The following is a 141929-nucleotide window of genomic DNA, read 5'->3' as shown; positions in this document are numbered from 1 at the left end:
AAGCTTGTTTGACCAGAACATTTTAAACATTATTCAACATTATTATTAGTCAAACTACGTCTTAGTTGTTTTCGGTTTATCCTTTGTTAAGTAATTGTTTATATATTTGTTTAAAATTTTAGCTCTGATATAAGGCTTAATCCACAATTACCCTCCTGTTAAACGGATAATCACATGACTTGGATTTAACCTGCTGTGTACGAACACACACACACACACGCGCGCGCTGAGGTTCCCCGCCCTGACAACCAAGGATGGGAGGAGAGAGAGAGCTGGAGAAGCTAGTTCGCCTCATTAATCTTGTTAGTCCAATTAGGACACCGATACAGCCAGGGAGACAGATAACTTCACAAACCCCCCCCCCCCCCCATCTCTCACACTCTCACACACACACACACACACACACACACACACACACAAACACAGGAAGCTGAGTGTCTAAGTTCTGTAACTGTCTGGGGATTTTAAAGAGGACTTCAGAGAGGGGTTAGCATTAAACACTCTTGCCTTCATACACATGAGCTCCAAACACACACACACACACACACACACACACACTACGAAAGAATAGAAAGACACATACATGCACCATATGCAGTACCACAGAGAGACACTCAACCAGGCAGACAGGGCACTCAAAGCTTGCATTATATCAATACTGTGAAGCTAACCCCCTCCCACTCTCCGTCCATCGAGCTCGCTATCTCCGTCCAAGCAGGCAGCTCTGCGTGTCTCTCTCAGGAGCGTTTAGTCTCAGTGACAGCCTCCCACATCCATCTGTCAAATAACAAATTTCGGCTCCGAGAGAGCACGGCCGCATTCACACAATGCCATGCCTCCGTGTGTGTGTGTGTGTGTGTTTGTCCCTCTTTCTAACAGTCAGCGGCTCGAGCGCGTCTGCCTGAACACGCTCACACATGCACACAGGAGGCCCGTGCTGAGTGAGACAGCATGAGAGTCATGCATCTTTAATGTAACATCACAGACGGCTAATAACGTAAGAGGAGCTGTGGGGAGATGAAAAGAGAGGACGGGGGGGGGGGCTCAACAAAGCCTGTTCCGAACCTATTCAACAGAGGACCGGTCCACACGTCCAGCAGTATCTACCAGAAAAGAGGAAAATGAGATTTGGAAGAATGGACATCCCCGATTAAAACCATCCTGTCTGCTCAGTCATCTTCAAGCTCACGAACATTTAACACGCCTGTGTGATATCCAGATGGACTGGCAGACGGCCTGATGAGCGGCCTCTGTGGACCGGACAGTCATAGCTGTTGGATCGGTCTAAATGGAAAACGCACTTCATAGAGACTCAAGCTGGAGAAGGAAGCCCTCTCTTCTGCTTGCAGTTATTTTTAACACATTTTACTCTCGGCTTGAGTAAATAGAAAATCGACTGTACGGTGCTTTTACACTCTGAGTCTTCTGACCACTCAAAGCCCATTTAGTACAGGAAATACTCGCACACTTATCCTGATGCTGAGGCTGACCATCAGTATTAACCTATCACATTCTCACACCCCTGGCAATGCCACTCGGGAGCAAGTTGGGGTTCAGTGTTTTGCCCAGGACGTGTGGACTGGGATCGATCAACTGATGCTAGCTACATAGTATTATGTGCGTTTTCAAAAAGGATAAGGATAGTTTATTTTATGTAAAAATGGTACCTTTTGCAAGAACCTGCTCAGTTTTGAATTAAGACAAGCTATTTAAAGTCAAAGTTTTGGCTCAGTGATCTGAAATGTGCACTCTTTAAATAGCAAAACAGACAAACCATACTCCGTACACAACACAAATAACAGACACAAAACATCGACGTTTTGTTCAAATATTTTTCTTTTTGGACGTCTAAAAATAGACACATATTTAGAGAGAGGGGCAGACAGTGTGTGTTTCACCAGCTGTCCCGGAGGTCTCAAATATCCTCTCGTTTCTTCCCTTTCACTGAGAACATGCATTTAACAGCCCCCAGCACACACTTACACACCAGAGGGTGACCTGGTTTGGCATCAGCAGACAGAGCCCCGTGCTTATCTTTGTGTCTGTGCGTGCACGTGTGTAAGTATGTGTGTGTGTGTGTGTGTGTGTTTGCAATTATCAGGGTGGCAACAGCAGATCTTAAATCTTGTCTGTCCTACTTAACCAGCCGGTCACCAAGGGGTGGAGCCTGTGATTTCATACAAATGACTATGTTGGAGGACTGGAGTGTGGGGTTAAGGAGAATAAAAGGAAACGATGACGATAAGGCTGCGACCTTAAGGACAGACAGAGGGGATGGAAACTCAGTTTCCCCATAGATAAAAATACGGTTTTCCAAAGGTAATTCAAAGATGATAGATAAAGTCTTCATTTTATTGTCCTAATTTCAAAAACTGTAAAGGGTCAAACCCAATCCACACATCTTAAAGAAAACCCTCAGCACTAATAGCTGGTGGCATCAAACCTTTCCAGGCTAACGGTTAAAGCAAGATTAGCTATAGAGCTAAATGCTCAAGAGGACAAGTCCATGTAATCTTTTCAAAAGATGTTTGCAACCTTACCTTTGAACTTATTTCCGACTACAGACCTGGCCTGTTTTATTAAGCACTTTATAGTCTGACACAACGAGTGAATACTATCGAACAATAAGAGCTGAAGGCAACACGAAGCTAATAAAACAAGCTAGCATTCTGCTTTATAAGCTGTCCAGTCACCACTGTCTTCAAAGTCTCAGTGTTGGTCTGTTGCACTTGTTTATAGTTCGACAATGGAGGAGAAAAATGTTTAGATTTGAGTTTTTCTTTGAATTGCCATCATTATTAAACATGATAAATCTAGACATTAACAGGCTTTGCTTATGAAATGACAACTACAGAGTTAGAGACAGGGTCCACCATCAATTCAAAAATATGCTCTTTTAGTCTGTGCTCAAATTACAATTAAAGTTTTATGAAGAATCCTCAAATGTGCATCCATTTATTTGACTGCTGTTCATGTGAGTTTGGGAGAGTATGTGATTGTTAAGCATCAACTGAAGCCTGGCTGACGTGGAGCGAGTCCCTGTCAGGAATCGTCACACTGTGTGGTCACCTTGTCTCAGACTCCAGCAGCCTCACAGACTCTTATGTTTACAGGAAAACAGAGCTTATGTCTTCACCTCATCTACCACCCTCCCCCCCTTTCACCACCATCAACACTCTCCTCTTTGCTTTCTGTCCATATTCTTTCATTTCCAACTTCACAATCTCCCTCTCTGAAATCCTAACAATCTAACTTTTCGAACTCTTCAACTTAACCTGAGACTCTTCAAGACTAATTCAAGAAGTCAGAGAGGGTAAAACAAAGTTTCCTATTTTTAACATTATAAAAGAAATGCATTAAATAATAGTTTTAGAGTGGTATCATAGAAAACTACGCAGCAAGATGAAGTTTGTCCTACTTTATTTCCTAAACTTATCTTAGGCTTTATCAAATGAAAGAGTGAAAGACCACAATTCTTCAGATCTAACCTCCTTTCAAAAACACTTAAACTACAAGTTACCAACTACAATGGTGTTAGCATAGCTGGTCAAAATTAGCCAAACTCTACCGATTTAAAAATCACTTAATTAGGTCTCTGCTCCATTTATACTGAAGTTTGTGTAAATGTCAGGGACGTAAATATCGCGCTTTGATATCTGTGTGAACAGGGCTAATCTAATTAATTAAGTATTAATTAATTAATACTAAGTTATTTTGTCTGCTGGAAGACACTACAGCTAGCAAGCTAACCAACTTTGTTCATCTTTCGAGCAAAATCAGAACCCACATCTGAAAAGCTGACAAACCTTTTACAAGCAACATCAGACACCCTAGATTACAAACAGAGCTTTGACACAGAATAGATCAGATATTTTAATCAAACTGTCTTTATGAATAAATAATAAAACAATCATGATAAACAAATGATATAATAAAATGGACTAACTTGATCAAAGTCATTGTGATATCGTGATAAAGCACCTTGATCTAGAACTGATAAATATAAAATAGAGCATAACCAGATGTCTTCCATTATTTTTAAGTCCTTTTAAGTTGAACCTGTAAAAAAAATCATACCCAGACTCCTTCAGTTACACTGTGTGTGTGTGTGTGTGTGTGTGTGTGTGTGTGTGTGTGTGTGTGTGTGTGTGTGTGTGTGCGCGCAGTAAAAAGGCCTTTCACTATAAAGTCACAGCAGATATGGGAAGAAGGATGCTTGTTTCAGAGTGATGTGACGCGTCCTTTTATGTGGTCCTGTTCCCTCCTGTAAAAACTCATTATATTGTGGCAGACGGCAGAGAAGGCGATGTTTTGTCAGAGTGAATTTTGTTTTCAGCATGGGGATGATGTGGTTATGGTACCAACAGAAAATCGTAGAATCAGATTTCAAGTGTTTTATGTCACGGACACGACAAACTTAACCAGAGCTGTCACAATGATTTTTTATAATCATTTTCAATATCAGGTACCACAAATCTATTTGTGAATAGATTTTATATATTAACAAGTTTATATATTTGGAAGATCCTTTTTTTGATTGATCCTCCTTTGCTTAGCCACAGACAAATCATGATCAGCCAATGGGGCAGAACATTGAAAGGGCCTGACTCAGCAAACACAATTAATGGTGCCAAATGTTAATATTTAATTTTTCTAAATTTGGTGTTCTTATAAGATTTTCCTGCCAATTTGACTCACATACAGTATCTACTTCTGAAAATATTTTGATGATTTCACGAGGACTCTTCTGGATAGTCTTCTGACCTGACTGTACACATATAATGATCCTCACAGCGGGAGACAATCCCTGTCAGATAGGAGGGGCGGCGGGGGTCTCCTGAGGAAAGACGTGTGGTAGAAAAACAACGCGGGAGTCGTGTTTGAAGCGACCGAGTCCGCTATGTACAGTAAATCAAGTTCAACGGAATCCAAATGTCAGCAAAAGAATGGAGCAACAGAAAACGTAATGCAGCTGTTTAATGACGCGCACAGAGATCATCGTAGTGGTCGTGTTCATGCACCGTGCAGTAATTACATGTAAATCCCTCCTCTCACTGACAAGAGGGGAACTCTTTCCTGCTCTGTTCTCACGTCGGCTCACTCGGACTTGCTGTGGAAAAAATGACTGGAGGCAATGGCAGGGAATATCGCAGGAGTTTTTTTCTGTGTTTTCTGCAAGTGTAGAAGACGTACATGTCTCGCTTCTATGTGACTCCTCCTCATGTCGCCTATGTCATAAATGAGGAATACACAAATAAAAGTTAACTGGCCAAACAAGAAGTTCAAAGCAGGATGAAAGAAAAAGGTGAAGACTCGACAAAGACTTGAAACTGACACCTAGCTGCAGCAAATCAATGCTTTATCTTTCAGCCGGCATCTTCTTTTCTTCAGGTAGTCAGATATGGTGACGTCATCCTGACATCATTAATGTGGGCTTCCTGTTGTGTCGAGTTAGCCTGTGATTCCCGCCTCTATCAGACATGGTTTTGTTTACAGCGGTATGCGGCTTGCTTGCTTTTTTTTTTTTTTTTTTTTTTCCCCACAGGTAGAACAACAACATTTCAATACAAAAAAAACCTCAATATGCTTCAACTACTATAAAGTCACCAGTGAACACGCACACAAAATGTGTAAGGTAAGTCTGGATTGATACGCTCGTTCACATGAAAGGCGAATAGTGCTGTAAAACTAAATTAAAGGTAAGTTGTGTCGACATTCGTTCAAGAAGAAGGTCTAGACTACAACAGAGTCTAAAAGTGATGTTGATGTCAAATCTGGCTCACTTGTGAGAGTAAACGATGAATAAACGTGGATGATGGGGAAAAAAAGTAGCAGAGCACCATCGTACACAATCACCACAATTAAAAGATCTCCACTTTTAAAATGTTCCTTTTCTTCATTTTTAGACTTCCTAAAGAACGATCAAGTCGCTGCTCTACTCATCCCTCCCAATTCTCACCTACCCATCTCCCTCTCTCCCTCTCTCTCTGGTGTTTCTGTGGGTGAGAGGCTGTCACCAAGGGGACGGGCTGTCATCGTCTCCATGGGGACGGAGCTCCACGGAGCATCTCAATTACTGAGTGGGACAATTAATAAGCATCAAAGCCTGGTTAATATTTCACCAGCGGCACAGAGAGGCAACCTGGCCCACGGCGCCCCGGGTCCACGGGAGACGTTTCATGTGGAGCTGGGGTGGAAGACCAGAGGGAACAGGTAGCAGAGGGGATAGGAAGAACAGAGCCGAGATGAGAGAGAGAGAGGGTAGAGGATAATGAGATGAGATGAGATGAGTGAGCCGGCAGAAGGGCGGAGGATGTGAGAAAGACAAAGCTGAGCCTCCCTCTGTGTTCATCTAAAGGACAAGAAGAGCAACATTTGATACAAGTTTATGGCATCGAATGAAGAAATGTTAAAGCGTTCTGTTAATGGCTTACGTTTGGAGTCATCACTGATCTCATTTCTGTGATGCTAATCACAAAGCCATTACAGACTACGTTACAGACTAGTTTTTGGAACAAGCTAAAAGCTAACAACAGAAAGCTAACCTGCACATAGTGACAACACGGTGAAAACATGATATCCTAATGGATCTATTAAAATGTTCATATTCATAGAAGTTATAACAGTAATGGCAGTTTGTGATTGTTTACCAAATATGTGAAAGGGACACTTTGAAACCTCATCATGGAAATGGTTCATGTTACCCTCACATGATGAACTTCATTTTGAATTATACATTCGATGTATGCTTAATTGCTCTCACTCAGATATGCCATTTACGACTTTGTTATACTTCCCTCTTTAACATCCTCTCCTCCCCCTGCTGAGGAGTGCATGAAAGTAGGAGCATCAGGAGGAAGCAGAGGACTGGAAGACAAACAAGCGAGGCAGGAAGAGGGGAAATGATGGGTAAATGAATGGAGGAGGGGAGAGGGAGTGTGAGAGTAAGAAGAGTTGGAGGGGAGAAAAGAGGGGGAAGGCAGGAGTGGCAGAGTAATGGACAAATGAAGGGAGATGGACGGAGGGGGGGGAAGAGGGAGGGACCGTGTCGCTGTGAGGCAGATGCTGGCTGATCAATGGGATGTGGTCAATCATCAGAGTGATCCATATGCTCTGACCTTTCTCTGGACGGGTGAGGGACAGTGTGTGTCTGCCATGTAAACTGATATAATGACATAACTATACGTCAACGTTCACACCCCTCTCAACAAACTTCAAGAATTCTTATGATGGCTACAAATCATTCGGGGTGGGAATCGTCACACACACACAAACTCACTATTCATTTTGATTTTAATTAACAGCTAAAAATTTCCCGGAAGAAAATCTCTTTCAACGTCTGTCTCACCGTCTTACAATAAAGTTTCTCGTTCGTTCATCTCGTGTCAATCTTTTTTTTTCATAAAGAAGGAAAGGACGAAGAGAACAGGATGCAAACACTGTCAGAAAAGTCTGCCAAAAAAACACTGAACAGAAGTGGCTTTAGTTCAAGGTACAGCTCAACTGTATGCTAACTACTGTAACACTACAGGTACCTTTAACATAACAGTTTATCAAACACAACGCTGTGCAGAAGCTTTGGCAATTGAAGGATTTGAAGGTTAATGACCATGAAAAAAGATATGAATGGCGCCTCCATCTTTTCTTGACACGCACGCCAGAAATCCTGCTGACTGAGAGCTCTGCTAGCGTCAACGAAACTCACTATTTGGCTTTTATTCTCTATTTTCACATCTCTTTGTCATGATGTGTGAAGAACGTTGAATTGCCTTGTTGCTGAAATGTGCGCTGTAAACAAACTTTAACCTTGCCTTTGATCATTCTGGTATACGTCTGTTTTTGCCGTACTGGCTTCGTAGTTTGGTAAATAACGTCTTGGCTCGTGTGTATTGATACTACACACAGGCAAGAAAATACTGAAGACGGCCCACGCTGCACCAGCTTCTTAGCCGCTTCTACGAATGATCTTTTTGTTAAAATGTAAACAAACAGAGGTTTCAATTGTGATTTTGCAGCATGAAAATAAGCTTCCTTAGAATTCAATTTTGAGATATAGCACAATGAATTTTTTCTTTTTTTTTTACATTGCATCACAGTCATATGTTAATCTGAGAGAGGGAGCCTCTAAAAGACTAAACTACCCAACGAAAGAGGATACTTTGACACCATCATCATGAATACAGTGGGTATGGGTAATGAGCTCAAGCAAAAAAAAAAAACGTGCAGAAACGGGGAAATTGTGTGTTCGCATGTCTTAGACTGCTTGCGCCGAGATCACCTTCATCAGCCTTTCATCTCACCGCGAGACGAGATAACAACAAGGTCGAAGTAGAAAAACATCACATGTCAAACTGGAGGCAGACCTGAAACAAATGGCTCTTTATCTTCTTACATACACATCTGCATGTTTCAGTCCCACATCACAGCCCCGACGCAAATTCAATTACATGTAAGGACACCAAAACAAATGCAAGGACTTTCAGTTTTTTTCCAGAATGCATGGTTACGGTTTGTGCTTCTCTCACCGACCGTGCAGCGAGAGGAAAAACAAAACCTGTTGAAGACACTGAAACAGGTTATGCAGCAGCCTCATGTCATCGACTGTTGTATGAAACATAACTCCGCAGACGGAAAAGACCAGGGCATCCTAATATCTCCTTCCACTCCAATGAGGCAGGAGGAACGTGGGGAACTGAGGAAGGATGATTACAGGCCGGACTTGAGATGCCCAAATCAGATTTAATGCAAGTCCCGACAGCTCTCGTGTCACTGATGGAGGAGGGGAAAGCTGCAGAATCAAAGGACAGAAACACAGCGAAAAGAGCTCTCCAGTGTGACCACTACATGACTTTGTATGAGACTCTAACGCTGATCGAGACCTGACCGGAAATACACTCCAACGTTTCAGCACCAAGATACTCACAATGATAACGATGACGATAGTTTCCTCTAAACACAGCTTTCCCTTACATTGTTTACCAGTAAGGAGCTGCGAATTTATTATGAACAATTATTATGATTGAAAATTAAGCAGAGGTGCACAGATTGTTTTCCCAGCAAAACTGACTTTCTCAAGTAGATACCAAATTGTACAAATATATTGTTTTTCTATTATTACAAAAATGAAGTCATTCCGCACAGAATACAACTGTCGTCTTTAATCATGTGGCGTCCACACAGCACAAGTTTCCTTCAGCTTAATTGTAACTTGCTAGCGTGCCGCTCACCGAAATCACGAATGTCAACAAAGGCTCTACGCTGTGCATCGCTTTGTTGGAATCCAAGAGGTGACAGGCCTCATCGTCTCTTCTGATGCTCTTTTTTTTTCTCTGTCAGAAGCGTCATCATTAAACTGACAAATAGTTCCTGTCTCCCTACATTAAAACTTCACTGGAGAAGATATTCCACATCCAACAGACCTCTGTCTGCTCAGCTTCCTGTGCCGCAGATAACGCTAAGAGCACGCTCGGCATAAAAAAAAAAAAGATATAACACCTCTGACAAATCATCCTTCAAATTGTTTTCTGCATTATAGGCTCCATACTAAAATGTTATATAAAGGTGGGTGCATAGTGGAAAACATACACGCTAATACAGTGTCCCTGTGATGATCTCACATCGGCAGATTATTTCCTGCCAATCGGTGTATTGGTCAGGCTCTAGAATCGTCGTAGAATGAGAAAGGCTTCAGCTTTCCAGAGGTTGTGCTTGGGAGCGCTCTCTTTCCTGGATGAATACGTTTAAAAGAAGAACTTGGTTTTGGGTTGAAAACTCAGCAAAATGAATGTATATATCGTGGCTGGGGGGAAGCTGGGCGAGAACATACTGTGGGCCCGTTCCAAAGTACACAAGGCATTTTCTGTCCAATACCACAAGTACAGTATGCACCACATCAAATATGCTCTGTAAACTATGAAACAGTTCGGTTGTTGCAGAGACTGTGTGTTTCTGAATGAGGGGCCTGTGTTTTTAAGAGCCTGAGGTTTGTTATCAAAGTTGATCTCACATGCACAAAACACATGTTGCAAATTCATCTGCAAACCCGAGGACTTCTTCTGCCCTGGTGCTCGTTGGGTTATTTTGATAAAGCAATTAAGGGTCACATACCCAGTCTTCATAGTGTCTGGTTCCGTTCTGCAGCAGGTCCTCCAGCTGGATGGTGCAGTTGGCCACAAAGTCATCATATCCGATGGGTGCATCGTGGAACACAGACAGCTCCAGGCTCCTTCCCTCACGGACCTCGGTGCAGAACTCCTGGTGCCAGGCGGGGCTGTTTGTTTTGGTCCTGGTGGCGGTCTGACCAAGCCGGGTTTGGTCCAGATTCAAAGCCAGGTAGGGATCCAGCAAAAAGGATCCACTCTTCCCCACAGCGTGACGCAGAGCCCATGGGGTGGGCTTCAAATCAACTGCCTCACACACTCGCACCTTCAACAGGCCGCTGAACACAGGCATGGCTGCAGGGTCCTGGGATGTGTGTCTGTGCGTGTGTGTACAAGGATGAATGTGCGTGTGTGTTTAGGCTAGTCCGCCTGTTCCTGCTCCTGTACACAGAGCGTTTCCTTCCAATAAGCGGGGTCACTGCACAGTCCTGCTACATCCCATAATGCAGCTGGCTCCTTGGACTCTCAGTCTTGTACAGCCATAGCTGAACACACAAACACACGTTGCCAATACAGCTGATGGATCCCTAATGGTCTGAAAAGCGCAGACTCACACCCTTCAGAGATCCCACCCGAGTGTCTGCCTTGGTTTGTTTACTGTCGGTCCCGTGCGCGAGACAAGATTCCCTTTTTGGCGGAAGCAGGCCGGGATATCAAACGGCTGTGGGGTGAGGGGAAAGCGGGATTAAAGGCTCCGGTGGGGTAATTGTGAAGCCCCTGAGCCTCCCCACCGTCCTTGTATTACTCTCCCGGGTCAGGGTGGGAGAGAGCGCGAGCAGCCGCGCCTAGCCATCCGGGATTGGTGCTCCGTTTCCAGCCCCCTTGCTCGCTCTTCTCCGGGATTAATCTCCTTGCTTCGACCTCACGGTAACGCGATATTTGCATGTATTCTCGGTAAGCAATGTCCTATTGCTTTCCCCCAATGCAGTCTTCTACGGGCTCACGAGCTCCTCATACACATCACGGTCCTCCGCTCCCGTTCGTTTTTTTCTTCTTTCGGTCCTTGCGCGCGCCCCCCCGTTTCCCGTCCCCCTCTCTCCTCAATCTCAGAGTGAGCGCGAGCTGCAGGAAATGCGCAAAACGCGTCACCCGTGCTGCCGGGCTCTAGCGCCGGATGAGAGGAAAGAGAGGGAGAGGGAGAGAGAGAGAGAGAGAGAGTGAGTGTGCGCGTGCAAATGGAAGAGGTGTTTTTTTTAGCGCATGAGAAGAAGAGGGGGATGGAATTCACCCGCAGGCACGGAGTGTGTGTGTGTGTGTGTGTGCGCGCGCGCGCGCGCGCGTGCTTGCGTGTGTGTGTGTGCGTTTCATGGCCAGACAGCCAATAGAGCCAGTCAATCATTTAGTCCGTATGCATGGTCACAGACAGCCTGCAACACACACACACACACACACACACACACACACGCACATACGCACACACGCGCGCGCCTTTGGAGAATAGAACAAAATGTCACGGTTCCAAGTTGCTGGAATAGTATCTCAATATAACTGAGGTGTGATCTATGATGTTTATTTACGTCACCTGCTCACATATGTACCATGCCCTATCGCTGTCAATCTTTCTACTATGTGCCCCTGCATCTGTGTTAAATATGCTCCTGTTTATAAACGAAGAGCAAGTGCAGTTATATTTTTAATCATGCATTTGAAAAGCACAATTTTACCTAAAAATAGCTTCATATTCTGCATCCATATAAACTTGCCTTTAAATTTGATGTTTTAGTTACACAGGCTGTATAACCTGTAAGGATCTGTTTACGTTAGCATTTTATGATATAAGTAAACGTGACAAGTGACACACTTTTGTACGTCATCCTCATCATCAGCTGTCGGTTTTGTAACTATCGTCAGATTATGTGAGCGTTTACATTTATACTGAGGGCTCTAAATCACTGTATTTTTGTTAGCTTGGCATAAAAGAAAACAATCTGAGCTCCCACCTGTAGGCAAGCTGCGCCCCCTGCTGGTTTGCAGGGCGTATTGGCAGGAGGATGACGACTCTTACAGGACGCGACGTCATGGAACGTTGTGTTCAAGTACTCCTCGGAAATTGAAGTTTCAGCCTGGATCGAGTGGAGTTCTGAGAAAAGAAGAGTTTATGAATTACATTAGTAAGGGGTTAACGTTGCTCAGCTTCTGCTTAAAAAGAAGTACAAATATATTGCTGAAACATATACTGAAGTCTCAACAAGTCTCGTACTCATTAGGCAGCAGAGGGACCCATCTGTGTTACATTATATATTAAAACATTACTATTTGTTTGCATTCATGTGTACACAACATTTTATATTATGGCTGAAAAATCAAAACACTTTTGTCAAAACTATGACAATGAAAGGAATAACATCTTATTTCCATTGTCTTTCAAGGAGAAACTATGTATCTGCAATTAAGTCAAAAGTAGGTAATAAAAAAGTAAAAATGCTGCCTGGGAATACCAAAGTGAAGTAGAGTTACTCTTTATTCTTATTCTCTCTTTTTGTGCGTTTCAACATAAAAACATGAGTAGCTTGTTATAATGATGTCTGATCATTTCTATATACAATAAAAATATAAGATCATCTTCATGGATCACACACTGTTACAACAGCTTGAAAGAGAACAGCAATAATATTTTAACAATAATAAGATGAAGAAAAAAGGAAGTACTAATAATTAAACTTACATTCTTCTGGTATAAAGTGGGGAAGCAGACTTTAATGTAAAACATGTATAAAGCAAAGCACAGACGTGTCTAAATGGTACTCTGAAGTTGTTGGTTGTTGCCATAACATAGTGTGCTGTCTTTACTTTAACCACTAGATGGCCCCAGTTTGCTTTTACTCAAAGGCGTTACCAGGAAAATCTGGTGACCGCAGAGATATTTTTGTCGGGTTCAAAGATTGAAGTTTAATTTTGTATTGCTTCTGAAAAGGCAAAATTAAGTAATTATCACAATGATAAAATAGTTCTGTGTTCTGTGTAAACACATATTTACTTCTGAACTTTAACATGTGTACAAAAAACTCTAAGCTTCAGATGTTATACTTATTCATTCATAAAACGTTATGTTAAATGACTGGATTTTAATAGTTGATGCTGATTAACTGTTAGGAGGCAGCTGGTACATGGCTAATGGCATGCAGGTTATATTTTCCACTTGATGTCCCCACAGTAGATAAATAAAATGTTCAATAATTAATACAGCACATCATAATGGCTATATTATCCATTTAAATATCTAGAATATTCAGAAGGGCTACAGCTGTATCATCCTTCTTAATACTTCAAGAGTTAAAAATGATCTCATCATGTCGAGGAAACAATAATCGTGTTATTTCCAGAATGAGCAACCTGTTACTCCTGGTACTCCTTATGTGCATGCATCAGACAGTACTTCAGTAATTGCTTTTTATACTGCAAATTAATACTGTCACAGTTACAAATCCTTTGCAAACTCATAACAGTGTTTTTGAAGATTAAAATCATGCATACATTTCCTGTGATTTCAAGAAGAAAGGTGAGGAAAGGTTTGGATAATGAAAAACTCAACTGCTGGTGACGACTGCTTGATGAAGTAACTTGTCACTAAAGCTGTTTTATAAATTAAGTTGAGTCAGAAGAAAAACATTTGCCTCTGAAGTGCAGATGAGTAGCAGAATATGGAAGTGCTCGAGTAACATAGAAGTTCTCCAAAATGAGTAAAACAGTCAGTTATTGAAATCATGTCAAATCATGTCAATAGAAAATAGCTTGGATTTAGGGGACGTTTCTGAATTTATACTTGAATGAAAAGCTTTGTCTCATTATGTTTCTATTTTTTTTTTACATAAACAGACACTGACTTAAGTAAACGGTATCAAGAAATATAAAAACAAACTCACTTCTAAGACTCATGATCTTGTGATTTAACATTTTTTTTCAAACTACCTAGAAATGTCCCTTTTTCCCGTGTAATCCCACATCAAGTGTGTTATAGAAAATAGATGAATGGATTGAGCCCGGTGACTCTTTGTGCATGGGATTTTTAATCAGTAGAAGCTCACTATTCATCAAGTAAACACACGAATACACCGAGTCTTCAGCCATATTTGTGTGAAAATGTCATTAAAGAAGACTAAGCACGATAAAAGTTATAAATTAAATTACTTTATTTATATAAAAAAGATCAAACATTTTTTCAGCATCAAATTGTACACAATATGACATCACAAACTGTACATTAAACTCTGAAAGTAGAATTTAAAGTAAAGAAACAAAAAAGCAAACAAACAGAGACAGATAGGGAGGTAGACTGTGGTGCGTATTGATTGTCTATAGCAGAGCCACCTGGGGGTCCTTTCTAGAGAAACCACTACTTTCCATAAAAAAAAAAAAAAACCTAATGACACATAATTAGAGAAAATAAGAATGATCATCTCACTGAAAGGTTTCAGTCTGTAAAGGTCCTTGCATGAGGGGGTCCGTAGGTTTAAGTCCAACAGGGGTCCTCGGCTTGATGTCTATTTAATGAGGTTGATGGTGAGCTAAGCTGGGTCATCGGAAGCTTCAACATTCAATGATGTAGTTAAAAAATGGACAAAAAGGTTTGCCTGGATCTGCAGCTTATCATCAGCTAACCAGCAGTAAAAAACTAAACTTGAGAGTACAACTCTCAGGGAACAATCTTTACACAACCATCTCGGTATGAGTTTGGTGATAATAAAGATATTTTATGCTATAAATAATTAGTGCAATCCAAATCCCAACCACAACCTTTTGGTCCACATCAATGATCTTCCGTTCTCCTGTGATTGTCAACAGATCGTCCAGAGTCCAAGTAGGTCCATTTCAAAGACTAAAAGCCTCAGACATCCAAATCAGAGTCACTGTCTGTTACTGAAAGAAGAGTTTCTCCATCCACACGCTCCCCATTTTCACCTGGACTGCAGCCTCCTCTGCTTGGGCACATCCGATGGTGCTGCAACCTAAAAAAATGAAAAAGAGAAGTGATGTTATAAAAAACCACATCTAAATTTATATACATGTAAATCTTAAACCAGGCAAAGGAGAGAAAAAAGGATATATAAGTTATACTGTTTTGCTCTTGTGGAAAATGTAACTCCTAAAGAACAAGTAGAAAGGTTCGTCATCCTAACAATAATAAAATCTACTGTGTATGCAGGCCGAGCGATTTGCACACATTCACGCACGTTTTCCTTCACCAACTGGATTAATGACCCACACACTGACCCAGAAGCAAATTGTAGCGAGAGGGGTAAAAGAAAGAGCGACCCCATGGAAAACAAAAAAATACAAGCTTAAAGGTCGTGCGCTTTTACGCATGATTGGCCCTTATACGCACAACCTTAGCTACGTGTGGAGAGGAAATTGCCTCCACGGCTGAGTGATGGTGAGTAATCAACCAAGTGGATGATGGACTAGTAATAGATAAAGTTCCTTTGATTTTGTTACCCGGATAACAAACGATTTCAAGCTCTCACAGGCGCAGATTTCTATCAACTCGCTATAACACAGTTAACTTCTTCTAAATCAAAAGTTACTGACCTATTTTTAGCTGCTGCCGCTCGGTCTCTCTGTCTCCGGTTTTTGAACCAGTTCCCAACTTGAGTCGGTGTGAGTCCGGTCGCGTGTGCCAACTCGCGCTTCTTCCCAGGGTTCGGGTATGGATCCTGAAGGTACCACTCTCTAAGCAGCCCCCGGGTGCGCTCCTTGAAACAGTGCGTCTTCTGCTCCCCATCCCAGATGGTTCTCGGTAAGGGAAACTTCTTCCTCACGCGGTACTTGTCAACTGGTCCGAGTGGCCTCCCCCGGAGCTTCTCCGCCTCCCTGTAGTGAGCTTCGAGCCACATCGCTTGTAGTTTCCCGTGCGAGGCGCGCGTAAAGCGATGCGTCTCCAGGATGTGATAGAGCTCGCGGAAACTCCCAGTGTGATAGGCCACCACGGCGCGAGCCCGCTGCACGGACTCGTGCTCAGATATAGTGTCACGGCCGTCTGCGGTCACCGGGAGGGACCAGAGGAAGCGAGCCAGCCGCTCGATGTCCCCGGTCTCCTCCAGGGTCTCGCAAACACTGGCTATCTGAGACGCAGAGAAACACAATCCTGGGAGAGACAACGGAGGACAGGCGGAGGAAGGTTCCTCCGGGGACCGGGAGCGAGCCAGGAGTTGGGCCCCATCAGCGAAGTTGGGCAGAAAGATCCTGGAGGCTGAGAAAAAGTCGAGCGTCGATCTGAACATCATCTGGACGAAAGAGTGGAGCTAAACTGTCAAAGAAAAAACGCGCTGGAACAGACTGACAGAAATCTGGTCAAGTCTGACTCTTTAGCTCACCTGGGAGTCAGGGAGGGACCCGGAGCAGGACTCCTGATTGGACAGCCTAAAGCTGATGAGGGGTTGTCATGACAGCACTGTCAATCAAACGCAGCGGATTTCATCTCCCTTTGAGCTCAAGCTGGACACATAAAGCCTCTCCAGAAAGGAACAGTTGTTTGACAAAAACACTCAAGGTCTCTGAACCCTTTGTAACGTCGAAACGTGCTATACCGTGTTGATTATATCGTGTTCAATATTAGCAGACCTTCACTGCTGCCAGATTTTAACACTGAAAATCAGATTCCCCAATATGTTGTTTGATCCCCTTTTATTTTAAACTTCCTCCTGTGACACGAAAAAGCAAACAGATCTAAAGATGAACTCAAAAAGCAAAGGACAATCATGGCTGTTGACTTCTAAAATACAGAATAATCATAAATCATAAATTTAAAACAAAGGGCACCAGTGGGTTATGGGTTTAGTTTGCTCAACCTATGTACTGAGCCTGGGTTGGAATACGACCTGTGGCTCGTCTTTCCAAACCCCATCTCTGAATCCCTGAATCATCTGTTGTCCTGTCTCTCTGATAAAGGCATAAAAAATGTAAATAAAAAATTAAGCCAAGAACAGTCATCTCAAGGACACAAGAAAAACATGCAATCATCATATTAAAAAAAAAAAAACATGAAGTAAAACTATCCTGAAACTTAGGCGGCCATCTCTGTCTGCGATCAGCTGAATCTCATAACCTCGGAGCTCCTGCAGGTAAGCCTCTCTCATCATTAATAGCAGTAATGCACCCGGTGTGATTGAAAATCTCACCCAGACCTGAAAGCGTATGTTTCCCTAAGTGGTCTCCCTGCACTCTAATCACTTTCTAATCACTTTTCTATTCTCTAATATCCGTAAGTTCAGAGATAAGCTGCGCTGCCGCTCCATTCTGTTACCTTGGATTAGCATCCGTCTGATACAGAAGGCAAACATTAGTCTAATAGAGCAGCATATTCAATCAGCATTAACACATTTTGTGCTACCTTGGGCCATATGCTTTGGATTGTGGCAACCATCCTGTGGACACCGTGTATGAAATATGATTAAGAAAGTATTTGAAGGCTTAACAAAAGCAGCTAAGGAAACACTTACAGTGCTGCTTCTCATTCAGTTTTGTTACACAATAAAAAAAATAAAAACCCTCTTGCCTACATTTGAGCTTCGGTGCAGATGTGTTGGCCGTGAAAAAGGGGGTCACCCAGCTTTAAAAGGGGTTAATGCCAATTACCCAAACAGACAGATGTCCTGCATGCTGCTGCGACGAGCTGTGTGCCAGTTTTTCACCCCTGATGAGATGTAGGGTTCATGCTCATCAAGGTAATCCCTGCTGCTTTTACAGATGGATTTAATGTGGTGATGATGAGAGTAAGAAAATGCTAACTTTTTTATTGTATAGTCAATCCCAAACAAAAATCTGAGTCGATCCACAGTTAAGTTCCCTTTAGGCTGTATTCTTAAAACCAGCTATCCGCTTGACGTGTTTGCACTATGACACTTTCAGCACACATGAAAAACTTTACTAAACACAAGTAAAGAGAGAGTTATGGTCAATGAAACACTGGGGTGTCTGAGTCCAAGGACTCGGCTTTCTCTCATAAGACAGAACATTCCCCAGTAATCATTGCTTTAACAAAAAAACAGTCTTCTTTCCATAAATACACTTACATCGAGCTACTTGAGATTCTTCAGTGTAAAGATGGGCTTTCTATGTTTCTGTGTGTGTGTGTGTGTGTGTGTGTGTGTGTGTTTTGGAAGCTGAACAACAGTAATACACACACACAGCAGTTCCAGAGCGACAGTCATGGCCAGGGCTCCTCCAAGTTGAAAAGACATTCTTCCAGTTGAAGCAGAAAGGACACACCGAACACACGAGAGAGAGAGAGAGAGAGAGAGAGAGAGAGAGAGACATCCTTGAGGTGTGTGTGTTGTGGTGACAAGTGGGCGAGTGTGTCGTAATGGTGACAATTAAGTTAATTCAGCTACATCTCCTTTTCAGTGACAGCACAATTAGGAGGGGAGGTGCAGGGAAAGCGGAGCTGGCTAAAAGTGGGTTGATGACACTTCCAGGGTGGCAGGAGGAACGGCGAGGATACGAAGTGAATCTCCTCAGCGTCTCCTTATCCCCTGTAAACAAAAGACCGGCTCCTAATTAACCCCTCCACTGACCTCAACAACTTAACACTGACCTCTTAAGCCCTGAAACTTTAACCCCCTCACCCGGTCTCATGGAGGAGGCCGTACAGCCCCCCCAACTCCCCGCAAAGCCTCCTCCTCGTTAAGCCACTAATCACTTCCTGGGTCTTTGTTGTGCTTTTGTGCTCTTACTGAGCTCCAGGAGAGTTCGGTGGACAATGGCGACTAAAAAACAGGAAGGAGGGGGTTCAATTGTGGCAGATTGAGAGGGATGAAAATGAGGACGAGGAGAGAGTGGGAGCACAGCTTTTTTTTTTTTTTTTTCGTTCTAACCTGATGGTTAATCAAGTGTTGAATTCTTGTTTAATCAATAAAAATGTGCCACAAAAAGTACACGCTTTTTCAAAAAACCTACATTATTGTATGTGCTTTTTCACTCTCTTGCTGGAAGTAAGATGAGAAGATAGATGCAGCTCTATAAATCTTAAGCTCTGAGATGGTTAGCTTAGCTTTTAAAACGATTGGAAACAGTAACAACTAGCATAAGAAAAAGCAAGCAAGTTGTAACTGTTTTAAAGTGGTATGATCTGTATTAAAGTTTAAAAATGTGCAGGGCTGGTTTAGCTCATTGTGCAGACCAGGTAGCAGGTTCAACTCCAGGCCTCCAAACTCTCCCTGTCTATGTCTCTGTGTCTTAAAGTCAAAAAGGTCCAAAATATACCTCAAGTTTACTGAAAGAAAGAAAGTGTGTGTTTTCCAACATGTTGAACTAAACTTCATGTATCAACTGAACACTGAAGGAAAATCTGGTTTTTTTTTACATTTTAGAAAATTTGACATCACTCGTCTTTGGGCCATTAAAAAAAGTCACGTTTATTATGAACATCTGCTTTTGTGATTTTAAATATTAATTTAATCTACGACTGCAATTTCATTTCGCAGATGTTTCTGTCCAAAAGGACGTCCATCTGAAAGTAAGATCAACACAAGCAGGGATCCAGACAAACAGCTTCAAGTGCAGTTGGACACAGTGGTGCTGACGGGAGTTCACAAAATGTTTTTGCCTTTAAAGTCTCAATGAAACGGAACTTGGAAAGTATCTAGTTGCTGTGTCGTGACATATTTCCATCAGAAACGAGACAGAAATAATCACAGGAAAAGAAAGCTCGGAATAACACTGGGATGGATTGGATTGGATTGTGAGCTTCGACAAAGCGTTCTAATTGGTTGAAAAATTCATAAACGGCTTCGAGGGCAGGATGAGTCATCAGACATTTGCAAAGTTTAAGAGGAAGGGAAAATACAGTTAACATGATGTAATATATAATATTTGATGGGACAGCAGATGAGAGGCAGGAAACATTAGGAGAGATTAAGGGATGACTCGCAGAGGCAGAGGAGGCCGAGGTCTGAAGCCTCTGCACACGGGAGGCTTTCTGAAAAATAGATCTCTTTAAATTTGGTCCCAACTGCCGGATGCCCTCTGATTTACATTAAACAATTAAAAGCACAAGCTATGTTATTTTGAACATATTATTGTAGTTATCAAACCATTTAAGTTAATGTGTTAAAAATGTCTTCCTTGAATTTTTTTAAAGATTTGTCTTCCTCATAACAATACAAATACCAAAGCAAAAAAAAAAAGAGAAAAAAAAGCTGATGGAAAAAAAAAGATGGAAGAAGCATTGCGTTACCTTGTGTTTATGTGTTTTCTGTGTGTGGTCGTCATTTGACCTCAGGTTGACCTCTGTCACAGAGAAAGTCAAGCAGGACGAGTGCTCGTGTAATTGCACCTGAGCATCTCATCCTGCAACCTAATTGGTTTGCAACCCAACACCTTCGACGCTAATCCTGGTGCTCTTGTTGGCGAGGCAACGAACATCTGGAAGCGAGACGGTTTGTTTGTTACAAAGACTTCACATACACAAATAATGAAAACACTCAAACGCTCACAAATAAGTGCGTGCACGTGGCAGATGGCCGACGAGCAGCGACACGCGACACAGGAATAAACAAAATAATCAGATAATTTGACTAATAATCCCACAGCAGTCATTCTTTCAGGCCAGATGTTAAGGCAGTAATTACATCATTATTGTGCGTTTGTTTTGTTAGTGTCATCTCACCACTCAGGGTGTTTTCATTAATACACTGAGCCACACAAACACAGCAGCAGCCCGACAAACAAACAACAACAGCCAAAAATACAAACAGCTGGAGCCTGACAAACGTCTGGCTGTCAGACACACCGTCACGATGTGAGTACAGACACACACACACACACACGTATATATATACTGCAATCACAGCTAAATGATTAACACCCTCAAATCACACATTAATATGCAAAGATAAAAGAATGACACAGAAGTGAATGGGTTTTATTAAAAGGAGCAATATGTAAGATATCTACTGAATGAAATGATAAAATGACTTTACTCAATGATCAGACATTTAGGAAACATGCTGTGCGGAAGTCTCTGACGACAGTCCACATCCCAGCCGTTTTGGACGCCCCTCGGTTTACCCCGATGAGACCAGTTATCACGGCAAACCAACAGGTGATGCAGCGCTGGAAGCGGGCAAGGGAACTGGCTCAGATAGAACTGATTTTACACGACCGAAAAATCCAGAAACGTGGTAAAATTAGGATAAATATTGGAGATGCTTTTTTTTCTTTTTTTTTTAAACGGAGAGGAAGCTTCAGTGACCATGACATGCAAGCGTCATGTGCCTCGACTCGAGGCAGGAAGGAGGCGGAGGCAGCTCTCTTCGATGTCAGTCACATATTGCTCCTTCAACGATGACAGAAATACTCACTGCACTCTTTTATTGTTTAATGTGGCAGATTTACCAAACATAACCAAACCTACCTTTGGTATTTTCTAATGTATGTAGTGGAAACCTCGGCTATGTCTGGATCAATTACAGGTCAAAAGAATGTTATAGATAAAATCAGAGAAACAGTGAGAGAAGGCAAATGTGTGGAGAATGGAGTATATAAATTATGATTTGACAGAATGCACGTAGATGTGTTCGGCACGACATAAGAAATTAAATAATCATGTTTGATGAGAGGAGAAAGTGAAGAAGGAGATAAGGGAAAATAACTCCTGGTTACAAAGGTTTACAGGAAAAAAAAGAAGAAAGGAACAAGAAAATGAAGATGAGTGAGTAGAAGGAGGGGGAAGGCCGAGTGACAGAGGGAGGGGGGGGATAGAGCCCCTGTCCTGTCTGGTGTGGTTTGGGGTAATCTGGTCTAATCTGCTGCATGTTAACCTATCTGAGCAGCAAGAGCCAGATTATCCCTTTAACAATGGCCACACGCTCATCTGCTAAATTACTCCACTCAAAATCATATGCTGCTGAGACGCACAAAAATACACACACACACACACACACACTTCAGGGGTGGGGGCACCAGTACATTGTAAGTCTATACGTGAAATGGAAATTGCGCTCCTTTGACCTCTAATTTAGAGCGTCCAAATCAAATCTCCTGGCAATTGATTCTCTCGCCAAAAGGTTAAAGTCACAAGCAAAAAAAAACCTCCGATATGAAAAGACAGGAGTGGGTGGAAGAAGAAGATCTGGAGTGAAAGCACGGAAGCAGGTGAAAAAAAGACAAGAAGAAGAAAAACCCCAGAGTCTCTTTCCTCATTTCAATTCATCTGTTGGGTTTCTATTGCTCTTTCAGGTTGTTCGGGTCAGCTTGGCCTGCTGGCCTTGAGCTATAGAGGACACAAAAACTAGTAAACACAATGTTTCTATACAGCTGCAGGAACATATAAATAAATGACATAGATATTGTCCGACAGGGCTCGCTCAGTGTCATCATATATGTGTAAATGAAATGTGACTGAGGCACTAACCAGCGAAGATGTTTTTCAAAGAAGCTGCAATCAATTCAAATGAAAGTGAATGAGAATGAGAAAGAGGGATGAGGGTGAAAGGCCATGCTGAAGATTTGACTGGCATGATAGCAATACAATACAACAGCGGCGCTAACACCAGCGTGCAAACCAAGAACTCCGGTCTTAAAAAATGAAGCCAATGAGAACAAAATCCTGAATTGTGTAAATTTATGAACGATACTAATATCCATAGTTAGTGGCGAGGCTAACTTGATTGACAGATGGGCACGACAGGAGGCTGCCGATCCGGAGCCTGCTGCTGTCATCGATGGCCACTTTATCACAAGTGGAACATTGATTTTATATAAAAGGCATGCCATCAACTTTAAGATGAGAATCTAAATGTACTGCACCACGTCTTTAATCTTGTTGTACTTTTAGTCCATCATGCTGATAATATTTCGGTTCCGGGATCATTTCGAGTAGAGGACTTTAACTTCCAACTTCCAGCACTGGCTTATGGAGTTCTTTCATTAGATAGTCAAATTCTGACATGCTGGTAGTGTTACAGAGACAATCAAAAGATCTCTAAAGTCAGAAGAAGAAATCCTTTGTGGATCTTGAATACCTGACGGAAACGGAATAGAAATCCATCCAGTAGTTGATGAGACATCCAACAACACTGTCAAGGGAAAGGACTGAAAAGATGTCGATGTTGAAGACAAACTATAGAGACAATAGACATGTGTCTCTTGGACTAATCTTGTTTTGTTTTATATCATGTACTTAAATAAAAACAAATTAAAGTGACCGAGATTAAAGATGAACTGCAACAGGGAGGACAAACATGTTTAACAGGTCAGTTTCTATTGTTTTATAATATGAGGCTTAAAGCGGTTTCAGGGGGTGAATCAGTCAGAGGGTGACTCTGTACCCCACCATCACCAAATTAAATTCACCCCCTTATCCCCCCCCCCCCCCAACACAAACATGCACCCACACGGTAATATATTTTGATTGCTCATTCACACTCAGGCTCTGCAATCCCTTAATCCCACTCCAGATTGAGAACACCTTTTAAGATACGATGTGATTATGATTAGGGATTATGATCAAATTATGACAGAGTGACAGATTAGACAGGTGCTGTTTGTGTGTGTGTGTGTGTGTGTGCGTGTGTCTGCAGCAATAAAGTCATTGATCATCTGTCTTTGCAAGGAATTCAAGTTTTAATTGATGCTTACACTGTAGAGAGATTCTGAAAAACCAATTCTGAAAAGTTGCACACATGTAGAGAAAAGGGATAAATAAACAGGAGAACGGAGGGACTGTTCATGTTGTTATTTTTCTATTACTAGGAATTAAAGAACTGGATCGGAACCAATATCTAATTCACACTTCCTTGACACATGGCCCGTTTTAAGAGCAAAATCCATGACAATCTGTTCAAAAAATGATCTAAACATTGAACCCATTAATGGATGACAGAACTGGTCAAGACTAAATTATCTCTTAAACTTTCGGATGTATTAGCATTACCTTAAGTCCAGAAACTTGTGTTCCCCCGAGGATGAATGATCCCATTGAAGGCGTGATCTCATTTCATTTCAACTAAGGTCACCAAGAAGATGAACTCCTTGAGAGCTAAATTTACCTCTTTCCTTGCAAAGGAATGTGAAGCATATTTCCAACTATCAAGGTGACTTTTGGGTTGACTCTGGGTTTTTACATTTAAATACAATTTTCTTTGTATTGTTGTGGTACGTTTGCCAAAATTGGTGGTAATATTCTGACCCTCTCTCGCCAGTGTAAATTGGATGTATAACAGACAAATTAGTAGAAAACACCCATCGACAAAGGGTACCAAAGAAAGTGTAGTGTAAGTGTAGAGTGTTCATTCAATTGCATCTTGACAGAGTTTACAGTAAAGTTAAATCAGATATGACTTTAACTACATTTACCTGAATTTCTTCTAAAGCATAATGGCTCAGTGGGCTACATAAAGAAACAGACATTAGAGTCCTTAGATTAGCATCACCTTTGCAGCTAGCCGGTTAGCTACTGTCATGAACTGGGAGGTCCTCCAGCTGCTTACACCTTGTCCTTGTGGTCGTGGCCGGAAATGAGCTGCAAAACACCTGACCAGAGAAACAACGGTATTTCCTCCTCCTCCCCTCTTCATTTGTTTGTTGTGATAATGGTGTAATTGTGCCTGTAATTAATGATGCTCGGGTTGTTTAAATAAACGTTTACACTTTTTCCCGCTTCACCACTGACGTCACAATGACGAGTCCATTGCCTTTTGAGGGAGTGGGGGGAGAACGACTGCCGCTGCAACTGCCCGATGCTGCCTTCATGTGCTCCTCGGAAATATCGTATCCCAGTTGTGCAGTCGTCATGACATCTACTGTACACACATTCAAATACTGTCGATCAACAAAAAAAGACGCTAAAAGTTAGGTTTCTTATTCGTGGTTGGTGTTTAATTACCAAAAGCAAGTAGCGAAGAGCTACTGTGCTTCAGCAGCAGAGTGAACATAGAATGGGAGTCACGTGTTTAGGTGACGTTTGAATTCTTTCATGAACTAAATAACTAGCTAATATTTTCTTGATTGTTAAAATTGTTTATATTTCTCAATTTTATACTGAAAAGAAAATGGCTTTGGAGTGCCGCTCATGTGCCTAAAAGTCGTAAATACGATATTTCCAAGGAGTAGTTGAAGGTAGCATTAAACCTATGACGAATATATAATTTAGTTCAACATCAGATAGAACCAATTAAATCTTTACCTTGAATAAAATTATGGATTTCTGAAAGACTTATAATTGGATATTTTACAAATACATACAATACCATAGCAAAAATTATGTACTTTTTTTTAATACACTACATAAAACATTTCCTTTTATTTAAAACTAAATAGTGGAAATCCTGGACAGAAACTTTACCTATTGGTATTACTCATTTATAGAAGTATTCATCAATCATCAGTGATTGAAAGGCTAACGCCTACTTGTGTCCATATCAGCGCCCTGTTGGACCTATGGTTGAGGACTTTGAATTATCTGATTGGGTCATTATAATTAACTTGTCATTTCAGGGCCCTTTTAGTAGAAGATAACACAGCATCATCTTGTGCAAAGAGTAAACAAACACACCAGAGATGACACTCTGTTATTAAAATACACAGCCACCACCGGATCCTTGGCAGGTATTTTATTTCATATATAGACGCTTTCTGTAATCAAATGTGAGTGCAATCAAACAACAGCAATACAAACATTACCAATGCAGTCTGAGAACCAGGAACAGGGTTAAAACAGGGAGTTCACTCACTCTACATAGCGAGCAGCTAGTAACCTCATGGACAACATAAAAAAAACTTTCCTCTGTTAGGACAGTCCTCTGTCATGTGTACTTCCACCATAATGGTGAGGGGCGAGGGGGGGGTGCGGGTGGGGGAGCCTATTTGACACCCCCACCCGCCCGCCCTGACCCTCTTCCTCCTCCTGCAGGAAGTCCACCAGTGATACAACAGCCCCCCCTACCCACCACCCGTCTCCATGAGTCCAACTTGCACTCGGCTCTTCAGTGAACTAGATAACCTCCCGTTTCCCCATCATGATTATCATCGTCATAATCCTAATAATAACAAAAATAAAATTCCAAATCATTTCCACTTCTCACACAGCAGGAGCCAATCAGAGTGCAGAGGTCCTTCGGGTTCAATCAGTCTCAACCAATGGCTGTCCATCTGGAGTCGACGAGAAAACCACGTAGCTGTACATGTAGAACCAAAGTCCTCATGCAGTGCCCTGCAAAGGGGGCACATCACATACGTGCACAGGTGGAAGTGGGAAGGGTGGAAGGAGGGTGTTTATGGGTTTCTTTCCGTGTTTAAGTGTGTATTAGAGAGTGTGTCTTTATTTTTTTCAAGAGGGGAGAAGCAAAAGGTGTTATGCAATTATCAGACCCAGGAGCACAAAAAAAAAAAAAAAGTCCAGGAGAAGAAGAAGAGTTACATACAAAGTCTTTATCCATCATCTCTCTTCTCTTGGCCCTCCTTGAAACACTCTCATACACACACAAACTCTCTCTCGCACACCCACCACGCACGCATGCGCGCACACACACATACACACACACACACACACACATTATAGGTCCTCATGTCATTGTGAAGTTATGTGTTCAATGTCAACATTCAAGAAAAAAAAAACAGAAAAAAAAAACACCTCAATGGTAAAAATCATCCCTACCATCACAATGCTTCAGTTCATAAAATCTTGACATTTCTGAAAAGTGATTTTGTTTTCCTCCAGGTTTAAAGCGGTATGTGTGTGTGCATATGTGTAGTTGTTGTCGTCTTTGTCCCACTGCTGCAAACACACTCATACACACACACGCACACACACACACACATGCACAACCAACATACGCACACTCACGCACTCCAACACACACCACATGTCCTCTTTTAGTGGAGAAAGACATGGCGCAATGGAGAGACACTCCTCCTTTGGGGTGGACGCACCAATCACCAGGAGGAGACAGGGAGGGGGTTGTTGCCACAGCTACCAGGGGTCTTCCAGCTCAACGACACTCTGGGTGAGTAAGAAGGAAAGAAAAACGGAGAAAGGTGCGTGTTAGGTTTAGCTGTTGCAACTTCCATGACTGCAGAGTGGTTAACTTACCTCCTAATACTTTCAAAAAAATAAACCTCTGATCCCTGCTGGCCTCTTTATTTATCCAGATTTAATGAAGGAAACTAAAAGACTTGAGATTCACCCCTGATAACTTTGCACATTAACACAACCAGAACCAAGACCTCCGATGACTCACCTTGCTGAGAATCACGAGGCCAACTGTCAGACTGTAAAACAAGGGGAGGGGAAGGGGGGAGGGGGGGGTCAAGAGAAAGAAGTCTCTAAAGTCTACATGCAGCTTCCCGCTGCTAGTTGTCATGCAACACATTGTTTGTTTGTTTTTTAAGTTCAAAAACCACATTGCTGCATTTGTTTTTAAAAGGAGAAAGTGTCTTTAAGCTGCTGAAATAAAACGTCAAGGCAAAGCTAGAGCTAGAAGCTGACAGGACGAGGAAGGTGAGGGTCTATTCTCTGCTTGGGTTGTTCCCTAAAAACTTGACGGGCACTAAAAGACAAAACATTTGACTTGAAGGTTCACGTCACCACAACATTACCTTTGGCTACTTCAGGAATTGAAACTCATTTTAAACAGGAAGAACATGACTTTAAAATGACACAACCATGATTTGTACATTTGCATGGCAGCAGGAGGACAAGAAACAGCTGTACAGTCAGTCAGGAGAGGGAGCGATACTCAAACACTTGACACAAATCATAGCATGAAACCTCAAATCAACGTTTATTTTGTTCATTAGTCATTTTAATTGCATGGGACTGATTTGGCCCACATGATCGCATACAAATAGAACGCATACATACCCAACACACATACACACGCGCACACACACGCACACACTATGTTTAGCATAACCTCCCCTCTGACCTCTTTAGTGCCTTTACTGAAGAGTTAGTTCAGTGCATGCATCATAAGAGTCGCTGGTTACTGGGCATTATACAAACACACATGACCTTCCTCTAGCTGCTCTCAGGGAAGAAAAACTGAACAGAATCTGGCCACAGTTCATCCGATGTGTTGTCCTTCACGGATAAATATTTGAACAATAAGATGGGATGATATTTTAGAAGAAACGTTTGTGATGTGGTGCCATCATCAGATCACTTGTTCAAACACTTCAGAGAGCCTGTACGCCCCAGCTGTCTAACATCATGTACAAGTACTTACAGAGCCTGCCAGCATGTTACATGACAAATACCATATTAGCACATTTACATGATAAACATGTCATACTCAATGTTTGCATGAAAACACTAAATGTTATTTTCTCTGTTAGCATATGCACTAGCAGTAGCATGTTTGCTAACATGCTTATATTAGATTTAATACTTGGAGGGTTCCTGAAACCACGGCTGTGTTAACACCAAGAGAACAATCCTGATCATTCTTTCAACTCCACACTCGGACTTCTACTCAACTGGGCTTTGAGTTGAATGCTACTCATAGCATGTTAGCAAGTATTCAAGTACCGGTACTGTTCTTATGCAAACAGGTCTTCATTTCAGTCTCACACTGCGTTGTTGTCAAATCACGCGTACGCATACATCAGCACATTGATATGTCCACATGGGATTACAATCTCTGTTTCAATAAAAAAGAGCAGATGTGGGGTGAAACAAAATGTTGGTGTGATAGTTAGCATGAGGTACATTTGGAGGGGGAAAAAAACCTGTGCTTTTTAACCCTTGAAGTATTTTGTCCTGTAAAACAGAAAGAAAAACAAACACTCTTCAAGCACTTCTAAAACAGCATGAAGCCCATTTTTCAATAACGTCAGACATCATTTTTGGTTTTACGAGAGAAATATCTTCAAGGGTTAAGACGAACTGGTTTTTTTTTGGTGTGTGTCAAATGTAAACCTGGTTTACCACTAACCCTGCGTTATCGAGCAAAGCGAAAGGGCCTGTTTCAGCCTTTTTGTTGAAATAATCTGGGACTGTCTCTCCATCTGGTGGAGTAAACCGTCTTAATCAAGGCCATGACAACAGTGGCTGTGATTTGCTAATAGAAACAGTGTAAAAAAGCTTGGATAAAAGAGGAGCTGTTGCATTGTTGCTTTGCCGATAAAAGGTTTCTATACATTTTTCACCCCAACCTTTTTCTTTCTTTCTTTTTTTTTGCAGAGTGATTATAATTACAGTTCTCACTATTTCCATCTACAAATGTTGAACGTGTTTTTCCCTCTTTGCACATTTACATTCACCCCCCAAAAAAAACAAAAAACAAAAAACATAATGTCCAGCTTTTTGTGCAGAACCGAGGCAGCATATTAAAATCCTGTGACATGGAATTATGTTTATATGTTGATGGAATGATTTCATCCAAACAGAAGCTCGACCTCAAAGCATACACACACTGAACCCACTGTGGTAAACTGCCCAGTAAAGCGCTATCCAGACTGCCTTGATGCACCTAACTCAGAGAGAGAGATTGGTGTTTAATGGACTAACATTCAGAAAAATCACCCGCTACAAAAACACACATTTCAGTGGTGATGATCAGCGTGTTTCTTAGTCATTCGAACCCAAACACATACACATACACAAACACACACACACGCAAAAGAGTGCTTTCTGAGTCTGTAGACAGGGTCAGCCTGAACACAGAGCAGTGTGATGAACACAGCTGCACTTCAGAGGGTCTTTTCTCCTTTTCCTTGACAGTTCATTTGCTGTAAGCAGGTGGGGGGTGGGGGGGGGGCATAGCGAGGGAAGGGGGAAGGGAGGAGACAGGGAGGGGGATGTCAGCCAGAAGCCAATACTGGTAAATGTTGGCCATGGAGTGCAGGGTTCATTTCTGCTCCACCAGCCACTTGTTCATGTTCCAGTAATTTGTTAAAATCTTCAGTTGTAAACATGAGTCTGTGAGAACACGTCGTTTAAGTGGCTGGCAATTGGCAGTTTGGGAATCGAAGCCAAGGTGATCAGCTTGGACAGACAGAGAAGAGAAGGGAAGAGTCCTTCTTAGGGTGGGAGGGATATATGAAGCTCCAAGACAGAATTTGAATGGAAGGAGGGGCCTTTTTTTTCCCACTTAGTGAAATATATATGAATGGAAAAAGCAGACGTGAGATAAAACTGGATTGGCAGAACTATTTTCCATTCAAGTTCTATAATGAAGGTAAAAGGAGAAAGGTCAAAGCACATCTGACCAGAGCTGGGAGGTGCTCATTTAGAGGAGGGATTGGACTCAGGGGCGGGCGCATCTTGGCTGCTTTCCGGCTCTGCGTTGGCGGGTGAGGGTGGGGGCGAGGGGGGAGAGGTAGGGGAGGCGGGCTGCTCCTGGCCGTCTTTGTCGTCTTCGTCCTCAGACGTCCTCCGGCACTCCCCGGCTCCCTCGGCAGCGCTCTCCTCCCCGGGCAGGTGGAAGGCAGCCAGGGACTCCTCCAGCACCGAGCGGTACTGCCCCCGGTGGTGCAGGCGGAACTGCCGCAGGGCCTCCAGCAGGTGAGCTGCAGTGCTGCCACCTCCCTCCTCACTCTCCTCCTCCTCTCCCCCCGCACAGGCCTGAGGTGACACGCCAGGGGTCAGACTCTGCAGGCACGCTCCACGGTCAAACACACACATATGTATACACACACACACCTAACAAACAGCAGCACAGCTCACACATCACTGTGAAACAAATATCTTGCTCACACTGACACGACCATGTCAGAGACATTCTTGCACCAGTCGTACAGGCCCATGCAAACGCTACCTCTGACCTTGTGACCAACAACCCTTTGTGATATTTGCTGTGTAGTGTGTGTGTGAGTGGGGGGTGGGGGTGGGGGGGGGGCAGCACCCACCCAGCCCAGAAAAAAAGAGCCTGCAGGTTTAGACTCCACTGACGATGAATAGGACAATACACTCACACCTCTACCATCACATCCACCCTTAACATGAGCTGAAAACAAAAAATGACAACTTTTATACAATTTTAGTTTTCATCAAACCAGAATAACACCCGTTTTGATTCCACAGCAACAAAGATAAAGTCCTTAGCAACAAATACTGGCTAGCCTACGTTCTTGCCAGAAATTGCCAATTGTACTGAAGCTTTTTTTTTTTGTTGATGTTTACAAATAATGCCAAGATATTTATTCTCTCCTGACACAAACTCAACTAAAACTTGCAATACTTTCATTTATGGGTCTTTAAAAACATTTGGCACATTTCTGAATAACTTCAGCAAAAAATAAGGAATTTAAAAAACAAGGAGTCAACAATTATGACAAGGCTTTAACAACTGTCTGGTACATAGCCCCTAAAGTCCCAAAAAGTAAAAAAAAAAAGAAAAAGAAAAAATGAACACTAGTTATGATCTAACTTGTGCGCCCAAGATTTTATGTTGAGCATACAAAATATTTGGTGAGGACAAGCTAATGTCTTGTGTGCACAATATATATATATTTATTTATTTTTTAACTTTTTGGGACTTCGTCTTGTTTCAGTTCAAGTCCCACTCTAAAAATGTTAGACACGTTTCTCTTTGTATGCATCTCTCTATATATGTATATTTCTCATATGAACATGGAATTTTTCTGTTTGTGGCTCGTGTTGTGCGCTGCCTGTTTGTGCTGAATTGGTTTGACTGTATATAAACATGGACAATGTTACCCCACCTTTTCCCCTTGTACAACAATGAAGCCAAATATCGCCACCACGGGCGCTGACATATTGTGTTGGTGTTGTTAGAAGCCAGAACATGCGCATGAGAGATCTGAATGGTGTAGCCGTGAAGTTCACTCCCTACACCGGTCAAAGCATAAACTTGATTTATGGATAATCTCCATTTCGAGAAAATCTGATTGTCTGCTGGTCGTGAGGAGTTCATGACTAAGGTTTGACATATTTCCGTTATAAACACACTACAAAGAGTTTGAGTTTCTCTCAGCGTGCCCAGGTTATTCTGTCAGAGTCTATCTTCCACCTGCTGTCACGCCGAAACCACATCAAGTTTCACTCACTCATTCTCAGATACACACGAGAGTGTCGCTGTCTGGGCTGGTGTGTCAGTATGAGGTCATGTATAGGGAATGAGGGGTGAGGTGAAAGGTTGACGAAGTGAGGTATTCAGAGAGTGATCAACTCACCCCTTCCTCTTCTCTGTGAGGGTTCAGCTTGTTGTACATGGCCTCTATCACACTCCGTCTGCAAACACACAAAAACACACACACAGCGGCGACGGCTGCTTAGAAAAGAAGACAACTTCCTGCTTAATACTAACAGTTCATTCTCTGCAAATGTATATTGATTCACATTTTAATGGAGCCAAGAAAGCAGCTGAGTCGATACCTGAGAGAGTCTGCTTTTCATGCATTAAAGAGACAGTATCTCTCTGTGAATGTGTACGGCTAAGTGTTTTCAGGAGTGTTATCTGAGTGTTTGCAAGATATCAAGTGCACATTTGGACCAAAGCTGCAACTAACAACTCTTTTTATTCAATGATGAGGATGATTTTTTTGTGTGTGTGTAAGCATCTAAAAACTGTGGAAATGTGTAGCTTCAATGTACAAGAAGGTCCTTACTTTATTTTTAAACTAAAAGCAGGGTTGAATTTAAACAGCAATAAAGGTCTCTCAGCTTCTCTCAAAAATTCAAAATAAAACATTTTAGAACCATTTGTTTTATTTCCAAATGTAAAATAATGGAATTTTAAACATGCATTTAAAAATGTAATCAATCATGATTCACTTTTAAAATGTTGTCATCAATCATGATTTAAAAAAAACTCTTGGTTCAGTCATTAGTTTTTAGTTGTGTGCGTGTGTAAAGTATTTAAAGTCATCTATCCTCTATCTTTGCAAGGAATTCTATTTGATATTCATACTGTCCAATGAAAAGTTGCATCAGTGAAATGCAGTGAAGTGTATTGTGTATTTACTTGCTGGCCAGGCCTCCCCCAGGTGGAAGGTTGGGGATGTTCTCTGTGGCGATGCACCTCAGGACCGACACCAGGTCAGGGACTCCCGCCTCCCCGCAGTTTCCCAGTAGCTCTACGCACACACAAATAGAATGAGTGGATTGTGAGAGGTCGTGTTACACACTGAGGTAAGGTCAGGGTACATAACACACCATGGTTTAGGTGTGAAAGACCTCCAGCTTACTATGCAGAGGCTGAGATTTAGCTTTAGTGGTGGAAGAATCCAATAATCCACTGTTTACCATTTAGAGAACCACAGTGATTTTTAAACATTTACACAACCTAAAGAATGTTTATTTTGTCCTGGTTCTGTACACAGAAACTGAGCACTGTAACTTGTCTTTTGACTTGCTTAACATTCAGACAATATTTTCTACAGAGGCATCTAGATAGGTAGGACACAATTCAGCAAATCATGGGGTTAGATTCACATTCACTGATGTCGAGATGAAGTGTGGCGGTGAACCCGTGTTGTTTTTACTGACCTTCAACACGAGTCTCCAGGTATTTATCCAACTCCTCCTCTTTCTTCATGGCCTCTTCTGAGATCTTTGGAGCTCCGGGTAAACAAACCAACACCACGCTCATATTGTCCCTGCTCCCCTGCAGGAATGAGAACGGACAGAGACAGAGAGAAAGAGAGACATCTATCATTCTGAAACACAGCGATGAAATTTGTTCTTCTTTTTGCTGGAAAAAAAAACAACAACAAAGATTTCTGCAGGCATAAGGGGGATTCTTGAGAACTGTAAAATCCAGAATATAAATTGCACCTTGTTTTTGAAGGTCTATCAGAGAGAAAATATAAAGGTTAAGCTGTCTTCCTGTACGACAATTTCTGTTGTGTTCATCGAGGCCAACAACGTGCAGCTTGTGTGCAGCTCTGTCGCTCTTTAAGCTCGGTCTGTTTTCACTTTGTGGAGTTTGCGCTACAGTTAGCTACAGTACGGTAGTTGAGCGCTCCGCCTGCAGGGAAAGTTGTGAAGCACAGACCCCGAGCTTGCGAGTTTAACTTTAATGTGAGCGTCTTTCAATGGACAGAGCCCTCGACAAGGTTTATTGACGGAACAATAAACAACATCATAAATAACAAATATGACCTTGTGGAGGAGAAAAGATGGAAAAAAGGTGCAGCAAGTTTTTAAATCAGTTTCCAAAAGGGTACACAATGTATGGGGATTATTTTTGGGGGTTTTTCAGGTTAGTGATGGTGGTCAGCATTGCACCTGAGCACAAGACATTACAGCTAAAAATAGATTGAAAGTGCATTTTCTACTCCAGAGTTCACGGTAACTAAAAATACATAATAACATCTATGACGTACGTACATCTTGTATAATTCTTCTATATTGATTTAACTGATGTTGGCTGAATCAAAACATCACCGAGCCGAGTGTTTTTTAATTTTCTTTGCTGTAAATATGCAATAAATATGTGTTTCTTTCAGGCTAATAGGGTAGACGGTTTGATTTGGTACAGATAGAATTGGGGGAATCTGTTGAGGAGTGGGTTTTCACTTTTCCACCCAGCAAGGACCCTTCCCATGTGCAGCTTCACATACATGACAAAAGGCAGCGGCAGCACGGGAGATTTATGACGCCGTGTTGCGGTCACTTGAGATAACCCCTCTGCTAAGGTAAAAATAACTGTGCTGCTGTTGCACCGGCTGGTTCTTGAAGTACTGGGGACACAAAGCAGGCGGTAAAAAGGGAAGGCAAAAAAATCCAAGACGAGGAGGACTGGTGAGTTCAGGGTAGAGCAACGGGTGATGACGGGACAGGAAGAAGACGATGCAACGATGTATTACTCAATGTGTGATTTATCTCATCTCTCACAGTGACATGGGAAGTTTTATTACACTAGAATTACAGATCAGCTGTTTGTTAAGCCCAACTTTGAGAAATGCACTCGAGGACAGTATGTTGTATCATGTCATGATACATCCAAGCTCATCATCGTGTCACATATCGTCTAGTTTCATACGTTATCATATTCCAGGTAATGATATTGAATAACTGTTAAGAAATCAACTGAAGCTTTGCAGAGTGCATTCAATGTAGGAAGATTGAACTTGATTATAAAGTGCATCACTTGAGCAGGAGGAGTTTAAAGCCCTACCTGAAAGGGAAGTATTGAATAAGTGTGTAGAGTAAGTAACTCGTATCCAGACAATGATCAATATCTTCCCTGTCATTATTTCATGTTGTTTTTAAAAAGGGACAGAAACAGGAAGTTAGGCAAGAAACTATTCTTACACACTTGAATGAATTAGTCACACACACACACACACACACAGCAACTCAGCAACTCTGTGTGTGTGTGTGTGTGTGTGTGTGTGAGTGTGTGTGTGTTTTTATAAAGTTCCTTCATGTTCGTTTTGTGTAAAAAAAAAAAAAATACAAAAAAAGACAAGCTGACACCTCAAATGTTGATCACGTATGAAAGAAGACACTTACCTTATGCAGACAGGTGTCCACCACTGAGTTACACACCTTCTCCAGGTCATCACACACCATGAGTCGTGAGCGCACAAACTCACACAGCTCTTCGTTGGACATCACGTCCCAGATTCCGTCACACGCCAGCACAACAAACTCGTCTCCTTCGGCCGCCCGCTCCAACACGCACACCTCGGGCTCGGGGCTCACCAGCTGCTCCGTGGGGCCCTTACCGTCCACACATTTGTAGTCGTAGTCCCCAAGGGCCCGGGACACAGCTAGGGAGCCGTTCACCCTCTGGATCATGACCGAGCCGCCGGCGTTCTGGATGCGCTCCTTTTCGCGGGGGTTGCAGGGCTTGTGGTCCTGCGTGGAGAAGCCCACCTTGCCGTCTCGACTCAGCACGGACCTCGAGTCGCCGCAGTTAATGAAGTAGAGATGGGTCGGGCTGAGCAACACGCACACAGCTGTTGATCCGCTGCGGTCCAGGCCCTGCCGCAGGTCCGCGAAGCTGCGCATGTACTCATCAATGTTCAGGAAGCCCGAGCGGATGCCGTCCTTTACGCCCTCCACGGAGCTGGGTCCTGAACTGAAGTCGCCTCCTCCTGATAAGATGTGTTCCAGCAAGTGGCCGGAGCAGTAGTTGGCCACCCGGGAGCCTGCGTGGCCGTCGTAGACAGCAAAGAAGGACCAGTCGGTTAGTCCATGGGGTAGTCCCACCACAGCGGTGTGGGCGTCCTCCATCTCCACCCGCCAGCCCTGCATGGAGCTCAGGCCGTAACGCAGTCCATTTCCGTCCCCATGGGCGCTGTGCTTCTCCGTCTTCGGCTTGTCCAGGAATGCACCCATTGCTGCCTACAGCTGGAGATTCAACAAAGAGACAGGAGAGAAAAACATCAAAACGGCGGCTTTAAAAAGCTTCTCCAAAGTTGTCAAAATGTTCAATACTAAAATACCTTCGCATTTTAAAACACAAGAGATCATACGACATTCTTTCTAAATTCTAAATTTCCTTTGTATTAAAAATCCCTTATCTAATTACCAGTCTTAAGTGTAGCTAGCTCAGTGAGCTGCCTCATTCTGTGGATTCAGAGTGCTTTTAATTACTCGCTGGATGGTGAGAGAGAGTGATCCCAACAGCAGGACAAAGATAGCAGAGGAGAAACCAAGAGGGGAGGATTACAGTGCAGCCTTAAAGCTTGTTTGAGCACACAGAGCCTCTTTCACTCTGCACACAAGCTAACTAATACAATTAGTAAACTGCACTGTTTCCCCACACGGCCACTTTATTTGAGTGGGCTAACCAGGTCTATTAATGGGCCCGATGTATATTTTGAGACCGACTGAAGGATTTGTTTAGGTCCTGTGAGGGGTGTGACACCATCTGCACACGGGCGACAATCTCTCTTTGCTCTCTCACCCTCGTTAACCTGAGGTGAGGAAGGGCGCCGCACGTCCTGACGAGAAGCAGAGACAGAGGGGGAGAGAGGGAGAGAGAGAGAGATGGACGTTATGGTTTCTCCCTCTTGTGGATGCATTAACTGAGATGGTAACTTCTCCTGTTAGACCAACTTCAGCGACTGTTTGAAAAGCTTGTTTAGTGATCGTGCCATTGTCGGTTTATTATCACTGTGGTTTCCATCATTTTGACGCACCACATCAATAAAAAAAACAACCTAATGGGCTGAGACTGGAAAGTTAAAAATGTGAATGGAGTTTGTAAACGTGCTACTGAAGCACAGGATAAACACAGCAGGGAGCGAGAAACGGCGAGAAGCGCTGAACCTGCAGTGTGAAGTAAAACGATGTAGGTAAAGATGTGTGCGGCCGAGCGAGCAAGAGAGAGAGAGAGAGAGAGAGAGCAGTGGATAGTTTTGTAAAGCGGGAGGGAAGAGAGTGGGGAATGACGTGGGAAAGGAGTCTCCGTACATGGGGCGAAACATTTTAGGATAACAACCTAAGTCGTTCCAAATTAACAAACAGCAATTGATCATTTGTGTTTCACAAGCAAATCTTGAGCCAGGTCAAATTTGTTTAAGTGGAATTTTTTTCCTACGTCTGTAAAATGTTTGTCTGACATTAATCCAGCTGTGACGACAAGCATACATATAAGTGATTCTTCTTCTGCTGGTCTTGTTTGCATTTTGTAGGTGACATACAGGCATCAACATTCATGTCAGTATAGATCAAACCTATAAAAAGAAGACCTCACGATAAAGTTACAGAAAATCCCCCATGTAAGAAGACTCAAAGGGGGTGAATCGAAAAACCACATTTCAAGCCCTGATTGAGAAGTCTCATGCACTTTGTGAAAATGTCTCCTTAAGATACCACCAGAACATGATTTTGACCTACTGAGGGAGAAATTATTAAAAATAGGCCAGGTGTCGACAGTTAATAAAAAAACAAATAGAAAATTAAATAAGAGAAATGGAAGGATGTAACAATTTATTACACTAACGATAGGATTCTCTCACGATTTATTTTACAAAATGACTTTCGACAAATGACTGAAAAAGATCACTTTCAGGCTGCTAACTCGTTTGTCAGTGTGGTTTGACCTTTTAATGTTGTGGCGCCACTTTTTAACAGCGTTTCCCCCCTCAACGTGTCAAAACTTCTACTATTTAGTTAACGTTTTTTAAGGAGTGCCGTTTTTGTTTAATAGGAGTCCTCAAATCAAGACAATCAGTAAGCGGTGTCTCTCTACGCGGCTTGGTGGAAATGCAGCACCGAAAGGTCACATCTCTGTCTATATCCTCTACAGCAGGATGGAGCCACTGACAGTGTGTATTGCTATGCTGATGTTGCGCTCATGAAATCTTGAGATCAATAAAAAAAAGTGCTCGGGCCCCTTTTCCTTTTTTCGACATATTGGTTCCTCGCTGTGCGTTACCTGCTACATGAGTACAAACACGGCATGACAGGCATGTGCCCAAAAAAGGCTGCTACATGCAAGGAGTGACTACAGCTGGTTACTGAAGAACGTGTGTGTGTGTGTGTGTGTGTGTGTGTGTGTGTGTGTGTGTGTGTGTGTAGTGTCATAGTCTATGTGTGAGAAAAAGGAGCTCTATAAATATGCCATGCCGGTTTAGATTTCATGTCCAGGGTGGGGCAGTGGGCCACGCCATTCACATTTCTTCTGCTTTTTCTGCTGCCGGATTGTACAAACACATTTCTCTTTTACAAGTGTTAACAAGCAGCTACTACGGCTACAAATTGGGAAATATGTTCACAATGGTAAGAAAGTGTGTTCACGCGTGTGTGTGTGTGCGTGCGCGCGCATACGTGCGAGACAGAGAGAGAGAGAGAGAGAGAGAGAGAGAGAGAGAGAGAGAGAAAGAGAAATCAGCTATGTTCACCAGCAGTGATTCTCTCTAAAAATAAAACAAATACACTGCCATTGCCTAGCAACCACCCACCCTGCAGGGCAAACATCCAGGCTAAGCTTCATTCAGCAACATCCCCCTCTCCAAGTCTCTCTCTCAAACACACACACACACACACACACACACACACACCCCGCCTTGTAGAGAGGAAAGGGGAGTTGCATCATCCATCCATTAATGCATTCGCAGCAGCCAGACCCTGAAAGGAGACATGCAGGCTGCAAGAACACTTGCAGATACTATGAGATTTCTCTGGCTGATATTGTTACAATAGACTGCCAACAACAACAACAACAACAACAACAACAACAACAACAACAAACACACATGTACAGAAAACCTACAGAATAATGCCATTGAGACATCAGATCGAAACCAGGAACTCTCAATCACTTAACCTCCTCAGAACTGCTGTCCCCTGTGCTGTGACCACGGGTCGAAACCAACACCCCCTCATTCAAAGACGCACACGTCTGCCAAAAACCACTGGCAACCGAGAGGGAAGTGGAAGGTCGGGGATTACATAATGCTGCAGAGAGCCTGAGTGCTGCTCTGAGAGGCAGGCACGCTCACACACAACAGTTAATGCTATCCTGGAAGCAAGGTTAATGCACCGCTTCCAGCAATAGGACTATCAATAAATACGATGAAATGTACTGAGACTCACCCTGGAAGTCCAAGCTGAAGAGAGCACTGATGAAACAAACAGACTGGGTTGCTGATTGCTTGATTTACATTTGCTTACAGACCTTATGTTGAGTTGTCATTTGAAACAGCGAAGTGTTTTTCCAGAAGCTCTCAGCCTCTTCAGATGAAACGTGGATATAAAGTTGCTTAGAGTTTTACAGTTTGGCTTGGTGTTGCTTTTATGAATGACTGTTTTCCTCAATGGGAGAAAAAAAACAAAAACAATAGAGCCATTAAGAGCTGGAAATGTCAAAGCTAGCAAAATGTCAGCAATCGATGTTGGTAATCGGTAAATGGACCTGGCTTAGCACATTTTCACTACATGTCACATTTACTCATTTGCGTCACCTTCACACAGTGACGGCAGAGACTGCTCAGTAAGTGCCCGCTGACCTGCAGCAGGCTCATGTGACCGCAGGAGCTGGGGATCGAACCCCCGACCTTCCTGTTGAGAGTGATCGACTCTACAACTGAGCCTCTCCTGTCTTCAGTCTATATTTTAAAGAAGGAACGACCTTCGTGGAGGGATTATTAAAAAGTGTTAGCATCACAAGAGCTAACGCGCTTATGCTAAAGAGTAGGACTGAAAGACAGAGCAACGGTATCAGAACGTCTTAAATTAAGAGTTCAAGTATCAAGGAATACATGTTAACAATGAGCCTCTGTTCAGCCTCGATTAGCTGGCATTAATGCTTAACTACATTACATGTCACACAGCCCATCTGTTGTTCCATACTTTACCACAGCACAGCTTTAGATACTACTTTAGTTACTTACTGTGTGATACTTTAATCCTTTACCTTGTGACATGTCAGTACAGAATGAGGGGGAAATAGAGTTGAACTACAGATAATGATTTATCTAGTTTACTACCAGAAAACACTCGGGGGCCACAACACAGATATCTTGCTAACTTGGTAGTAGCTTCATTGACAATTTTTACTTTCACTATATTAGTGTTTAGACTATTTTAATGGACGCCCAATCATAAAGCCAAGAACACTTTACCACCTTCATCTGTCAGAGGACATGATGACAACCCGATTAAACCAACTTCTTCTATAAATTCAAGTTTGATAAGCAATATGGTTTGATGCACCAAACCCCTACGTGGGAATATTTTAAAATCAACGGATTAACAGGAACTGAATGTGACCTCTCACGACAAGGAACGTTCTTTAACAAAGAGTTGAGTGATACATTCACCGTGGTCACTATGACCACTTCTTCTCGACCTGAAGACTTTGCTGAACATGCATAAACAGGTCTCGACTAAAGATGTGAGCGACGAGCCAAATTAACTATTAAACGCCATCAAGCTCACTGGTCGAAACCAGAATTAATAGTTGGTTAAACAAATTATTCATATTTTTAACGTCGGCCTTCAATATGAGTCAAATAATGTGCTCTAATGGAGCGTCTCTCTTCATGCTACCTCTCTTCTATTACCGGGATGTAAACAAGCTAAGCTAAATCGTTGACTGTTATTTCAGCATCCTCTACCGTTTGTCCCTTTCACTGATTAGGAAATTAGTCACTACAAACATCCGTAGACTTGACTCAGCAAGAAGCATTTGGGTACATTTGTTATCATCTTGTTTGTATCGTCTAAGTTGTGACATTCATCTCATCAGATAACAAACAAGAAGAGCAAAAATTGACCCAGTAAATCCAAGTATCACTTACACTGGCTGTCTTTTATTCACACTTCACTGTGAATTTACTCATTGGGTCATGTGACTAGTGGACCATGTGACTGGTGACCACCTTAAATGGAAATACCAGATAATTGTAACATGATCATGTGATATTTTCCCATATTTGTGAAGTGAGAGAGACCGAGTTGATGCAACATTAAATTAATCTGGCCAGAGAGTTATGTGAGAGAGTAAATGTGGACTGTGGTTCTCCTGTCACATTTGGGGAAGCCTCTTCAGTTAGACCGGCTTTGTAGAGCTGTTATGACGTGTTCAGTCTTTAAAAACGCACTTTGAAGCAGCCTGCTCTGAACTGGGACTCTTGCCATGTTGTGTAATTGGTCCCCTGTTGTAACAGAAATGACTTCCAACTCTGCACATATTTAATATATCTAGTATTCATTCATTAAAATCAGACTTTTTAATCTTCACTGCTGAAAACCTTTTAAACATTTACTACGCTATAACTCTGACCTTACCTCCCTTTTTAACATTGCTTTTATAACGCTCAGGACAAAAGGATCACATATCCAACATGCAACACTTCAACACGCTTCATTGACCCTCCTACTTCATCTCTCTTTTGTGTACAAATCTGCTGCAGAGAGCTTCCAAGGTGGGCCATATAACTCCTGGATCAATGGGCTCCTGTACAACGAGCTCTGGTGCATTTTTCTCCTTTCACGGTCAAAAAGAGTTTCATTGTCCAACAATGAGGTGATAGCAAACACAACAAAACGTAAAGCTCGCGGATGAAAAGTGACACTCGACAGATGGGATGTTTTTTTTCGGCAATATCTATTTATATTCGTTTATGCCACTACCTGGTAATAACTCCTACCATACGTTTTCCATCTTACCTGAATGACAGTGTTGGTTTTTGAAATATTTTTTTGTTGGTTTTAGCCATGGACACTCATGTGTGTGTGTGCACTTTAAGGTGAAGCGTCTGTAAAATTAAGAGATCAACAACAACACACCATGGACTGAGTGACAAGAGCTTCTATTTAAGATTTTCATCAAACATGAGCTCTGAGAGACAAAGCTCTTTAGCTTGTTTGATTTTAGCTCGAAAAGCAAAATCACCTTCCTTCATGCGTAATTACAAACTAAAACAAAGATTACTGATACCGAGATTCTGTAAGGAAACCCATTCAAGTCTGTTTACCATCATGAGGTCTCAACGTCCACGGTCAACGCCATAAAGATTGATTATGGAGTGTGTGGCAGAAAAAACTTTTCAAAACAAGTTTCATCACGTTTTTCCAAAATGAAAAGAAGAAACCATTCGCGTTACACAAGCTGGAACATCTGAATTATCATTTCTGATTTAAAAAAAACATATTGAACTATTTAAATGCCGATGAATTCCCCATCAATAGAAAGGTTTCAGCCCATATGACAACAATCACGTACAGATCTAATCAAATATCAGAATCAGGTCAGATATTGACGTCATTTAAATATCAGATATGGATATCAGAATGACGGCGCCGATCAAGAAAGATGGTTTATGCACTTCAGTCTCGCTTTGAAGACATTGCTGTAAAAAGTGTCCACAAATCGTCTCCGTGAAAACGTTCAGACGAGTTTAAAAAAAAGAAAGAAAAAAAAAGCGCCTTCTACGGTCAAAAGCACAAAACTTCAGTTTCAAACATTTAATTTGAAAACCTGACAGTTTTTGTCACTTCCTATTTGTGTGCAAAGCCGGCACAATGCAATGTTGGGTTTACTACAACAAGTAGTAAACTACAACTAGTGTAGCTTTACACATAATACCAACAACAACAACACTATTGGTTATGGTTACCAAATATTACTCATCTGTATCGGTGCAGATATATCAGAGTTTTAAAAAAGTGCATCGGTGCAGTTCTAGAAAACATAGATTGCTTTTCTTTTCACCAATATGAAAAGGTGGAGTAGACAATAACTATCCATGGCAGTTTTATTTTAATTATTAAGCACCTCCTCATGTGTCTCCACACATCCTGGCTGCTGAAATGGGCCAAACACTACCTGGCTCGAACCAAGTCACACCATATGATTCAAGCCCAGGTTGCACTGTGGCCTGTACTTAGTCATCCAAGTCCTGTCCTACAAGGAACAGAGCTAAGGAATGATATCCATGAAACCTCAAAATTGCTTCCCTTATTAAGGCTCACCCTCGGGCGGCAAATGTTCTGATTCCAGCCATATTACTTGTTATCTGTTTGGGTTTTTTTCCTCCTGGCAACGCAGATTGATGACGTTGTGGTCAGAGTTTTTAAATGAAGGGGCGTGTTCATCTTTATTTAGCCGACTTCAGAATGGCACTTTAAGAAGCAAATATGGGCATGATGGTACTATACAACAACACGTATCCCAGGAACATCTCATCAAGTAAATCAGCACAGCAAGAGAATATGCTGGACTACGTAGTAAATGTTATGTCGTTACCCAGAAGTCAGCGATTTGGTCACCACTCGCTAAGTGACTCATCTCAAAGAAAAAGAGAAAGACTCAGACACATTTACTTCACAGAAAAAAAATGAGAAATAGACTCATCACTGGGATTTCCTCAAATGTATCAACGATCAATGTGTCTCCTATTGTGGTATTCATCGTTAAAAGCATATTGTGACATAAGAGCAGGGCCGAGAGCTTTAAGATACATCAAACTCAAAGGGAGGCTTGTCGACTGTTTCAATCTCTCCTTAACACTCTGTTTCATCTGCTCCTCAGTCTTTATACAGCGACTGCTGACTCAGATAAGATTATCGGCTATTGAACTCCACTCGTATCTGGCTAGCACTGCACAATCTGAACGCCAAGTGATGTCATATACTGGTCAACTGTGCACCTTATCGCCATCTGATACCCTAGAGACAGTGAGAAAGGTTGGCTGACAGACTGCATTTCAACTGCGCACAATACAAAATTGATGATGATGAAAAGTGAGATTCCAATAAGCCTGGGCTTGGATAACAAGTCTTTGCAATGTGAACATTTCCTCACGGTGTCTCAAAAGTCGAGACTTCTGAAGCTAATTGTTGCAAAAAGTGACTTTTTTTGAAGGATCTTGTAACTGCAGGACAGAGTCCAAGACAGATTTTCCTTCGGGTACAATAAAGTTTATCTAATCTTATCACTTAACTGATCATATCAAAACATAAAAAAAGGTTCTGAACATGTTGAAGGAGAAGTGTACACTCGGTTTCAGAAGTCAAATACAAGAGTTAGTAATAATTAAAGGCTGCTTGTAGTAACATACATTAGTATTATAATTTAGTATTTTTATTAAACACCGTGTTCAAGGTATGGTTATTATGTTGTAGTTCTGTATATGGCCATTTATGTTGTCATCAATTCAAAGCTTTCATTTTCTATCTACTCTAAACGACACATTTTACCCGATGCCTGGAGTAGAACTGAGTTATTTAGATAAACTGTGAGTTTTGGGCACTTTGGAACCTTATACAGCAAACGTGACACAGTTTTTATTCACTAGAAACAGCAAAGCCCATGCCGGTGTTACCGTTAAAAAAAGTTGCCACGGTAACTGCCGACTTTCAGCCGAATGCGGCTGCGGTTGTCTGACGTTCTATCTTAACAAATGACTCTTTCTTTAGCTTTTCGTTAAGGACACATAAGAAGTATTCTTAACATTATGATAAACCCAAAAACTTAACAAAGAAGCATTTGTTGGGACATTGGCAGCCTTGTTGTTCTGAAAGTCCTCACTTAACATGGTCACTCTTTAAAGCGTAACACCAGAATGTCACTTTAGTGTCTTTTGCTTCTGTTTACTCCTACAAGTCTACAAAAGGACAGGCAGCTTTATGTATTTCCTTGTAGAGCCTTGTTCAATAATGTCCGAGGGGCAAGAAATTCTCCGTCATCCAGGCATTGGATACAGCTCAATAGCTAACAATAGCTAGTTATTAACATTACGAAGTCCATTGATTTGGTCCCTGGACAGCGGAGGGTCTAGGAGCATTGATCCACAATCTCATCCTCTCTGGGTTTACTTTCTCAGATTAAATCCTGTAGCAAGACAACCTGGGCTCGTCTCCTCATCAGTCAGTGCATCACATTCAAAAACAACCATCCTTAATTTAAAAAATAAAACCGATAAATCACGTATTGGTGGCCAATGACTTCTCAGTAGCGTACGGTGATCGGCAGCCTATCTTGTCCGCCAGGTGGGTGATTCAATAAGCGTGTGATGTCTTGTTGTGAATAAACTCTATTGTACCAGTCAGAGCCTACCATACAAACTTTACATTTTAAACCGCTGCCCTTTCCCTTTTGGACTTGCCACTCCCTGATAAAACCAACATAATACAAAACTTCTCTATAAACCATGTGCTGTCCTGTACAGTTATGCGTCTAATCTAGTAGTGAGTATGGCATACTTTATAGAAATGATGTGCAGTAGATAAGTGTAGGGAGGAGGCTGAAGGTTATTAATACCTTACCAAGCCTGTTACCATCACTGTGTGTTATGCACTGTGATTACACTGCATATGTACAGACTGCTCCAAAAGGCAAATAAGTTACAACATGCACAATCGGGTGGTTGTGGTTATAATTACCCTTAAAAGGTCAATGAGCACTAACGAAACAACAGAACATACAAAGACTGCACGCATTTTAAACACATATTGACCGAGTATTATAACTCCACTGTACACGCATAAACAACACATACTTATACAAGGTCAGCACTTTGTTTCTGAGGTTCCTTAACTGTTCAGATGTCTCTTTTAAATAGCACATATATAAAGAAATGTGCAGCACCTGAAAATATATAAGTATGAGTTCATTTCTGATTGCACAGGTTTAATTTGCAGTTTGTTTACTCATATCGCGGGCCTCCTAAATCTTGTTTGGGGTTTATTATATACTGAAGGGAGGGGGGACAACTAATGTCTTGCGTCCTGCATGTCTTGTATTCTACAAAAGGATGCCTTAAATTTCCCTCAGATCAATAAAGTAACTATCTATCTATCTTCATTATTGAAGCTACATGCTACTTATTAAAGTGTATCAGTTTGATGCTGTTCTCTTTTTAAATATAATAAACAATCTTGACAAACACCTCAACACCTTACAGCTAGCATTACAATGCTAACCACTGACACCGATATGACAGTGTTCTAAGCTGTCATTAGCTAGTTATAGCTTATATGTAGCCCATATATTTTCTGGATTAAACTCCAGTGTAGGCCAACATGTCGCTGGATTGTTAACATTAATTTGATTTGAACAAAGAAAAAAACAGACATTGGCTATCTATCATAAGGTTGCACGGTAACTTAAGCTGCTTGGAAACTTCACATGAAGGGTCAAGGTTTTTAAAAAAAATGTTGTGTCCGTTTAAACGCTAAATCACAATTCATGTTGTTTGTTTTTAAGTGTGTTAAAATACCAATCCACTTCCCACATGCTGATGTCCCCTGCACCTCCTAAACACTGGTCTCTGTCTGCGTAAAGAAAGGCCTTCTTCCCTTTTTCTAGCGTGTTGATGTAAAGCTAACGTGAAGCTAGCTGCCGTTGGACTCAAGCTAATGACGTTAGCGCAAACACTTAGCATGGTACTTACGTTTTTTTCCCCTGCTGCTGCGAATGGATTTCCAATCTTGATTATCTGCTGGATTCTGCTGTTTTTGTGTGTGTGAAGATGTGTCGGTGACTTAGCTATCTATGGAGCTAACGTTAGCTAGCTAGCTGTGTTTGTGTTTCCTTATTTGACACACACACAAAAATAATAATCGCAATTGGCCTCAGAAGAGCGGCGATAATTCCTTTCTCGGTGGTTCCCTGCTTGGACAGCGTTGATTTTTACGCATGTTTGACGCCAGTTTCGGTCTCTCACATTAAACGAAGATATTTCCGACCGTCCCAAACACAAATACGGTTAACTGAGATATTGGTTATATCATAGAAAACGGGGACAAATCTAGCACTTTCTTCTATTGAAAGGCCAGAGCTATCCTTCGACTTTGGGTGCTGAACAAGAGGAGGTGTTATTTTTGGCAAACGCTCGCTGATTGGTTAGAACGTCTACGCGAAACATCCATTGATTGGCTACTGGTTCTGTCAATTGGCTCTGCCCCTGTGCCAAAGCTGGATTCTGATTGGTCTATTACACGAAGTCCCTGTGACGCACTGGATCTCCAGAATGTACTCGGAGCTGATTTTTTTTTGGCGTGCGCCAACAACAGTTTGGACTAAGGCGGGGTCAGTTCCTGATGTAAACACGCTCAACGTCGCGGAAGTCTTTTGACAGCAGTTTTGAAAATATGATCCAAAAAGACGAACAATTTAAAAAAAAAAAAAAAAAAAAAAGATATATTTAAATATCCTCATCCTTCATATGTGAAGAAATGACAACGAGTGCCCTGGAGTCAGAAACAAGCGACCCAAAGACAATCATTTTCTTAAAGTTAAAGTAAAGTAAAGTTTATGTTTCTCTGTTTTGTTTGATTTCGGTTTTTTTTTTTATGAGTTTGTATTTTGTTTGTTTATTTTTGTCTTCTGTAAAGCACATTGGGCGAAGTCTACAGACGTTAAAATAAATAAATACAAGCAATCAAACAAATTAAAGAAAGCAACAGTTGAGGATGTTTCTGCATGTCCATGATGTATAGGCTTAAGAAAAAGATTGCCCTAAAGACGTTTTTAATAAATAAATGCAAGGGGAAGAATTGTCTGCAGAGCAACATATTCAGACCATAGTTTTATTATAGTGTAGCTGACTGGAGTTTTTTTTTTCTTCAATCTAATATTTACATCCTCAAACACTTTAAGGGAAGTAGACATAGCAATAGCATGGATCAAAAGGGCAAGAACATGATGGTTTAGTCATAAAAAGGGTAGGAGACACATGTTTTCTGATTATAGACACTATTTATGGAAAACAAAACCAGGCCACAGAAAATAATTGCAAAGAGAGCAAGGAACACAGCAAAGACGTATTTGCAGCCACCTCACTTTGAGTTTTTGTATTTTGACCATCGACTCTTGGTATTCACGAGCTGATGTGTAGCCTAGCAGACAGCTGGCAGCACCCATCTGTCACTCAAACTGTTCAGCCTTAATTATGCAAAATGTAAGCCTTAATATAACATATAACAATATAATATTTATGTGAGTCATAAAAAAATCTTGTCTTGTACACTTGTCATGAATGCAAAATGAGCTGCAGGGACACAAACTGTTTTTGGTCAACGTTTATTTCTGTTGCAAATTAGGAAATCTGTTATGGGATTCCATGGGGACTGACTCGCTTTAAAAAAAAAAAAAAAAAACAAGTGGCCATTAAAGAAAATATAGTTTTGTTTTATTGTTTTTATTTTTGCAATACTGCATAAGCTAAATTGTTAGCTTTTAACTTTTTCAAAATGTATTTTAAAATATTCTCAAACAGGTCAACACTCTAAATAACCTCTTATTATCCTCTCAGAGCAGGTATAAAGACACTTCCCACAGAGTCTGTAAAACTAAGAACATACGATGTTTAAAAATAGTAGATTTTTAAAAGTGTGGAGCGTATAAGATTAAAGATAATAATTAATTTCTTAGGATAATAAAGAGGGATAAGATGTAAAATGTGGACTGCTGTGATTAAAGCGGGTGTGGAGATTAAACGAGAGTATAGTGTGTGTATAAAGATGTTTAGCCAGATAGTGTATCGGTGGATCAAAGTTATGATGTGTGTGGGTGTGTTTATGTGTGTGTGTGTGTGTGTGTGTGTGTGTGTGTGTGAGGGTAAAGCAGGGCTTATCCGTTGTCATTTTGTGTTCTCCCCTCTGGATTAGAGTTGTGTCTTATTAATGAAAAACTCATCAGATATCAGAACAGTTCCCTGAGGAACCATGCAGGGTCATGAGACCCAGGTCAGATTAAGATCCTGTCTAAATACCATGTTCATGTGTGTGTATGTGTGTTACCATATTACAAACAGATAAGAGAGTGTGAGTGAGCAGAAAAGAGACAGCAGCAGAGTGATATTTAATTTTCCAAGATGGGGGATTATCACTGTCAGAATTTGATCAGTCCGCTCTGATCAGGATGTTCAATCACAGCTTATCCCAAATATTAAACTCTCCATCTTTTGTCCCCCTTTTCCCTAAATCCCTCAAACACACACACACATACACTCTCACACACACACACACACACACACACACACCCACACACACACAAACACACACACACACACACAGCAAACACACATTTCGCCACATAGACGCTTGCATCCATCCTATACTGTCAGGCTTCTTGTAGAACAAAGTGGCCCGCTGAGCCGACTGTCAGGGTGTGTGAGTGTGTGATTATTTAGCCACCCGGTCACCTCCAAGGATGGGTGAGAAGGAGAGGGAGGCAATGGAGCAGGGGTGTTGGGTTTAGGGGGTCTGTGGAGGGGTGATGATAAGCTTTAGCGTCTTACGGAAGCAGCTGAGGAGAGTAAATTAAAAAACTGTTACGTTTAATCCGGAGCACCAAGAACAAGTGGCACACACTCCAAAATCTGATCCCTTGTGTTTACATAGATCGGGATGAGCTTAAACACACACACACACACACACACACACACACACACACACACACACACACAGAGCATTCCCTCAAATGATTTTACACATTGCACTTACACACATATTCCCTGCTGCTAAAAATTGTAATTGTGTCCCAGACTAGATGGGGGGGGGGGGGGGGGGGGGGGGGGGGGGGGGGGGTGACAGGAGGTACAAGGTCCTGATCTGCACTCTCATTTTCAGCCTGGAGGATCTGCACCCAGGACATCTGGGTCACATCATTACAGCAATCTTCTGCTTGTTCATTCCCAGCTTTAAAGGGCTTAGAATTACACACAAACACCAAACATACACAGACAAGCACACACACACACACACACACACACACACACACACACAAGGATGCAGCCACAGAAAACCTGTAACAGTTTTGAACAGTGAAATAAATCATGTTCAGTAAAATTGAAGGATAGGATTTCTTGACACAGATTTTAAGGTAAAGTTATCGAGATGTTTTCACGAGCTGTTAGAAAAGTGTATTTAAAAATTAAAATGGGGGCACTGATGGCCTATCGATAAGTTCCAAGTATGAAAGATATAGTCCTAAAGGTTCAAATCCAACCTGAAAAATGAATTTAAAAAATGGAATTAAAATGTCAACAAAAAGATTTGTGAATGTAAGTTTCTGAGAGAGATTACACAAAGCACCCAGAAGAGCGCCTCTTCTTGGAAGAAAAAAACTGTCTGCCTGGTGCAGTTGCACTGCCCTCAAGTGGTGAAGAGCTGGTGTTACAACAAAGTTGATGTTAATACTTCTACCCGTCAGGGGGCGCTGCTGACTGATTTACCCGAAGAGACAGAGTCGAATTGTCAAAAAGCCAAAACCTTTCTATACTTCGGATTTTAAAATAAAAGCTTTTGTTATTTTCTGGTTTTAGTCCTATTATTTTAACTTTAGAATGTTTGCAAAATAACTTCGTTCTTGTCTTTTTTAAGTCATAGTATATAGTTTTAGTTATATCGACCGCCATTTTTGCAGTATCCAATTGTATCTACTGGTGTCTCATTCAATTTATATATCCTGAATGTCTGAATAATAACGCTATATATATGTATATTCTATTTTAGTAAAAATGTAATTTTTCATGATGTCTGCAGTTCTTGTCTTTGCTATCATATGGTTCTTTTCAGTAAGCTATGTTGCCCATTTTGACCAAGATTTCCTGGTGGATGCATTATTTCAAAAATACTCTGCTAATGAAAGCCCAAACAAATAGCCTTCTCTATAACAAAGATTCAAAGGTTTTTATCTATCACATACACGTACAGGGTAAGTGAAATATTTTTGTGACATGTACTGTACCTCTGTGCTTAATTGAAGTAATTATGAAAATAAAATGCAGTGCTATGTCGTAGAATAAAATACTATAAATTGAAAACAATACAATAAAGGTTTTCGTGGAAGTAATAAATACGTTATGGTTATGGCTAATTTGCATGTGCAGTAGTTATATATATAAAATCAATGACAGCTGCAGTTTGTGTTTTCCCTGATACGTAGACTTTTTCAATAACACAATGATGATTCACAAATCGACGTTTATGGGAAAGCACTGGGAGGTGTACATTCCATAGGGTTAATTGGAAGTAGAAAAACCACCTTGTTGACACACCTGTAAACCCCTACACAAGGCGAAATATGTCTGAGATTTTGAAGTGCACCATGATACAAGATGGGTTTGCAGTGTGACGTCTTTCTCCACACGTCTTCCTCTGTTTAGTGTATTACCTGTACGTCACGGTGGCACGTTCGGTTTAAAAACTCTGCTCCAGGTGAGGCTCGAACTCACAACCTCGGCATCGCTCAGCTGTATACTGTCATATAAGTACCGCGCGCTAACCGATTGCGCCACTGGAGCTTCGGCTTCAATAGACCGTGAAATGTCACTATGACAGACTAAGGACGTCTGGTAAACATGCTTTTGTATTTTCATTTCCGTTTGGCACTATGGAGTACTTCACGGGATACCGGTGCTCACTCAGTCCAACAGATTAGAGAGTCGATTTACGTGATGCGTTCAAGTACTCCTCGCTCTAGACAAATCCAATTATAACATCTCGAGGTTAATTCAAACATTGTTGTTCACACGCTCCCTCTTTTTGATTTTCACCTTCAGTAGGAACCAAAGACTAAAGAAAATGAGATCGGAAAAAACCCAGAGCTGCATCTCTCTGTAAAGCTGCGTGCTGGTATGAGAGAGTAAGAGACAATGAAGAAAGACCTCTTTGACCACACACACACACACACACACACACACACACACACACACACACACATTCTTCATCACTGTTTCAAATCGCCATATTTTGGAGGGGTATTGTATCTACACACGCACAGTATGTATTAGCCTCATTTATTACATCCCCGCAACCCCCCCCCCCCCCCACCTCAAAAAACAACACACAAAGGGAGGCAGAGAGACAGAGTAGGTGTCTGGGAGACAGGCCAGGCTGTCAGAATATAACACCAAGTAATGACTCACAGAGACAGGCCACCATAATACAGCATTGTGTTGTTGTTGTTGTTTTTTTATTGTTCTCAGCATATTCATAATTCAACACATGACATACAGTAAACACTAACATAAACATTCTGAATGAAAGAGAAGAGATCAATTGACCCAATTGGTCAGAGATGGCTCTCACCTCAAAGACATGCGGTGGCGATGCCAGATTTTTAAAACTCATAATTAAACACACCTGATGACCGAATGGTTAATTCTGCAACTTTTTGAGGCAATGCCCTCTGGCAACGTTGTCACGCAGCAGCGGGGGGGGGGGGGGGGGGGGGGTAGATAACTCGATAACGTGAATGTTGGCAGTCATTTTGCTCCAACATAACACAAAGGATGGGAAAGTCAAGTTTTCTTATGATGCCATAGTGCTGTGCTCCAGGTTTTAAGTCCTTCAAATACAGAAAATCTTAACTGCTGCAGCAACTTAAATGAGCGTGGAAAGTGAACAGTATAACGCCAAAACAAGCTTAAATAGTTTGATAGTTGGAAACCCAGAAAACGGCAAACTCTGGTAGATTACTCACACGCTTTATCGTTTCTAGTAAGCTTCAAAGTGTCTGATAGTTCACATGACCATTTTATAGTGTTGTACAATTTATGTGCTAATTATTAGCAAACAAAAATGCCAGCGAGAAACAAAACTGTCAGCAACATCAGGATTCGACCATCTCCCTACCTAGCTAACGGTATTGTCTGTCTGGTTTTCTGTCAAGTCTGGGTTTTTTTCTTCCTTGGGATAGATTTGTGGATCCTTAATCAAATAAAAATGTGCGCACAGAAACCTTGCACACTAAGTCTGATGCGTTTATTTTTCTATTTATTGCGAATTTCAGAGGAGGCTACGAAACAAAATGCAATCACTGAGCAGTCAAGAACAGTTTGTGGTTCTTTCAATCCTTGAAATAACAAAATGAAAACACTGGACCCAACCATTCAAGAAAACAAGACAAGTGCAAGTAGATTTTTACTTGTTGATAAATGAGCTGTGGAATGACTGGGTCACTTACAGGTGTATTTCAGGATGTCAGTGGTCCAGTTCGATACGCTACTAGCTATGTTGGAACCACATCAAAAAGGTGGGTTTTTTTGGGACTTCTCAGACAGGCCTACTTTCCATTTAATCAAAAATACAACTGTGAGCACAGCAGCACAACACTGTCTTTGAGCTTCCCATCCTGAGTGTGAGGTCTGATGAATATAGCTGCTGCGTAAAGTAGATGAAGGAAACATGCTCGCAAACGGCTGCCAAAAAGTTCCTCATCTTTGTGCCTTAAAACGTTGCTTTTTACATCAGAGCCTGGTAAATATGACAGATCCATGCCCATTTTCTCCTGCAAAGGAAGCGCTTTAGTACCCATGTTAGGGCTAGGTAGGTACAGTCTGCCATAGAAATAGGATGAGTAGATTTACAGTGTTGTAATGAGATATACAATATATTATACAGTGGCTCATGATGGAGGCTTATGCTGTTAAATGTAAGCTGTCTGTATTTCTTTGTCCTGTTATGTTTTCAAAGTTGCAGCTTCTTAGATAAAGTTTGTGGAAAAAGGTTTCTGGGTTATAATTAGTCAACACCTGCTCATTGATTTAGACTTCAAGTACAGCATGAAAAACTGCAATTTAAACTATTTCAAAGCAGCCATTTATATTTTTAAAAAAGGCAGCGTTCAGTCTTCGTATTGTAGTGCATTTTCTTTTTAACGTCAGCGTTGGACATTTGCCTCTTCTAAAAGGTTAAACCCCCCCACCCCCCCCCAAAAAAATAAAAAAAATAACACCCTTTCCTCCAAATCCCGCCCATAGACTGTTAACAACAAGTGGACGTAGCCTCTGGATCTAAAAAGTGAAGCTAGTATAAAGTTTTGCTTTAAACATGCACTTTTTGTAATGGCCAGAAAGTTAGCCCCTCTAACAGAAGTCAGAGTTTGAAAATCTACAAGAAATTTGTAAACACATTTATAGTAATTCTCTTCATTCATGGCTATAATAATACTGCATGGGGTGCATTTGCTAAATTATAGCTAATCTAAGAAAATAGATGATAAAGCAGGAAATTGTTTATGGTGGGGCCACCTTGTGATTGCATGTCGTTTCTACGACAACCTGACATTTGTGTTGTTGTAGCTAACCAAGCTTGCAGTATGTTAGCTTTAGCAAACCTTTTTTTTCCTCAAATGACTCCATAAGACGTTTTTGTAAGACATACAATTTGGAATTATGGTTAAAAGAAGTCACATCTGAAATTAGATTGTAAATGTGACAAAAAGCAGTCTCTTTAGCAGTACACCTGTATTTGACCCCTTGACTTTCCTGACCAATCACAGCCAGGAGGGCAGGACTAGGGAGAGAGGTATTTTGGGGGAAAACATTTTTGTAAAATCTACTTATATCAAATATGTCTTTTCTGAATCCCAGAAAATATGCTGTTGACTGATTGGTTCAACTATTTGTAGTGATATGATAGTCCACAAACCAATGGGTGATGTCTGGTTGCTACGTCAACTTCTTATACACAGTCTCTGATGACGCCCCATGCCCCCCCTCAAAAGCCCCTACACCCCTCCCAACTTTATACAAACTGATTAAACGGCACAACAATTCACCATCAACACAAAGGTTACACAAAGTTCTGTCATTAAGTCCATCCATAAAAAGAAAAAAACAGTACACAACCCCTTTGTTGACAGCATTATCAGACACACACACACACACATACGCGCGCGCGCACACACACACACACACACACACACACACACACACACGCACACACTCTGCCACATGCTCACATGCACTCGAATACAGTATGTACACAAACAAACACATTCCCAGGGGATAAAAGACAGCACTTGCAGTCAAGTGCAGTTGTATGTTTCTATTGCATCACGGCTTATCAAATCCCACTGTTTCCAATCAGTTATCTGGTGTTGTCATGGTAACAGTATTTAAGGATCAAAAGCAAAGGAGGATTTAAGAAATGGGGGTGAGATTTGTTAGTATGTATGCAGTAGGGTGCAGTAGTAGTGTTCAGTCGTGGATGACGATGGGGCCTCGCATCCTCAGGCTCGGGTGAGGTTGCGGAGGGGCGAGGACGAGCCCCTGCGGCTGGGCCTGGGAGACTCTGCGCAGGGTGATTTGCTCACAGGGCTGCCGGCATGCGTGCCTCAGCTGGGAGCGGGACAGCAGCCGTCTGGCCCTCCTGAGGGGGGAGAGACAAGACATGACATAAGTGCAGAAGTAGATACATTGACACAAAAGCTAATATCAGTAAAATTAATACAAATTGACATTTAATTCTTGACCTTTGAAACAGTAAGTAGTTACCACTGAGGTAAAGCAATACTTTTTTTTTTTTTAAACAAGTACAATTTCAGGGAACATCTAATTTACTTAGATATTTCCATTTTCAATGTTGCTTATAATTCTGCTGTATTACATTTTAGTTTTGTACTTTCTTTTAGCTTTTGAATTTCAGAAGCCAATAGAGCAGAAAGTAAAATGTAGCTGTTAGAGGAAAATTGTGCTTCTGTTCAAAGGTCAGGAATTTGTCAGACACAGCTGGTGGTTTTGTTCTTAGGTGGAAAAAAAAACAAGGAGTCATATTTTTTTATCTCCTTTATCAAGATGCAGATGAGTAAGAATTCAGACCACAACATCTGTTATAGATTCACTGCACACTGGTCCGTCAAGTTTTCTGCTGTGGGAGAAACTATTTATCTCTGTCTCTGGTCAGTTTTTTTTTATTATCATATGATAAAATAACTTAAAGAAAAGTTTGACATTATTATCACTTATCCACTATCTTGATGATAGTAGGACCTAACCAGCGAGGACCACACCATCAAATGGATGCAATTGACAATTAATCATTGATTGTATTGGAATGATGTTAAACTCTTGCCGTCATTGACTTGGGGAAACTTATTGGGGGATCCGCTGTAGCTCCCTGGCACGACGAACCCCCTCAGGGCCATAGGAATAGGAGAACAGAGAGAAATAGGGAGAAAAGGGTGGAAGAGAGTGGTGCGGAGTGTGAGAACATAAGAGGAGGAGAGGGTTAGGTTTGGTTTTATGGGGTCTCAGGAAGAGGCCAGTTGAGGTATGGTCCTCCTCCTGATACTTTGTTATACAGCAAGCTGAATCACTAAAGTATTGCCAGCAGTCTCATGTCTGTATGTACATATGACAACAGCAAGCTAAACTAGCTTACCGCATTAGCTAAAAACAGAAAAAACAATTAAAGCACTATCATCGGTAACAAACCTGCTTATCAGCACTATAACAGATACCTTTTTATGATACACCTTTTTAGTTGCCTAATATTTAAACACCACAGTCAGATAATCCTTTAAAGTTAATTACTCACAATTTCATCTTTAGGTCTCAGCAAGTTACAGCAGCTAAGCCTTCAGATAATGTTTGTCTGAATGTATAATTTACTGTATAACGAGTTGAACAGGCCTGGTGCCTTCAGTGCTGCTGGACATTTTTTTTTATTACTGCAGCTACCTATGGGCTCCTCTCATTCATTGTGCATGCTGCTATGTGGCAGTCTGCTGGAAAAAGGTGTCAACATATATAAAAACAATGACGCTAGCTTTTGGCTGTGTGCTTTATGTGACAAATGACAAATTTGTCTGATTCGTTTGTGAATCATTTTTTTGTTTTGTTGAAGGAATATTGTCATTGTTCAACCTTTGATTGTGTTTTGCTTTAACTTTCTTTTAAAAAACGCTAGTGCTTTAGACCTCATCAGCTATAAATAGCTCATTCCAAGATGTACTAGTAAGAATAAACCAATTACAGACAAGTCTAATGCCAGCAAGTAAGCAAGAAGTTCAATTTAAGGATACATCGTTGAGGTTCTTTTCTTCTTATATCAAATCCAGATGTCAAATTGTGTTTGTTTATTCAGGAGAACTCACTAAAGCAGAATGCAAAACTCACCAAGCAGAATTACTGAAACATGTCTAGGTTGAAGAAAGAGGTGCTTCTCTGCAGGATTTTCAGATTTATAAAAGGAGCTCATTGGGGACGTTCAGACTGCAGAGGGCTGTACAGGAAGTATCTCTCAGAGCCCACAGCAAACAAAGGCAGTAAACCAATGACCAGGGGGGCATACTCACAAATGTTGGACACAGCACTAATGGAAATCATCCAGAGACAAATGCGACAAAAAAACAACCCATAATGAATGGCTGATTGTTCACAGCTCCCTTTAGGCAAGAAAACACTTTGAGCTTTAATGCATAGTTAAGGCTTCTTGGCGTGCACTCTTTTTCTTTCTCAGCAGCCATTCTTGTTTTTTTTATCTTGTGAACAGAAAAAAACACTTAAGTTTCCTCCAGATCCCTGCTGGTAATAGAATCAGGTTCCTAATGACTCTGTATACATTGTACATGTCCATAATGTGACCAAGCAAATACAAGAAATGTTTCTCAAAGTGCATGTACAAAAAGCTGAGTAAGTCCACATGACACGCACTGTCACTTACAGCGAGATCAGAACTGCACAGATTGAGCTCTGGTTGCACATTATCGAAAGCTCAGTTGTTTGTCTGTTCAGCTTGCAGTCAGGAGGCTCAAAGCAAACATGTTAATCCACACTCAAACATATCAGACTGCCTCATTTACATTTTTGTTTTCACTTTCTCTTGTTCTGTTTCCTGATTTGTGGTGCTTTGTTCTGTTATTTCTCTGCTCATTTTGGACTTCTCTGCGTTAGGTACAGTAGTGGGAGTATTATTTTGATCTTTTGCTTTAGCTGCAAAACATCCGTGTAAAAATAATTTATTACTAACACACCTACTGCATCTCAATGTCTAAATACCCTATCACTTTTATCAGAAACCATGGCAACCATCGCTGTGGATGTATGTCCATTACCTGTCTACAGCCTGCTTTCCTGTCCATAACACAGTGATTCCCATATTCAGGGGTAAACATTAAGCCTATCTTTCTATCAGTGCATTATTTAATTTCATTATTACACTTTAACTTAATATTTAAAATTCACAATTGTATTTCTTCAATTTTAATTTTCATCATGCAACTGTCTTTCAAGTTATCCTTACTCTGCTTTAAAGTTTTTACAAACACAAACTGAATTTGTTATCTCGACAAAAACAAACGTTTGAAGTGAAAATTCTGAACATTTATCAACAAGTTCGAAGAAATCTGGTACAGACACAACTTTTCTCAATGAGTAATAAACTTGAGTAGAATTAGAAGATTGTGTTGTTTATCTGACATTTCTATCAGCTTCCTCGTTGATTGTATGACCGTCTGTTACATGCTCTACAACTTGTGCTTTAAAAAGTGCTCATCTTTTTCTGCTTCCATCTCTATTTGTCTCTCTTGCCTCCCTGAATAAGTGCGATTGATTTTCCACTCCTTCCCTCTGCCCCATGACACACTTTATCAAGATGAGAGAGAGAGAGAGTAAGAGTCGGCTAAAGAGAGACGGTGAGTGGGGAGAAAATGAAACTTCGTATCAACTCTCATTAGCAGCAGCCTTTCAGAGCAGATCTATTAACGTCTTTTATTCAGAACACCATTAATTCTCTCTACTGGGAAGGCAGAGTAATGTAACAAAGGGTTTAGTATTCAGTGTGATTCAATCACCCTCACACACACACACACAAACACACAGCCATGTTGATCATGTTTGTAAGTGAGAGATCCATACGAGTGCAGCCATGGTTAATGTGATAATGATATTTCCACTCCAGGCCCAGCAGTGCCTGGCTCCTCGCTGGTCCATCTACACCAGTTAGCAGCGCTAATTTTAGCCCAGATGATTGGAGGGCGGCTGTGACGACCGGGTGCCATGGCTCATTTAGACACAAGCTTAATGGAAGTCCATCTTTCTCTCTCACATGCAGACATGCAAACATTGACTCATTTTATGCGAAGGAGCATGTGAGAGTGTGTCACGTATATGTGATTGTTTATTCAAAAGGGATAACAAAGTGTGTCTCTCAAAATTCAGCATTTGCAAAGAAAATCAGACCATGTGTGTTTTAATTTCTGTGGTTTCAACTTGTTTACTCGTCGTTTATAAAAGCTTTCTTTCCAATATGATATACTTGTTGACATCTAAAAGGCAAGTTTCTCGTTAAAATGGGAAGAAAAATCGGCCTCACTGCCTTTAATTATTTGTGGAGAGCAGTCTATTACTTGTGCCACTGCGTTATTAAATTTTGTCAGGCTGTTATTAAGAAAATGGGGAGTTTTCATAAATCCCAAATATAAGTGTCAGTGCTTAAAAGAAGTGGAGCAAGCTTTGTTCAAAATTACAAGACACATCAACTCTAGCTTAGCATAAGACAAAATGTATAGCCTCTAGGATCAATAAAGTATCTGTCTGTCTGTCTGTTTTTTTCACTCCTTAGAATTGAAGTTTTCTTTTTTTGTTGTTCTTGTGTCAACCTACGTCAGACATGTAGAGAGATCCATGTAGGATATCTTATGAGGATCAAAATATATCAGTGACATTTGCACAACTCATTGAGCAAATACAATGTTTAGAAAAATCTTTCATGTAGCCAAACGCATGTTAAATAATTAATTAAATTCTCCTATCTGAAAAAAAAATCCAGTCAGAACTTTTTTTACAGTGTTTTTGATCTGCAGAAGCTATTTAAGTATTTTAATGGAAATAAGCCATTCCTTAAAATCAATCATTCAATCAAGACATTTACACACCCGTTGATGTGGTGTAACGTCAACAAGTATTTGTATCTGGGTTTGAACTTAATGACTCTCATTTAAGCACACATTTATTGAGTTCAATGTGTACTGTGAGCATACGTTTCTGAGATATCTGCTGGTGATTCAATTTGTAGACACACACACAAACACACAGGCAGCTAATCAGAGGTCAGAAAAGGGTCACCTTTGCTTACCTGGTCTCCCGGTTGACAAGGAAGAAGCTGTCATCAGGGGCATCAATCCAATTTGGGCGTCTCTTGCGGATCATCACTCCGCCTCGGGTGTTTCCACTGCTACTGTTGCGGCCGTTATGCTGGAAAATGACAATTAAGTATTAATGAAATAAAATAAAATAGTTTTACAGGCCTTGTCCAAAAAAAAAGTAAAATACACCTACCAGGAGGGGTCCACCTGTTGTACCTGGGTTCTCTGCAAAGTCAAGAGGAAGAGGATAAGTGTGTATGAGTGATTCTGTCAGGTGAATAGTACTGTTGGTTTTCCTTGTTACAAGTGGTGCAACAATGACTGTGTTTCAATTTCAATAATAATAGTGAAGTTACCAATAAAAAACAAAGTGTCAGACTGAAGTTGAATCATCCAAATTATCCAAATGACCCCCATCTGCTGTTTCGTTTTCATTAGAATTAGTTGTCATTCTCTCCAACGAGCTAGTTTAGATGAGAAATGGCAGAAATGGTTATCAACTCCAGGCGTATTTTCTCTAATTTGATTTTATTTCAAGCAAAAAGATGACAAGAACATTGGATATCAACACTCTTTGGTCCCCGGGATTCATTCACATCAGAACTCAGTTATTTAAAAGTAAGATGGGGTGCATCTTCAGAGCTTTAATGGGGTTTAACCAATGTTATACAAATCATTTCTGCTCCAAGGCAAGATTAGATTAAGAAAAAACAGAATTGTTGAAAAACAATACAATTATTTTCTTTATTAAGAAATGTGTTCTGTGATTACCTGAGCGCCTGTCCGGCTCAGCTGCCCTGCTGTGGTGATGGTAACTGCGTTTTCCCAGCATGCCGTGAGGGCCATGTGGGAGCGAGGAGAGGAGGCGTCTCGGTGGAGGCGTCTGCAGGCCCGCGGTGCGGTGTGAGCGAGGGGTGTGGGCTGCTGGACGTGACTCTGGAAGAGACACCACACTGGAGCTGCATCAAGTGATTCCTACAGACCATCTGAGTCTGACTGGAGGCAAAATTGACTTCTTCATGGTTACGGTGTAATGTGTTTATTTACCTAGAAACTGCACAACACTGGTCAGAGTGCTCCTTTGGGCTGCTCTGGTTTTGGGTAGGCGGGTCCCCTGCCCTTCCGACACCCTTAACATGTCTAAACCAAACACACACAGCAGTGAAATATCTGTATTATCTCTTTTCACTTACAAAAGCTGCGTTTCCACCCGAAATACCCAGAACTTTTAGTCCAAGAGGAAACATCTCCAAGGGTCAAAAGGTTCCTCAAGGCCATAGTTTTTGGTTTCAACCTATAGTAACAGGTTTTTTTTAGTCTCAGCGACAACTTTCAAAATTAAAATGACATTAATTAAAATGTTCTCCTGCCATTTGTTAATGTTTCTTTATTTGTATAGTAACCAGAACTTTTTATCCTTGAGTTTTCCTGTAAAGGATTTACAGGTTTCTTTAGACAATTGTTGTCTCAGTATCTATCAACCCCCCCCCCCCTAAAAAAACCCAGACATTTCCACCGGAGGTTCCAGGGTTTTGTACTCCAATGGCTGGTATGTGTTGAAAGTTCCCATAAGTTATATTCCCCAGGGTCCTTTATTGGGTTAAAAGGTTCCTTCAGGCTATTGTTTTCCTTTTCCATCAAACAGACCAGGGGTTTGCAGTCCCAGGGGCTACTTCTAGATAAATCCCTAACTGTCAAACCGTGGTGGAGTGGTTCTTCCTAAGTGTTTCTCTTATGCCAATTGCTGTCTGGGTCAAAATCTATATTCCCAGTGAGTGGTTTCATGAAAGACTTTCCTCTTAGAAGGAACCTTTTAGAGGGTTTTATGTAAATCCACAAGACTTTATTCAGGCCCTGGTCCCTCTGGTGGAAACACGCCTGCTAAAGTGGGAGGAGACATTAGGTGGACCTCCAAAGTCCTCCTAAAGTTCCTAGTTCTTGGGTTAAGTTCCTGCAGTGGAAACACAGCATTAGACACTTTACAACCAAAAATACGTATCGCAAAAGGATTCAAGTCAGAATTAAGTCTTGAGGTCGATAATAGGTTCTGGTGGTAAAATAATACATGCCTAGAACTTGAACATGGATACAACAGCAAAATTGCCCTTTTTCGACTTTTAAAATGTATGCAAAGCAAATCCCTCCAAGGCATCCATTTGCAGTCTTACTTTGATGGTAAGGGGGAATTTCTCCCACATGCACATACAGAAAAGCACATGCTTACATGCACACACAAAATACATCATAAACGCACACAACAAATGAAGGTTTTATGACAGCAGGCACTGGAGTTTGAGTCCATGCTTGGTTGCGGTAGGAGAGTGGGGGTGCCTTTATGGTCCCTCTTCGGAGTGTGGTGAAGTTGATGGACAGATAACACGGGACACATGAAGCACAAGGACTCGGAAGAGATGCTTTCAGGTGTGACTTTATTGTAGGTCTATTCACACATTCACACAGTGATGAAAGAAAAAAAGCCCCAAAAAAAACCCTTAAAAAAAAAAGAGGTAGAAGATGAGATGAGAATATTGCAACAGTTGTTAGAAAAATGAAGGCAGAGAGGAGGGTGGGGAGAAATGGCTCTGAATGGCATATCCAGTCCGCGGAAGGATTTATGAGAGAGAACAGGCCACATGATGGATTTGTATGAATATTGCATGAACACGGGAGAACAGCTGAGTGGAGGGTATGGTGAGGCAGCAGCCAAGAGTGACTCTGTGTGCGTAAAGCCTGATCTACAGCGGGAGTAGCAGCCAGCAGCAAAGAAGTCAAGAGCAGCTAGTTTTTCTTTGTAACAAACAAATGAAGTCCTATCTACGAGCTTCTCATCTTTCAAGTTTCATCAGTCTAAAGCTCAACCAGAAAAGAAAAAAAACATAGAACTCACTGAATACACACAACAACAGATGATTAACAAGAAGAAAAATGAGTGCAAAAGAAAGGAATGTGGAAAAATGACGGCAAACACACTTGAGCTGAGGTTCAATATTTACATTAAACATTCAAATGCGAGGCAACTTGTTCAGCCATGACAGCACAGACTGTGCAAAATAGAGCTTCTCTTAGCAAAATACATTCTCTCTACATCTATCTCCAGCAAATATACGGCTCAGACTGAAATCGAATTTCTAGAACAGTCTACTTGTTAATGACGGGACGAACTATTGATTATGTGTGCGCAGGAGAACAATAGCCCTGTTTATCTATGTGTTTGAATTATTCAGCAATGGCTCACTCCAACGGTGACGAAGAACCAAAAGAGAAAAAATGGATTTAAAAAAAATAAAAATAGAAAGAAAGAAAGAAAAACGAATGAAAAGATGATCAAAACTCATAGTTATGAGGACAGGCAGTCTTTATTGGAAACAGGGGATGGGAGAATACAAAAACCAAAATAATAATAATAACAATAATAAAAACAGAAGAGACGGACAGGGGGGGTGGGCAGAAACGGGCACAGATGGGGTGGATGGTGGGGCAGTCAGTGTGAGGAGGGATGGTGATTGTGTGTGCATGTAGGATGTATTTTGTCTGCAGGTGTGTGTGTGTGCGTGTGTGTGTGTCCATGTGGCGGAAGTTAGGAGGAATTGAAAGAGCTCTTACACTCTGCCTTTATGGCCCCACAGTTAATGGGCACAAAGGGCCGGCGTGCGGCACGGCGCAGCCTGATGATGTCGCGGCACATGTGCCGGGCCAGCTTGGTGAGGCGGGTGGCCTGCAGCAGGAAGGCCTGCTTGGTCTTCATGGAGGACTTGGGGCTGCCGCTGTTTCTCATTGGCACCATGTGGTTGGACTGGCGGGGGCCGTGACTCCGAGAGCGAGGCTCCTGGGGAGGGAGGATGGTGTGGAGAAAAGACGGATCAAAGATGATTCAAGAACACTGGTGATTTAAAAGTTACAAAACTCCGTTAAAAACCTGTCTGGTCTGCACTGTACTCCTGAACTCTTCCTGACATTGTCCAGGAGGGGTTCATGTGTGAAAGTAAACAACCCAAGCTGTATCATTGCCTCATCCAGACCTTTTCCTGTGAGCCATCTGGTAAAACGCCACGTGAGGTCGGGTGAGCTGTAAACTCGATAAACACTGGCAGTGAGATCACTAGCGTTTACGTTTCTTGATTTGTATCAAACCCTCTCTAAGAGATTAAAAACCAAGGATCGAGACATCTTACAGTGTCCTCAGCATCCCATTTAAGGCAACTTTAGGCTCCTATCGAGGAAGTCTTTATGCAGAAAGTTCCTTATAAACATTAAGGCCTGACAGAAGACTCAGCGTGCAAGATGAGGTGTTGAGGTTTAGGCTCGTTTCATTTTTGCTTGTGAATGTAACCGCTCGAAAAGCTTTTTATTTCTCTAATTCAAGGCTTTGATGCTGCTCTCTCTCTCTCTTTTAATTCAGTCTCTTACTTCGTCTTTGTTTCTCCCAGCAGTGGTTGACTAAGGGCCTTTCTCAAACCGCTCCCTCAACACTCCGTCTGACGTCTCGCCCTTCGTAAAAAGTGGAGGGACAAACTCCCCTCGCACCCACAGAAACGCTGTAGAAATGAAATGTTCCTCGAGTTATGAGATCAACGGCGCGTACTCGAGTGTTCGTGCTCATCCCTACTTTACATGATGCTGATTTCACTCCCACACTCACTGAAACCACTCCACAAGCTGATCGTTTATTCTGATGTTTATAAGATGATTCGTTCAAATCTCTGTAGACAGTAAAATAAACACACGTACTGTTTTCAGGAAATAAAAAGAAAAGGTTAGGTCCTGATTAAAATCAGCCCGACTGATTTATCAGCTGATATTAGACTATCGGTATGAGCTTATTTTATCGCAGAGATGTGCTGATATTACCAGTCAAAAAGCATTTCACTTGGGTGTTGAAAGAGTAATATTTTTTTTCTCTTCCTGATATTGGCTATAGCTAATATATCTGCCTGATTATGAAGTTAACTTTGTGATATCTGTATGATCGCAGTGTTTCTATCTCATGTGGGTGATCTGACCGAGCACTCAAAGCTGGTATTTGTGTTTACACGTGACTTCATACAGATCCTCGTCATTCTGAACCTTGAACGGGTTCGTTTTCAGACTCTACAGACCAGCGTGTGTGTGTGGAGTCTGAGTTTGTTCTACTTTATATGCGAGCACCATTTTTGAATAAGAGCTGGTGATTTTATACTTGGTGAAGTGCTGCCTGTGTTAGGGTGGTTGAATGAACTCACGTTGCTTGCCGGACTCGGGGAGGTTCTCTCCTCCGGGCCCTCCACTCTGCTGGGCATCTTCAGGCCGCCGTACTTCTTCCAGTACATCCAGCAGGAGACGCACAGACGGCACTGCATGTTTGGAGGCCCCCATGAGTACCACTGGGCGGACTGCATGGCTGCAAACGCACAGAACACGTCGGTGAATGAGAAGCATTCAAGGAGAAAGCCGCTCTACAGACACCGGGCATATTGATCCGTCTCAAACTGTGTCGAGTCTCTCCATCGACGATTTGATCAATGTCCAATCAGACGAGTCGTGGAGCGTGCTCACTGCTGGGTGATGAAATGATTACGTTAACCCGAGCATGTGCAGAAACATCATCTGCACAGATTTCCTGGCAGGCAGGATTTGACCTCCTCATCCGGTTTCTTTTTCACCCTGATTCTAGTTTTGAGCTGAGAATTAAAAAAAAAAATTGGCGAGTTTAAAACAGAAGATCAGTGACTGACTCCCATAACCGCTTTGATATTTTGTTTACTTAATTTGATCTGCTCAGTGATTAAATCATTACAGTTACGCCTCAACAAATGAAAGAGTTACACTCCCTTTGCTGCTTTTTCATTCATCTTCTGGCAGCCATTTTCAATAATGTAAAAAAGACCTGAGCCTTTATGGGCTTCTTTAGATACAAAGGAATAAACCGATTTGACTTCCTTTAGAGATCGTAGGCTACTTTATTTTTTCGAGGACAGAAAAGGAAACAAAAGGCTGATAAAGATCGATTAATGAACTTGTCGATAACAGAAAACTACAAAAGGAAACCATTTGTTTCTCTATTAATCTGTTTGTCCTTTTTTTTTTCTGGTTTTGAATCGTCAGCTGACTAAACAGGAAACAGGAAGACGTCACAGTGAGTAATGTGATGAACAGTTTCCCGTTTGATATCAATTTATCAACAGAAGTGGAAAGAAATGGTAAACAGCTCCAATCAAGCTTCGTTATCGGCAGCACAGCAGGTTTAAACTTTGCACTGACGACGTGATGAGCAGAATCGATGAGAGAAACAAAGTATCGATCGGTGGGTGAGTCACAGCTGTCGGGATAAATAAGCAGTCATGGAGAAAAAAAAGCAAGTGAAAGCATCTCTTCTCGAGTCAGAGACGCTCAATAGTGAAGGAGAATCCTTTGGCTGGCTGACTCTGAGGTGGTTCCCCTTTTATCTCTTACTGACCCATGTCCACGTCCCCTCGTGATTTCATTTCACGCTTGCAATGTTTTAACACTCGCACACAGCTCCACTCACTGTAGCAGCTCTCGCAGGCTCGGCCCCCGCCTGCTGCATGGTAGGCCCCGGGGCCGGCTCCGTTCACGGTCGCCATCTTGCCATTGGTCATAGAGATCTGGTTTGGGTTGGGCTTGTTACTGTCAGCAAAAAAAAACAAAAAAACAGTGAGTGAAGCTTCCACACGTCCAGGTCCTGATTCCAACAACTGAGAAATGAGAAACGACTTACTATGTGGGGATGTAAACTTGCTTTAGTTTGCTTTCTGCTTCTGCTGCCTTCAGTCTCTTCTACTCGGAGAAAGACAACAAGGATTCATTCATTAATAAGTAGAGAAGCCTACAGCTGTCCGTCTCCTGTCGGACAGTTTAACACCTTTTACAATATCCATCAGTTATTTATTAAAGCTGCCTATCAAAGAAGATGGTGAAATGTGATAATTCATTTTGAAAGGTGCCACTTCCACTGTTCTTTTCAAGCAATACTCTTCATTTTTTATAATCTGCCACTCGCAGTTTTCCAGTTATCTAAATACAGCACTTCAGTTTATCAGTTTAATACCCATAATGCAATGCACTGCTGGGTAGATGACGAGAGGGGAAAAAATGCAAAATATCACTTCACACATGCATAAGCTTAAACAAATCCAAGTAAATCCAGACTAGACAGCTAGAGAAAAACTTCAAACATCAACTTCAAACTCATTTCCAAATCAGACATTTGTTGGTTTGTTAACTTGGAAACAACTTTTACAGTTTAACCCTACAAAAGGATAGGCTAAGCATTCGTCTTGGTTTTAAAAGTGAACATGTTAGAGAAGGTTCCAGCAGCAGGAGGTTTGGGGGAAAAAAAAAAGCATCATTGATCTCCTTATTCAGAGCTTCCTGAATGAGTCACCTGTTGCACATATCTGTCTGTGGTCTTCCACATGTAGTAGTACTCTATGATGCTCGTCAGAGACTTCCATGGCAGCTTCAGGAGAGGGAGGGGGGAGAGAGAGAGAGAGAGAGAGGAGAAGGAGAGCAAATTAATGATATTAATATCTCATGTTCTTGCCATCTGGGTGCGAAAAGCCTTCATGTATATTCATGAGCGAGAGGCATCGTGACCACAGAGGCTGAAAGCTAACGGCTTTGCATGATTGGGAGAAAACAGAGGCATGCACACACACGCACGCACGCACACACACACAGTGATTCACACATTTAATAAGTATTCATGAGCACCTGGTGCCACCCGTGTTCTGTCTTTACTGTTCAGCTTAGGTAGAAGCAGAGGGAGTGCGTAAAGGTCAATTGGATCAAATGCTCTGACGGCTGGAGAGACAGCTGTAAAACTTGTTATTGAGAAGTATAGCATGCTTTTCATGTTCTACTTGTCTATCCTCTCATGGAGGTTAACGAGTCTGAATACTTCTACTTCCTGCCTTGATACTCAGATTTTTACAATAAGACACATGAAGGGCTCACCTTCTTTGCCTCCTACAATGGGTAAAACACAGACGACAACAAGCTTTTCCTTGTCACTGCATCTTTGCTAAATGCTGCTTCGTGCAAAGCAACATCAAAGCGAGTCTTTGTAAATAACATGAAGAGGAAGGTGGAGGCCAAGTGTCGACTTGGCGCTATACAAATAAAGATTGATTGAAGAGCAGAGTTCTCACACACTTACAAAGTCTTGTCGGATGTCATTGAAGTCTTTCCCGTATTTCTCTAGTGCCTCTTCGAACATGGCCGCCTCCGATGCACTCCACTCCTCCATCTCGTCCCTGCAGAGCACCGGGCCGCCCGCCGGGACCAACACACTCAGCGCGCTGGACAGGTCGTAATTGTGACGATGCAGTGTGTCCATCGCGTGGAACTGCATGAAGGGCAGACGCAGAGCGGTCGTTACAATCTGTCCTGAGCGGGTACTTGGGTTTTAATCAATTTGACACTGTTCAACTGTCAGGGTAACATTGCAGCAAGGTTCAGGCGCCGTCCACAGTCAGAAACAACGGCAGTGTTTGGTAATTAAAAAACAGAACTGACTCATTCTGGTGTGCCTCATTCTTTTGCCGTGTATTGGAACAGGTATTGAAATAATTTGATTTCTATCAGTATCCTATCGACATTTTAACGTCCAGTACGGGGACGTGGGCACGTCTTCGTCTTTTTGTGTGTCACACCCACCAGTGTGATATCTCGCGAGGCTGCAGCTGCACTCATGTGTAAACTCGGCTGTCTGACTGAACTGCTACAGTCCAACGCTCGAGCAAAGGTCCCCACCGCCCTGAAAACACACACACACACAGAACATACATCAGCACATTATACATAAATAACTGATTCATTCAGAAGTGAACCTTTGTGCATTGATTAACTCTTCCACAGACTTTATGTTTTGAGTGCTTCTTGTTTATGAATTGTAAACAAGAGTTTATAAATTAGAGGTCATATTTCCCTAAAACTTGTTCAAAGATTGAAGCTTTGACGGAGGACAAGCCGTCAAAGTTGGTCCTGAGTCAGACTGAACTCATGAAAAAGCCACATCTGCTCCGAAAGCAAAGAGCTTTCTTATTGCTGTATAGGTAGATGCAACAAACACATGTACAGTTTGTGACTTTTTAAGAATTGGCAGCTGCATAATGGAGGATTAAATGAAAGTCTTACCGTGCCACCACTAGGAATTGGTCTATCTGTTTGTTGGTGAGTGGACACTCTGGATCCCACAGCTTCTCTTCTAGCTTGGACTGGTCCCTGTCGTCTGCCTCACCTGCACGACACACACAGAGATAACAGCTTAACAAAGTATCTATCTACCTATCGGAAAATCAGCAAACGGAAGAATTATTTCCTGATTTGGTTAATGTTCACAACATGAGAAGGTCTCCGGAGGCGGCTTCTTTCACTTTTCAGGCAGCAACTCACGCTCGAAACTCGACATCAAAAGGGCAGTAACGCAAAAAAGGGGGGGGGGGGGGGGGGGGGGTCGTAGTCAGACACAGCTCATTTGCATTTAAAGCTACAGACTCAGAAACAGCCTGTTCTGAGCAGGGCTGAAATAGAAGGGTTTATAGGCATGATCAAATACAGGATCGGAGTGGATTTATAACAACACACTTCACAGATATCTTTAATGGAGCTGAGAATATTTAAACTGGTTAAAGAGGAGGGTATAATGTGACCTATGATAAGTCAGACAAAGGCCCAGATTGAGCTCAGAGTTAGTAATTGAAGTCCAGATCATTTTGAGCATTCAAGTCCTACATCACTATATATTTCATTTTTGAAGTCAAGCATGGCCACTTTAGGAACAAGGAAAGTCAAATCTTGTGCTTCACCGTGTTCCTGCCATTATTTAGATTCCCATTAACGAGAGGAAGACGCCGTCGTCGTCTCCTTTGTTGGAATAATGCCTGCAGATTCTCACCCTTTACACAACAACAGCTTTTCTGAGCATTCCCCCTTCGAGACCATTCACACACGCAAACAAACATCAGCTGCTGACAATGAGGCAGGAGATGAAAAAAGAAAAAAAGAGAGACAACAATGCAGGCGTAATTAACTGCCAACATGTTGAGTGAGTCACTCCGGGTGTAGCTTAGACAAACCTTCTTGTAGCATCTCAGGTACGTCTGCCTGAAAGCGAGGTCCCACCCTGATCTCTCCTTTGTCGGCCAGAAGAGTTTTCTGCGTTGGGTCGTACACCAGCGAGTAGAAGAATGTATCCTGAAGAAGAAAACAGATCAGTCAGCCTCGGCGTTTTAGAAGATACACACATAAATGTCCAATTCAATGATTCCAGCTCTGCCATCAGAATCAGCTTTATTGGCTGGGTATGTTTAACACACGAGGAATTTGACACACCTGTGATTCCAATCTGTTGTTTGTCAGAATAATAAAAACGGTAAGAAGGCAGCAACGTTTTTAGAGATAAATGATGTCACCTCCTTCTTCAAAAAGGCTTTCTAGATTAGATATAAAAGAACAACTTGCAAATACTGAGATTAGTTGTCAGGATGTTTTTTTTTTCTGTAAAAATGTTAGCTACTGAAACAAGGATTCATTGCCTCTTCCTTGTTGCGTGATATCTAAAATCAATATTTTCTCCTTTGTCATCACAGTGAGTAGAAGTTGTGGCCCCTTCACTTTCCTCTGAGCTGTTTAGACTGGAGAAGAAGAAAAAAAAGAAGGCAATAACGTACAATCTTGGCCAGCTGTGGCACAAACAAAGAGACGAGCGCCTCGTGATGTCTTTTCTCTGACTCACCTCTTTGTCGAGGTATGATAGAACAGCTTCGGTCTCGTTCAGTAACGCAACACTGCACTTCCCCCTAACAGAGAGAGAAGGGGGGGGGGGGGGGAAGAGAGACATGATGTTAGTCACAAATGCAGGAAGTGAGCAGAGGTAGTTCGGTCTATTCACGGCTGGATGAGTGAGCATCCATGAGCACTGCCTGCACATGATGAGCAGCAGGGTGTGTGTGTGTGTGTGTGTGTGTGTGTGTGCGCGCCTTTGTCCCGGTGCTAGGTGATGACACAACCATGGCAGGAGATACGGATGAGATTCCACAACAATAGGAGACTTTTAAAAACGTGTGCTCATTGGGGATGAGTTAAAAGGGCATTTTATGAAGCTGAACGTGTAATAGCTGCCCCTTGCTTGCAGTGTTTAGCTTTAGCTTCCCACTGTAAAAAAAAACATAGTGTGAGCTGCTGGTGATGATGAAGATGCTCGTTAAGGAGACACAACAGGTATCAGCTGAAGTACAGGAGATTGTGTGTGTGTGTGTGTGTGTGTGTGTGTGTGTGTGTGTGTGTGTGTGTGTGGGGGGGGGGGGGGGGGGGGGCTGTGAAGAGGGGCCCTGATTCAGACTGTAATGCTGCGCTGACTGCTTTAAATCCCCAGAGAGACACGCGGCCTCGCTGAGCGTTCATACGGTACCTGATGTGTGTCGCGGGTAGACTCTCGTACTGCCGGGAAAGAAAGAGCTCTCTGTGGCGAAGCTGGTGTTTCTGTTTGTCTGTTAGGTCCGTCTCCGTCGGACTTTCCTTCTCTTCTTCCAACTCCTCTGCGGGAGACAAACACAGGAGAAAACCACGTCAGGACACCGTCTGACAGAGACGATCACGGTAAAATACAATCCTTCGACATAACATACCTCGACATGAAACGTCGCCGCCATATTGGATAGGTCCCCTCACTCTACTCTAACACCAGAGTCGAAAGGAATCAATGGAGAGCGAGTCACTATGCCGGTGTTTTGTGCAGTTTACGGTTACAATACCCAAGTGCGCTACTGATAACAGGTCACGAGGGATTACTTTTCACGTAGAAAAATTATTTTGGTTATTTTACCAATTATGTGAAAATCCAAGTTATGTGAAATAGAAATGAATGCAGAGTGGGCGCATTGGAGACCCATCCAAGATGGCGGCCGCGCTGACATGTCAGCTCCAATAAACGGCGTCAGTCTATGAGGCGTCTACGTGTATTACGTCTATGATAGAATCCACTTGGTGAGGCAATTCGATGACAGAAGAAAAGCTGGTTTACTCCTGATGATTAAATTAAATAAATTCACGACAAACAGCCAATCAGAAGCCTCTGACCATTTAGTTACTAACTGTGCTCTGTGATGATATAAAACAATAGAGGAGAAAAATGCCCCGAGGGCTTTGCAATGACTAACTACTCCGTCCATCTTTTATATTAGGCCGTTATGCTCAACATTATTACTAGAAATATAATCAGGAGGAAAGCACATTCATCCATAAATACTGGATTAGCTGGTGCTGAGTCAGCAACTACAGCTATACAGCAGATAGATATTTTATATATATAATAAAGTGTTGCACTTTGCAAGCATCCACTTTGATAGATGAAGATCGTCTGCCATTTGCATCTTCTTATTTTAACCCGAGTTGTTCTGAGGAGCCAACACTGGCACGAGTACAGCTTTCACGGCCCTGCTAGAAATTCTCCGGACCTTCAGGTTTCCACAACAAGCTCAACGCTGCCGGTGGGCTTCTTCAGAATGACTCCATGTTCAGATCGCTTCGGGAACCCCCTCCTCCCACGGCTTTCTGTTATTATCCAAACCTGACACTCGCGCACCCACTTCACGCCATCACAGGCCAGCTGTGTGGAGGTGTGAGGACGAGAGCCGTGGTTTGAATCTCTCCTTTTAGATGCACCCCCCCCCCCCTCCCTCCCTCCATTTCTGCTATGTACATGTGAATGACAGAGTGAAGCCCAGTCGAATCAGAATGCTGTCTGACTGTCAAAACAAAAGCCCCTTTCCCAAATGCAAACTTTCAAACGTAAACTTTCCCCAGATACTTTTCCATTCAGACCCACAGTAACATTTCCACAACATGTTGGGGGGATGCGATGTGTAAACACAGCAGGAAATATTCAGGACCCCCCCCCCGCCCCATCTGAAATAAAAGGTGATGTGTGAATCTACGGCTGGTGTGATCTTTGTGCACATAATAAAGCTGCTTTATACTATTTCCCTCTTTCGGATACTTTCCTCCCTTTTTTCAGGTCCAAGAGCGAACAAAAGACCAACTCCAGACACATTTACAACGAGTTAAGTGAAACCCTGCATAATGTGCAGAACAAAGCAGACGATGTTTGTTGAGCAGAGAGAGAAAGCTGGTGCTAATTTAAGGCTTTTTTTTTTCTCCTCCCTCTCTTTATTCTGCTGCTGCTGGTTCATACTGAAAGTTTCCCACCAGCACAACCACTGAGGGCGAGTACAGGAAGTCGACCTCATCTTCGTCCCTGTGGTTAGAGAAACTCAAACGTCTTCACGGCACGATGCAAACATCTTTCGGACTTTATCGAGGCATGATGAAGGGCACACTTTCAAATGTAGCGAGGGAGGAATGGAAGAAAAGGGATGCAATGATGGCACCAGAATAACAACTGCCCGTATGAGACGCTCTCTAAAAAGGTGAGAGGTGTCAGTTTTTAGTCAGCCTTGCTGGTCTTAGATAGACCCTTTAAAAGCCCCCACTTTAAACCACTTCCTTGTCTCAAATTATTTTGGAGGCTTCAGGTTGAAAAATATCAAACTGAGAGTGGAAAAGCACTGCAGGTGATTCACTGTCCCCCCCACCCCCCCTCTCATGGTCAACAAGAAATCAGGAAGTTCTTCAGAAGCCCAGCAGACCTGAAGTACTTCTTTTAAAGGCCCCGTTTACACGGAGACGCTGTGACAGAAACGCATCGAAGCGACCCCACTCCGGATTCGAAGTACAGACCGTCTACACGGCAGTCTTGCCTGAGTGAAAACGATGTAGTTCTCACGCCCGGGCCAGTAGTGGGCAGTGGAACTTTACAGCGCGACACACGCGACGCTCACCAGTACAACCACTTCCTCCACAACATCCTCTTTAGCGGCTAGTTCTCCCAAGTCTTACCTAAACGCTGCGTATGGTCGCCCTGTGCTTGGGTAAAGGTCGAACAATTTGCAGCAAGTGGTCGATGTTCTTTCGGCGGCGACATACACGATGTATCATATCAAGGTTGTGTTTATACAACGCGAATAGCTGCTGAAGCACATAGCACAAGCGAATCCGCCGCCATTGTTGTTTATGTTTGTTCTCGACTACTGTGTAGGTGTGGGGGAGGTGTGGTGAGGTCATCGCAGCCAGAGAGTCCGCTCCGTTTCGTTCACATGGCTGCGATACGCCCCCCCGTATTCGTTTCGCTCCACTCTGGAGGTCGAATTCAAAAGCTTGCGTTTTCACCCCCGTGAAACACCGACGCCGTGTGAACGAAAGGCCAATCCGATACTCAACTGTTTCGTTTTACTGTCACAGCGTCTCCGTGTAAACGGGGACTAAGTTGTCAAAGGAGAGGTGATACTGTGAATGTATGAAACTGGACTTCTCTCTGTCAGAAAAATATATCAAGTCACCAGCAAAACCCGCTCAGAAAGATCAGAGGCTAAAACTGGTGTTGACTTCTTCTGAAATCAGAACCAGGCAACACGTCCGTCCATACGTTTTGTGAGTGACCAATAAAGTCGTTTGGTAATAAGAACTGATATTTCAGCTTTGACTTCTACATACTTTCCACTCACTTTCTTTGTTACAGTGATTGAGATTTCTTGGCTGTCCTTTTGTTTTCTCCCTGCCATTGTTTGAGACAGTGATAATGTGCTGTTTTTTTTTTTTAATTGTTGTCTCTTTGTCTTCTGCTGACCAGCTGGTGGACGACTGACTCCAAAAAGCTCTGTGGATTCGGCACGGGGCTTCAGTCAATGCATATGTTCCTGCATACGGTCGGGTTTTTGTTTATGTGGTGAAGGTCGCTGTATGTTTACAGAGGCGGGCCAAATCGGCAGAACTGGTTTTCCACAAACAGTCTCTCAACACAGAGAGGGTAGTATTTACACAAACACTACAGTCCTGTCATCCCGAGCTTCAGCCACATAAACTTTATAAAAGCAGATTTACTGCATCTACGACTGCTGCCGACTCCTCATCTCCATCACGCTCCTGAAAGGTGTTGAAGTGAGATTACTTTTTCCAGAGAGCAAAGACCTTTCCTTCTGCGTTTAAATGTGACTAACGGACAAAGTGAAGCATCACTGGAAATGATTTAAAAAAAAAAAAGAAAGGCCTCCCACACCGAACAGGTGCTGCTGTGATCACAAAACTTTCCTCTGCTTCCTTCTTCTCCTCACACAGACTCACTCTGTGAGATGTGATGTGTAAATACGAGCAGTCCGGATGAGTGATGAACAAACGTGATAACACAAATGGTTTCGTTCGGCTGGAAGAATGACGAATAGAAGGATCCGCCGGAGAGTTCTACAAAGATTATGAAAACAAGCAAAGAGCAACAGAACAGGTGTTGTGCTGCTTTCTGTTTTCAGTGTTGGACACATTTGTTTGGTGTCATCAGGTTTAAATCCCTTCATGACATGACAGTGCACTTTAACTCCTCCCTAAAAAAGGCCAAACTCAAGCTGTAGTCACATGGATTCAGCCAGCCAACAAGAAAAGCTCTTAATAATTATTTATGCTCTTCAATAGGTTTACGCCACTGTTGTACAGACATGAAGCAACTTTTGTCTTCTACAGAAATTATTTTATTTTAATTTAAAAGGGGAGGGGGGGCGGGGCTATCTCAGGAAGCAATCTGTGGCGTAAAAAGAAGTGAAGAGGTGGACAAAGCAAAAACACGAGTCCGGCACAATAATGACGACGTTTGCCTTCATAGGAATGTCATTGGTGCCTCCCATTGACCCCGGAATGACCTCACACCCGAGTTAACTACGTTCTGGTGGCGAGTTGGCAACAAGTCTGAGAGCAAAATGACCGCCTACATGCTTTCTTTATGTTAGCTAACACCAGGAAATAACACACAGGATAGTTTGCGCGCTAGAATAGCCCCAGCCTAAACGTTACTGTAAGTCAGGCTGCTGAAGGAGACGCACCATAAGTTGTTGGGCGCATTCAGAATATCAACAAAAGAGCGAGAGGAGAGAAAACACAATATAAAGATGAGGCTGCAGGATAGAAACCAATTCTGTTCTTCACAAGAAAATGTGACTGTGGGGCATTTAGAGTGAACTCAGCTGAAATTCAGCTGCTGGTGTTCACACATGCAGCTCACTGTGGATATTTCAGGAAGTTTAGTACAAGTGCGGAAGCCCCATTTCATTCATGCCCATGAGACGCAATGCACTTCTGACTCTGAACGTGCGTGATAGGAGCCACTACTCACTTGCATGCTTGTCTGCGAGCTGGATGAGGCTGTGGGAAATGTCTCGCCTTCTGTAGAAACACACCACCTTGGCCTCCACATTGCCGCTGGCCGTCTGAAACAGAGAGAGGACCCAGGTTAAGTGAAAGAGCCGGCGATGAATCCCCGTGCAAGCCTCTAAATGTCCCGAGAGACCTCGGTCCTGTGTGTGATTGTCAGGTGATGTTACTACGACGGGATGACCGAGTCGACAACGGCGCCTTTTTATCAGATGACTGATGGATCGTCTCACAGTGTAGTTAGACTGACAGAATTAAAGACTGAGCCTGTATTATTATTATTATTAAATGTCATGACTCACAGAGAGTGAAAGGATGATGGGGGGGGGGGGGGGGGGGGGGGTGTTATTAAGTATTTCATAGCTTCTACCAACGTCTGCTGCTTTTCCAGAGAAAACGTAGAGAAGCTGCATCGAATAACTACAGACAACCAACGTCATATTTTCTCTTACAACAAACTCACCCATACCCTGTTGAAGCATAAAAACCAGACCTTAAAAATATTATATTGTAGACACTCAGGTTCTTGTCTCGGTAGATTGTGTTGCATCTCTAGAAAGTTTTTTTTATTTTTTATGAATTTGCCCAACTTGCACAGTACACTATATCACAATACACTGAGTCATTAACACGGTGTCATGGTTCATATTGTCTGTTTACAAATGAGGCTAATGTCGTGCAGTGTGTTGACTGGAGTATAAATCACAAGAGTCATTGAACTCTCTCTCTCTCTCTCTCTCTCTCTATCTGTTCTGCTGTGAACTTTACTGACCCGCGGTATCGTTGGCGATTTATTAAGTTCAATGTTTTGTTAGCGAAAGCAGACTCTGGCTCCAAATACGCAAACATGTCAGCGTTCCTCATGGGGGGATTTTGGCATCATCTTTGTACAATGGAAGGCTGAGGTGAGTTGTACATCTTATAATACACATGTTATAATACACTACAGTTCATGGTCCAAACAAGGAAATCTCAGGTCTCAAGTTTTCTTCATTGCTGCTGCGTTTGCGGTATTTTTCTGCAACCAAAAGGACTGCTGCAGATAATCAGTTTCCACATTTCCCTGGCACACACGCTCCCATTGTACATGAACCTGTGTGTGCTTTGTAATGAAAAGTCTTCCAGTTCAAACAGAGATCATATCTGGGACACTACTAAAATAATGTCTGACGGGAGATCTGATTTGTTTTAAAAACCACTTGTAAAGTGAAAGAGGACAGACCCTCAGCCTCTTCATACATCATGCAGCGGGGACGTCCTGTTATTTATCCACTCCCTCTACCCCTTATTAGAGTCCCAATATCTCCAAGCATAACTTTTTAATGTGCAAACAGGCTGGGATCGACCTGATCGGACATTTCCCCACACACAACATCTGATAATAACGTGCATGTATCAGAGTAAAAAGAAGTCAGTGAGAGCGTCACTGAAAGGCATTTTAAAGATGCTCTCCCTGTATTAAACATGTTTGCTTTAGTCTGTCGTTAACTGAAACACTTAGGAAATGACTTAAAACCTGCTACTCCACAACTGTTCAAATATTGACAGAAAAACATCTGAGCAGGTTTTTTTTTTTTTTTTCAGAGCTGGCACTGACTAATCGTTCAGTCCTAAATTATCTGAGCTCCTGAGAGTTCATTACGATAATGTATCCCTCCCACACCCACACAGGCAGGCAGGCACACACACACACACACACACACACACACACCTACAGGTGTGTCCTGTGATACAAACGGCAGTTAGGAAGAGACAAGGGAAAACCTATCAGGTTTAATCAACCAACACGTGAAGTCACAAACATCACTACAAAGAGGGGGAGGGGAGCGGAACAGACAAGAATCCTAGCTATTTGACCCAAGGCATTAAAACAGCAGAAACAAACACACACACACAATATGACACAAACAGCTCCGAACCTTGTTGAGTTCTTCTATCCGGCGGATCAGGTAAGGGTTACTGGAGGAGTTCTCAAAAAATACATAATCTGCAAGAGAAAACATTCAGTATATCAGATCACTGAGACAACACAGGCGAGGATGACTTCACAAGTGATGAAGGTTATTAGGATCACAAATAATAACACAGAATACAACAGCTCAGTCAAACAGAAGAGGACACTGTACAGTTCTGATTAACATTGTCAGAAACATACTGATTTAACAACATGCTCATAACTGGTGTTGAACTGTGCTGCATTATTTGGAGAGAGAGAGAGAGAGAGAGAAAAATATATTCATTGTATGATAAGAGGAGCTTCTTCTTCAAAACCATATTACTGGTATAATTATGGACACAAGTGCTAACTGTCTCTGCTGTGAGCTGTGCTCTGCTGCTCAGTTGTCACGATAAGTATAACAAGTGTGCAGAAGCCTCGTTCTTTCTTCAACCTCTTGGTTTTTGTCCCTGTGCTTTACAACCATCTATTTATTGGCAAACTGTTTTATAATAACACAAGATTGATTGTCCACGCCTCGACTATGATAACATTCCCACTTCATCAAAAGACTTTTTAAACACAGCTTTTAATCCTGCTGGTGCCAGCGACGTAAGTAATGTCAAAACAAAAAAACAACAAACGGTGTTAGCGACTGAACAGGTCGGAATTATTTTTGCAAAGCGTATCCGTTCAGACATTTTTGAATCAATGCTTTTCGTGCAAATCCGTACTTATTTTTTAAGAAGTGGAATAATTTAGGATTTTAAAAACTGAGGAGAAGAGTGCTCGATACTTATACTTTAACCCTGATAATAATCTTTCAGAAAAGGGAGTCGACAACATTTGGACACCAACGACATAAATGACAGTTTATTGGTCAGATTCTGCATAAAGTCTCTCAATGATTGATGATCCGTTTTCTTATCTAGAAAAGAGCCTGCGTAAGTATTTAGTGTCAGCACAAATATTTCTTGTGAAAACAGAGCGGGGTGACACAACTCTTTTTCTATCCTAATTTGTTTATATCCTGGAAACATTGCGGAGTGGAACTTTTTGTTTTCGGTTTCCATTCCCAATAAACAAATCGCTCCAGCAACACTTGTCGTATGAAGATCAATTTCATTAACGCATTGTTACCTCTTCAAGCCTTTCACTCATCATGCATCATGTTAGTTGGTGAATTTATGCGAGACAAATCCCACTCGCTTTTTTTTTTTTTTTTAAAACAACCATCTACATTAAGAGCCCCCCTCAGAGACCCAACAACAACATTTTTAATCTCTTAAAAATGTTGCGTTTTTGGCAGATCAGTTGTTTTGGGTGTACAAGTGCAACTGAAACGGTAGATTGCACATGGATTTGAACATTGCAAACGCCATCCTATTTCCGACTCACCAAAACGTGAGTAAACAAAGAGAAAACGGCTTATTGCTTAAGTAAAGGTAAAATGAGACGCATTTATATCTGTCATCAAAGTCAAAACAATCAGCAATTGAGACATTAAGGACCAAGTTAAAAACAGAACTGAAGACTATTTCAAGCAGGTAATAGTAATAAATAAGCATGACATATTATCAGAGTCCAAGGCAAGGCAAACCTCTGTGTACTGATTTATTCAAAAGACTGTGACAGATGAACCCTACAGTTCTGATTGTGTAAGTTCAATAAATAGGACGTCGTGGACGTTTCCTTTTCTGTTTTCCACCGCAAATTAACAAAATATGCAGAAATGTGACTTTGGCTAGTCTGAGGACACAGAATCCAATCCAGCCTGATTCAACCCGGCATGGGCAGAACACACACACAGTGTGTATGGACAACATCATGCCAGTTCAAATGCTTTTCGTTTCATTGCTGAATGAAGGTCAGCACTTTGCTTCTGAGCTTCCTTAATTGTTTAGAGGTCTCAATTAAATCACACATATATACATTTCTTCATGTAAGTTTGAGTCTATTTTTAATTGCACAGGTTTAATTTGTTATCTGATTACTCTTAGTCATATAGCCGGTTATTTATTGTTTATTGTAACTATCTTTAATAAAAATGTGCCATACAGGTGAGGTGACCACATGTACAACAAACTGAAACACAGTAAAAAAAAAAAAAAAAAAACTGATGCTACAATGATAGCAGTGGCAACAATATCACCTGTATAAAAGATGCTTATTGATTATAACTAAGACTGCTCAAAAATGTATGCAGAATGATATTATTAAAAGTCTCGCTGTAATTTTACAGTATGTGTTAATAGAGGTGCTAATCCAACCTGACGCAACGACGCCATGAATACAGACTATTATTTGATGTGAATTCAAGCAGACTGCTCACAATTTAGCAAACCAGAGGAGCCAATCCGCTTATTAATAACATTTGAGGTGAACGTGTAGATGAACAGGACGCCAGTACCCTGCAGCTAAAGTTACCGACACTGATAAATGTATTGATCCGATTCAGTGAGTCGGGTGCTACAGCTGCAATAATGCTAATCAGTGAGGCTAGTGCTGCTGCTAACGTTAGCTAAATAAGGACTAATGGCTGCATGCCAGAAGAGCCAAATACAAAAGGCAGCTTCAGACTTCCCGTGGTAACGTTTTAGCTCCCCCTTAAAAACACAAGTCAAGTCGAGAAGTCCCCCAGCGTGACAGTTTTCCACATCTCAGGTCTTATTACACGTAAATAAAGGACAAAGAAAAGTGAGGAGGATGACAAAAAAATGTTTACATTGTGAGCTAGCTGATTAGCGAGCTGGAGGCTAGCTGCTGCTGCTGCTGCTGTGGCCACGACAGACGCGAGGCCTGACCCATTTTGAATCCCCTAAATATTTACAAATTATCACCTTTCAGCTCAAACTTCATGCAGCCCTGTTGGTGTAGCACAGTCGTATCTCCATATAGGATGCAAACATACAATAATACTGCCTTGTAACCCCGCAGAGATGCACAACTGGAGGGGTTTCTGTTTGATATATAAAAAGGTCCACATTGACATACATACCTCCGACCCGGTACATGTTGGCCGCCATTTCTGCCCTCCCGGAGTGTTAACGTAAACCATAAACTAAGAGGAGTCGAATAAATTAATAAAAAACGTTAAAAACAACGTAAGTTAAAAAGGTAAAAGGTGCGATAAATTAAAGACCGTCGAGACTCCGGATGTGAGCCCAATCGGGAGATTTTTTTTTTTTTTTTTTTTTTTTTGGCAATTCAACCCCCTCCTCCTCCTCCTCCTCCTTCTCCTTCTCGGATTCACTGTTCCCTTTACAATACAGTCACAGTGAACTCACGGCAGCCAAAAGAAGTCGGATCAACCCGAAAAACCACTGACTGGTGGTGGTGTGTGTGTGTGTGTGTGTGTGGGGCGGGGGGCGGGGGGGGGGGGGGGCGTGCACGCGCAAACACGAACGCACACACCGAATACATGGAGTAAAGCAAAAAACAATAATAATCCCAAATACCGAACTTCAAGTTTATTTGAATGAACTATTTGAGCATAATTTATTCAGAATGCAACAATAGGAAAAAATCCTCCCATATTATTTGAAGACGTTGTTTTAGGATTTACTTGAAGTCGTTCCTAATTTATCAGAATTTAATTTGCATTTATGAATAGAGATGGGAATTAAGAGGAAATTGTCTTTTAGACGATCAGTCTACTTTAAAGTTCTTCCTAAGATAATGTAGGATAAACAGAACCGTACTGTGTACATAAAGTATACGTGTAGGATGTTTATAGGGATTTTATAAGTTGTTATTGATTAATTTGATTTTTCTTTTTCTCATGCTGTGGGAAATACATAAAATCTTTAAAAAACAAAACAAATGTAGAATGTGAAAACTTCTTTTCTGGGGCAAGGCTACTTTGGCGATAAACGTGCGTAAAATTGTGGCACTACAGTTTTCCTATTTGAGTTTCTCTCTACATGCGTCTGTGCGCGCGCATGTGACATCACTGATGGGATTGGCTCCCCTTGACTGGGGTGGAGAGCCTTCTACAGGCTACAGAGGGAGAAGAAGAGGAGTGAGGGACAGAGGGGATAGTTTTACACCAGCCACGGACCTTAGCGCAGGGACACCTCCATCCAGAGTGAACCACGCCCCGGGGAAAGGAGAGACTGTGGCTCCTCTAAGTCCCCAAACTCCTGATATGGACGGGGGACCGAACAGAGTAGAGGGGTTTTAAGTTTGGTTACAGATTGAAAAGATGAAGTTCGGGAAGAGCATCTGCGTGCTCAACGTGGGGGGGACCCGATACGCCTTCACCCGTGAGGTGATCAGGGATTTCCCTCTCCGGCGCGTCAGCCGCCTTCATGCATGCGCAACCGAGAAAGAGGTTCTTGAACTGTGCGATGACTACGACCGGGACCGCAATGAGTTCTTTTTTGACCGTCACGCGCAGGCTTTCGTGTTCATCATGCTGTATGTGCGCTCCGGTAAACTCCGCTTTATTCCCGGAGTGTGTGAGCTGTCTTTCTACTCGGAGATGCTCTACTGGGGACTGGAAAGCGCGCACTTGGACTCCTGCTGTCAAAAACGACTGGACGACAGGATGTCCGAGATTGGCATGGACTCTGTATCTGAGGGGGGCATCGAAGTGTCAGGGGATGAGCCTCAGTGCCCGGTGGAGACGGTGCAACGAACTGCGCTCACAGGGCGCGCAAAATGGCTAGAGATGATGCGCAAAGCATTCGAGGAACCAAACTCTTCGCTTTTGGCGCAGCTTTTGGCTTCAGTATCCGTGATCTTTGTCATCGTTTCTATGATCATGCTTTGTGCAAGCACCCTGCCGGACTGGGACACAGCCAAGAAAACTACGGTGGAGGAGCACAGGTAGGAGTAATTCTAGCACCTGTCACATTAGATAATGACAAGTCCTGACTAGATTGCTGCTATAGCTGACAGAATATATCCTAGAAGTGAAACTTTGCTCTAAACATGTAATGCGCAAAAGTCAATGTTGGCTTCATGCCAGCCAAACCTTGTCAAGGAAGCGTTTCTGTCATGATCACACACTATAAATAATAAATGCACGCGCACACAAGAGAATGCATCCGTCCAAAACAAACCGGTCAAGCTCATTAGCACAATCACGCATAAACTTAACGCTTAAACGTTAATGAAATCACAGTTTTTGTTATTTCAAAAGATCCAACACTTTAAGATACTGTATTGTTTAACAATAAGCATTAATAACATGAACTTTTGTTTTCTGATTGGATTTCTCTTCTGTCAAGAAAGCACGATGACAAGTTTCAGTCAGCACTGAACATTAGAATCCCCTCATCTCACACCAAAAAAAGCAAAGAATGTAAATCAATAACCAATCCATATTATCTATAAAACTAGTGTTATTTTTTTGAACAGGCTTCTCATTATCTTTCCTGAACAGCTCCCTTCTCTTTATGAAAAAATTTAATATATTTGCTAGCATGCAGTGTACACATGAAAGACAAACACAATAGATAATGGCCAGTTTCATTATATTCTTGTGGCTAATAAGTTGAAATAGAAAGGTATAGGGATTATATATTAGTTCATACAGGAACCATGTTTAGCCACTTTCTTTCTAAGTCAACTTTTGGACATTATTTTGGCTCCAGTTTTTGGACACAAGGTGAAAAAGGGCATCTTTTATTTCAACTATTTTTTTCCAGAGCTCATCTTCTCTTGGGAGCCTGCAGCTGCTTTTCTCTATATAAGGCGAGGTTATGCTCACTCGGGCAGCAGGCTGGATGGACATAGTTTTGGATCTGTTGCAATGGTTGGGTAATAAACTGAAAGTGTGGATTACAGTCAGGGTCAAAAGGATTCCAATATAGTTAAATGGTGGTGGATGATGCAGTTCTCTCAGTCGTGCTATGATTTGGTTCTGCTGATGTGATTGTCCTAAGGCTCTTGTATTTGCTTGACCTGATTGCTTCTATTTTTGAACACAAGCACCACCTCATTCTAAATAGCCTTTGCCGTGTTTAAGAATGGGGTAATCATGTGCTTGTTTTCAGCATGTCATTTTTGGAGTTAATCCCTACCTCTGTGCAGTTTTAAACTATTTTTCTCTTACTGCATGTCCTTTCTTGTACTTTTTTCAACTATAAATTGCACCACATGTTAATTCTATTTCCACAACAGCACCACTGCTTTGCTCCCATTTTCGTCATTTACCCGGATTGTCATATCAACCATATCTCCCCTCTGCCATTTCCTGTTTACAGTCTGTCCCTCTCATTTCTCTCCTCTGTAGGATAGTGGAGGCCGTGTGCATCGGCTGGTTCACAGCAGAGTGCCTTTTGCGTTTCCTGGTGGCTAGAAACAAGTGGGACTTCCTGCGACGACCCTTGAACATCATTGACATCATTGCAATAACCCCTTATTACGTCACCATGGCCCTGGCCCGGGCGGGGATGCCTGGCGCAGGCCTCGGGGTTGCAGGGGTGTTCCTGCGGGTGCTGAGGATGATGCGTGTGTTCTGGCTCATGAAGCTGGCCAGGCACTTCATGGGCCTCCAGACTCTGGGACTGACGCTTACGCGCTGTTATCGGGAAATGGTGATGCTGATGGTGTTTGTGTGCGTTGCCATGGCGATATACAGCGCCCTGGCGCAGCTGCTTGAGCACGGCTTGGACTTAGAAACACAGAACCAGGATTTCGCGAGCATCCCGGCTGCAGCCTGGTGGGTCATTATCTCCATGACTACTGTGGGGTACGGGGATGTGTACCCAGTGACAATGGGGGGGCGGGTGCTCGGGGGGATGTGTGTGGTGAGTGGGATTGTTCTCCTGGCACTGCCCATTACATTCATCTACCACAGTTTTGTACAGTGTTACCATGAACTTAAACTTCGCTCTGCCAGATACGAACGCAGCCTTTCCATAGAGGTTCTGCAGTGAGAACACATTTTTTCTCAGAACACTGATTGCGAAATGTCCGCCAAGAAGAAGGTCATCAAACCACCTGCTGATTCTATGTGAAATAATTATAAACAGCCCTGCTTCCTGCCTGAGCTGCAACTGATTTTGTTTGGCCTGTCTACCTCCTGCCTGTTGTGCTGATGATCTTCAATCATTGACTGCCGCCAGCACATCTTCACCTGCCTCCTTCTGCACAAGTGCATAAAAAGAACAGAAATACAACCCTTCTAATTCATTAAACACACACAGGCACAGTGACTCCAGTTTGGACAGTGGCTGCTGTTTACATTGTATTCCCATGGTTACAACAATGCCTGCCTCTTTTTCTATTCTGCATCAAGTGTTCATGTCTTTGTGTGTTTTTGTTTGTCTGACCATGAGCCTTTCAATTTGTCTAAAGCTTTGCACCCAGATGGTCCAAGTTGCACAAGATGGATGTGTGACCTAAATGCATTCTGTTAAACCTGTGAAATATAGAGAAATAGTGAACATGTAAGTGCAAAGTGGGGAAAGGACACGTGGAGGGCCAAGTGTGTAGGAGGCGCTTTAGCCAAGGATAATGAAATATGGAGACAGGTCAGCGGGGCATGCAAGGTGGCAGATAAATAAAAGGGCGGCTGATATGACAGGAAAGACGGAGCCTGAAACATGACAGCCGTCTTGTCAGAATTCAATGAAGAGATGGAGTTTGTGTTGCTCTCACCATTTGTAAGGTATTTTATATTTCTGATTCTCCAAAGCAAACTCATTCTCCATCATGTCAATCATAATGGAGGCTGAATTGTAATGAATACGTCACATTCACGCACCTTTTTTCCTGGAATAATTGTGAAAAGGAAATTGGAGGATAAATTTAAATGTAAAAATAAATAAATAAATAACACAAGACTGGAAAAAATTGAGGATGTCACAGATGATGGTTCTGACATGTTTGCGCAGTCTGAGGTTTGCCAAGATTATATGATTTATTGAAGAGACACATGATCCAAGCAAACAAGTCCACACGTCTCCCACACAACAGTCTTTCTCTGCCTTTCCTCTCCTCTTCCTCCTGTTGCCATCAACCATCCTCTTTATGCGCGCGCGCACACACACACACACACACACACACACACACACGCACACACACACACACACAGAACAAGCTCTTTCTCCACTGTTGCAGAGGAAATTAAACAATTACTCAGTCTGATCATTATCTCTCCGTCCTTACATTTATAGCCTATATTTCTTATTACCTCATAAACCATGCAGCCTTGTATGAGTGTCATGTGCATTTTAGAATGTGCATATCTTGATTGTCTTGTTATGTTATCAATGTGCTTTTTAAGTAATGTAACAGGCAACAAAAAAATGACAGATAAAACAGACAATACTTTACCACCAACCCAAAATTTTTAACTCATGAAGCTTATAGTTGAGTACATTTTGGCCAGGCTTGATTGAAGTCTTTAATCAAAACATTTTAATCCGTAGAAATCGTCTTGTTATTAATCCAATAAATGTATGTGCTTTTATATTAAAATGAATCAGAGTGAAATGTCGTCGAATATGTAATTGCGTGCTAGAACTCCCATAAAATGGGATATTGTAAGAGTAAATTTTACAGTGTGAATCTTGATCTCGGGTTTTTTATGACCTTCAACCTGCAAAAACATTGAAGGGCTGCTGCAATGGTCAACCATCTTAGCAAAATGTTAATTTTTGCTTCTCTTATTTGTAAAGTCATTAGAAACATACTTGTTAATAAGATAATGAAAACTATATAGTAATGCACCGCATGAAAACATTTGGAACATCTGGGGTCTGTGTTCACACTTGCTGTCGACAGTGTAACCCAGAAAAGTGATGAGTAGGTACCACATTTTTGACAGCTGGCATTTGATAAACTTGATGAGATGAAATTCTGTTTACACCTCCAGGCCTGCTGCAGGCAATGGAGCGAAATATTCTGTTTGTGGAACACCTGAGTCCGCTGGCAAGGGTTTAGAGAGCGCTCATCAGTGTCACACTGAGGTGAGCATTGTGCCACAGTGTCGTTTAAAAGAGTGAACTGACTCTAAAACTGCTCTGTTCTCTGGATTCAAAACTTCCAGGTACATCAGTCAATGTGCTTTAAAGTTTATGCGTCAAATTTTCCTAATGAGCTCATTCACTGTTTCACTAATCAAATCAAAGGAATAATTAGCATTACTCAAATAAAGCAGCTTTACTGCTCCTTAGCATACATTACATTCTACTGGAGGGGTGGTTCTTATAAAGACAATCCATTGTTTGTTTTTTGATTATGGTATTTGAGGACACAGTATATTCATATATACTGTAGGCCTATTCATCATATTCATACAGTTGACTATTGTTCATTGACGTCACACTGGTAGTGGAAAGTTACATTGGTGTTTAAATGCTATACTGTGTTCCAGAAGTAGTCATATAAATGAAAGGAATCTTAAAAAATATAATCATTCATTTCACCCCTTCTTTATTAAACAGTAACTGAAAAGATGGTGGCTTGTTATAATGAAAAGTTATTTCTAACTTTATTCAAGGAAAAAAGGCAGACAAAACATTTGATAACTCATACCTGTTCTGACAGCTATTAGCCTTCAATACCTTGCATAACCATTAGCAGGGACAAGAAATTAGCTTGTTAGCTAAATCTGGTCAAAGCACCTCTTCTCTTCTGAGAGTTTATTTTTGTACAATGTCCCTGATTCAAAAAAACTAAAACTAAAGTAAGTTCAAATTTAGCTATGATTCAAGGCGTTTCTTGTCGATAATGTGAGACTATCGAATAATATTAGCTTGGACGTCATGTGATTGAAAAGTTTGCTTTTACAAAAACAGTGGCTAATGAGTGAGCCTTTCAAATTTGGTGTTTTAATTGAAAGACTTTCAGATTTTCACCATCCATTATCTATGATTCATAATGTCCATTATGTGCTGATATTTAAGAGGAATAATGTAGCCTAATATACTAGCATTCCTAAATGTGCATACAAAAATAAATCAAAAAGTGCAGAGAAGGATGATGGGATGGAGGTTAAAATGTGGTCAGGAAAAAGGTAATTTATGATGTGCTGATGGTGCTTTTGGCAGAGGGGTCACACATAGGTTATCAAGACACACCCTCTGGGGACTGCAGATGCCTGAACCGTATAGGTCTACTTAATAGCAATCCATCTAATAATTGTTTAGACATTTCACACACCACTCCAACGTCGACCTCATTACAGGAAAAGTCAGGGGATTACAGAAGTCATTGATATCAAACCTCAGGGGAGCATAAAGGTTGGTTTTAGATTTCATGGGATCCAACTCATGGATGGATTATCGACATTCATCACTCTTAGCATGGCTAAAATGTACTTACTTAATCTTACACATATAATAATGCATGCAGCGCACGTAAGTGTTTTTTGTGTGAATGTTTTTGGAAGAAAAAACACTTTTTTTGTCTTCAACGTTCAGCTATTATCTTTTTAAAAAGATGGTGTAAACATGTCAGAGATTTTATTTAAAATATGAGAAAATGGCACAGTTTTCCATATTATTATTATTTTTTTTACTGAGGCCAGCTCACAATTTTGCATTATATTTAGACTTAGTAACACACAGAATAAGTTTCTTCTAAGTTGCTGTTTTCCTTCCAATTATGGGGATTCAGCTATTACCTATACAATCAACGCCGTTTTAACAACCTCAGGGGTAGTTTTAGTATAATTTACTTAACATTTTTTTCATTTTGAACGGGCAGTGTCGAGCCAGCTGACTGTGACGTCACTTTCCCGTGACGGTCGAAGCAGGAAGAAGACCCTTTACCGGGTGGATTGTGTTGTGGAAGGAACCTTTCCCCGTCCTTCAGCTGTAAAATGTATTACAAGTTCAGCGGTATCACCCAGAAACTGACGGGATCGGCGCCTACAGCCGCCTACAGCCCTCAGGTGAGACCGGAGATCGATGTGACTTTGAAAAACAGAGTCGGTAACCGGTGGGGATGACCTTCAGTTTGTTTGTTGTTAACCAACAATGTTGATTTCTCGCATAGCTTTAGGGTTTCTAAGAGTCCATTTATTTTACCCATTGTTTTATTATTTCTGTCTTAGTTTTTATTCCCTCTGTTGTAAAATTACGTTTATTTATCTTTGGGGATTCAAACAGACTCACTGTCCTTTCTTTTTTAATTTTCCCTTCTTTGACAAAGGAATTCCCTCTTTCCATCTCTATCTTATCAAATAACCTTTATGTATTTTTTCTCTTTTTTCTCTCTGAAAGGTCATTTTCTTTGTGTTGCACAGAAAGTCCTTTATGAGGCTTTACAACCAATTTTAGAAATTCAATGGCCTCTCGTATCATCAGCCAGATGTGACCTTTATTATTACTCCTCTGTGCTTGATACACTGCAGCCTCCGTGTTATCCTGTGATGGGAGGAGTCTGCCCTTATGTCACTGTGGTAGTCAGTTATCCAACAAGCCAATTATTATATATGTGTACATAAACCCTTGTGTATAGAGCCATGTATATTAAACCCTCACACCTAAACTGGAAGCAGGATTATGTGCAGTGAAGGCAGCATATAAGGTCATGTGTGTGACGTTTATTCTGTTTGAGTTGAAAAACAGGGGGAAGAGATGCTGAGATAAACAATCATCTTACTATTCCATTGACCTTTTTTTGAGTTACGTGATGAATTCGTGTTTAGGTTACACTGAACAAGTCAACAGCACCATTTTGAAAAGTATCTGCTATGTGTGTTATGGATTATATTTAAATGATGTTTTAATTTTGACCTGCTGAGAGACTATAGAGATAAACTAGCTCTTTTCACTTACTCTGGTTCAAAACTTCAAAAGGCAACACTTTTATGTTTGCTGTTGTACATGGTCCATATATGAAAAAGAAAATGCTCAAACCCATTTAAAGGGCTCTAAAACACATTTGGAATCACTTTACATCCTTTGAAAAAAATAAAAAATCCTTTAAATGTGTGGATTTCACACTTTTTTTGTTCAAGTCTTCTGAATGGGATCTACACATGAAAAATATAACTCACATAAGGTTTCCCTGCACACATACTGTAGATACTGAAAAAAATAGCCAAAATTATACACAAATTCAGTGTGACTGTACCGTTACCTCAACATTTTCATTGTTGAGATCACAGGCCTGTGTTTTCATCATGCCTTTAAAGCACTGACATTAAAAGAAGAACGATGTAAAAGGAAAGGACATGGCTAAATCCAACAGCTCAGATCGAATGCAGATATACTACAAAATGTCACCTCCACTATAGTAACTGCTGACATCGCCTCTTTTTATAGAAGTAGCTGTAAATACAGTGGAGAGAGCAGCAGAAATAATCACCTTTGAAGCCGGTAATGTTTAATTAGCCCCTCCAGGGACTCCTCCATCAGCTGCCACCTGCTACTTAAACTGATGCTGCCTTCAGATGTGAGTTTAAAAACCTTTAGGTGAAGTATAATTTTAAGTTTAGATTACCTTTGTGTGGCATGGGGTGTAATGGGATGCCCCGCCATGCAAGGAAAAAAGGGGGAAAGAAAATAGGGAATCCTCTTTATTTCTGCTATAATTCTGTGAACACGTTCAACGAGCCGCTCTCTTAAAAGGAGGTAAAAATAATCTTCTGCAGTGCCTCTGTGTTTTCATATGTCAGATTTAATGTCCCTGCTCCCACTCTATCTTCCTCCACACGCTCTAAAAAGGTAACGGCTCTCCCAGTAATTTCAAACTCAGGGTGGGTGTGAGGCTTTTTCAAAGTGAGAGAATATCACATAGAAACGCTTCATTAACACCACAATGTACCTTTTAGGTTTATTTACTGACAGTGTGAAATGTGTAAAGTGTAAACATCATTCTCATTTCTTGCATACGTTATGAATTCTTGTATTCAGAGTATTCGGGGGGGGGGGGGGGGGGGGGAATAATGACAAAAGAAGGAGAAGCCAGATCTCAGCTTTTAAAAAGGGTTGAGAGGAAAAACAAACAAGTGAAGACACAAATGAGCCGATGTTAATATGGTGTATAATGTGCATCTGGTTCTTGAAAGTGCTTTTTATGAAGGACCATCATCATCTGGATGAATAACTCGTATGATTCTACGGTGTTTTTGCTGCAGCCTTGAATCTGCACAGAGCACACTAAAAGTTCACAGAAATCTGTTTCACTTGAAATAAATAAGTTTTTGATGTTGATGATTATGGACAAAAAAAATAATGTCACCTTATGTAAAGTTAAAAAAACAAAAAACAACCTAATTAAATAGATTGGTGCTTTTCTAGTCCTCATCTGGTATTTGGAGTTTTTGCCCACTGACGGATATGTTTTTTTTAATTTTAAATTTTTTTAATATAAATGTATTTATACTCTTCAGACTACTCAAAGCACTTTTTACACCGCAGGTTACACCCACGTATTCTCATCACATTTATACACTGATGGCAGAAGCTGCTTTGTAGAGTGATCCTCAGTATCAATTTCATATACTTTGATGTTTCAACCACAAAGCAGTGGGAGCGCCTTGGGTTGTCTTGCTAGGATTGTCGATTTTTTGTTTGAGACGCTCCGAATGATGCGAGCCGAGGATCAGACACAGATTAACAAAAACAACCCATAATCTGTTCACAGTACGCTCAGGGTCCAGAATACTAATGCAATGAAAATGTTGCCAATTCATAAACGGTGGTAACAGGTGCACTGGCTCAGCAGTCAGTATCTCAAACATGCTCTGGGCTCATTTCTAGTTGTTTGAGTTACAGTTTCTAATATTTCTCTCAGCCAACTTTTTTTTTTGGGACATCACCAAACGTCTTAATTTGGAAAAACGTTTCAGCCCCCTCGATTTCAATATTTCACCAAGAAAGCTTCACATTGTGTCATTCTGCAGAAATGACTCAACAAAACAATCTTGTTCTTGGCCATCGTAAATCAATCGTTACCTTTAATGTGCGTTACATTTATAACCGTTAAATAAATCTGAACATTTCGGGGACCCGACAGATATGTTGTATATTCATATATTTCATGCATGTATTATTGAAAACTTTAATGAATTTAGCAAATTGTGACCATTTGGATGTTTTTGAGCAGGGGCTGAGGCCGGGTGTACCAGCAGAGGCCCCGACCATGATCTTTGCCACACCCACCAAGGTGGTGTCAGAGGCTGGAGCCACGGTGGAGTACCTGGGAGCAAACAAGGTTCCTGACTTCCAGAGGCTATTCCAGGTAATGGGGAACAAAGAGCACGTTAGTCTCAACAGTAAAAGTTTCCGCAGTGATTCAAAAGTTGGACTGTTCCATAAAAATCCTCAGAATAATAGTAAAACACCTGCGTGGGTGATTAGTTTTAGTTCATGACTGATATTTATTTTTGCTCTGTTTTTTTTAATTGCCTCCTGCCCTACCTTCTTCTTCCACCATTTCAATATTCATCACACAAAGGGAATTAAGAGTGACATTAAGCCACTCTAACCTTCAATAGTCAATAACACACAGGGGGAAAACATGCTCTCAGAACTGAATGAAGAATTGTGCCTCTCTAATTAATTTTTTCAGAGACAGTTTTTTGTATTTAGAAAGTTTGTTAAAAACAACTTCTAATTTCAGTTGTTATGATGGAAAATTCAAAAAGTCACAAGATGTTTGAAAATTAATTGTAGTACACAAAAAATGATAACTTAAAATATCAAGGTCTATCTTTCTTAAAATGAATCTTTATAGGCCTAGCGGTTATGTCTATGTGCAGAGGCTGTTCTCGTTGTTAGCTGTTCAGCTAACATATCTAATGTAGCCATCATTTCCCCAAACGATATAACTGTGTACTCTGTTCCATTATTATTAATACTGTATTTTTTCCTCCTGTTTTCTTGCTACAACCTTCCCCCGAATTCCCATTCCCTTTTTCGTCCTCTCTCAGACATCAGACGGCATCCCCATTCATCTGAAGCGCGGCGTTCCAGACAGGTTACTGTACCGCACCACCATGGCTCTCACTGTAGGAGGCGCTCTGTACTGCCTTGTGGCTCTTTACATCGCAGCCCAGCCCAGCAACAAGTGACCAACACAACCCAGGGATCTTTCTCTGTCACATCAACCCAACATTCCCGGCCTCCATCTGCCCTCGTTCTGCCACCTCTTGGGACTCATAGTTGAGAATTAATCGCTGTTAGGACAGCACACCAATGATAACAACAACAATGTCTGTCTTCTTTGTTAAAAAAATGTCTAAGTTAATAAATTTTAAGGGAAACTAACTAACTTTTACCTTCTATTGTATTTCATTGAAGCAGATATCACTTAGAGACAGATCGTGAGAAACATGGGCATCATGTATGAGTCTGTTTATAGAAAGCTTCATCATCTCTTTACGCTTTACAGAAATAGAAGCTGTGTTGTTGTTTTTTGCTCCTGGTTTCTAACAGGCTCGTGGCATGTGTGTGCAGGCGAGCAGGCATGATGGAGACACCTCGTCTGGAACATAGCTGCTGCTCACTTGGCTTAAGAACCGTCTCATACAGTATTTAGATGTGTGGGCCGGGTGTGATGTCAGATGCCTCTCGCCTCGTTTGTCAAGTGTCTGTGGGGATGGTAGTTTCAGACAGACACGTTGGCAGGCACAAGTCAAACTGCTCAAACACTGGGGATCATTTCCCTCTGCATTTTCTCCCTGGCATTGACATAAATGTAATGAAAGGTGAAAACAAAAGCATCCTCGCTCTGTGAGTAATGTTACAAAGACTACAGTCTAAACATGCTCTTTTTCTAAAATGTCTTGCTATAACATCTGTTATCACTTTGCACTCCACAAATAACGTGTGATCCAGTTTCCCAGTGTGATTTACAGCAATAAATGACAATTATTTGTTTAGAAAGATGGTATTTTTAAGATCCCATCTGGTTTAGCTCAGTAAGTCGAGCTGGTGTTCCACATATGGAGGCTATCATCCTCGACTTCACAGTTGAAGGTTTTAAGTCCGGGCCCAAACCTTTATATACACGTTGACCACACTCTGTTCTCCACATGTGTTGTCTGTCTTCAGATGTCCATCAATACAAGCAAACATTTAAAAAAGAATACATTATAAAAAATACTATTCATTGCAGTAGTCAAGCATCCAATATTTGACCTGAAGTATGAAAGTAAAGCCATTAAAATATATTGAAAGTTCTCATCGAATTAAAATAATTCATCGTGCAGAATTGTACATTTTAGATTATAAGTCTTTATTGTCTAATTATGGTTATTCCATCACGTTAAAGTGTCTTTTAATCATTAGGTGCATTAGGACTTAACAGCATCGCCCTCCATGATTCATTTAGCTGTTATGTTCCAATCTTTAATCTCGTGTTACAGCGTTGTTTTCTTCCTCCTTGATTTCTATGGCCTTGATAGTGGCCTCAGACTCCAGCGAAATCGACCCACATTGTCCAAGCTGATCACCAAGCGACCCATTTGTCGAGTGGCGAAGCCTACACCTATCACCGTCTTGACTTCATTGAATATACAGGATATATATATATATATACACACACACGTATATGGCACTTCAGGGAAAAAAAAACAGACTCAATACAGATGAAGTAATCTGTTCAACTCTAATGTGTTCAGTACAGATTTATCAATGAGGCATACATCAAGACACCTTGATCCATTGGGTTTCTGTGCATGTTGAAACTTGCACTTCATCTTTTGGTCTGTATTGATTTCACAGTAAAAGCGCACAGAGGGTCTTGTGACACTTGGCAATTGAACTTTCAGTGTCGATTGAACTCATTCGTGCAGCTCTCCCACTTGTGAACAGTATTCTAAAGGTCTTCATAGGATTTGCTCTTTAGGATTGTGAATTTCAGCACTAAGATTTGGACAATCAAATCAACATTCAAAAATGTTTGGAGCAACATTTCCATCTTTAGAGCCACACCAGTGGCAGGGCCAAGGACAGGTTAAGTTCCTTTATTATTTTTCTGACTTAAAGAAACGTAAACTACCAGAAGTCATAACACTGAAAGTTATCACCTTAGAGTCATTGACATTTATTATTTAAACTCTGGTTTTGCTGGAGTGCCAATAAAGACAACACAACATATTTGTATCCCACCAAGCTTTCTAAACCTGGGGATACTGGAATGCTAGAGTTATGCAATATTCAACAGTTTGATTTATTAAATATGGTACCTTCATTTGTCAAACTGAGCCAGCTCTGGATTTCCCTTTGTCATTTCATCAATACTGAAGGAAAAACAAAAAACAAAAGGAATAATTGATGAGGGGTTGAAATGAAAGCAGTAACTGAATAAAGACAATATATTACTTTTTTGAGGGCCTTTTTAAAAAGCAGTTTTCAGCTAGAAATGTTAGGTTAAATACATGCATGTTCCTGCTGTGAGCCAGTTGAGCTTGTATAATGTGAGGCCATTACTATTAATGCTGGAAAATGCTGCTTAGGATGTTTTATTTGACCCCATGGCTGAGTCCCTAATGATCTAGAATAGCTCTTATTTTCAGAGTCATCTGTGCAAACTAATACTCTGAGAACAAACCCCACAGGCAGCACCTTCAGACTTCCATTTAAAACAAGCTTCACCTTATTGAAGATATGACATTTGAATAATGACTGAATAAAGAAGCAGTCTAATAAGCTCTACATGTTGTTACGAAAGGTTCAACCTTGACATATTTACCTTTTTTTTAATACAACATTCACATACAGCACTGCCAATCAAGTCATGTTTTCTTCTAATGTTTTGTGAGTAGATGTCATTGACTGTTACCACGGAAACATGGCTCAGGGACAAGGGCGGCTAGCTTGTAGGCCTACAGCTAATAATCCAGTTTTTATTATTGTGTATCTGTCAGACTCGTACCAGACAGGTTTGGGGCGTAACACTACAGTTTCATTTCTCTTATGTGGCCTCTACAGTATATATTTGAGAAGCAGAGAATATGAGTGGAGAAAAACAGCAATTCAGTTATGATTATTTTTTCCTCTGTGATTTAAAATCTTGAGAGCTCCTTTACAAAAAATTATTTATGTAGGCCTATGATCCCAATGTGGCTCTTGATCAGTGGAAAAGCCCTCTGTCAAAAGCAGTAATAACCTATGTCTACTACAGAGCCTGAAAACACGTACACATCTCTACATTTATACTCTGACTAAACATCAGACAGTGAGAAAACAATTGCAGACTTTGGAGTTCAAGAAATGTTCATCATTTTAAGAAACAAATGCAGGAAGTGGGCAAACTAAAACATTTGATCATCAGATATTTACTAAAGTCAGTAGGATAAATCCTTTGGGGCTCATGGATGTTTATTGAAACAATAAGATAATAATTATAATAATAATATTAAGACCCTCCACATCTGTCAATGACAAACCTCTGTGTAGGTGGAAACAAAATGTAAGCTCCAGATTTGTATTGTGAGTCCCTCAAGGGAATCCTTCATACTTATTTATTCACATCAATTTACCTATAATATGTTGGTCAAACAACAAACCTCCTACCTGCTTTAAATGGAGAAATACTTCACTATGTTCTTTTTTTCTGCCCCTTTTATCTCCCCCACCTCTCTTGTGTCACGACAACCCACTTAAGCATCCCTCAGTAACAATCAGTCCCTTTGTTTTCACTCTTACACCCCACAGAAGAGACTGGGGAGATCTGCACATGTTTGCCTCTCAATAACACAGTCCTCAATCTGTTAATGAAGCTTGTACCAGGGGGAACGTGAACACAGGAAACTAACACACACGGAGGGATGAAACACAGGAAACAAGAGATGTGAGCGAGCTGTTAATCGGGGGATGTATTGGAGAAATTGAAAATGGAATTGGGCCTTGTCTTATTAAAAGCATTACTGGGAAATTTCAGGTTAAGTCTCTCAAATTGAAACAACATCTCTGAAGGTCAGATTAACAGTTTGCCTGACTTTGTTGATTGATAGACTTTACTTCATAAAGAAACAACATTTTGCAGAAAAGGGACTTTGGTGTGCAGTATGGGCAAACTAAGCTGAAGCTTCAGTCGACACCTATGTGTTTTGGTCTGGCGATTTTTTTTTATTACTGACCTAAATAACAGAAACTGCAAACTAGAAAGTGGGTTTGATTGTCAAAGATAACTCCATTAATTGCATTTCAAGTTTTGGCTCAAATTCTGTTTAAAAGCTCGTCAACACTCTGAAAGTCAGAAAGGACCATTTGTCAACTCAGGAAACTGGACCAACATACAAGAGGATGTATAGAATTTATCTTTTGTATAATTCAATGTGTATATCATAATATATATGTCATATAAATGTAAGAATCAAGATCAGTGGTTACAGAACTGAGCGACTTTCATCAGATTTTATATTGATATATTTTTGTATTTTGTACATCTGTTATAAAATGTTCCAGCTAACATGTTAGCATCATACAGCCACATGACAATTCTCTTTTTGGTAATCCAATACATTAATCTCAATTTTGGTTTGGTCTGTTTGCAGTTTACTTATTCACTTGCTGACTTTGTCTTATGGGGCTGAGCTGTTCATGTACTCAGCATTAATCAAAACTTTCTGGTTCCAAAGGTTGCCTGCTGCAGAGAATTATTATGAGCAGTGAGACTGAACATTTGGTTTGAGAGCTCTACAAGAAAATTTCAAAATGGAAGGTATTTGGTTGGATCTGCAGAGCAGTGTTTTTTGGTTGGGGTTAGTTTTTGATTTTCCTCCAGCAATAATCTGTATGCAGTACACGGCCATTTGATCTAAAGCTACCCTTAAATGCATTGATTTAGGCAGGTTTCATTTTGGATGATCCTCTGCACAGAGCAAAGCATAACACCCTAATTCACAGTACCCAGCTCTTTCAGTCAATCCCTCTTGAGTGAAACAAAGCAGAAACACAACAGCTCTGCTAACACCAGACACAACAATCAGCTTGCAGAAAGAAAGAAAAAAGGCTTGGGGGAGGACAGGGAGTAACAAATTACCTCTCCTCACAATTCTCTGCCACAATAGCAGAGCCTGAGAACAAATAATGAATAAATAAAGTTCTTTGAGATTGAATGAGGAGAGCAATTTGTGAAGCAGGAGCTAGCTTTTGTGTGTGTGGTGTGTGTGTGTGTGTGTGACTGAATGGCCTTCTACTTGTCTGGCAGATGAAATGAACACAACACAATTGCAACGCAGGAACAAAGCAAATCCATCAATTACAAATAAAAAGAGCACCTCAAAGGGACAAGAAGAGGCACGGTATGTGACATGCCCAGTGTGATGACATCTATTCATCATCTCTCCTAGAACTATAAATTCATTCACACTACCAGGAAGCTGGAGGTGAGATATTCTGCTCTCACAGGACCATACTCGCCCCTTTCTTCGCTCTCCACAGGTGATTGCAAAGTGGAAATAGAAAATACTGACTGGAGAACAAGGGTAATGGAGGTACCAGTGTGAGGTCAGAGTGAAATTCATCAGAGACAGGGAGGCATGGATTTAGGTGTAGAAAAAGAAGTGCTGATTGGTGTTGTAAGTGTATGTAGACTAGGAGGTTTTGAAATGTGTTCCCTTCCCATATGGTTATTGAAAATGGCGTTTTTCCTTTTTTTGCTCAAGGCTATTTTCTGCAAATGTTCCCTGGCAACAACCTTACCTAAGAGTTCAAACACATGGTGGATGGACAGTGTTGCCTCCAGCACTGTGCAGAGAGCCTCTACAAATATCAAAAAACATGCCTAAAATGTCTTTTATTTTTGCATGTTAATACTTAAGTTGTTTTGTGTGTAAGAGAGTTGACAGTTTGCAAAAACATTCCTCATTTACCCTTCTGTTTGACACTGCAATGCAGAAAACGTAACTTTCATTGTAGCTACCAACTGGGAGGGGGAGCAAGGGATGTGGGCAGCTTGAAAGGAGGGAAATTAATGCCCCTAAAATGAAAGAGAATCAATATGGTCGCCTCAGGACGTAAAAAGGTGGAATGAGAATGAGAGCTGGAGAGGGAGGAGGGAGTTGAAATAGAGCCGGAGCAAGATTAATGTGAGTTTAAAAAGGAACAGTATTCATCAGTAGTCAGCTTCAGGTGCAGAACGACGTCAGTGTGTGTGTGTGTGTGTGTGTGTGTGTGTGTGTGTGTCTGCATTTGTGTGTATGTCTAATAGAAGTTCACTTTGCAGCAAGTTTTACACTTTGTCTTAAACTTTTCCCAGAGACTCTTTCAATGAATGACTTCCCAACCATAATGCTGATTAGTTTTTATTAGTTTGCAAATGAGAGTGAGGCTTGAGTTCTTGTCTTCATTTATAGCCTCGAAGCTCACTCTCTCTCTCTCTCACACACACACACACACACACACACCCTCTCACACACACACACACACACACACACACACACACACCCTCACACACACACACACACACACACACACACACACACACACACACACACACACACACACACACACACACACACACACACACATTGCAAGTTGTCCAACAGCACCATCTACAGGTTTGATCTTTTTCAGACCCAAAAAAACACCAAATAACTGAGAGATAAGCTTTACAAATAGACTTATAGACTTATTGTTATGTCTTAGCTTTTATGTCCTCGATTCCTTGAGTCTTATGCCCATCCACCTGAAATGGGCTTGAGAGAAAAAGAAGGAGAAAAGAGTTGAGCAACAGCTGTTAAAAAGGATGAAACATCTGTGCCTACTAGTTGTCAATTTACCTCCCCTTCAGTTCAATTAGTTAGTCAAGCTGCTAAAGTTTTTGCAGGTAAATTAACTTCCTCATATACTTGTTTGTGTTAACCATCAATTTTAGTACAGTGTGGTGGTTCAAAATCATACTACACACTCAAGTCAGAGGAGGCTACAGTACGTGTTCCCAAACTTTACAGTTTATAAGGTGTATGAGGAAGTAGGCTAGTGCAAAGCCACACACACCTACACACACACACACACACACACACACACACACACACACACACACACACACATGCACCCTATATTGCAGCTCCCATAGTAATTATGAGTTAATGTGTTTTTCTATTTATCTTGTATTAACTGGGACACATTGTGTTTTTTGTTATTTGTACAGTGCAACCGAAAGTCAAATGTCTTCCCTTAGCACACAATAATATTTGCTGTTCTTTTTTTTAATTATAGATAACAAAGTAGCATGGCAAACAAAATAAGAGACACTAAGACAGAACAGGAGTAAAAATACAAAAATGGCAACAAAACACTGAAGGCTACACAGTTGCACTTGAAAGAGTTAAAGCAGTATAGTTGATTCTTAATTGCTGTGTGATTTTAGAAGGTACCCGATGTGTTAGAGTTATAACAATAATGACTTTAAATTATGAATTTTAAAGAAATCTATAAAGTAGACACTGAGATGTATAAGGGGAAACATTCAGGGACAATAATAAATTATTATATTTCCAATAAATAAAACTGAATCACTTTCACATAATTCCCTGCAGCTCTCAGTTTATTTTACTGCTTCTAACATCAAAAATGATCAGTTCACATGACTTTTTAATATATATTCTTTTCACTTAAAACACAAAGAATACTGCTTTTTTTTACTGGAGCCCTTGGCCGTAGTCCTACTTTTTCACGATGTCTGATGAGAAATAATGTTCCTGACAACTCAGATGCCTCATTGAGGTCACAGAAAAGTTTTCCAAAAAGGATACACCAATGCTTCCTCACTCACATCTCTTTTCAGAAGTCTCATCCATCACTGAGGTGGACTTTCAGCATTGAGGAATTCTTGAATAGAAGACTATGAAGTGGTCATCATAGTACAACTAATATGCAGGTTGATTGAAGAGTAAAAGGACAAGAAAGCAAAACATATAGAAATGATAAAAGCCCTTGATTTAAATTTGATTGAACTTGATTTAAATATTATCTTTCCTATGATATAGTACATGTTCTCCACTATTCCCATCCATCACCTGCAGCCTTGGCCTTCAAGATTTTTTACATTCTCAGTGTTTCTACATGAAAAGAGCAGCTTAGAGTACATTTGGTGAATGATCAGAATTTTCCTTTGAACTGGTTTCTTTTCGCTGCATATGGGCCTCTGTACCAAAAACCTGTTCCAGCACCCCCAAACAATGTAGATAAAGGTGTTCACATGTTCTAGCTCTGCTCATTCAAGTCAGGTATAAATCTCTAATCCCCCCACAAATAAATGCACACTTAGAAAGAAGTTGTGATTTATTCATGTCAAAAGTCTCCACAAACATATTCAGCCTTCATGTGTACAAAATAATATTGCTCATAGAGAAAAGAAATCTGTCCTACAGGAAGCAAACATAGTGAGAGTTCCCAATAAATTATCAGTACAAAGTCAAGGAAAACTGCAGGGGTTAGAGAAAATATCCTAATAATCACATTCGTACAGTACATCTCTCCATCACTTGCACTTGTATGTGAGCTGTTTGCGATGATAGTGGATCCAGGCAGGGGCAGCAACAAGCCCAGTCAAGAAACCAATCATAGCACCCAGGCTGCAGGACACAGGCCAGACCTACAAGAAGACAGAACGAGTGAGTCTGAGTGTTCACAGACTCAAAACACTCCGGAATGATCCCGACATGTTGAACATATCATACGTCATCTTTCTTTTCCCCCCAGACATTAATCATATATAATATTCAGTTTATATAAAGAGAGAACACGGAAGATCAAAAAGGACACATTCCAATTACTACAGCAGGCCTCTAATTTACATTTTTGTACTCTAGCCTTTTTTTTTTAAATTTTTTTTTTACTTTAAACATTAAACATTATGGTCCCTGTGTTGAATAAATATGGACGATCAAGATCTGTACTCTGCAAGGGGAGGGGAGACAACATGAGGATGATGATAGTAAGGCATTGCAGAACAGAAATAGGAGAATACTTCTATAGCTGGTAAAAGCTGTGCAGAAGTTAAAGATACTCATTATTTGGGATGAGCTCTTGTCAGATTGTTTGGTTTTTAAGGCTCCAATATGTCAGTAATTCATAACAGAAGCATTTTAAGTCTGTGCCACAAATGTTCTGTCAGCTTTCTTCTTTTGTTCAGTGAGGACAGACTGAGAGAGGGAGGCCGAGGGAAATGGTGAATGGACTTGAGCTTTTATGGCTCGTTTCCAGTCTTCTGACTACTAAACACACTTTTTACGCATGCCACATTCACACATTCCCACACAGATGGCAGAGGATGCTATGTAAACTGTCCATCCCTATTAAATAATCCCATTCATACACATTTATACTCCGCTGACGCAGCAGTGGGAGAATTTGGGATGAGAATTTGTCTTCCCCAAGGTTGTGAGTTGTTCCTAATCCAATGAGGGCGGTCAGAGTTATAATTGACCTACAAATAAAAACATCTGAGCCTGTTCTTCTGACACATCAGCCTAATGCAAGAACTGCTTGAACAGATCATGTCTTAATGCGTGTGATTTTACAGTATTTAGGCAGGATAGGCTAATCAGTGCATGCTCGCTTGCACTTCGGTTGGTTGTGCCTGTGTGAATGCCTGTCTTAAGTCTGTGTGAAGTCTACGTGTTACTGCTATGTGTGCTTCCCCTTCGTCGTGTTGTGTTTACTCATGTATGTCCTGTATCCGTGTACCAACTGTGGAAGCTTTGACTTTTGTCAATAATACCTTGGGGAAAAAAACCACAACATAACTATTAAACTACAAAAAGGAATCTCTGACAGTTTTATGAGTGCAGACCTGCCAAGGCCGGTCCCAGTCCAGAGGTATCGGGAATGCTCCCACCCAGGCCCCGACCAGCGTGCAGGCCACAGTGATCTGTAGACAGGTGTCCCACACGGACATGGCTCTGTGGAAAGGGAGACAGAGAAACAAGGGGAGTAAAACATTCAAGTTAAAGACAAAAGACGGGACATGAAATGCTTGGCAGAAGGACAAGGAGAAGAAAAAGAAGATTAGGAAATTTTGGGATTACCCATGTCGACTGAACACTCGTATCCAGGCCTGGACGTTAGGTCCGAGGACACAAAGACACCTCAGCGTGGTCAGAGAGGTTAAGAGCACCGCGAGGGAGAATGTCTCTAAGGCGGACCTGAAACACAGACCAGGAAGTAAAGGCTTGGTGATACATTTTAAGGACCATAACAATTTTTAAAAGGCAGGAACTGCATGGATTATGGACATACAAGTATCACAGTGTACACATTTGTACATGTTTTTTAATTGTAATGTATTGTTTGTGGGTGTTACATTTGTAAAGACATCAACATGTTTGTGATAAAATAAGTTCTTTGTAATTACTCATTGTTTTGATTAATTTAACTTCTTTCTACGAATATCGGCAGAGTACATGAGCATCAGCATCTACTCACTCGATCAGCGGAGCTCCATACAGAACCACCACTGTGTGGAAGAACAGGCACGACAGGAAGAAGTACAGACAGGAACGAAACAACCTCGACAGCTGCAGAAAGAAATCAAATTTAAGAGAGTTAAAGAGGACATATCAAGGCCCTTTCCCCCTTTTATGAAACATCTGAATGCAACATCTGATCTGTGCTATGATCAAAATATAACATGAATCAAGCACCAGAGGTGGTTTGTGACACAGCTCTCTCAGAATGCTGCGTTTTGGTGTGTGTATCTCTTTAAATGCAACGAGTAATGAATAATAAAATGACAGACCTGTGTAAAAGTTTAGCTCAAGGCTGGAGGTGGAGTCCATGGGAGGGGATATAAGGGTAGGGGAGGGGAATTTCTTACCAGAATCTCTCTGTGATGTCACAAGTTGAGACATTTAAAAACAGATCATTTTTCTCTGTATTGACTGTGACTTATGTAGACCACAAACAAATGACTGGATAGATTTATTTCATTCATTTCATCTTGACACTCAGGTTACCCAAAACTTCTGTAAAAGTTGATATTTCACAACGTGTCATCTTTAGGTAAATAAAACATGTAATAAAACTATACACACAAAAAGGAAAGGGGGTGTTTAAATTACAACAATAACTTTCAACACCTTATTCAGCTGCTATAACATGTATTCTACACTCTACAAGTCAAACAAGAAATAAGTTGATTTTTGGCCACAAACACAAGCTCACACACTGAACTGCACCTTGTATCCCACTGTGTGCTTCTTCGTGGGCGGTGTGATGCCGAGCAGCCAGAAGACGGCGACACTGACCGCGGTAACCGCACCAGACGCCGAGTAGATCCACAGCAGGTGAGAGCCGTACACGGAGAAGCCTGGCACGAGCGCTGCAGGTAGGACGGTCGCCATGAACACCGAGGCGGCGATGATGCAGTGAGTGGAAGCCATGGCTCTGATTTCATGGTCCCACATGGTGAAGACTTCTCCTGTCTGCAACAGGAGGACGAAATAAAAATTTAAAAAAAATAACAAAATACTAAAAAAGTCTTTAATCCAGCAGCATATGTACGAAGGAGGGTAAATCAATGGATGTTTCTTGACCCTTCTTCCGTAAACATGGAGTAATATTGACTTCCGCCTAGACTTCACAATAAAACTCCAATAGTAGCTTATTATGTGATAATACAATTATATTCGGAAAAAAAAGCTAAAGAGGAAGCCAGTGTAATACATTTGTGTTTCTGTGTATAAAAAAGACCAATACAGGCTTAAGAAAGTTCTTGTTTGAAGCCCTAATATCCAAACTGTTTAAATAAATTAAAAACTGCATGGTGAGTTTGCCATTTTGTAATGGCTCTATTTTCTTCTGAATTGTTTTTGTGGTTAGTTTCCAGTTAATTTTAATATTATTAATAATTTCTGCGTTTTCAAGTTTAATTACTTAAGAAATGTGCTTATGAATGTCTGGATTATTGAAAAGCAGGGGGAACAGTTACCTTTTAACCTTATATGTGCTTAAGGTTATGTGCCTGATGACAGGATAACAAATTAATATATTATTTTGGGGTTTTGGAGTCATTACTTAGTAAGTCATTATTATGCTTGAAAAAACTCTTTCAAGCACATTTCAAGATATTTTTTATTCTCCTTACATGTTGAACCTTACCATAATAAACGACACGTTCAGATGACTTTTTTTTGAAGAGCAGTTTTTTGTTTGTATTCATTTATTTTTTAATCTTAAGAGTAGTTTATTATTATTATTATTTATATTATATATATATTTGTCATTATTTTGAAGAGTAGTTATCTCCGCGGATGTTAACCTATCACTTAACCAATCAGGGAAGCTGAACCGGGACTTCATGTGACGAACAGTTGTACCATCCAATCAAACCGAGGCTGGCATCAAATTGACCAATCAGTGTTTGAGTGGAAGGATCGACCGGAAGTTTACAAACACGAACGAGAAAGCTAACCCTTAGCTAATATTGTTATTTTGATCATTAAGCCAACAACTTTAATTGAAAAAAACATAAAGTCAAGATGGTTTGTGAAAAGTGTAAGTATCACACTGGTCATATGTTCTCCATGTTCACTTATAATCTACATTTGGGCTTTAAACGAACAGTGGTGCTTTTAAGAAAGCTAAGGTTATGACTGCTAGCTCACATCAGAGTGTGTTTGTGTTTACTCGCTTTAATAGATTTGTTCTCCGAAAATAAAAGTGTGTTTCTTGTTATTTCAGGCGAGAAGAAACTCGGGAAAGTCATCACGCCTGACACCTGGAAGGATGGAGCCCGGAATACAACAGGTGAATTAAACATAAACAATCTGCCAAATGCTGCTGTGTTATGTTTATAACTTAAACTGTACATATCTTTAAATCAGTGAATAATTAGTCTTCAGGTGAATAATAAGGTCAATAAGTATTTCTACTGATACAAATGTTCCTTAATTTAATACAAACAATAACTTTATAACAGACAAATGGTTCAACGTTCATAAAATATGAGACATGAAATGTTTATCTGATACATAAAGACAGAAGTTTCTAGACCAGGGGTCTTCAATCTTTTAAAGGAAGAGAGCTACTCTAAAAAAATAAAACAAGTTGTGAGCTACTTTTAATGAGGTTTCTGACTCTGCATGCTGTCGACCAGTGCATTGTAATCTGGCTAGACAGATCGAGAGTTGTATAAAATACAGTTTGCTATGAGTAAGCTTTCGCTAGTTCTTGGGATAGATTATGTTGTATTTTCTTTTTTTTCTTTTGGATTTACTTGGTGAGCTACCGGTAGCTCGTGAGCCCCTTGTTGAAGACCCTCGATCTAGATCATCTCACCAGTGCATTAATCTGTTATTTTCCCTATTAATACAATTGAAATAGATGGATGATTGCTGTTCTTCATTGATGCACAAGTGGGAAATTGTGGAAATTACACTGCCAAACTGTAAAGTATAAGAAAAATAAAAATGGGATTTTAAGAACCCTAAACCTCAGATATTTTCATCAAACAACTTGTTTTGTCTTTGCGAGCTATAACCCACTCTCACAAAAGGGAGAGAGCATTTATTTATTTTGATTTATTTTAAAGTTTCCTCATCTTTCAGTTGTCACCCTCTACATACAATATTATCTATCTTAAATTATGATGTGTAATTGAGTTGCTTCTATTTTCGTCAGAGGGGGGTGGACGTAAGCTCAACGAAAACAAGATGCTGACTTCAAAGAAAGCCAGGTAAATTTACTGCTGCTGCAGCCCTCAAAGTGCCGTGTTCTTCATCTCATGAATCATGTTGTTGCATCTTACATCACGGCTCTCTATAACGTCTTCCTCTTAGATTTGACCCGTACAGCAAGACAGGCTTTGCTATCTGCAGGATCTGCAAGAGCTCTGTCCATCAGTCTGGATCCCACTACTGTCAGGGCTGTGCATATAAGAAAGGTATGAACTCACATAGACCGGACTCCATACTACCAATGATTCCTTACAACAAGGCCTGAACCTGAGGAGATTGAAATTGCAATAATAGACATTGTTCTGGCTTTCCTTTCCACCGATTAAATGTGAAAGCATAGATTATTTTGAGTGATGTGTCTTGTATATTCATTGTAAAATTAACCATTTAAAATCAAAAGTCCTCATTTTGATCAAAGACAAATTTCTTAAGACTAAAGGGTTCCTTAAAAAACGGAGATCTTTGAATTGATGAGAGAAAAGGGGACACAGGTATTTTCTTTGAAGTAAGAAAATCTACATAGGTAGTTTTAACTTGAGGCAACGAGTGAGTAAAGATCTGTTTTCAAACCTGAATGAAACCAACTCTTTGACACCAAAAGCATAGCAAAACACAAGCACACTAAATCAGTAGTCTACATTCTACTGAAGTGTGTTCACGGGCACCAGCTTACTACTTTGTCTAATATTTAGAATGAATGACGAAATCCGAATAAGTGGGCATCTTCTAAAAGCATATCTGGATGAACCTTGAAGCGGAAGATTGCAATGAGCGGACCAACAGTCAGGGCAGGTAAAGGGGCAGCGGGTACACATTAAAATGTAAAAAACAAGTTAGGGGGTAGGTTCAAGTGCAGTACATGATGGCACTGTTCCAGACTGTTCAACAAACACGCCAGTGACTTTGGTGAACTCCAACAAACTGTCCTCACATCTCTATCTAAGAACAGTCTTCAGAATGTGCAAATCCAGCCTGACATTGCTTCATAGCCACTGAACTAGCCGAGAGAGTCATCCGGTCTATCGTTTATGAAACACATGGGCTTATATGTAAAGAGGGAGAACAGAAACGTTACTTTAAAGACGCAGTGATAAAAATGATCTGAAGTTCAATCGCCATCAGTTCATACAGGTCAGAGGCCTGATGAAAGTCCCCGTGTGAAGTTCGAATTAATGACAAAATATTTATTTTATGAAGTTTCAACAAAACAGTGAAACATTAGTGAGTGATGGATGTAAAGCGAGCTGATTGTTGTATAAGGAGAAAAACTGACGGTGATGCAGCGATGTCTCACCCTGAGGGGTAGAAATGAAATGATTGACCTTTTTCCTCCTGTTACTGCCAAAGTCTGTTGACCTTTTTGTTTCCATTAACCAGTATTTAAACACTGCCGTGGTCCATACTGTGTAGTGTTTACTTTATGTCTGCCTTTTTAAATTTTTGTCGATTTCTCAGTCGTACAGTTCTTTCACCTCTCGTGGGGTTGCTGTACTGTTTCATTTTTTGCTCTTTTTTTTTTTCTTCTCGTTTTTCTTTCCTTTTTGGCAGCAGTGAACCGGCTGACATTAAATGCACATCACCCCTTTTCACCTGATTGATATGATCGATGTAGTTATCCAGAGTATATGTCATGAGCTGCATCAACCTGCATCTGCTGTGAAAAAGAAACGTAACGTAGAATACTCCTAATGAACAAATAACAATCAACCTGTGTAAACTATTTAACAAAGCCATGTATTTAAAAGTAAATGGAGCCAGTCATTGCTCTGTCGATCATCCGATTAGAGGTTTATACTTTTTTTATTTAGATTTTCCCGTCTGCAGCTTAACTGTTTTGGTTCGGGCTCACCAGCAGTGCTGTATCCAAACTCTAAGAAATAGGCTATGTGCCAAGCATCGAACTTCAGACAACATTAATCATTAGCTTCTAACTTCTAAAGTGAGTGATTTTGCAAAGAAATTGCTGGCAGGCAAAACATATCTAAAAGTAGAGGGGTTATAACATTTAAATTTAAAATTGCGGTTAAAAATTGATCTTGAATGGATGCTTACTGTAAAAAAAAAAAAACTTCAAAATAAATTTAAGTTTATCCTTCAAATTTGTTTTATAGAATTTTTTGAATAAACACTGAAACTGAATCAAATAAAAGAAAGGTTAGCATGAAATAAACACAAAAGTTTACACAGAAGAAATCGATGACTTCCTTGAAAAAAAAAAACAATTGGACTATTGTATCAAATGAAAACTGGAAAAGCCAAAAGGTTTTATTTAAACATCCACAAAACACAATACATTCATTAAAACAGCCGACACAATATTACTGCTGCACTGATTCAGTTTTTTAAATGTCTTTCTTTCTACCTTTTCTGTCTTTCCAGGAATCTGTGCAATGTGTGGAAAGAAGGTTTTGGATACCAAGAACTACAAACAGACATCAGTGTGACGACATGACAATCAGAGAGCAGTGCGACGAGTAAATACCAGACAGAAGGATGAGACAGGCGTGTTTTTTCATCGTCCTGTTACATTTTCACTGTTCATCAAACCCTGTTATAGAAAACTATGACTCTTCAATAGTTCCCACCTACTTGGGGGAGGCTTTATAACACAATATAATACAATGCTGCTGTATCTTTTACAGTGGCCATAATTAAGGTAGCACAAGTTATCACCATCTGTTCATCATGTCAACTATCCAAGACTTTACTGTGTATATTTAAAATTTCATTTTTGAACTTGGATTTTTTTTTTTTTACTTTTGCTTTTAAAATCTGTGTGTAATATATCACGTTGTTTATTTTGAGTGAATAAAAGCATTCAATATGAGGACTTTTGGACAGGGTTATTGTTTTGTGTTTCTGCCTGCAGGCATGAAGTGTACAATTTTAGCCTCTTACGCACAACATACCCACATTCACCCTGTACGCCGGAAATAATTGGTTTACCTCTACAAAATCCGATTTAGAAACTGCATGCTCTCCTTCCATTGTTGTCACAGGCTGAGGTTATAGTTCACAGGTTGTCTGACGACAGGCATTTGATATTTAAAGGCCTTTCTCTCCCTCAGGCTTTCAACCACACGTGCACACTCGCACTTGTGTCTCATTATTGATTTATGCCCTGGTACCACGCTAGAAAAAAAGTCCCGTTTCTGGCTAATACAGGCCATAACAGTAATAACTGTAGCCTGTGAGTTGGATTTCTAAAGTGCTTTAGCAAAGATGAACAAAAAAAAAAGAACTTCTTGTAATTTAAACCCCCAAAGTCAGCTGTGGTTTCTTTTACTACAGCATTATTGCTGGTTTATGTAGGTCTGAATCCGCACGTGTGTTTGTTATATCTGTGCCCTTTGGCTCCATTTATTCTGTGATGTGGTGCATTCAGGGACATCACTTTAACATCCCTGTTTGTACCTATTATACAACCGGCCATAAGGCCTTTAATGCTCAGGTCATTTGGATGAAGTCCATCAGTGACGCAAAAATACTGTTGAAGATCAACTGAATGTATATCAGTTCACAAATACCCGTAGTACACATGTTATTCAATATTTACTTTTTAAGGGTTTTGGAAACGAGGATGAAGCTCTATGTCTGTTCTTGGCTGTCCCTAGCAGGCTTATGGTATATAAAAAATATCTTGGAAAGCACAAAAAACTAATGAGCACTAACTGAGCACATAATTACAAGAAAGCACATATACACAGAAGCAAATAGGTGCTGATAAAATAAAGAGGAAAGCAATGACCAAATTGTAATGGGTGACAGTTTATCTGATGGTAAGGAAACCACTGTTTTTAGATTTATTCATTTTTTGGAATTCAAAGACTGCTGATTTGGTTTAAAGTATAAATGAGGAGGGTAAAAGGTATGAACAGGAAAAGTGTTACATACATTTAAAACATAAGCGATTTTAGTCATTTTTCTTAAGCTTTAGGACTGAAATTTAGATTAAATCTAACAATTCTTCAAGAATGTAACTTTTTACCCAACACTTCAGAGCTACATTTTTAACTACTAACTGCGTCTGTTTGTTTTTTTTAGAATCAACTAATGTAACTACATCATCTGCATACATAAGATAAAAGGGGCTGCACAGATTCAGGTAGTTTATTAATACACAGAAATAAAGTTGAACCCTGATGTACACCAACTTCATTATAACCATCTGTGAAGTTGTTCTGCGAACAAGAAACCCTTTGTTTTCAGTCTGAAAGGTTTGATTTTACATTACGTTAATAAAAACTGAACACCCCTTGATCAAGCACATCCCAAAGTCTTAATTCACCTGACCTTTCCTTTTATCAGGTCAAGATTTGAACTCGTCCAATGTTGGGTTTGTTGAATCCAACAAAACTAATAACGTCTCAGTTGAATTTAAACAAGCAAGCTTAAGTTACATGAAGATCGTAAACCTTTCATGTTGAATATCGTTTTCTTCTAAGGTCATTGTTGCTTTGTTTTGATTGCTATTTTTAGCCTATTCTTCAAATTGTCTATTAACCAGAGCCTTGCAGAGCAGCCTGCATTATTTTTTAATAATTATTTCTTTACTTTACTTAATATTTCCACTTTTCTGCATTCTCTTAATCTGGTTACAAAAATGGAAAAATCCAATACACAGTCAATAATGTCACTGATCTTTCACCAAACACAGCAGTCTGATACTTTGACTCACCAGCTGTTTTTTCACTGACAAAAAGGGAGGTTGGCAACTTTGATAATGTTTGCATATATTTATTTTGACAAATCATTTTTCAAACACATGCAACACTGTTCATTGATGAAACCACAAATCTACTAACTATTTTATTTTTGTACGTACATGATAATAATTTCATTTCAATCTTAAAAATGTTATCATATACAAAACTATTATGAATGTAAAGACACATAGCTAGTTAAATTATTAAAATCATTGGATTATATATGTAGAAACTTAAAGCAAGGTAAAGCACCAGGTAAATTTCCATCAAAAGTATTGTCAAGTTGCAGTATTGCACTCAGTTTTACACTTTAATACAACAATATTGCTTCGTAAGACAACCAAAGGCACCATGAATGTGAATCATAATTCCTGTTATGTTTACAGTATATTGTGTGATGGAGTTTTGCAGCAGAACTTAAATCTGTCAGGTTTGAGTGTATTGAGGTGAGCTTCAGAGTTGGCTTAGACCCTGCATCAAACAAAAGCTTACATTGACCTGTTATTGGTTTGTGTGTGTTCATAAAGGGATACTTCACCCATTTGCATGAAGCTTTGTATCATTAGAAACATGGTAGTAGTGTTGAATGGTCGTGAATCCAGCCCTCATTTTTTCCAGGCAAAAAAAATATGTTTTCCTTTGCCTGGAAGTTTCCTTCATGTGATGCAATATGACACTTTTTGCATCACATGAAGAAAACTTTCAAGCAAAGAAAAACATATTTTTCTCGTCTCAGGGTAAAATGAGGGCTGGCCATTCAACACTACTACCATGTTTCTAATGATACACAGCTTCATGCAAATGGGTGAAGTATCCCTTTAAATTTGAGTCAGATGCAGATCCACGGTTACTCTAGAGCTTTCTGTGTGCTACAGTGAACAGAGGCTCTGGAGTGAATGGTGTATGACATCAGTTAGATGGTCTGTGAAAGGGTCAGGAATTCCTCTCTGGTTTTGGGGTCCTCAAGGTAAATTCCCAACATGGTGCTCGTCACTGTGCGGCTATTCATCTTCTGGACTCCACGCATAACCATGCACATGTGCCTGCAAACACACACACGCACACATACTGGTCAGATTTATACAACTGCAAATTTTGACACGCCTCAAGGTCTGAAGCCTGAAGAGCATGTGCTTCAAGGAAACTGATTTTAAACATCTGTGGTCGCAGAGTTACATAGAAGTTGACTCTAATCCGAACCCTTTTTAAATCACATTATATTATATTATATAAAGTTATATTATATTATAATATTTCTGATGACCAGCAAGAATCACATCAGAAATATCTACTAGTTTGGTTAAACACTTTTTAAAAGGTTTAAAAGAGTTTAAATCTAACTGTTCACAATAATGGCAATGCTTATCAATGGAACATTTATTTGCAAATCATATATTGTCTTTATTATTCTTTCAAGTTTAAATATCAATGATTAAATGCATCCAAGGTTCCTCCGTTTTCTTGCATCTTCATACTGTAAAACATCTTATCTGCTTAAGCACGAGGATGGAAGTTACATTTAAACTTTGATTATTGCGATAGAGACTGACTCTCCGTTCTGTGATGATAAAAACATGTGATGATGATGAAGGGGATCGGTGTTTGTGCATGTGAGTGTGTGTGTGTGTGTGTGTGTGTGTGTCTACTTACGCTGCCTCAATAACCACAGCTACGCCCTTTGGCTGCAGGGCCTCTGATATACCTACAGCAATCTGTTTGGTCAGACGCTCTTGAACTAAAACAAATCAAATATTATGACATTAGTTTGCATTCAAATTGTAATGGAAAAAGATCTGTGACTTCATACATATCAAGTTGATAAATTCATGATCATTTTGATTGCTTACCTTGAAGCCTCCTACTGAAGATCTCCACAATCCTGCAGTAACCAGAACACAAGCATAGCGGAGGGGATTGATTACAGAGTAACAATGATTAATCTTTTGATAAATAGAGACTGGCATCAGCCCTTGTACCCTGGCCTTCACACTGTCTGTCCAGTGGTATGGACCCTTCATCTGTGAATCATTCACCCTACACAATTCTCTGAATCTTTAGGGCAAGATTCAAATGACAGCCAGTTTGTCAAAAACTCTGTGAATCTGTTTCTGGTTATCTGGTATTGTGTGTTCAAAGGCGGCGTGATATTTTAAAGTAAGGATGAGAGGGGAAAGATAGGAGAGGCTGTGATAATAACGGCTGATTCCCACAGGTCTGAAGGGATTTTCTCATGGCTCAAGAGCGGATAGAGTTTAGATTTGTTTCTGTGAGCGAATTTGATGAGAGGGACTAGATGACGGCCTCTGGGCTTAGACCTAAGCCTCCAGGTCAATGCACTGAGATAACAGAAGAACACAGCCACCCGGCACTAATACCAAAAACATAAAGCGACAGTGACAGTCGGAGGGTATTGTGTGTGTGTGTGTGTGTGTGTGTTACCTTGCAAGCTTGCTCAGTCCCACCACTTTTTTGTTGGGAATATACCCAATGTGAACCTGGAGAGAGATCACAAACAAAGAGGGTAGAGGTCACACAATCAGAGCAAAGAAGTAAAAACATCCCAGTCAGGTGGCAAGCAGAAACACAGCACAAGGGTGATAGTGGACAGCTGTTTGTTTTTAAGGTCGATCTAATATTTGCTTTGAACCCAAAAACCCTCCCCAAGATATCCACTTAATATCTCTTTAGGTTGACTAAACACACTCACACAAAAATATTTACCTTGCCGAAAAATGGCACCAAGTGATGCTCACACAGCGAAAACATGTCGATGTCTTTCACAATCACCATCTCATCATGGTCTTCATCAAAAATGGCGTTGTTTAAGATATCTACAAGGCACAAACACATTGAAAAAATGTCATACTCTTGGAAATTGTTAAAAATATTGTAAATATATACATCATGCACGTGTTTTTATTAAACAAAGGCCACATTTAAAAAAATCAGAGATAGAATTTGTGATCTTGGAGCATCATCACTTTTCCCCCCAAATGCTATAGTTGTTGACTGTTTTCTGCCCTTCTATGGATCAATTGGTTTCAACCATAGACTCATGACATCTCTTGCAGCTGCAGTAATCCAACAGATTCAGGAATTTAGTTGCAAATATAACACCTCGTCCCCTCCTCTCCTTGATACTTTTAAATGAAACCTTTTTAATTCCATTTTTTTTTTACATGATATTGTTTTCTTGCATCGAAGAGACCAACCATTTCGTTGTAAATAACTGAATATAAACAGGCTACACCAAAAAATCAGCTCCCATAGTAACGACCACATAAAGAGCCGCTAACTCACCCTCGATGGTCTCGTGGTAGCCCTTGGTGAGGAACTGCATGGCTTTGGCTGCGCGCAGCGGCGTGCGCAACAGCCCCTCCCGGTCCGTGTCCTCCCCGAGGTTCCTCAGGATGCTGGTGTAGGCGGCCTCCAGTGTTGGCAAGTGGGTCCTGTCCTCCGCCTCTTTGCGAGACTTCTCGTGCTTGCAGACTGCGGCGGACTTCTTGTTTTCCATGATGAGTTCGCTGAAGGCTTTGTTGCGGTTGAGCTCCTCCACGGGCTCGCTGCAGAGGCCGTTCATGTCGGAGCGGGTATATTGGCTCTGAGAGAGGAGACGAAGAGTTGACTCCTGAAGTTGGAATAGCCGGTGGGTTTAGTGGGTTTACCATGAGCCAGGAGCGTTTTTAAAGCCCAAACCAACCGCCGCGTGCGCATCAGTTTCTCATTTGTCAAGGTGCAGCCTACGTCAAACGTTTAGTTTCGTCAGCTGGGTTAAATGTCATCACGCCCTCCTCTTCACCTCCCCTCTCAAAACAACTGTCCTATCATGCGTCTCAATTTTCCGCGTCTTATCACTTGACACAGCCTATTGTATCATCTCCCGTACCATTAAATAAAGTTATGTAGGCCTACATACATTAAAACTAGACAGAGGCATTCACATGCTGTCTCGTGACGTAACGACTCGGCTTTTGTGCCTTCTTAAAGTTGACTCTAAGTTCACAACTCTGCAAAAAAAAAGACTTTTTCCATATTAGATGAATTAATAAGACGTGAACAATATTTTAAAGCACCATGCTCACAAGGTATCAGTATGTGTCAGAGGCTCTGAGGACTAAATGTCCACATTTACAATTGTTTTCTGATATTTCCATAATCATGCAGGTATAATGAAGTTTGTATTTTTTCCCTCAATATCAACAAAGCTGTTTTCATTTAAACTGGAAATTGTACCATTCTTATTATCAGTCTATTTTTACTTGCAGTTAAAACGACATCTATAAGTAAAAAAATGCTGTTTTTCAGCTACCCAGATCATTGAGGAACCAAGCTTTAACAAATCTTTCATTTTGCATTTTATTCTTAAAGATTTTAGTTTGGGAGGTGTTAATAAAGGGCAAAGCTTGGTGATCGTCACATTACAATCACCATCGCTCCGTGTAAACAGTGAAGAGTTACAGTGGACTCTCGAGCAGTGCTCCCGTACAGTTTGTTCCTCCTGTACTGAACTGCAGAATAAGAAGGCATGGGGAAAATTATGTAACCGAGGGTGTTTATGATGCATGTACTTGGGTAAATATCAAATAAAGTACGGAGTCTTCGATGAGTTGAACACACGTCTGCTCCTTTATTGCCGTACACGGCGGGAGAACCCCGCAAAGGTCCTGAACCGCACTCTCCCGTTCCTTGAACCTTTCAAAATAAGAGCTGCCGATATAGGCTCTACACTGCTTTACCAGGTAACTCAAAAAACATAATAAAATAGCTTACAATGACATCATCCAAATGATCTTAAGCCTTTGAAGGTGAGATTACTCACAATGTATTGTTCATCTATGTATGTGCACTAACAGGGTTTTACCCAGAAATTAGGCTCTAAACGAAATGCTCATTGTCACTGTGACGAAGCCAACATGCAGATGATCTGCTGATTGAAGATTTCAAATGATCTCATAACGAATTGACAGGAAACACGAGGTGAAGCTGAGGCTGATAAGACTTTCACGTGTTTGTAAACCAAAGTTAAGGGGAGCATTCTTCCAAGATGATTGCCTATGTATGATATAATATCTTCTTTCACCTCTTGTGTTTAATGAGCAAAACAAAGGAAGACATCAAGTATAGTTAATGTTAGAAAAAAGGTGAGGAAGGTCATTTCAAAACAACGGAACCTACCTTTATTAAAAACTGGATCCTGCAGCTATTTAAATCTTTTTTGTTTAATAGTTATAATAGTTTTAAAACAAAATGACCAATTTCCTTTTGCTGAACCTAACCCCCTTTTTTTTGCCCCAACATAACCTTAAACTGAACATGTTTTTATGTTCACTTGATACCTCTGGATGATAACCCCCAAAGTCATAAGAATACTGTATATCCTGTGGGGGGTCTTGAGTATACAGTTCAATGCAATCCACCTGGAAGTTAGATTATCAAATCTCTGTCAACCTGCTGATGGCACTAAACTGTCAGGTGCAAACCACCATCAAACTGATAAAGCGTATGTGTTAGAGATATTAGTAGAGAGCCTGGATAGTCCAGATCTGTAATTTGATACAACCTGTGCAATAAAATGTAAACTTATGTTTAGAGATAGATATTTTGCTAAGGCCTATACATATAAAAATTATCAGCTTGATCTGAAATTATAGTTACTGAGTCAAAGCTCTCTCAAACGGGTTGTGTGAATTAACAATTTCTATAATATCTATATATTTTATTTTATCATTATAAGCCACTTGTGCTGTAGCCTACCATCTCGTTCTCAAGGGCTCCTAACAGAACAAAAGTTTAAATAAGCTCATGACCTGACAAAGTTGAACCTGTGTTTCGCTCTGAGATGCTGCCCCCTGCATGTGGTGTGTGTGCACAGTTAATGGATTAGTGCAGGAAACGGAAAATCTACTGATCCCAGTCAGTTTGGTTTGATTCAGTCCGTAGGTTACATGATTTCTGGTAATTCAGCAATATTTAAAACTTTGTTACAGTCAGGTGTGGTCCACCAATGTGTTGCTCGATGTATTACTAAATTGAATCAGTTTGTTTTAGATGGTAAACCTTCATGATCAAACCTTTAAAAGATGCTCTTTTTTCTGAAAACGTACCTGTATCGATATTCTCTGTGGTGCAGACACACTCAATGTGAGTTTAATGTCACTTTACCAGAGTAAAAGCAGAATGGACTATGGTGAGTGGCTTTGGACCAGGAAACCTACCAACTCACTGTCTGGATAGACTTAATCATTAGAGAGTTATATTTGACTTTGGTCAAGATATTTTTATTTTGCAGGTCCAACACTTTTATTCCATTTCTTTTATGTTTGACAGACTTGATTCATGTATCACTTTTTCAGGTTCAAATGCTTCTGTTAAACATAAGAAAAGTAAAAAATATAACAAGTTATAGGACTTTATAAGCACTCACTTCTTACTTAATATCTGGTGGAATTTTCTATGTTTTTGCATATAGGCTAGTTTTATTACATTTACTTTTACTTTTAAGTTTGAAAATCTTTGGAAATGAACATGAATAGGCTTTACAGGAAAACCTACGTGTTATTATTTTCTTTTAAATATCTTAAACAAACTAATAAAACAAATACAATATGCTTGATTGATTCATTATTTATAGCTGTACTTTGTCCATGTATCCTTCTTTAAATTAATATATTAATAATTTATTTTTACACTTTTATATGGTTATACTGTGGGTGGCAGTAACGTTCATAAAAATGCAAAGGATCGAAATAGTGACGTACTTCCGGTTTGTTACCAGTGGTGGCGGGAGATTCCAGCATGGCGGTCCAGCCGAAACAGAACCTGTCAATGGACAGTGCAGCCGAGCATGGATTTCTTAACTTTATTTCCTCCATGCCAGAAAAACCGGACACGACTTTCAGGATATTTGACCGACACGACTACTACACCGTGCACGGAAAGGACGCCATCTTCGCAGCAAAGGAAGTTTTCAAGACGAATGGGGTCATCAAATACTTGGGCTCAGGTACACGGAACAGCGTCTGAAGCTTAGCTAAGCATGCCACTAATCTGGCTGCAGGTAGTTGCATGTAGTTACCTGAAAACTGTCTACATGTAGCCGGAAGCTAAGATAGCTACGAATGTATCAAGATGGCTGCAGCAGCAGCCCTGCTCGTTGCTGTGTACATGGATGTTTCTGCATTTGACTCGAGTGTTTTGATTTGCAGGGAGTCGTAAACTGGAGAGCGTGGTCCTGAGCAAACTCAACTTTGAGGCCTTTACGAAAGACCTGCTGCTAGTGAGGCAGTACAGAGTGGAGGTGTACAAGAACCACAGCAAGAGCAGCAAGGAGCACGACTGGAAGCTCGAGTACAAGGTACCATGTTGATCCATGAGGAGGAGGAGGAGGGTCCCTGTGGTTTGTGTATGTTTGAAGACGAGATCTGATTCACTCTTAGAATAGCCCTGCTATAGAGCTGTCAAATGCAGTGTCGATTCTAGAGTCTGTTGAAACCAAACAATGGCTTCTCTGAGTTGGTTTGATGCGAGAGAACACATGTTGCTATTCTTTTTGTAGAGTAAAGCTCACTCATTTTAAAGCATCTAAGGCTAATATTTAGTCCAGTCCTGTGTAGTTTGGGATAAAAGAGAAACTGTAACCAGTCAGACCAAGAAATGATATCATATCACCAACCGCGTGAGGTTCAGTATGATTCAAAATAGAAGTTTTAGACGATTCAGTCATGGACAGGCCAGTGTTTCCAAGCTGGCGTCCCAGAAAGACAACAGAGGAACGGCAACACTACAGTTTAGAACGAGAGACTTCGTAGTCTTTTTGTGAAAGGAGGGAAAGAACATCATGTGTGTCCTTCAAACGTGTATCAGCTGAGGGAGCAGCTATCAGCAAATCATCCACATACTGGAAGAGAACCACACCGTGTGAGAGTGGATACAGTTTTCAAAAGGATAACATTGAAGCATTCAGGGAAGTGAATGAAACCTTGAGCGAGGCGAGTGTCGGTGTACTGTTGGCCTTGCCATTTTATAGCATCTAAGGCTAATATTTAGCAAAACATCTCAGGATAATATATGTGCAGCAATGACAGGATAATATATGTAAAGCATCTAAGTGTAATATGTTTACTAGGCATTATATATTTTCCACAATTCCCCCTTTTGACACAATTTTATTGCGTCAAAAATTACTATATGTGCGTGGCGTGTGAAAGCACCCTAAACTCATCTAATGCAGAAAATCAAAAAGTCTAATCTCAAGTCAATCACCCAAAGCAGCACCACAATTGGTAGAGTGCAAACTCCCAAGGCACTAAGTATTAAGGAGGCCTGGTGACAAAGAATTGACACCTGTACACCAGCCACTAGCGTGTAGGAAGAAGAATCCTCTGCCAACGCCCTCCATGCCCACCAAGAGAGGCGTCCTAGAGATTGTGGCGCGAGTGGAGAGAAGCATAAGAGCACAATGTGGAAAAGAAACTAACAACCAACCCCAATCATAACAAAGAACTAAACATTACCCAAGCCTTTTAAATCCCATTTAAAAACCCAATAAGAAAAAGTAATATAGTAGTGCGTTTCTCTCTAATCAGTTTAGGCAACTGTGAAGTGTACATGAAGATCAACTGAGCTATGAAAAACCATGCCAGTCCCAATATGCCTAAAACCTTCCAGTTCCTGTATAATCTCAGTTTAACAAGTAAGACAGAATAAATGTGAAATGCAACTTATCTTTAGAAAGAAATAGATATATAATATGTTCCATTTTATCTTTATATAAAGATAAAATGGAACGACTGACTTAAAACTTATATAAGATAGAAATGCAGAATAGAAAGACTTTAAACCTCTAGACTATAAAAATGCAAAAAAATAAGAAGACTTAAAACTTGTAGAAGATAAAAATGTAAAATAATGAGACCATGTCCTTTCATGTCACCTTGACTCCAACCACTTCCTTTTAATGACCCTCAGTTTCACCCAATCTGTTGTTGGAACCACTGGTTTTGCGCCGTCCGGCTCTGTCTCTTCTGCCTGTTTGGAGAATTCTGCAAGAAGGGCTTGGAGGTCATCAAAATAAGCCCTCGTGATATCACCAACCGCGTGAGGTTCAGTATGATTCAAAATAGAAGTTTTAGACGATTCAGTCATGGACAGGCCAGTGTTTCCAAGCTGGCGTCCCAGAAAGACAACAGAGGAACGGCAACACTACAGTTTAGAACGAGAGACTTCGTAGTCTTTTTGTGAAAGGAGGGAAAGAACATCATGTGTGTGTCCTCTCACATGTATCAGGTGAGGGAGCAGCTATCAGCAAATCATCCACATACTGGAAGAGAACCACACCGTGTGAGAGTGGATACAGTTTTCAAAAGGATAACATTGAAGCATTCAGGGAAGTGAATGAAACCTTGAGCGAGGCGAGTGTCGGTGTACTGTTGGCCTTGAAGGGTAAAAGCAAACATTTGAGCAGTCTCAGGAGAAACATTAGCTAAGTCAGTGCATGTGAAACCACCACGAGCTGTAATCCATCCTGCACCACAACACACCGTCTCTGTCCTTCATACACACTGTCACAGGTAACCACCTGTCCACAGGTCATTTACGGTAGGTTCCAGGTCTGCTGAGTCGTCTGTCCTTGGTTCCAGGCACCCTGAAAATGAGTTACTACCACTAGGGAGATGTGGGGTCGGGGTCCTATGTAAAAAAATAAAATAAAATAAATCGGGGGTCCTCCCATAACCATAATGTCTCCCACATGTCCTGACACCTCTTTGTCTTTATTTATTTTTTTACTCCCAGACAGATGATTCCTGTTCGTTTCCCTTACATTGAAGTAAAAGTGTTCAGAGGCTAATAAGAGCAGCCAGCCGTTCGATCCTTAGTCCTTAATGCATCTCTCAAAGCCTCTATGTCACGTCTCCTCTCTCCCTCAGCTTTACCGCCCGTCTCAATTTATTTATATCCCACAGAAATTCGTAAAATTGTGGTAAATTCATCGATCTTCCAGTATTGGAAACATGTTTTCAAATGTTTGTCAGCTTTGGCATTATCTTTTCTTTAAAAAAAAAATCTTTATTTAAAACTGTTGCACAATAGTTTGAGGATGACTTGTTTTATTAGCACTTTCACCTGCGTGCATGTATCGAGAGTAACATGATAAAGTCGAAGCAGAGAAATGATCGAGCCTACTGTTTAATGTTGACGGAGGAAGTCCTTCTTGTGTCTGATCATTTCAGATTTTATAAGGGCTGATGAGGCTAGTTCACATTTTCCTCTTGTGTGTCCTCGACACCTTTGTCTTGGTTCCAAACAGGATTGTCTCAGCGTGACTTTAATTAATTGAAAGCTTATCTAAGAGACTCTTAAGGTCTTTAAATGGAGATTGATTAGCAGGCTGGCTTTTATTTCACTGCAATGTATTTAATGAGAGATGAACACTCAAACGTGCGAACAGCTGTTTTCATGACTTACGAACATCCATTTGTTTATTTTCTTGATAAATCCATCAGACAGTGTGGATTTGAAATGTCAGAAAGTTGTACACTGGAGTGACACTTGAAGAACTTTACAAGACCGAATCCATTCAAACCCCAAAGATAAACGACCTGTTATCACATGACACACATATGAGCTTTTAATCTTCTTTCTCTCTCTCCCCCTTCCCCTCGTCCACTTCCTCCAGGCCTCTCCTGGAAACTTGACTCAGTTTGAGGAGATCCTGTTCGCCGGAGGAGCCGGAGCAGAGGGCTGTGCCGGAGTCGTCGCAGTGCGTTTCGCCACAGGAGCCGACGGGCAGCGCGTGGTCGGGGTCGGTTATGTCGACGCAGCCCAAAGGACGATGGGAGTCTGCGAGTTTCCCGACAACGAGATCTTCTCCAACCTGGAGTCGCTGCTCGTCCAAATCAGCCCCAAAGAGTGTCTGCTGGCACAGGGCGAAGGAAACGCGGACGGCAGTAAACTCCGGGAGGTATGCGGTGACAAAACATCTGTTCTACGATCAGAACGTGAAATTACACTGCACGCTGGGCTGTTTTGATGAAGTGTTCGTCGTGTATTCATGCTCATTCACAAATCAAGAACAAGCTGATCTGAAAACCAAGAAGGTCTCCTCGGTTCAGGTGGCTGAAGAGGAATCTGCTTTGAGCAGTTGTGTTTTTATTTCTTTGGGAAGGTGGTGCAGCGTGGCGGCTTGCTGGTCTCGGACAGGAAGAGAGCCGAGTTCAGCTGTAAGGACATGGTGCAGGATCTCAACAGGCTGCTGAGGGCCAAGAGAGGAGAGACGGTGGCCAGCAACACGCTGCCGGAGCTCGACAAACAGGTGATCAAGACAACAATGAAGATGAAGGTCAAACCGAGAAGGGGAAGGTCACTTCAGTCACTGTTTTTGTCACCACATGGAATAATGTTGCGTTTGATACTTCTGCCTTTCCTTTCACTGACTGTGAATAGATGAACTAACGGTTCACGTCTAGAGTTATCACATGATTTTTTTTTTTTTTTTTGCTGATTCTTTCCTGAACAAAAAGCATCAGAAAAAGAAAAATGAATATTTTCGATGGTTTCATTCTCAGGTGGCGATGTCGTGCCTGGCTGCGGTCGTGCGTTTCCTCGAGCTTCTCTCTGACGAGTCCAACTTTAACTCGTTCAGTCTGACCTCCCTGGACCTGGGTCAGTACATGAAGCTCGACAACGCTGCTGTAAGGGCTTTGAACCTCTTCCAGGTCAGTCACGATTATTTTAGCTCAAGTGTCCCTCCACCTTCTAAAAAAAACTCATCATTCAGTTTGAGTACAGTCTGCTGTGATGGAGGCTTGCTTTTTAACCCATGAGTTAAATACAGACGGAAAGTATTTTCCTGGAGGTTAAAGCAAGTTTTGCATGAATTAGTCAGTCATGTGTAATAACTTTTTATTCAGCTTCTTTTTACCAGGAATATTCCCATTGAGAAACCCTGGCAAAGAAGATAGCGTGAAGACATAAAAGTTTCACATTTAACAACAAAATGTCACATTTCAAGTAAAACACAAGACACAAAGCTTCATTTAAACGGTCGGTTCTCAGCAAACAGACGTGTACACACTGTGCTCAAAGAGTCCTCAGGCCTTCCTTTGAAATGGATCGCGGTGATTTGGGTGCTCCGGTAGCTTACACCATCATGATGAGGGTGCAAGTGATTTAAAGTCACTTTAAATAACAGGTTGTGTAGGACTTAGTTCTGAAATAAAAACAGAAGAAACGTACCACGCTCATATCTTTTTATTCTATAAGAAAATGAATAGACAGAGAGCACATTTCCTTTCTTTGTTCGGCTGTCGAGGACATTTTCTGGTACACATTTGATGACTGAACTTTCAAACTTGCTCTCTTGATTTTTTTTTTTTGTCTCCAGGGATCTCCAGACGACACCAGCGGCGCTCACTCATTGGCCGGTTTGTTGAACAAGTGTCGTACGCCGCAGGGTCAGCGGCTGGTCAACCAGTGGATCAAACAACCGCTGATGGACAAAACCAAAATCGAGGAGAGGTAAAAGTCTGGATGGAACAAAAATGTATGAAGAGAAATGTTACTTTTTTTTTAACTTGTATTTATTATTCAAGTGTCATGAATCGTGCCTGCAACATGTTTTTCTTTATTAATATGAAGATGATAATGTTCCGTGCATAGTACAAATTGATGCACTGTGTGTGTGTGTGTGTTCAGGTTGGACCTGGTGGAGAGCTTCGTGTGCGACTCAGAGCTCAGGCAGACCTGCCAGGAGGACTTGCTGCGGCGTTTTCCCGACCTGCACCGTCTGGCCAAGAAGTTCCACCGTCACTCTGCGTCTCTGCAGGACTGCTATCGCGTCTACCAGGCAGTGAGTCACATGCCCGCCCTCATCACAGCGTTGGACAGATACTCAGGTACTTCTGCTTCATCGTAAAGGAAACGTCGTATTCCTGAGCTTGCCAAAGATGTCAAATAAATGAAATAAAATGATCACACAGAAATCAGTAAATGTTCCCGTCTTAAATCTGTCTGTAAATGTCTAAAAAAATCCCTCATCTACTATACAAGGTTTTCACTTGTGTTTTAGCCCAAAATGTTTTTGTCAATTCTCTTTTTAAAAAGTGATTCAGTGCTTTGTCTGTACTCCTTCTTCATATTTCTCGTGGGCTTTTGTAGGCAGCTACCAGGTCCTGTTGGAGGCTGCGTTCCTCTCTCCTCTCAGAGACCTGCAGGCCGACTTTGCCAAGTATCAGGAGATGATTGAAACCACGCTCGACATGAACCAGGTCTGCTGAAGAATTCACACTCTTACATTTTGCGACCTTATCGGTTCCACCCGTTATTCCCGTTTTGTTTTGGTCCTGTCGCGCAGATTGACCACCATGAGTTCCTGGTGAAGGCGTCCTTCGATCCCGTGTTGAGCGAGCTGAGAGAAAAGATGGACGAGCTGGAGAAGAGCATGCAGGCCGTGCTGAGCAGCGCGGCCAGAGACCTGGGTGATTACACACGCTCGCAGTCACACTCGGCTCTTTTTTTTCCCCACCTTCTACGTTTGTGCGTTTCGATCTCTTCAAAGAGTCTGCAGCTCAGTTCGGACTTCGTTCGACGTTTCAGGTTTGGATGCCGGAAAGACGGTGAAGCTGGAGTCAAACGCCATCCTGGGTTTTTACCTGAGGGTCACGTGCAAAGAGGAGAAGAGTCTGAGGAACAACAAGAAGTTCACCACGCTGGACGTTCAGAAGAACGGAGTGCGCTTCACGAACAGGTTACACACACACACACACACACACACATACACACACACCCTGTGCTTGAGGTGGGAGGGGCTTTATTTGTAGCCAGAAATACCTGAAAGCATGTCAGTTCTAACATGATTTTATTATTTCATTCATTATTTCTAAATGCTTTTTTATTCCTGACCTTATTGACGTAAAACACAAACTGAATTCATCAGAGGCTTTTCCCTAAAGAATAATATTTAGACTGTTAGAGGTAAAGTAACGCTGCTCAATCTTCACTTCTGGGCCTCCGTACCTGTGTGGAGATGAAGATGGAAAAACAACGTTAAATACAGCGAGTTAACGGAGCGGCCCAGTACAGTCTTGTAACTCGTTGCTTGTCGTGTCTGTTGTCTTTCACACGTCTGCAGTAAGCTGAGCTCTCTGAATGAGGAGTACACAAAGAACAAGGAGGAGTACGAGGAGGCGCAGAACGCCATCGTCAAAGAAATCTTAAACATCGCCTCAGGTGAAAAAAAAAAAATCTCATCACATGCTGCTCAGCCAGTCTCCTTCACATGTGACTGATTTGACAATTAGATCAAATGGTGCTGCGGTGACGACCTTTAGTTCTGATAGAGATCACATTCACGTCAACACGTTGGACTCACAGAGTCGAAGGAGTGTTGAGATTGTGGTCAGATGTCATCCATGATGTCATCAAATGTCAATTGTTCTGGAGCCGGCTCACGCTGCAGACTCCCGTCTCTGTGGAAAATGCGTCTGACGAGTTGAACTCTGGGCCGCCAGGTTACGTGGACCCCCTGCAGACGCTCGGCGACGTGATCGCTCAGCTGGACGCCGTGGTGAGTTTGGCCGTGGCGTCCGTCTCTGCCCCCGTGCCGTACGTTCGACCCCGCCTGCTGTCCGACGGGAGCCGACGCATGGAGCTGAAACAGGCGAGACATCCCTGCATGGAGACGGACGCAGACACCGCCTTCATCCCCAACGACATCGCCTTCACCCAGGGAGAGAAGAGCTTCTACATTATAACAGGTGAATGATCGTGAAAAAGGGTTCCACCTTTTAAAAGGAACATGTCTGATTTATGCACCTCTTCCTCCCCTCTGTAGGACCCAACATGGGCGGTAAGTCCACGTTCATCCGGCAGGTAGGAGTGATCGCTTTGATGGCTCAGATCGGCTGCTTTGTGCCATGTGAGAAGGCGGAGCTTAGTGTGATTGACAGCGTCCTTGCCCGGGTTGGAGCGGGTGACAGCCAGGTGAAAGGAGTGTCCACCTTTATGTCGGAGATGTTGGAGACGGCGGCCATTCTGCGGTAAGAAGAGAGCGTTAATTGACCGCTTCCTGAAACGAAGACGTGCGTTTTTTTTTTCCCTCATGGCGCGTGCTGTCCCCCCTCAGCTCGGCCACGGAGAGCTCGCTGATCATCATCGACGAGCTCGGCAGAGGGACGTCCACGTACGACGGATTCGGTTTGGCCTGGGCCATCAGCGAACACATCGCCTCTAAGATCGGCTGCTTCTGTCTGTTCGCGACTCACTTCCACGAGCTGACGGCGCTCGCGGCTCAGCAATCGTCGGTGCACAATCTGCACGTCACAGCGCTGACGACGCACGACACGCTCACCATGCTGTACAGAGTCAAACCAGGTCAGCACACACATTTAAATAAAGGTTTGTTTATTTAAAGTGACAGTGCTGCGTTTATAGCGCAACGTGTTCTGGCTGTTACGATGAAAATGAATGGAACATTTTCCTTCCACGTGCTCGCAGGTGTGTGTGATCAGAGTTTTGGTATCCATGTTGCCGAGCTGGCCTGCTTCCCACCATCAGTGGTTGCAATGGCAAAGGAGAAAGCGGAGGAGCTGGAGGAGTTCCAGGAGCCGAGCGGAGAGAAGTCAGAGTCCGGCGAAGAGCCCGAGGCAAAGAGGAGACGCTCGGAGAAACAAGTAGGACTCACATTCATGCTCATGACCTGCTTCACGGGCTCTCTGCTTTAATGAATCCACGTCGCAGAAAGTGGAACACCAGATTGTTATCTTCAATTTACATCCAATGAATGGAAGCAGCACTCTTCATAACCCCGACACTAATCGGAGAGTTAGCACTTCTGTTCGTGGTTAATCTAGTTTACTGATATTTAGCTGTTCAATCGCGCGTTCTCTTAGAAACCGGCCCATCAGCGTAACTCTGCAATCCTACAGGCGACCATGCAGTAGATGCGCTCCATTCAAACTCCACGTGGAAAAGATGAACAGTTTTTGAAGTTCACTGAAGGTGGTATAAAGAGTCACACAAGGAAACCATTTCAGCTTTTTGTCTTCCCTCAAAAACAGACGCTGCCTTAAAGGCTGTGACTTATAGTCTGGCTTTGACTGTATGTGGACTTAATTGTAAATACCTGGAATTACCAAGGAGTAGTTGTTGATCTGTATTTTCCTTCCTGCAAAATAATGGACAAACTTCCGGCTAAATATGCAATGAATTTTGATTAACTGTTTAAATTCAGTGATTAATCAATCAATCAATTCAAGATTAAATTATTTTTGATCGCTTTATTATATCACATACCTTTTACTTTGGAATAATCAGGCTTTAAAAATTATTATTCTGACGAGCTGCCATTTCCAATGATGCAATTCTTCCTTTGGTTGTCGTCGAAGTCCCGCTCTGCTTCTTCAGGTTGAAACAGTTGTTGAACCTATTTAAAATGTGTTCTTTTTGTCCTTCAGGTGGGCGAAAACCTGATCCAAGACTTCCTGGAGAAGGTGAAGTCACTTCCTGCTGCCACCATGAGTGAGGCGGAGGTGAAGGCGGCGCTCAGGAGAATGAAGGAGGAGCTTGTTGCCAAAAAGAACTCGTACATCTCGGACCTTCTCGCACGCTATGCTCCGGCAAAAACGGCTTGATCTCCTGACTCACATTAAAGTTCTTCTGGAGTTATTACACTAACAGTTCTTTTTTTTAATAGTTTTCAAATAAATACATTTTCCCCATTCTGCAGTTTTTTTGTCTGTTATTGTAAAGAAATTCATCTTCTGTATCACATATCAGCCGAGTTATAGTTTCCAAGAAATGTTACACTTCAGTTTGTAGATTTCCAGTAAATCAGCGGTGGGTTCATGAATCTGTTATCATGTATTTTACACTTCTCGTAAAGTTGTCGTGAATAAATGCTTTTAATGCAGTTGTTCAAGCTGATCTTTTCAGTGAACTTTCTCTACTTTTATTGTGAAGTTGATCTTTGGGTTTCTTCCTGGAACATGAGCAACATCTTCATTCAATGTTTGTCAACTTAAATCCAACAGTCAAATATTTTCAAAATAAAGGATGACGTGGACTACAAACCCACGATGGGAGAAATTAACTTGAAAGACTCCTTTTTAACTATTAAATCAAGTTTTGGCTGTAGCTTCCAAACTGTTCTCGATTAACAGTGTTTGAAACAGGAGTCTGAAATGACATGGGAAAAAAAACACTGACAGCTGTACTGTCTGATTCTTGTGCATATACTTGAGCTGTATGAAAACACTCAGGTGGATGCACTACAAAATAAAAACCCAGTAATATCCCTGTTTCACAATATTCACTTTCACAAAACTAAAACCAGCACAATGACCCCCAGATTTTCTAAATGTTTGTGCATCTGAAACTTTTCTTTCTGGGTTCTTCAGAAACATCTGGATTTCTTCATTAACAGTTCTAGTTGTGAATTTAAAGACAGACACATTTGATCTAATAAAGTTTTATTTTCTTAGAAATGGCCAGTTTCCTGTTTTCTTTTTTTTTCTTTCTAAGAAAGTATACCCCTTTTTGAATTCCAACTAGCATCTACATAATGGTTATTGAATACTTCACAATATATTAAGTCTAGATGTTATGGTACATGCATACGATTCAGGCTGCATGAGGAGCCACAGTCACCACGATACACGGGGGAGGGGAAGGGGGGGGGGGACGAGGGGCGGGGAGGCTGCAGATCGACTCTTTAGTTCCAGTTCAAAGGAGCTCTGGCGCCTCCTATTGAAACCCTCTCCACAAAACACTGACTGCATCAAATCATAAACATGTACATACATACAACTTCCACTGTACACAACACACATTTACACACTCGCATACACACCTTTATACAACTGTGGAGCCCCTCCACCTGCCGTTTAAGCTAATATACTGGAGAGGGTTTTTAGTGTTTAAACGAGATTCTCTTTCACAGAAAGAACTTCATCACTGGGACGACTCGAGTCTCTGCAGTCTGACGAGTGTCGGGTGGGGAGGGGGACGCTAACCAAAGAAAAATAATAATTATAATAATAATATATAATAAAATAAAAGACATTCAAATACAGTCAGCTTTTTGCTTGAAAATACAAAACTACATGAGAAAGCATTGAAATAAAATCCATTGATCTGAACATATATATTTTTTTTAAAAAGCCCAAGTGCTCCATCACACACACAATCTTGCTTTTTATCCACACACGACAGAGCAACATACGCCCATCTGTTGCCTAGTTACAACTGCCTGGGAAGCCAATGGGGATGGTAGCTGCGAGGAAGCAGGAAGTCTCTTTGACAGCAGTTCATGTGAAGAAGAAGAAAAAGAAGTGGGCCAGGGAGTAACACGGGGGGGCGCGGGGGGAGGGAACTTTATACGCATCCGTCGTCAGCCCTCATCTTCCATCTTCTTTGTCTTCAGACTGCGATAAGAAATGCTCGAGCGAGGAATCTCTTGTGGCCTTTCTGTCCGTCTACTCTCAGCTCCACAGCTCCCTCTAGTGGTGTCTGCCCGCACTGCAGCGTGTCTGACAGCAGCGACAGGAAGCTGCTTCCTCTGCAGCCAATCTCACCTCGAGCCCGTCTGAGAGCACTGCAGTTACAGAGTCTCTCTGGGTCCTTATGGCTGCTCGTGGATGTGTGTGTGGGTGGGTGTGTTACTGTGTGTGTGTGTGTATGTGTGTATAGCTGTGTGCAATGTAATGTGTTTATATGCTTAAGTGAGAGGGTGTATCTAGACCAGACGCTTTCAGTTATGTTGAAGCGTGTTGGACTCGATGGGAGGTGCCGAGTCATACAGAGTGTCCGTGTCATGTGTGGGCTCTCCGGCCAGCGTGCACGGGTTGGACAACGTTCCTGCTCCGCAGTCACAGAAAAACCTGAAGGGATGAAATATCAGAAGATATGATGAAGAGGAATGTGACTTTTTTTTTTATTGTAAAGAAGCCTTTTAAAACAGAGCAACACCATTTTCACTCTTTTTTTTTTTTTTTTTTTTAACGAATCGAATAGTTCCAAAATTTCCCCTCTTCGTCTCAACACCAAAAAAAAAAGTCTCACCGATCGTGCCGTATAAACTCTACATCGTGCCCTTGGTGGCATTTCTTGATGCAGTTTACACAGATGGCGTTCCTATCTGTTGTGTTACAGGTGTGACATCTGGGAGACAAAAGAAAGAAAAGTACAGTTACATACAGAATTAGAACGATACATTTCCTGTTAATGTCATTGACTCATTCATTGACTGGTTACGAAAATGTCAATTCAAACGTTCATGGGAAGAAGTCAGAAACTTTCTTACAGAAGCATGTTTTTTTTTAAATTCTGTGCTTATAATCACATTTTAAGCACACGCTTCATTAAACATACAGGTTGTGAAGCTTTGATTACCTGTAGAAGTCGTGCATGGGGTAACTAGTGTAGCTTGAGATCTTGTAGAGACACTGTCCTCGGCTCACCGCCTTCTCGATCGCGTCCTGATTATTCAGAATCTTATTATCTGATGACAAATGAAAAGAGGAACGTGATGAGAAAGCAGTTACAAAGAAGACTGGACAAAAGATACTAAACCACAAGAAAGAAGCTTGTTCACCTTTCATAGTGACGTTGACTCCCGAGGCCAGAAACAGGCCTCCAAAGCGGTTGTTAAAGATCTGATTTCCCTCCAGCGTGGCCGTGGCGTGGTTTGTGATTTCAATACCTGGAGAGGATGACAGTTTTGTCATAAGCACAAAAATATCAAACATGAAATCATGTGGGGTTTTTTTTCAAATATTAATAAAGAGGAAAAATAATCTAACCAGCAGCAAAGCCGTCAAAAATGCGGTTCTTGCGGAGTATTGGATGGCTGTTGGTGCTGATCAGCACGCCGGCCTGAGCGTTTCTGAAGATATCATTCTCTTCCAGCAAACCTTCAAATTAAAAAAGATATTCATGAATAAAACAGAAACAAACTACAAAAAACAGTCATAAATCAAAAGCCCCATTTCAACCGATGGCCCCCAAAACTAAAAGGTTCAGGGACTTTCTTCAAGAACTAAACAGTTCCTGTGAAGTTCTGGAAAGTTTACATAAACCGGCTGTATGACTTTGCGAATGATTTGATTGATCAACAATGAAGGGAGACGAGCGTTTAGTGTCATTAAAGGGAAGAACGAACACCTCACCCCCCTCAGTTCGCCAAGACAAACCTTTCAAGAAGTGAAACTATATTTACCTCTGCAATTCATTTCTTCAAGGAAATTTGGGGGAAAAGTATTTTTTGTGATGATGTCTTTTGATGTGAATACACAAGATCTTTAGAGGCATCATTCAAAATGTTTTTTTCAGAGAAAGACTTCGTCATCAAAGATGGTATTTTAAATCAAGATGAAAAACTGAAAACTGATCTGCTCATTGTAATTGTTGTTTTTTTTTCTTAACTTAATGTTTGTAAACTGTTTTAATCATGGCATGTGCTGCTGCCCTCTTGGCCAGGTCACCCTTGTGAAAGAGATCTTGATCTCAATGGGTTAATTACCTGGTTAAATAAAATAGGAATAAGTACACAGTTCCCTCCTTTTTTTAATATAAATGTAACAAATTAACAAACAATGGGCTTTCAGCTGCAGTCTTTCAAACACAGTGGGTGATCTCCCACCCTGCTGTGACTGACCAATCACAGACATTCAGCACTGCAGGGGCTGCATCCACTATTGTCAAAGTACATGACCTCTTGCAGGGTCTTTTTTTTTAGGGGTAAACTTCTACCCCAGAACTACATTTAACCCTGGTAGACCTGGTTGAACACCCGTAGTTCCTCAAAAAGACAACAGTTGTGGGCCGTAGTTCCTCCGGTTGAAACGGGTCTAAAGTGAACTCGTATTACTCTTCTGAAGTGCGTCGTCTGCTGTACTTGCGGTCGCTGCACTAAAGCCTGACAAACAAACATTTTTACTTAAAGGGCTGCTGTGCTTGCACATTTGTCCTTAATATTCTGTAGAGTAAACATTTTTCATCATTTATAAGCTCCAATATAATCCTCTAAGTGTCATCTGCCAGTTTAAAAAGCTCAACACAGAAACATTAAGACCCACTGCCAACTAGCATTTTCTGTTCTCTTCGATGGATGTAGACAAAAGGACATACATATATCATACATTTACTCTGCCTCAGCAGGTATACAAGGTGCATATTGTAGCACCTGAATGTTTAGATCTAAAACTCAATAATAGGTTGATTGTAGGGATTTTCAGAGAATGGTTTTCTTCATTATTTGGTACCTCTGCCTCCGTTGAAGATGCAGATCCCTCCATCTCTGCCATCGTGGATCTTATTTCTTCTCAGGGTGGGGTTGCTGTCCGTCTTGATCCACACACCGGCCATGGCGTTGTCGAAGATCTCATTGTCCTCGATGAAACCAAGACCTGTGGTAAGAAACAGTCAAGATGTAAGAATCCACATCCCTACAAACGACAAACAGAACCGTCAGAAAAACAAAGGCGTACCCGAGTTGTAGACTAAAATCCCTCCATTCTGGCCTCCCCAGATTTTGTTGCGCCTGATCTTTGGATTGCTCCCCGTTCTGCCAAGATTCAATCAGAACAGTATAAGTTTGACGAATAATACGCGTTTTAAATGTTTGTATGTAAAAGAAACATGTCCTGACCTTATTTGCACACCAGAGTACATGTGATTGTAGATATCATTGTCTTCCAACACACCGTGCCCATTGTCGTAGAAATACACGCCCACCTAAGAAAAGAAGAAAGACAGACCATCTTAGATTCATACTTATATGGAAGAAAACGTTTAATTGGAAATAAAACACTTCAGTCAAATCAGTGAAAAGGTTTTAAAGGATCATTCTTTACCAGTGAATCTATTAAAAATAAAAACATGAATGATATTATACACCAGCAACCTTTCTCGTGTCGACCACTTTTTGGAGAAAAGTCTGTTACTGTGAACTCAAGTGTTTGACCCTGGCTTTCACTGCAGCAGTATGCAAACATGAAAAAAAAAAACCCACAATGTGTTTAAGTTGTTATAAATACCTGCAGAGCAGACTGCACGCCTTCTAGTGTCCATAAAAAACTAAAACATTCAACTAGAACGATGGGATGCCCCTCATCCAGACAGAGATAAACTTATAACTGAGCCGTAGAGTCAACACGAGAAGCTACAACTTTAAGGTTTTCTGAAGATAACTACAGGAAGTTGGCTCTTACACTTCCTGGTAAAACATGAAGAGAGTAAAGAACTCTGCTGGAGGAACTATGTCAGGATAGCAGTCCTAAAGCAGTCGGTTTAATGCCCCTTTTTTTATTTGAAGAAAATTAAACCTTTACACACTCTTCAATCTCTGCTTATCTGACAACGTACCAAAGTTTAAAAGCAGCTTCCCTTTGATATCAGACTTAAAGCTGAGTCTGAAGTATCACCCGAGAGCTACGGTTAGAAATAAAAGGCTTAAGACGCTCCAAACGTTAAGCAGTTTAATCTTCTTGATTGTTCTTTTTTTAAAATCAACTCTTGAATTTAAAATGTCGCGGTGCTGATTCAATACTCTGTCACTTCTCGACAGGTGCTTTCTAAAACCCATCTGTCTTACCTGAGGACTTTAAACTAAAAAGAATGAGATGAAGGGATGTCTTTTTCAGTGCGTTCTCTTTTACCTGTTTGCCGCTGTGGATGCGGTTCTTTCGGAGGACGGGAGTGCTGCCCGTGGTCACCCAGACTCCAGCCAGTGTGTTGCTGTAAACCTCGTTCTCCTCGATCACCCCCTGACCTTTCTCATGCTAGGAAAAAACAAAAAAACAAAAAACAGAGATTAGGCCATCAAAAACTCATCCATGTGGGTTTCCTCTTTGAATAAAAGCTGAAGAAAAAAATGCACGTCACAAAAAAGGTGCATCTTATCAAATCAAATGCATCATCATCATATAGGTTTTAAATATGTCAGGGTTTTTTTTTTTACCACATAGATGCCCCCATGCTGTCCATCGTGGATCTTGTTGTGCCGTACAATTGGGCAGCTGTTGGTTCGGATTTGGATTCCCGCCAAGGCGTTGCCATAGATATCGTTACTCTCTATCAAACCTCGTCCGTCTCCAAATATGTACACCCCTCCTTGGTTACCGTTGAATATAGCATTTCCCCTAAAAACAGAGGATTACAAAGTGTGAGAATTTTCGAGCGACATGGTCTGTATGAATATCTAAGAACATGTCCCCCCCCCTCCACAGGATCACTATAAATGCAGCCTTGTTCCGAGTATGTCCTCACCGTATCGTAGGGTCACTATTGGACGTGATCCATACCCCAGCAAAATTGTTGGCGTAGATTTTGTTCTCTATAAACTGCCCTCTGCCTTTCTCGTGGACGTAGATGCCGCCGGTTTGCCCGTGATGGATCTCACAGCGCACCACTGTTGGGTTGGCGTAGGCCTTCACCTCGAAGCCTGCGATACGGTTTCTGTGGATGTTACAGTTCTCAAAGTAACCCTGAAACCCAGGGAGGAAGAAAAGTTAGACGAGTCCGGGATGCCGCGCTTAGTGAGGACATAAAAACAGGAACGTTTGTTTACCATGCCGTGATCGAAGGTGAACACTCCGACGTCTCGTCCGTGGTGGATGTGGTTACGTCTAATGATGGGGTTACCGTGGTTTTTCACCCATATTCCTGCTAGTGCGTTGTTGCTGATTTCATTGTCTTCATAAATGCCCTGAGAGAGAGAGAGAAACACAAACCTCTGTGAACACTTCAGTCTGCATGTTTTCAAACCGTTCGCCTAACTAGCGTTCATTTCTCACCTGTGCATGGTCTGTGATGTAGAGTCCTACGTTCTCACAGTCACTGATGTTGCAGTGTTTAATGGTCGGACACGCCCCCTGGCCGCTCACACACACAGCTGAACCCACTGAACGAGAGAAGAAAAAAAAAAGAGGTGTCACACTACAGCAGGGCTTTAAGCTTTGATCGTTTACATCTGTCCGAATAAAACAGCAGATAAACACAATCAAAGCCCAACATAAACTCTGTAAAGTGTCATTAAACTGTTTCCTGCTGATTTACACGAGCATGTATTTGACACGTACGGGCCAACTGCAGCCTAACTTATTATCATCATTGTTTATTTGTTGTTGTTATTTCCTGTTACCATCAGGAAGCTGTAATCCTCGATGACACAAAAAATGTGTCATTGTTGTATATAAAAATGAAAGCACTGCCAAATCATTCAATTATATATATATATACACATACACATATATATATATATATATATATATATATATATATACACACATATATATATATATATATGTATGTATGTATAAAAAAGAGCTTCACAAAATGAAGACATAATTCCAGATAATAAAAACAAAGCTGAGGCAGAGACTTAAAGGTGCAGTTTGTAAAATCCAACGCTTAAAACAATAAAAGAGGCCCGCGGGGTATCATGGGAATGATTTTACACTAATATTTTAAAATGTGTTTATATATATATCATACTGTGCAGTACTGAAAAGTGCTGTACAAACTGCTGATGTTGGTCATTATAAAAGTTAATTCAATAAAAACTGTTTTATTTGGGTTTTCAGTCGAAGAAATAAATAAAGTCCCTCATCCTGGGACGTAATGAACACTAACTAATCACACATCGATTGAACACAAAAAGGGAGCTGTTCACTTTATAAACATAGCAACAACAGCTCTTTGACGTCAAACAGGCGTAAACATACACACAACAAAACGCAGCCAATGTTTTTTTTTCACTGCAGCTTCAGTCGACAATATGCTCCTTACACAGGCGTGTAGTATTTCTCTGGAGCTGCTCAGGTACAGGTGATAGGTGTGTGCGTGTGTGTTACCCGTGCACGTGGAGCGGATGATGCAGTGGTCGATGTTGGGGCTGCAGTTGACTGTGATCTCCAGACAGTGGTGGGCGTTGTGGTGCTGCGCTGACTTATCATCGGGGTTGAACTGGAGAAGAGGAGCAGTAGAGGTCAGACATTATCCGCGCTCGCTCACAACACGTCAAGCGTCTCCATCCACCCACCACATCCACACCGACTCTCCACGCGGGAGTCATCAGAGTACCACGTACAAGTGGCTGATACAGTAGCAGGACATTAACACGAGAGTCTCACACCACAAGAGACATCGAATAAATCAAGGCCACATACTAAGGTTTTACAAGAAATCGTCTAAAAAAATAAAAAATAAATTAAAAAAAAACCTCCAAAGAAAAGCAATGTGATTTCTTTTGGGTATTGATGTCACAACACCTCACATACCAGACAAAAACAAATACTTTGATCTGGTCTGTAGAAGTTATAGTTCAGACACGTTAAGAAGTGCGTTGATCTGCCCACTCATCAGATGGATCTTTGAAATTTCAATGAATTAACAATCAGATGAGTGACCCGACTCAACTCTGAAAGTCAGAGAGCACAAAGTGAATAAAAAAACAGAGCAGACGAAAAAAAGCATCTTCATTTACTGTCAAAGATGGGGGGGAAAAGCAGCGAGTTTTAATTTGTGTTTTATTTTGGTGGCTCAGTTTCTTTTTCCAAGGCGTCATTTCATTTGACCAGGGAGTTCATTGATGATGAGTCTTCAATAATTCTCTCTCAATTAACGGTTTTCTTAAGTGATTATCGTCCCAACATGTCTGACATCAGCCTGCAGCTTCTTCAGATTAAGGAATTTGCTGCTTTTCTTTTCAGCTGATGGTTAGTTTAGGGTCTGTGGTATTTGAACCGTCAGTTGGTAAAAGAAAAAGTTGTGAAACTACACTTTGGGTTTTCGTCTGTTTTTAATCCACATTATATTGACCAAATGATTCAACTTAAAATGTTCAGTAGATGAAGTGTAAAAAAAGATGCCGTATTTTGAATTCTACAAACAGCGATGAAAACGTTTCCGGAGAAGCTCGAAGCTGTTGGCAGGAGCCATGTTTGTAGTTTGTTACTAACTGACTCTACAGCATGTTCTCTAAAAAGCCAGAGGAAGAAACCCGGACTCTCCACGAGGAAATAATCACAATGATTGGATCAATAAATAAAAATATTTCACAGTTTATAGAGGTCTACGATGATACGACAGCCACACACACACGAGTCGGGCGAACGCTCTATGAAGGGTGGGTTGAGATCTGCATTTACCTTGATGGTCATGTATCCCACGTAGGTGTCATCTGCTCCCTCCATGAAGACGAACGTCGAGTCTCTGGTGTTCTCTATCACCACCTTGTCTGCTACTTTGCCGGGAGCTGGAGAGAAAGCAGAGAGCTCTCACTGACACCCTCGGCCCTGTCTTAGATGAGGTATTGATCGCATGCAGAACAGGCGTCACGTAAATGTCTTAAACCCTTTAAGTGAAGGAGGGCTTCTTACCTGCACCGATCATGGTGATGGGGGACTCTATGTAAATCCACTCGTCTGTATAGATGCCGGAGTGCACGAAGATTAGACCTTCAAAATGGGCCTCTTGTACTCCACCCAGTGCGTCCTCGATGGTGTCATAATACTGCAGAACGAGAAAGACACAAACGCTTTCAGGTAGAATATACGTACACAAACTGGAAGACATCAGTAGACAGACAGGGAAGACGGTTTTGTCTTTGACTTACCAGCATATTCTCTCTGCCTTTGTATCTGCCGGGGTTACTGTAGAAATGCTCTGCAAATCCTGGTTTTACGTGGGCACCTTTATACTGCGACACAGAAAACAACCATGGTTAAAGTTCCTACACATGAAGTGGTCCAAACAGGATGTAAACAGGTTGGAGCTCATTCTCTTAAAACCTCTAATATTCTTCTGAAGGCTGAAAACACTAAATCAGCACAATCTCAGGAATAAAAAAATAATAATAATCAGAGATTAAAGGACGTGTTTGAATTCCTCTTCATATATTTCCTGATTAAAACATCCATCAAACTCTGGTTGCGATGGATGTTATTGCAACAGTGCAGAGAAATGTGCCGACGTTAAGGGGATGTTGACATTAAAGCAAATTTCCTTCTTTGACTTATTTGACCAGAACCCATTAAAACTACAGGTGTTTCACTTCTCACGGTGAATCCTGCTATACACAAGTTATTATGAGTCTAATTAATCAAAGAACATGTTTCTTATAAGATCAATTTTCTTCAAGTTCAACTTCTTTACAGCCGTATTGCGTTTTGTTTTTTTAACAAAACTTTGAGTTTCATAGACTAACACAGTGAAATGAAATGTGCTCTGCAAACAGTTGCCATCAAAGTGACAGCGAGCATGACTTCTGGCATGTGAACTTTTGAAACAGATAAAACAGTCTTCTCCCTCTTTGCAGACTGAAGATGTATGCGGCTTGTAAACGATTCACTGTGATTTATTTTCCACTTAAATGATCCCACAAGTCGATGACAACAAAGGCCAAACATCTGAGAAAAATAAAATGAATCAACCTTTGTGTAGAAAGGGACATGGTTACTTTCATGTTTCCCATGTCATCATGAACCACGGCGTCCAGAAATGTTTAGAAATAACCGACATCCACAGAACAAGGAGGCAGCGGCAGAGAGCTGCAGACTGAAGAGTTACCAGTGTGAACAAGATGCTAACACCCAGAAGCAGGACTCAGTTCAATTAGCATGGATGCTGTCAATGTTTTGAAACGAACTGTGCATTATAATTAGGAAGCACTCGAGCTGGGATAACTGGGATTATTTTGGGATCACGATGAGTTAACGCGATTAACATCTGGACCACAAGAACAGAGAAGTGTTCAGTAAACGTTTCAGAAGAATTAATGAACAACCCATTGACTCGGTTTTGTTGTCGTTCGGCTAAAATGTAACAACAAACACTTTGAAACAGCGACCACGCATCTGTATGTGGACGAAACGTACAACTCAGCATCCAGCACAGAAATCACTTCAACTCCACTCTCTTGTTGTTGTGATGGTGAGGAGCCAAAACTGTAACTGAAACTATAAACTTCTCAGCCCTGGCGGTAAGCATGACAGTCTCCTGAGGATCTTAGGACAATGTTAAGTCTACAATAAGCACCATATTAACATCAGATGATAATAGGATTATCGCCCGACAAGGAGTACCATGCATGCTGTTATTGATATAGCAACAGAACAACGTTGTAAACAAAACAGCGGGATGTGTTTGTGGATGAGCTAAGAGAGAGGATAGCTTCTGACCATGACCATACACTTGTTCTCCCCGTTCTGTCATTCAGGTTTTATCCAAATCTCTCCAGTCAAAAAAAACAAAAACACTTCCAAGGGCCAGTTTTTAAAAACATTTGACAGCAGAGGAATAAAAACAAAATGTAGTAAAAAGAAAGTTAATCTTATGACTCGTTTTCCCAAGTGAAACTTAAGAAACACAGACTTATGTCTCCTGAAGTTAAAGCTCTTATACCAAAGCCACTTTACAATAACAGCACATCACTTACTGTTGATAACTCAGGAAATATTAGACAATAACATAATCAAATGTTTGCACGATTGAGAGTCCGTTCTTTCTTTCTTTTTTTAAACCATACATCACCACACAAACAAAAGGGCAGACTTACCAGCTGTTGGAAGCTCTCCTTCCAGGGGTTGGGGTTTTCATGCTCCTCAGGGCTGACCTGGTAGAATCTGCCGGGCTCAGGGTGCATCATGGGACGCGTGTACTCAAAAACCTCCATATATAGACGCTTCCTATGATAGTAAATACCATTTAACATGAGTTGTGGTCTGTATCAGAATATCAAATACAAGTTAGGAAGTTATTTATCTTCTCAGCAGCACTGACCATAGGATGGGGTCATTGGCTAGCTGGCTGAATCTCTTGCATACACAAGCTGCCTGACAGAGATCCTGTTCCAGTAAGTAGGAGAAGATCTTCAAAACAACCTCATCTGGAAGCTTCTGCTGCAGATACTGTTCTGCTGGGGCTGCTAAAAACACACAAATACAGACATACACTCGTGATTTAAGATTCAGGATTTGGGTCTTTCCTCTGAGCACATGAGACTGTGAGGTTATGTCATTTGATAGTTTTCAAAGTATAAACATCTACCAGTGAAAAACAGAAAAGTCAATAAATGGCTCAACAAAAAAGCTAACACTCTCCTTGCTCCGGTTGCGGAGCTTTGACACACACCTGGCAGGTCGTGGCTCTTACCGGACACTCGTGCCCGCTTGGCTCGATGGCCAAAGGCTTCTGTTGATGAAGTGGAAGCTCCCTGTGAAAGAGAGGAATAAGATATTAGTTTCATGCCAAGATTAAAGCACCAAGTAAGCAACTCTGAAACTGAGCACTGTGTCACAAAAAAAAACATCCCATTAGAGAAGAAGACACTTAATCAGCAATTCTCTCTTGTTCAGATTCTGCAGACATGCAAAGAGCAATGTTTACAGAAGATATGTTCCAGGCTAACCTCCATTGGGCCCTTGCTGGGGCAGGCAGAGGCGGTAGCAGAGGCAGCGGCGGTTCTCTTGGGAAGCAGGGTTTTGCGTCGAAGCTGGTAGGGACTGTTCTGAGCTCCTGGACCGGACTCCTCAATAGCCATCTCTGCTGCAGCTGCTGCAGGAGCCTCCTCATCTGGACAGAAAGACATGCACATTTACCTATCCATACACCGTGTAGAGCACTTGGATATACACAGATTCTTTTTATTAAAAAGGTGTAAAATTGTATGCATTCATCTGCCCCTTTTGTGATGCTCTAATCTCGCATTTCTCCAGTGGTTGCATCAAAATCTGACGCTCCTTACTTGTAGTAAGAAGCGTGACACAATGGTGTGCACTCGGCTAACATGCAGTATATTCACAGTGCGCAGGCTAACAGACCGGGTAATATAGTGGGGTAAGGCAGACAAAGGTTAGTGACTGATAATGGCAGATGCACCCCCCTTTGCAACCACATTACGTCTTTTTTTTTTTTACGTCTAGTCATTCTCAACACGTATCGGACAGTGTGCACTTGCGTCCCGTGGTATAAACAAGAGCAGAATCAAGACTCGTTTTTTGTGTATAGCTGCTGTCAAATTAACTCGATCAGAAGTGAGGCTAATGGCTAAGAAACTGAACTGCGTAGCTTGCAAATCCGCGGTGTAAACAAATCGAGCTCCGGCTAGCGGGGCTCTGAGAAACAAGGAAGGGGGTCTGTGGGCTCGTTTTTTTTTGTTTGGAGCTACATTAGCTGTACACTCAAAAAATGGACACCAGAGAATTCAATTAC

General features: G+C 41.2%; 11 protein-coding genes across 20 annotated transcripts in view; 4 read left to right on the top strand and 7 right to left on the bottom strand.

Moving 5' to 3' along the window:
* The window catches only part of prkcea (protein kinase C, epsilon a), a 27632-nt gene extending 16404 nt beyond the window's left edge, over positions 1-11228 (bottom strand). Inside the window, exon 1 of the mRNA XM_079372381.1 lies at positions 10108-11228. Coding sequence (XP_079228507.1) covers positions 10108-10452 — 345 coding nt within the window. The 5' untranslated portion in view covers positions 10453-11228. The remainder of the gene's footprint in view (positions 1-10107) is intronic.
* A 3059-nt stretch (positions 11229-14287) lies between these two features.
* six3b (SIX homeobox 3b) lies at positions 14288-25137 on the bottom strand. The gene is given in 5 exon segments (XM_079334550.1): positions 14288-15106; positions 15687-16399; positions 16472-16519; positions 16521-18862; positions 24530-25137. Coding segments are annotated over 4 exon segments (903 nt in total). The 5' UTR covers positions 16542-18862; positions 24530-25137; the 3' UTR covers positions 14288-14985.
* A 556-nt stretch (positions 25138-25693) lies between these two features.
* On the bottom strand, positions 25694-47309 carry ppm1bb (protein phosphatase, Mg2+/Mn2+ dependent, 1Bb). 4 transcript variants are annotated; one of them, XM_079334330.1, is made up of 7 exons: positions 46860-47307; positions 35518-36360; positions 33547-33664; positions 33023-33134; positions 32232-32289; positions 27335-27365; positions 25694-27096 (listed from the first exon to the last, which is right to left on the bottom strand). In XM_079334330.1, exons 2-7 carry the CDS (start codon positions 36346-36348, stop codon positions 27086-27088), a joined length of 1161 nt encoding a protein of 386 aa, XP_079190456.1. In that variant the 5' UTR covers positions 36349-36360; positions 46860-47307; the 3' UTR covers positions 25694-27085. The 4 variants fall into 4 exon arrangements, with proteins under 4 accessions (XP_079190456.1, XP_079190457.1, XP_079190454.1 ...); XM_079334331.1 differs by lacking the exon at positions 27335-27365; XM_079334328.1 differs by lacking the exons at positions 25694-27096; positions 27335-27365 and adding an exon at positions 27854-30687 and having other exon boundaries at positions 46860-47309.
* A 5933-nt stretch (positions 47310-53242) lies between these two features.
* mta3 (metastasis associated 1 family, member 3) lies at positions 53243-81800 on the bottom strand. Of its 3 annotated transcripts, none has more exons than XM_079334313.1 (19): positions 81472-81800; positions 78457-78524; positions 76500-76593; positions 71697-71823; positions 71022-71085; positions 70363-70480; positions 69422-69524; positions 68942-69041; positions 68442-68630; positions 67668-67742; positions 67002-67060; positions 66792-66910; positions 65506-65663; positions 63890-64112; positions 61334-61426; positions 61058-61222; positions 60480-60511; positions 60277-60395; positions 53243-55569 (listed from the first exon to the last, which is right to left on the bottom strand). In XM_079334313.1, the coding sequence occupies exons 1-19, from the start codon at positions 81497-81499 to the stop codon at positions 55398-55400; spliced, it is 2106 nt and encodes a 701-aa protein (XP_079190439.1). In that variant the 5' UTR covers positions 81500-81800; the 3' UTR covers positions 53243-55397. The 3 variants fall into 3 exon arrangements, with proteins under 3 accessions (XP_079190439.1, XP_079190440.1, XP_079190441.1); XM_079334314.1 differs by lacking the exon at positions 53243-55569 and adding an exon at positions 56277-56316; XM_079334315.1 differs by lacking the exons at positions 53243-55569; positions 60277-60395; positions 60480-60511 and adding an exon at positions 60719-60750.
* Positions 81801-82450: 650 nt separating this feature from the next.
* kcng3 (potassium voltage-gated channel, subfamily G, member 3) lies at positions 82451-86767 on the top strand. The gene is made up of 2 exons (XM_079334144.1): positions 82451-83303; positions 84715-86767. The coding sequence occupies exons 1-2, from the start codon at positions 82678-82680 to the stop codon at positions 85358-85360; spliced, it is 1272 nt and encodes a 423-aa protein (XP_079190270.1). The 5' UTR covers positions 82451-82677; the 3' UTR covers positions 85361-86767.
* Positions 86768-89159: 2392 nt separating this feature from the next.
* Positions 89160-93652, top strand: cox7a2l (cytochrome c oxidase subunit 7A2 like). The gene is made up of 3 exons (XM_079334146.1): positions 89160-89325; positions 92490-92624; positions 93316-93652. Exons 1-3 carry the CDS (start codon positions 89254-89256, stop codon positions 93454-93456), a joined length of 348 nt encoding a protein of 115 aa, XP_079190272.1. The 5' UTR covers positions 89160-89253; the 3' UTR covers positions 93457-93652.
* A 7950-nt stretch (positions 93653-101602) lies between these two features.
* pigf (phosphatidylinositol glycan anchor biosynthesis, class F) lies at positions 101603-104905 on the bottom strand. The gene is made up of 5 exons (XM_079334469.1): positions 104518-104905; positions 103766-103857; positions 103369-103485; positions 103134-103242; positions 101603-101933 (listed from the first exon to the last, which is right to left on the bottom strand). The coding sequence occupies exons 1-5, from the start codon at positions 104743-104745 to the stop codon at positions 101820-101822; spliced, it is 660 nt and encodes a 219-aa protein (XP_079190595.1). The 5' UTR covers positions 104746-104905; the 3' UTR covers positions 101603-101819.
* Positions 104906-105679: 774 nt separating this feature from the next.
* cript (cysteine-rich PDZ-binding protein) lies at positions 105680-109843 on the top strand. The gene is made up of 5 exons (XM_079372797.1): positions 105680-105835; positions 106022-106087; positions 106961-107015; positions 107119-107222; positions 109396-109843. Exons 1-5 carry the CDS (start codon positions 105820-105822, stop codon positions 109458-109460), a joined length of 306 nt encoding a protein of 101 aa, XP_079228923.1. The 5' UTR covers positions 105680-105819; the 3' UTR covers positions 109461-109843.
* Positions 109844-112546: 2703 nt separating this feature from the next.
* gch2 (GTP cyclohydrolase 2) lies at positions 112547-115533 on the bottom strand. Its single transcript, XM_079334145.1, has 6 exons — positions 115023-115533; positions 114444-114553; positions 114162-114217; positions 113570-113601; positions 113373-113457; positions 112547-112765 (listed from the first exon to the last, which is right to left on the bottom strand). The coding sequence occupies exons 1-6, from the start codon at positions 115300-115302 to the stop codon at positions 112636-112638; spliced, it is 693 nt and encodes a 230-aa protein (XP_079190271.1). The 5' UTR covers positions 115303-115533; the 3' UTR covers positions 112547-112635.
* A 2939-nt stretch (positions 115534-118472) lies between these two features.
* On the top strand, positions 118473-128438 carry msh2 (mutS homolog 2 (E. coli)). Its single transcript, XM_079334304.1, has 16 exons — positions 118473-118725; positions 118928-119076; positions 122398-122682; positions 122887-123033; positions 123287-123436; positions 124105-124238; positions 124416-124615; positions 124878-124987; positions 125074-125197; positions 125316-125466; positions 125851-125948; positions 126230-126475; positions 126553-126757; positions 126844-127091; positions 127215-127390; positions 128174-128438. Exons 1-16 carry the CDS (start codon positions 118518-118520, stop codon positions 128348-128350), a joined length of 2808 nt encoding a protein of 935 aa, XP_079190430.1. The 5' UTR covers positions 118473-118517; the 3' UTR covers positions 128351-128438.
* Positions 128439-129846: 1408 nt separating this feature from the next.
* The window catches only part of fbxo11b (F-box protein 11b), a 13035-nt gene continuing 952 nt past the window's right edge, over positions 129847-141929 (bottom strand). Inside the window, exons 2-22 of one of the 5 annotated variants that reach the window (XM_079334309.1) lie at positions 141127-141290; positions 140850-140931; positions 140499-140640; positions 140275-140404; positions 138334-138417; positions 138098-138230; positions 137867-137973; positions 136571-136682; positions 135512-135618; positions 135286-135423; positions 134985-135202; positions 134677-134857; positions 134375-134497; positions 133366-133451; positions 133205-133281; positions 132980-133123; positions 131519-131629; positions 131311-131418; positions 131109-131217; positions 130779-130877; positions 129847-130597 (exon numbers count right to left, since the gene is read on the bottom strand). In XM_079334309.1, the coding sequence (XP_079190435.1) occupies positions 130468-130597; positions 130779-130877; positions 131109-131217; positions 131311-131418; positions 131519-131629; positions 132980-133123; positions 133205-133281; positions 133366-133451; positions 134375-134497; positions 134677-134857; positions 134985-135202; positions 135286-135423; positions 135512-135618; positions 136571-136682; positions 137867-137973; positions 138098-138230; positions 138334-138417; positions 140275-140404; positions 140499-140640; positions 140850-140931; positions 141127-141290 (2585 nt within the window). In that variant the 3' untranslated portion in view covers positions 129847-130467. Of the gene's footprint in view, positions 130598-130778; positions 130878-131108; positions 131419-131518; positions 131630-132979; positions 133124-133204; positions 133282-133365; positions 133452-134374; positions 134498-134676; positions 134858-134984; positions 135203-135285; positions 135424-135511; positions 135619-136570; positions 136683-137866; positions 137974-138097; positions 138231-138333; positions 138418-140274; positions 140405-140498; positions 140644-140849; positions 140932-141126; positions 141291-141929 lie in introns of all 5 variants that reach the window. The other 4 variants (XM_079334308.1, XM_079334305.1, XM_079334306.1 and 1 more) reach the window with 4 other exon arrangements.

Source organism: Symphodus melops (genome assembly GCF_947650265.1).
Source record: "Symphodus melops genome assembly, chromosome: 21".
NCBI classification, from domain to species: Eukaryota; Metazoa; Chordata; class Actinopteri; order Labriformes; family Labridae; genus Symphodus; species Symphodus melops.
The sequence above is the reverse complement of the archived record's forward strand: the minus strand, read 5'-3'. Positions and strand labels throughout refer to the sequence as shown.

Bases quoted from the DNA above. Each gene is read 5' to 3' on its own strand.
- ppm1bb (XM_079334328.1), bottom strand. From the start codon at position 36,348: ATGGGTGCATTCCTGGACAAGCCGAAGACGGAGAAGCACAGCGCCCAT. The intron at 33,665-35,517 runs GTAAGTGTCTTC...TCATTCCTGCAG, and splicing joins TGGACACCTGTCTGCATAAG to GGGAGCAGGGACAATATGAG. The intron at 33,135-33,546 runs GTCAGTAAAAAC...GTGTGTGCGTAG, and splicing joins CCTGGAGACTCGTGTTGAAG to AGCTACTGGGAAACTGCGGG.
- gch2 (XM_079334145.1), bottom strand. From the start codon at position 115,302: ATGAACGGCCTCTGCAGCGAGCCCGTGGAGGAGCTCAACCGCAACAAA. The intron at 113,602-114,161 runs GTAACACACACA...TGGTTACTGCAG, and splicing joins GGACTGAGCAAGCTTGCAAG to GATTGTGGAGATCTTCAGTA. The intron at 112,766-113,372 runs GTAAGTAGACAC...GTGTGTTTGCAG, and splicing joins GCTGTGGTTATTGAGGCAGC to GCACATGTGCATGGTTATGC.
- pigf (XM_079334469.1), bottom strand. From the start codon at position 104,745: ATGTGGGACCATGAAATCAGAGCCATGGCTTCCACTCACTGCATCATC. The intron at 103,858-104,517 runs GTGCAGTTCAGT...TTCTTTCTGCAG, and splicing joins AGCACACAGTGGGATACAAG to CTGTCGAGGTTGTTTCGTTC. The intron at 103,243-103,368 runs GTAATCCCAAAA...CCCTTTCCACAG, and splicing joins CGAGTGTTCAGTCGACATGG to AGCCATGTCCGTGTGGGACA.
- cript (XM_079372797.1), top strand. The intron at 106,088-106,960 runs GTGAATTAAACA...TATTTTCGTCAG, and splicing joins TGGAGCCCGGAATACAACAG to AGGGGGGTGGACGTAAGCTC. The intron at 107,016-107,118 runs GTAAATTTACTG...TCTTCCTCTTAG, and splicing joins CTGACTTCAAAGAAAGCCAG to ATTTGACCCGTACAGCAAGA.
- cox7a2l (XM_079334146.1), top strand. From the start codon at position 89,254: ATGTATTACAAGTTCAGCGGTATCACCCAGAAACTGACGGGATCGGCG. The intron at 89,326-92,489 runs GTGAGACCGGAG...GTTTTTGAGCAG, and splicing joins CAGCCGCCTACAGCCCTCAG to GGGCTGAGGCCGGGTGTACC. The intron at 92,625-93,315 runs GTAATGGGGAAC...GTCCTCTCTCAG, and splicing joins ACTTCCAGAGGCTATTCCAG to ACATCAGACGGCATCCCCAT.
- mta3 (XM_079334313.1), bottom strand. From the start codon at position 81,499: ATGGCGGCCAACATGTACCGGGTCGGAG. The intron at 69,525-70,362 runs GTTTGTCTAAGC...TGTGTCGTGCAG, and splicing joins ACCTGAGATGCTACAAGAAG to GTGAGGCAGACGACAGGGAC. The intron at 61,223-61,333 runs GTAAATAAACAC...TGTCTCTTCCAG, and splicing joins CAGTGTTGTGCAGTTTCTAG to AGTCACGTCCAGCAGCCCAC.
- msh2 (XM_079334304.1), top strand. From the start codon at position 118,518: ATGGCGGTCCAGCCGAAACAGAACCTGTCAATGGACAGTGCAGCCGAG. The intron at 119,077-122,397 runs GTACCATGTTGA...CACTTCCTCCAG, and splicing joins ACTGGAAGCTCGAGTACAAG to GCCTCTCCTGGAAACTTGAC. The intron at 124,239-124,415 runs GTAAAAGTCTGG...GTGTGTGTTCAG, and splicing joins AAAACCAAAATCGAGGAGAG to GTTGGACCTGGTGGAGAGCT.
- kcng3 (XM_079334144.1), top strand. From the start codon at position 82,678: ATGAAGTTCGGGAAGAGCATCTGCGTGCTCAACGTGGGGGGGACCCGA. The intron at 83,304-84,714 runs GTAGGAGTAATT...TCTCCTCTGTAG, and splicing joins ACTACGGTGGAGGAGCACAG to GATAGTGGAGGCCGTGTGCA.